At 35.5% G+C, this 144,179-nt stretch overlaps 4 protein-coding genes across 6 annotated transcripts; 1 reads left to right on the forward strand and 3 right to left on the reverse strand.

The window, feature by feature from the left end:
* The first annotated feature begins 8,802 nt into the window (after nt 1-8,802).
* On the forward strand, nt 8,803-12,071 carry LOC139844882 (protein NRT1/ PTR FAMILY 8.1-like). Its single transcript, XM_071835103.1, has 4 exons — nt 8,803-8,892; nt 8,977-9,097; nt 10,103-10,749; nt 10,925-12,071. The coding sequence occupies exons 1-4, from the start codon at nt 8,803-8,805 to the stop codon at nt 11,888-11,890; spliced, it is 1,824 nt and encodes a 607-aa protein (XP_071691204.1). The 3' UTR covers nt 11,891-12,071.
* Nucleotides 12,072-12,434: 363 nt separating this feature from the next.
* LOC139840552 (uncharacterized mitochondrial protein AtMg00810-like) lies at nt 12,435-54,517 on the reverse strand. The gene is made up of 3 exons (XM_071830814.1): nt 54,195-54,517; nt 13,613-14,150; nt 12,435-12,512 (listed from the first exon to the last, which is right to left on the reverse strand). Exons 1-3 carry the CDS (start codon nt 54,515-54,517, stop codon nt 12,435-12,437), a joined length of 939 nt encoding a protein of 312 aa, XP_071686915.1.
* Nucleotides 54,518-54,523: 6 nt separating this feature from the next.
* LOC139840553 (uncharacterized) lies at nt 54,524-69,357 on the reverse strand. The gene is made up of 2 exons (XM_071830815.1): nt 68,058-69,357; nt 54,524-55,557 (listed from the first exon to the last, which is right to left on the reverse strand). Exons 1-2 carry the CDS (start codon nt 69,355-69,357, stop codon nt 54,524-54,526), a joined length of 2,334 nt encoding a protein of 777 aa, XP_071686916.1.
* A 2,062-nt stretch (nt 69,358-71,419) lies between these two features.
* LOC139842060 (coatomer subunit alpha-1-like) lies at nt 71,420-78,528 on the reverse strand. 3 transcript variants are annotated; one of them, XM_071832238.1, is made up of 5 exons: nt 78,443-78,528; nt 78,111-78,344; nt 76,581-77,075; nt 73,301-76,261; nt 71,420-71,767 (listed from the first exon to the last, which is right to left on the reverse strand). In XM_071832238.1, the coding sequence occupies exons 2-4, from the start codon at nt 78,316-78,318 to the stop codon at nt 73,314-73,316; spliced, it is 3,651 nt and encodes a 1,216-aa protein (XP_071688339.1). In that variant the 5' UTR covers nt 78,319-78,344; nt 78,443-78,528; the 3' UTR covers nt 71,420-71,767; nt 73,301-73,313. The 3 variants fall into 3 exon arrangements, with proteins under 3 accessions (XP_071688339.1, XP_071688337.1, XP_071688338.1); XM_071832236.1 differs by having other exon boundaries at nt 73,282-76,261; XM_071832237.1 differs by having other exon boundaries at nt 73,282-76,261; nt 78,111-78,340; nt 78,443-78,488.
* Nucleotides 78,529-144,179: the final 65,651 nt, after the last annotated feature.

The raw sequence follows: 144,179 nt of genomic DNA on the forward strand, positions 1-144,179 counted from the left end.
CGTATTTTTTGATCAATTTTTCTCGTTTCATCCATTGATTCACTGTATATACTTCCATTTTTTCTTCTAGTATTTCTTCATTTGTTATTAATCATGTCTCCTAGCCGTCGTACAAAACGAAAAACAAAAATTCCGAATAAATTTTCAAATTCAGTGCATAACTTGAAATTGAAGGATAGCGATAGTGAGCAGAGCAATGAAGTAGAATCCACAACACCTGTGGTTTCAATTGATGAAGAATTAAAGGCCGGGAAGGAGGAAACAATTATGAATGATCTCAAAGCTGGATATGAATGCAACATGGAGCAGTTTCCGCCTCTAGCTTCGAACGGTAAACAAATTACTGAGGTTGTGAATGATCCTGTATCAATTGCTAATGAGAAAATTGTTACTGATATTAGTATAGATAAGGATAGGAACTCATATGCTAAGATTGCTTCTGATGATTTAGATAAGAATCTGTCCTTTATTCCTTTATCTGTTGATGATGAGGGCAATGAAATAGTTGTTTTTGATGAGGAATTTGTGGAGGAATGTAGTGCTAAATGGAATACCACTGCTTATGGTTATATTATAGGTGGTAGTATGTCATATGGAATGCTTCAATTCAATTTGAGGAAGATGTGGTATAAGTTTGGTATTCAGGAAATTATTATGGATAGTAAGAATATATGTTACTTCAAATTTAAGACTATTGAGGGTATGAATAAGGTCATAGAGCAGGGACCTTGGATTGTGAATGGTAAGCCCTTGTTTGTGGCAAAATGGAGCCCTGATGTTTCAATAGAAAAGGTTGAACCTAATAAGTTACCTGTTTGGGTCAAATTGTCTGATGTACCTCTTGAAGCATGGAATGCAAAGGGGATTAGTGCCATTGCTAGTAAATTGGGCAAACCTATGGTTATGGATAATACAACTGCTTCTATGTGTCACAAGGGTGTTGGGAGAGCAGGCTATGCACGTGTTATGGTGGAAATTGAAGCATCTAAAGGATATTCTGACCATGTGGATATCCATTATAAAGATAAGATGAAGGTCACCAAGGGGATAAAAAAGGTAAAAATTGATTATGATTGGAAGCCAGCCTTATGTACTCATTGTGCTGTGTTTGGACATAACCATGACAATTGTGTGGTTAGGCCTAGAACTAGTACAGAAATAAACCTTAAGGCCAAGACAATAGAAATTGATAATGAAGGTTTTAAGGTTGTAAAGAATAAAAAGCATAGTGAGGTTGAAGGTGGGAAAAAACAGGATAGAATTAAGCAGATATATGTTCCCAAAAAGGCTATTTTGAAGGAGACTACTCCTGGCAAAATGTGGCAGCTTAATGAGCAAAATAGAAAAGACTTTAAGGTAAGTGTGAATAAGTATGCAGTGTTGTCAGAATCTGATGATGAGCCAGGAACTAATGAACATGGTAGTTTAGGAGATGATGTTATACAGATGAATGATGATGATGTGTTCACTCCTAATAAAAAGGCATGTAGCAGTTTGGATGCTAATGAATTGAATGGGAAGGATCCAGGTATTCTGGAAACACATCTTTGAATTTTTCTTATGGATTTCAAAGTTGCAAGTTGGAATATTAGGGGTATGTGTGATAGTAATAAACAAGAAGAATTAAAGAAGTTTATTAAAGAAGAAAAGATTAGTGTGTGTGCCATATTAGAAACTCATTTGAGACCTGCAAATGTTGATAAGGCATGCAAATTTGTCTTTGATAATTGGGTATGGCAATCTAATATTGCTATGAGTTCTAACAGCTGCAGGATCATTATAGGGTGGGATAGTGATGTGGTAAATATAATGCTCATTCATGTGGATAGACAGGTCATCTTCTGTCTTGTTGAAACTTTGGATAAAAGGGTTAAATGTTATTGTAGCTTTATATATGCAAGTAATAATGGGAAGCAAAGACAAACATTGTGGAATGAGTTGAAACAACAGTCCATTATCACTAAGCAATGGCCTTGGATGTTATTGGGTGATTTTAATACTACTAGATATATCAATGAGCATAGCTCAGGGTGCTCTCTTATATCTGAAGATATGAAGGATTTTAATGCTTGCATTGAAGACATTGAGGTGGATGATTTAGGGAGTAGTGGTTTTCACTTTACATGGACTAAGTCCCTGAAAAACCCTCAGTGTGGTGTTTTGAAAAAGCTTGACAGAATTATGTGTAATGAGGTTTTTCTTACAAACCATCATCAAGCCTTTGGTAATTTTCTTCCATACTTGGTGTCAGATCACAGCCCTGTTATTGTTACTTTTCCCAATGGTGTGAAGAAGAAAAAGAGATCATTTAGGTTTATGAATCACTTAGCTTTCAAAGATGATTTTTTGAATATTGTGGAGCAAGGTTGGAAAGTTCAAATTAGTGGTCATAAAATGTATCAAGTGGTTAATAAGCTCAAGTTGTTGAAGAAGGACTTGAATAGGCTGAATTGGGCTAATGGTAATGTTTTCAACAAAGTAAAGGAGCTTAGAAATAAACTAAAATGCTGTCAGAAAAATATTGATAGTAATCCTCATGACAAGCAATGGAGAATTGATGCAGCCAATACCCTTTTGGAGTATGAAAATGCTAAGAAAGATGAAATGATTATTCTTCAACAAAAAGCTAAGATTCAATGGCTTGCTGAAGGTGATCAAAACACGAAATTTTTTCATAGTGTTCTTAAATGCAGAAAGCAAAGAGGAAAAGTTGATAGCATTTGTGATGATAGTGGTAATAGATTTTATGCAGATCAAGTAAGTGATCAATTTGTTAAACACTTTCAGGAGTTCCTTGGTAAGAAAGATTGTTGCAGGCCTGTGCAGGATTTTAGTGATATTTTTGTCACAAAGTTAAGTAGGGCAGATGCTTTATCTATGGTGGAACCAGTCACTAATGAGGAGATTAAAGATGTTTTCTTTGCCATTGATGTTAACAAAGCCCCTGGTCCTGATGGGTACTCTTCATTATTTTTTAAAAAGGCTTGGGACATAGTGGGGCATGACATTTGTGAAGCTATTAAAGAATTTTTTGATAATGGTAAGCTCTTAAAAGAGCTAAATGCTACTTTGATTGCTTTAATTCCAAAGGTGGACATTCCAAATAAGGTCTCTGATTTCAGACCTATTGCATGTTGCAATGTTGTTTATAAGAGTATTAGCAAAATTATCACAAATAGACTGAAGAGTGGGCTGGATAAACTTGTCAATTGCAATCAGAGTGCCTTTATCCCAGGGAGATCTATTCAAGATAATATTTTGGTTGCTCAAGAGGTCTTAAAAGGGTATAACAGATTAAATGGGCCTAAGAGATGTGCTATTAAGATTGACCTGCAAAAAGCTTATGATACAATAGATTGGAAGTTTCTGAAAGATATGTTGTTTTGGTTTGGGTTTCACCCTAAAATGGTGCAGTGGATTATGGCTTGTATTACTAGTACATCTTTCTCTGTATGCATTAATGGTGAAGTAAAAGGATACTTTCAAGGGGGTAGGGGTTTAAGACAAGGAGATCCAATGTCTCCATACATCTTTACTCTTGTTATGGAGGTATTCACACTGATCATGAACCAGAATATTGAAAACAGTAAGGAGTTTAAGTATCATTACAGATGTAAGAATATGAAACTGTCCCATATTTGTTTTGCTGACGATTTACTGGTTCTTTGTAATGGTGATGAGCATTCAATTAAGGTAGTGAAGAAGGCGATTGATGATTTTGGTCAGATTTCAGGGTTGCAGCCTAATAACAACAAAAGCACATTATTTTTTGGATGTATTCCCATTGACATTCAAGATAAAATAAGGCAGATTTTGCCTTTTGCTGTTGGCAAGTTGCCAATGATATACTTGGGTGTTCCCCTTCTTACCAAAAAATTGGGTATTAAAGATTGTAGATCTCTTATTGATAAAGTTAAACGCAGAGTTGGTAATTGGAGAAACAGATTGCTCTCTTATGCAGGTAGGCTCCAACTAATCACCTCTGTGTTATCTTCAATGCAAATATACTGGGCTTCAGTGTATATTTTGCCCCAGGGTGTTATTGAGGAGATTGATCGAATTTTAAAGGGTTTTTTATGGAGTCAGTCTGACAGCTCGAGAGGTAAAGCTAAGGTAGCTTGGAGAAATGTGTGTGTTCCTAAGGATCAAGGTGGCTTGGGGGTGAAGCCTCTCAAAGAATGGAATGAAATTCTTACTGTGAAACATCTGTGGAGGGTGATTACCCAAAAAGACACCTTATGGGGTAAATGGGTAAATTTAGTCAAGTTAAAAGATGAAAATATTTGGAATGTTAGAGCCAATTATAATGATAGCTGGGGATGGAAGCATTTACTTAGCCTTAGAGACAAGATCAGGCCTCACATTCACTATAATTCTGGTGCTCATAGTGAGGATTGTGTCTGGATTACTAATGAAGGGAAGAAAGTGAATTATTCTACTCAACAGGTCTGGTTGGATCTCAGAAGTAATAAGAATAAGGTTAATTGGCATCATGTTGTGTGGTTCAAGCTTTTTGATCCAAAAAGTGCTTTTATTTTATGGCTTGCAATCCTGAATAGGTTGAACACTCATGACAGATTAGAAAAATGGATGAATAATCAAAGCTTTGCTTGTGCTTTATGTGAGAAGACTAAAGATTCTGTCAGTCACCTATTCTTTTTGTGTGAGTATACTATTAAGATTTGGAGGAATTTGAAGGCCAATTTGTTATTTAAAGGCCTGCCAAATTGTCTCAATGAAATTGTAAGCAGGCTTGCCCAGTATCCTTATTCTAATAAGATTTGGAATATTATCAATAGATTAGTGCTTGCTGCTTGTGTTTACTGGATATGGAAGGAAAGAAATTGCAGGCTCTTTAAGCAAAAGAAGAGATCTGAGGATGAATTGTGTACAGAGATTGTGAATTTCATCAGACTGAAGTTGTTGACTTTTAAAGTCAAACCATCGAATGATGTCTTTAAAGTGGCGAAGATTTGGAAGCTGAGATGGGAGAATTTGAAATTTTATATGGAGTAGATTGTAGGGTTGTTGATGTTATGGTTGGGCTTGTGTTTGTGGATTAATGTTGTTTTATAATAAATCTTATTTTGCCGGAAAAAAAAAAAAAAATAAAATAAAATAAAATACCAGGCGTAGATACGGACGGTGGTCATAGATGACAAAACAGTGATGTTGAGGGATTTGAGTTTTCTCGCATTAAACCGTAATCTTTATCCCAATTCTGGAATCGATATATTGTCCCAAAAAAAAAAAAAAAGATATGTTATGTAAAGAATCATTAATTTCTTTATCCACCCACCAATTATAAATAAAAACTACGAAATGAATGTTAAATTAATAATCATATAAAATGTTTGTTGGTTAAATAGACCAAATGTGTATATGTGAGCGATAATACTCGTATAAATTCAATTTCAAAGGTAATTCAATGTTTTCTCAAACATATTTTTCTGAGTAGTCATCGAGTTGCTCATTGAAGCACACCATCTGAATTCAAGTCTTGGCTATGCCAAATTGTTCATAAAAAGAGTGTGAATAGAGGGTACACATAATCTGCAATTCACCCGGTACAAGGTCTCGCGCTCGGGGGGTTTAATTACCCGAGATTTTACATTCTACAGGAGAGCCAATGTGCTCGTTCATACGAGAGTTTCCTCGCTTACTATAAAAAAAAAAACAAAAAAAAAACAAAAAAAAAAAAAAAAAAACTTAAATCCTTTAATCCACTTGAATATTTAAATAGTATAATCTACTCATAGTTGAAAATTTTTTATAATTTAAAAGTTTTGACAGTTTTTTACTCCATCTTTTTATGGTTGTCAATTGAACATTTGAATATAAATAAATATATATACACATATCTACATTACGCAAACATCATCATCATCATCATCATGGATATGCTATAACATCACAAAACTCAATTACACATGCAGTAACATTTCACCAGGAAATGAACTTAAATATCAACGCATGAAGACTGAAGATTCTTTTTTTTTTTTTTGAAAAGAAAGACTTATATTAAACAATCACGAATAGTACATGGTTGACTGGACACCCTTAACAGCACGATACATCACGAAAGAAATAAGGAAAACAAATTACATCGCCGCTAATTGCAAAGATTGCAACTAACAAAAGGAGTTAAAACTTGGCTTTTTGAAGACTGAAGATTCTGCATGATTAACTTGGCTTTTTTAGGTTAGTTTTATGCTAATCTTTTCTAATATTTGTATGCTTATATATTAATATTGCTCTTTAACTCTTTAAGATGTTTGACAACAACAATCTAGCACTCATTTCTTTTCGTGCGAGTAATATACCAGAACACGACATCCAATGTCAGAATTTAGCCGTTGTAGATCTTAAGTGATTAGGTTTTCCACATATGTTCAATCGGGAGGATGAATATATTTAACTTAGTGCACGCGGGTTAACCCGTTCCTGATCACCACCACAAGATTTGGACTTGAGAATTCTTGAAGGATCATTTGGCCCTAACAACTGTTGTAGATCTTAATGCTACATTGCTACACATATACTATACAAAAACTTAAATTTCATATGATACCGAATTTAGATATTTTGTGTATCTTGTGCTACACACACATATATATACACACACACTAAATCACAAATGATTAATTAAACTTGTGATAGTGAATTAAAATAATTAAATGTCACGACTTATATTGTATTAGGAGGAATCACATTATGGGGACCTATTATATTGTAATTCTAGTTATACAAATATTATGTTTGTTAGACCACTTGTATCGGATGTAAGAAACGCGAGTTACATCCTAGCTGGAGCAAAAGGAACGCCAATAGGGCTTGTATCCAGGCGTTCAAATGGAGAAAAAAGGAGGCGTCAGTTGCTATGTGACGGAATAAGAAACGCACGTTTCTTGTTTATTTTATTTTTTATTAATTTAAAAATATTATTTTTATCCCCTTTAAATACCTAACCCAATTATATTTTAACACATCATCACAATACTCTTAACCGACACAAAAAAGAAACACCACCACTACTCCACTCAAAAAAGAAACACGTCCTACTCATCCAAAAAGTGCAAAAAAGCAAGTGACACCACTAGAAACATCTTCAACCAATACAAGTGGTCTTAAGGTTTATGGTCGATAACAAATGATAAAAGATTAAAAGTAGTGAAGAGTTGATGTTGATGACATATAGAAATTAAAAGGATTCCATATGCCAAAGTCTCAAAAATCTTTAACAAGATTCTTTTGTGTATTTTGTGTCCTTTACTAAGTCTGACTTGGTTTTTGACATTTGGACCTGCCGTTTTGACCAAATCTCACTTTGACAAATCTTAATAAATTACTTCAACAACGAATGCCTCACCCTGATTTTACACCTTAGAAGAGGTCTATTGACTTAAATATTACAGCTTATTGTTTGCCTATAATGCTCGGGAAAACTTTAAAAATCACTAATACTTATAATTATCTTTTAAAACAGTAAATTCACAAGCTAACTCACCCACGAAGTATAACCACAGTTAATATTACTCGATGGCTTCGGTGAGAATTAAACACACAGCAAGTCAAAGGGTTCCTTTTGCACGGAAGTCAAACATTGACTTTATAGTGTCAACGGTTTGAACTACCCAGTAATTTGTGTATATCCATGAAAATACTTAGGCCCCTAAAAACATTGGGCCATGAGCTGTTGATCATGTTGTTTCCCATTTGGGCCGGGCCAAGACTGGTCTGAAACGCCTTAACGACAGCTCTTAAGCGCCTTAACTACAGCTCTTAAGGGCTGTCGTTAACAAAATCCTTGATTATAATATGTAGTTGTCTTTTCTTTAAGGTTGTTGATAAATCCAACATTAAAATTGGGATGATCTACCATCTTTATGTTTTAATATGTTATAGGGTACAACCTGTTTATGCATAAAGATGATGGATCTATCAATTTTAATGTTGAATTAATCATTAACCTTTCTTTCTTCATAATGGAATATGATATGATGGAGTCCTTAATATATCTCTTACAAATAACTTACTATTAGGAAAAATGGGATTGAATGACTATTGCAAATTAATCAAAACAAAAAAAAAAAAAAAAATGGCCGAACAAGAGTTCGACCAGGTAGTTTGACCAAGTCAAGTTCGAGTTGGTCGAGTTTGATTTCGGTCGAATCCCTTGCAGGGTTCATAACAAGTTTCTCGGTCATGCTGAGTTCGTAAGTGAAGGATCGTTGAACTCGAGCGAACTCGAGTTTGACCTACTCGAGTTCGAGTACGTTCGACGCCATTTACCGGATGGGTAAATAAACTTGCCGGCCACGTTCTAGGAAAACGGGTCGCGACGAGTTCACTCCAATCGTGCTCGAGTCACTTTGGAGGGACAGCGAAAATGACAATTTCTTAGAAGAAAAAAAATTGTTTTTAAGCATAAAAGTTTATAAAAGAATAGTGTATTTAAACAGATTTCCCTACTTTTATTTCTAGCATATATAAGAATAACTATAACTATATACGTTCATCAGCTTACTTTATATCACTAACCCGGCCAAAGAATCACTTTATTTCATTTGTATTTGGATTGTAGTGAGTACCAATGGTTGATATTGACACAAGAATCTAACAATAAATTAAAGATCCAACACGAATTGGGTCAAGGAATTCAAATAGTTGGCCGTCCATACACCCCTACAATATATAAATCATACCCATGTAACAATGCTAAAGTAGTCGTGTGAGCCATATCAAATAACAAAACACGATATTCACAATCAAAATCAAAGGATTTAAACTGATAGAGTTCCCATGGATACTATTAGTGAAAGATCCGAGCGATTGTCATATATAGAACCATCGGTTGTTATTGACCCTATCGAAAAACAACAATCATATAAGGTATTTATAGTGTGATATTACATATTTACATACAATTCATTTTATGATCGTTGTAACACGTGCATTTTTTTTATACAACTGCAGAAACTACAGACGCTAGAGATGTCAACAACGTCGTTGGTGAGTAATGGTTGTGTTGATTTTAGAGGAAATATTGCAGATAAGCGAAAAACGGGAGGATGGAAAGCTTCTCCGTTCGTTATTGGTAAATACTCCCTTTGTCTCTATATAATTATTGTTTCCTTTTACATTTTAAAGATATCACATACTAATTGTCCATATATAAAAATAATCAGGTAAAGTTTTTTCAAGCCATAATTTATGCATGTAGAACAAAATAAGTGTTGGATCAATAGCCTAAACAACATATCTTATATACAAGTTCAAAAATCTCTTAGTACTCTAAAACCAATTGGTATAGTAGTAGAGAGAGGTCCTCTTAAATTTATGTGCATACATTTGTTTTTTTTTTCATGTTCAATGGATGACTTTTGGTTTGCACCCCAATAAACCTCCCATAAAACCCAAGTCCCGCTTAGGCTTCCCCGCGAACGATAATTGGGTTCACTCATCGTTAAGTGGGACCGAGGGGTGCACCACGTCGCTGTGTGCACTAGGGGTTGCGCCCACTGTGTCGTCCACCACACATGGGCTATAGTTTGGCTCTGATACCACTTGTTGGATCGATAGCCCGAACAAAATGTCCTACATACAATCCCAAGAGTACCTTAGTACTCTAAAACCAATTGATAGTAGAAACAGATCCTTGACTTATATCATACATTTGTTTCTTTCTATGTCCAATGTAGGACTTTTGGTTTGCACTCAAATAAGTAGGTAACAAATAAAGTGTAAAATAGTAACATTTACAAGAGATAGAATGTGACAATGACATTTCTTAAATTGCGTGTTTATTCTTGTTGAATTGTAAAATTGGGACTGGGGAGTACAGAATTTATCATTTACTAGTTTAACTTCGGGGTTAAACTCTAACTTAATGGCACCATTAACAAAATTACCTTTTTCTTACTAGTTAATTACAGTATGTATCTATAATTTCTTAAAACGGGTCTATCATATTAGCAGTTCAGCTCAACCAGCACTAAAACCAACTTGCTTCAAAAACATGCTTAGAATTAACTACATTTCATGTCTAGCTAGGTTTTAATATTTGAGTCTTGAGTTAACTTATGGTGTTTCTTTTTGTTAGTAAACGAGGTGGCCGAACGGCTAGCATTTTTCGCGGTGGCAGTGAGCATGGTGTTGTATTTAGTGAAAGAAATGCACGAATCACTACCGGATGCCGCTACACATGTCACCGATTGGATAGGAGCTGCGTACGTACTAACACTTTTAGGAGCTTTCATCGCAGATGCTTACTTGGGTCGATTCAAAACCATCATTGTCTTCTCATTCATCTACTTCTGTGGAATGGTGATGCTCACAATTTCAGCACATCTTGACAGTTTACGTCCACCAGTATGCTTAAAATTACCATGTCCTCAAGCATCGCACGGTCAAAAAACATTTCTTTACGGCGCACTTGGCCTTATTGCTCTTGGGACAGGTGGAATCAAGCCTTGTGTTTCGTCGTTTGGTGCTGATCAATTTGATGAAGGAGATGAACGCGAAGTTGTGAAGAAATTTGCGTTTTTTAACTGGTTCTTTTTTGCAATTAACATGGGTGCGCTTATGGGAATCACACTTATGGTTTATGTACAACAAGAAAAAGGGTTTGCTTGGGGTTTTGGTATCCCTACCATAACTATGTTCACTTCGATCGTTATTTTACTAGCAGGGTTCTCGAGTTACCGATACAAGAAACCGATGGGGAGTGCTTTCACGAGATTTGTTCAGGTAATTCAAATTCTGTTGATATAATATATACCAGAGCATATTTTATCTTAATAGTCAATCCCACGTATGTGGAGTAAGGGGAGGTGAGATGTAGACAACTTTGTCAAAATTAAATATATTTATCTATATTTTTATCGTACGTAATTGATTTTTTTTCTTGGGTTTGTCGTTGCAGGTGATGGTGGTTTCCCTTAAGAACCATCTTCGTGGGGTCCGTGTCGTCCCCAACAACAAACTTTACGAGGTAAGCACCGAAGAGTCAGACATCTTTGGTGCAAGAAAGCTGACTCACACACCACAGTACCATTTTCTAGACAAAGCTGCTGTGCTTGATGATCAAGATCGAGAATCACCCATCACACGAAATCGATGGAACTTATGTACAGTGACACAAGTCGAAGAATTCAAATGCTTTATTAGGATTTTACCAATATGGGCTTCCACCATTGCTTTATCGATCTCCTTTGCACAACTCTCCACTTTCTTCATAAGTCAAGCCGCGATTATGGACCGAAAGATTGGGTCAAACTTTGTCATCCCGTCCGGATCTATCCCCGTCTTCGCTTCCATAAACGCGTTGATCCTCGTCCCCATTTATGAAAAATTTATCGTCCCGTTCCTCAGAAACAAAACGGGCCACCAACGAGGCTTAACTTCGTTACAACGAATGGGAGTGGGGTTATTCATTTCCATTTTCGCTATGGCGTCCGCAGCTGTAGTTGAACACCGACGCCGGACCAGCTCTGACCCGAAAACCGTAAGTGTGTTTTGGTTGTTTCCTCAGTTTTTTCTTATAGGTAGTGCTGAGGTGTTTACTTATGTGGGCCAACTAGAGTTCTTTTATGATGAAGCTACTGATGGAACAAGGAGTATAAGTAGTGCAATGTTTTTGAGTGAAATTGGGATTGGAAGTTGGTTGAGTACTGCATTGGTCAAAATTATTGAAAAGTCAACGGGGAAGGAGGAAAATGGGTGGTTAAGAAGTGATCTGAATGCAAGTAAGTTGGATTATTTTTATTGGATTTTGATGGGAATTAGTGGGGTTAATTTGTTGGTTTATATGTGGGTTGCAAGAAGGTATAAGGGTAGAGATGGTGCAAGCGCTATTGGAAGTGTTAGAGATGAATCAACTGTTAATTAACGGTCAAAGTTGACTACGAATGTTATTGTTATGATTTACTTATATCCATTTGCTATAACTTGAAAGATATAATATTGTGTATTTTTCATTTATTAGTTATTTTCTTTTCTGTGTTAATTATGTTAAATGCAAAAGTTTGATTTCTTCCTTGTTGAATCTTTATCACCAATAGAAGGTAATGAGAGTGTTCTTAAATCTTTTAGTAGTTTTTTCCATCTTCAAATTTCAAATTAGTCTACAAGGTTCACTGGGTCCTCTAAATTCACAATCAATCCAGTTACAATTTTGCGATAAATGTCTTAATTTAAACATAAGTCATGGTAAAGATTAAAACATAAAACTATGATAAATAATAATATACTTACTTGAAATAGTACTATAACGAGTCTAGTAGCAATAAAAGGCTCTTTCATCACTTGTAAGCTTTAGATATTCGTTAGAATTTTGGTGTCGGTTGGTAAATTTATCATTTGGCTCATCAAGATCCTTTATAGAACAAGAATCGTTCAGCACCTGTATCATCTACAGATTTCTTATACTCTGGCTATAGCTCGTATGTTCCTTGATTGGACCTGCGTTTATTGTAGACATAAAGGTTGTTCAGTATCTCTTTTAAGAATTGCTGCAATGCAAAACAATGAAACTTATAAAATAGGAGTCTAAAACTTGTAAAAAAAGAACAAGTACACGCTGCGGGCTTGTCTTTTCAAGTAATACGATTTACGGAGTAAAAGGTTTATCACATTCAACTACACTTTGGGCAACGTTAGACCAAAGAGGGATTAGACTTGTGCATTTAAAACACAAGTATCTTTTGAGCAAAGAGTATTCACCAATAAACCAGATTAATATATATATATATATATATATATATATATATATATATATATAAAACTGTTTATGTCATCAAGCAAACAAAAAACCCACAACCAACGCTACAAAAGTAGCAAACAACCAAGAAACCATGAGCCTGACAATAATACATTAACTCAAACAATATTCCAATTCTGCTTCATCTCTCTCACATATGGCGAGGCATTGAACTTGAGAGTCATAAGCTTCAACCGAACCACAGACGATAGAATATTAAATAGCTTGTTTACATCACACTTTTTTTTATTGAACAACCTATTATTTCTTTCTTGCCAGATGTAGTACACGGTAGCAGGATTCATTTAATTTAGTAACCACAACCCCCGCAATCCTCTGATGAGCTAAAGGCACCATTGAATTCCTAATGTCACGCCACTTGTTACCTACTGAGTTCTTCATCAAAAGCAAGTCTTTCGACCAGACTTTTGCAGAACACCATCATTTGACAAATAAATGTTAGTATCGTATAGCTTCCATTGTAAATTGATGCTTACAAAAATATAGAACGACGGACGTCACAATAAAGTTGATCATGTATGCACTTCTTAGAAGATAGATGAGTCATTTATATGTAAATAAATATGTGAATTAATAGAGGTTGTGCAAATTGCAGTATATTTTCATAATAGTTGTCCTCTCTGTGCTGATTACATGCAATATAAATAGAAAATACAACACACTTGCAAGCTGTCATCAATCAACAATAATATAATAATAGAAACTTTAATAAAGGAGCAATGATCTCTAATTGTAGTGGAGCATAATGATCTCTAATTGTAGTGGAGCATAATCTGCCTTGAATGGTGGATAGTGGAGCATAATAATATGTTAATATCAAGATCGGCTAACATCCCCCGCAGTTGTAGCGGGAGCAGTGCGTACGCTCAAACTGGATCGAAACTCGTCAAATAGTGATGTCGGGAGACCTTTGGTGAAGATATCTGCATATTGATAGCGAGAGGGAACATGAAGAACCCGAACCTGACCTTTTGTGACAAGGTCACGAACAAAGTGAATGTCGATCTCAATGTGTTTGGTCCTCTGGTGCTGAACCGGATTACCAGACATGTATACGGCACTGACATTATCACAATAAACCAATGTGGCCGAGAACAGAGGGCAGTGAAGCTCACGAAGCAGGTTACGAAGCCAACATGTCTCGGAAACGGCGTTTGCAACGCCACGATACTCAGCTTCAGCACTTGAACGAGATGGAGTATGCTGCCGCTTAGAGGACCAAGACAATAAGTTATCCCCCAAAAACACACAGTATCCTGAAGTAGAACGACGAGTGGACGGGCAACCAGCCCAATCAGCATCCGAGTATGCTACCAATGATGTGGTGGAGGATGCTAAGAGCTGAAGACCAAGATCTAGTGTGACACCGCTATTTTTTTTTTAAACGTACGTGGCGGAAGCATTATATTATTTAAATAAGATATCAACATTTGTACAAACCGATGTCACGTGTCATTACAACAAATTCCATACGTAACTGGAAAAGACGTAAATACATTAAGTTTTCAAAAGAACATAGTTCAAACTATAAAAGACCACATCAGAGTTAACCCTGTTAAACATAACATCACCATGCCCGTCTTCTCCCAAAAAGCACTATCTACAAAAGCTAACAACCTGCAGGGAGGAGATGGAGGGGAATTAGCACGAAGCTAAGTGAGTACGACTAACTACAGGCCATAGCATACATAAGTGTTATACTAATCATGTCACAATAGTCTAACACACAAACATCACCCAAGTGCCGTCTACAGAGACTCTGTCGGCTCGGCCAAACCATTAACCACCAGCTGATCGGACTGGGGCTTACCAGAAGTTCCTCCACCACCGTATGTATATACATAATCCACACGCGACGGACGCGTCATTCACATATATATACACCACGGCTGTCTAGGCCACCACATGAGGAACCCAACCCGCAGGTTGATCTCTCCTACCGAGGCTACCACACAATAGGGACGCACTGGGCTCCAGCAGACAAGCATCAACTAACATGCAGTCATCACAACAACTAACTAACCACAACAATAAGTATATCTAACAAGCATGACAATCGTAATATAACATGCTTCTATATACTATATTCTCCAGTTAGTCCCACTCACCAAATACCAGCAAACGAGAAGATGTTCAGCTATCTAATCAATGAACCTTCTCTTTCTCCTTTTCTCCTGAGAAATACATATACATGAGTTAGTTTATGTCCATAAACACCAAATAACACAATACAGAAAATTTTGTCAGAAAACTGTCCGCTAAAAATTTTCTGCTTAACACTTCTGCACTTTCAAAATTTACATCAAAATTTACATCATAAACATCAAAATACAAACAGGCAGCATAACGGCTAAAAATCAACACTTAGGTAAAATATTCTGCCCTAGACACTGAAATGTCCCGTTCTTATTGATTAAAAACGTTCCATATTAATTGATTTCGTTGCGAGGTTTTGACCTCTATATGAGACGTTTTTCAAAGACTGCATTCATTTTTAAAACAAACCATAACCTTTATTTCATAAATAAAGGTTTAAAAAGCTTTACGTAGATTATCAAATAATGATAATCTAAAATATCCTGTTTACACACGACCATTACATAATGGTTTACAATACAAATATGTTACATCGAAATCAGTTTCTTGAATGCAGTTTTTACACAATATCATACAAACATGGACTCCAAATCTTGTCCTTATTTTAGTATGCAACAACGGAAGCTCTTAGTATTCACCTGAGAATAAACATGCTTTAAACGTCAACAAAAATGTTGGTGAGTTATAGGTTTAACCTATATATATCAAATCGTAACAATAGACCACAAGATTTCATATTTCAATACACATCCCATACATAGAGATAAAAATCATTCATATGGTGAACACCTGGTAACCGACATTAACAAGATGCATATATAAGAATATCCCCATCATTCCGGGACACCCTTCGGATATGATATAAATTTCGAAGTACTAAAGCATCCGGTACTTTGGATGGGGTTTGTTAGGCCCAATAGATCTATCTTTAGGATTTCGCGTCAATTAGGGTGTCTGTTCCCTAATTCTTAGATTACCAGACTTAATAAAAAGGGGCATATTCGATTTCGATAATTCAACCATAGAATGTAGTTTCACGTACTTGTGTCTATTTTGTAAATCATTTATAAAACCTGCATGTATTCTCATCCCAAAAATATTAGATTTTAAAAGTGGGACTATAACTCATTTTCACAGATTTTTACTTCGTCGGGAAGTAAGACTTGGCCACTGGTTGATTCACGAACCTATAATAATATATACATATATATCAAAGTATGTTCAAAATATATTTACAACACTTTTAATATATTTTGATGTTTTAAGTTTATTAAGTCAACTGTCCTCGTTAGTAACCTACAACTAGTTGTCCACAGTTAGATGTACAGAAATAAATCGATAAATATTATCTTGAATCAATCCACGACCCAGTGTATACGTATCTCAGTATTGATCACAACTCAAACTATATATATTTTGGAATCAACCTCAACCCTGTATAGCTAACTCCAACATTCACATATAAAGTGTCTATGGTTGTTCCGAAATATATATAGATGTGTCGACATGATAGGTTGAAACATTGTATACGTGTCTATGGTATCTCAAGATTGCATAATATACAATACAAGTTGATTAAGTTATGGTTGGAATAGATTTGTTACCAATTTTCACGTAGTTAAAATGAGAAAAATTATTCAATCTTGTTTTACCCATAACTTCTTTATTTTAAATCCTTTTTGAGTGAATCAAATTGCTATGGTTTCATATTGAACTATATTTTATGAATCTAAATAGAAAAAGTATAGATTTATAGTCAGAAAAATAAGTTACAAGTCATTTTTGTAAAGGTAGTCATTTCAGTCGAAAAAACGACGTCTAGATGACCATTTTAGAAAACATACTTCCACTTTGAGTTTAAACATAATTTTTGGATATAGTTTCATGTTCATAATAAAAATCATTTTCCCAGAATAACAATTTTTAAATCAAAGTTTATCATAGTTTTTAGTTAACTAACCCAAAACAGCCCGCGGTGTTACTACGACGGCGTAAATCCGGTTTTACGGTGTTTTTCGTGTTTCCATGTTTTAAATCATTAAGTTAGCATATCATATAGATATAGAACATGTGTTTAGTTGATTTTAAAAGTCAAGTTAGAAGGATTAACTTTTATTTGTGAACAAGTTTAGAATTAACTAAACTATGTTCTAGTGATTACAAGTTTAAACCTTCGAATAAGATAGCTTTATATGTATGAATCGAATGATGTTATGAACATCATTACTACCTCAATTTCCTTGGATAAACCTACTGAAAATGAGAAAAATAGATATAGCTTCATAGGTGTAGTGACCCGAACTTTTCCATGTTTATATATATTAATTGAGATTGATATTTACATGATTAAATGTTTCCAACATGTTAAGCAATCAAACTTGTTAAGACTTGATTAATTAAAATATGTTTCATATAGACAATTGACCACCCAAGTTGACCGGTGATTCACGAACGTTAAAACTTGTAAAAACTATACAATGACATATATATGGTTATATATATAGTTAACATGTTTTTATTATAAGTATGCATCTCATTAGGTATTTTAACAGTGAGTTATATACATAAAAATGAGACTATTAATTTAAGAAACTCGAAAACGATATATATAACGATTATCGTTATAACAACGTCTTACTAGGTACATATGAATCATATTAAGATATTGATACACTTGGTTAATTATGTTAAATGATAAGTAAATATATTATTAAGTGTATTAACAATGAAATACATATGTAAAAATAAGACTACTAACTTAATGATTTCGAAACGAGACATATATGTAACGATTATCGTTGTAACGACATTTAACTGTATATACATCATACTAAGATATATTATATATCATAATATCATGATAATATAATAATTTAACATCTCATTTGTTATAATAAACAATGGGTTAACAACATTCAACAAGATCGTTAACCTAAAGGTTTCAAAACAACATTTACATGTAACGACTAACGATGACTTAACGACTCAGTTAAAATGTATATACATGTAGTGTTTTAATATGTATTCATACACTTTTTAAAGACTTCAAGACACTTATCAAAATACTTCTACTTAACAAAAATGCTTACAATTACATCCTCGTTAAGTTTCATCAACAATTCTACTCGTATGCACCCGTATTCGTACTCGTACAATACACAGCTTTTAGATGTATGTACTATTGGTATATACACTCCAATGATCAGTTCTTAGCAGCCCATGTGAGTCACCTAACATATGTGGGAACCATCATTTGGCAACTAGCATGAAATATCTCATAAAATTACAAAAATATGAGTAATCATTCATGACTTATTTACATGAAAACAAAATTACATATCCTTTATATCTAATCCATACACCAACGACCAAAAACACCTACAAACACTTTCATTCTTCAATTTTCTTCATCTAATTGATCTCTCTCAAGTTCTATCTTCAAGTTCTAAGTGTTCTTCATATATTCTACAAGTTCTAGTTACATAAAATCAAGAATACTTTCAAGTTTGCTAGCTCACTTCCAATCTTGTAAGGTGATCATCCAACCTCAAGAAATCTTTGTTTCTTACAGTAGGTTATCATTCTAATACAAGGTAATAATCATATTCAAACTTTGGTTCAATTTCTATAACTATAACAATCTTATTTCAAGTGATGATCTTACTTGAACTTGTTTTCGTGTCATGATTCTGCTTCAAGAACTTCGAGCCATCCAAGGATCCGTTGAAGCTAGATCCATTTTTCTATTTTCCAGTAGGTTTATCCAAGGAACTTAAGGTAGTAATGATGTTCATAACATCATTCGATTCATACATATAAAGCTATCTTATTCGAAGGTTTAAACTTGTAATCACTAGAACATAGTTTAGTTAATTCTAAACTTGTTCGCAAACAAAAGTTAATCCTTATAACTTGACTTTTAAAATCAACTAAACACATGTTCTATATCTATATGATATGCTAACTTAATGATTTAAAACCTGGAAACACGAAAAACACCGTAAAACCAGATTTACGCCGTCGTAGTAACACCGTGGGCTGTTTTGGGTTAGTTAATTAAAAACTATGATAAACTTTGATTTAAAAGTTGTTATTCTGAGAAAATGATTTTTATTATAAACATGAAACTATATCCAAAAATTATGGTTAAACTCAAAGTGGAAGTATGTTTTCTAAAATGGTCATCTAGACGTCGTTCTTTCGACTGAAATGACTACCTTTACAAAAATGACTTGTAACTTATTTTTCCGACTATAAACCTATACTTTTTCTGTTTAGATTCATAAAATAGAGTTCAATATGAAACCATAGCAATTTTATTCACTCAAAACGGATTTAAAATGAAGAAGTTATGGGTAAAACAAGATTGGATAATTTTTCTCATTTTAGCTACGTGAAAATTGGTAACAAATCTATTCCAACCATAACTTAATCAACTTGTATTGTATATTATGTAATCTTGAGATACCATAGACACGTATACAATATTTTGACCTATCATGTCGACACATCTATATATATTTCAGAACAACCATAGACACTCTATATGTGAATGTTGGAGTTAGCTATACAGGGTTGAGGTTGATTCCAAAATATATATAGTTTGAGTTGTGATCAATACTGAGATACGTATACACTGGGTCGTGGATTGATTCAAGATAATATTTATCGATTTATTTCTGTACATCTAACTGTGGACAACTAGTTGTAGGTTACTAACGAGGACAGCTGACTTAATAAACTTAAAACATCAAAATATATTAAAAGTGTTGTAAATATATTTTGAACATACTTTGATATATATGTATATATTGTTATAGGTTCGTGAATCAACCAGTGGCCAAGTCTTACTTTCCGACGAAGTAAAAATCTGTGAAAGTGAGTTATAGTCCCACTTTTAAAATCTAATATTTTTGGGATGAGAATACATGCAGGTTTTATAAATAATTTACAAAATAGATACAAGTACGTGAAACTACATTCTATGGTTGAATTATCGAAATCGAATATGCCCCTTTTTATTAAGTCTGGTAATCTAAGAATTAGGGAACAGACACCCTAATTGACGCGAATCCTAAAGATAGATCTATTGGGCCTAACAAACCCCATCCAAAGTACCGGATGCTTTAGTACTTCGAAATTTATATCATATCCGAAGGGTGTCCCGGAATTATGGGGATATTCTTATATATGCATCTTGTTAATGTCGGTTACCAGGTGTTCACCATATGAATGATTTTTATCTCTATGTATGGGATGTGTATTGAAATATGAAATCTTGTGGTCTATTATTATGATTTGATATATGTAGGTTAAACCTATAACTCACCAACATTTTTGTTGACGTTTTAAGCATGTTTATTCTCAGGTGATTATTAAGAGCTTCCGCTGTCGCATACTTAAATAAGGACGAGATTTGGAGTCCATGTTTGTATGATATTGTGTAAAAACAGCATTCAAGAAACTTATTTTGTTGTAACATATTTGTATTGTAAACCATTATGTAATGGTCGTGTGTAAACAGGATATTTTAGATTATCATTATTTGATAATCTACGTAAAGCTTTTTAAACCTTTATTGATGAAATAAAGGTTATGATTTGTTTTAAAATGAATGCAGTCTTTGAAAAACGTCTCATATAGAGGTCAAAACCTCGCAACGAAATCAATTAATATGGAACGTTTTTAATCAATAAGAACGGGACATTTCAGTTGGTATCCGAGCGTTGGTCTTAGAGAACCAGAATTTTGCCTTAGTGTGTCTTATCGAGTTTGTTAGGATGCATTAGTGAGTCTGGACTTCGACCGTGTTTACTTGAAAAATGATTGCTTAACAAATTTTGTTGGAAACTATATATTTTTAACATGTGAATATTATGTGATATATTAATCTCTTAACGCGTTTGATATTATGTGATAGATGTCTACCTCTAGAACAAGTCCCATTGACTCACCTAATAATAATGAAGAGTCAAATGTAAATTGGAATGATTCGTGGACTGATTCACAAGTTCCCGAAGAGGAACCGGAAGAAGAGTCGGAACCGGAAGAAGAATCGGAACCGGAAGAAGAATCGGAACCGGGTGAAGAAGTAGAACCGGTGGGGGAAATAATAAAACGGTTAAGTAAAAGAAAATCCTCAACCAACCGACCAAGGTTAATTATGGTCAATGGTGTTTCCGCCAAGGAAGCAAAATATTGGGAGGATTACAAATTCTCCGATGAATCGGATTCCGACGAGAATTCCGATGATGTTATAGAAATTACCCCAACTGAATTTAAAAAGGCAAAAGAAAATAATAAGGGAAAGGGCATAAAAATAGAGAAATCTAATTCCAACCCCGATGAACTTTATATGTATCGTCAACCCCCGAAGTCCTTAAGTTGTAACAATGACCCGGGAACCTCTAAACCACCAGGTTTTTCTAAACCATTGTGGAAAACGACAGTTAGTATTAGGGGAACATCATATATCCCTAGAAACTTGGCAAAACGAACCAAAACCGAAGAAGAAGAAACGAGCGAGTCGGAATAAGATAGTTGTATTCGTGTAGTGTAATATATGTAATATAGTGTGCTTATGCTTTATGATATATGTAAAAATTGCTTGTATTAATAAGTATTTTTTTATGAATCTAACTCTTGTCTATTTTACAGTTTAAAAACACAAAATGGATAGACAACCCAAAATTTTAAGAGACCTACCCGGAGACATGATTGATGAAATCTTGTCTAGAGTCGGTCAGAATTCCTCGGCACAACTATTTAAGGCGAGATCAGTTTGTAAGACATTCGAAGAACATTCCAAGAATGTCTTGGTTTATAAGAGACTTTCGTTTGAAAGATGGGGGATATCACATTGGGAAACCCATAAGTTACGATGTGTTTACTTTGACGCATATATTGCGGGGAACCCAAATGCTATTTTACGCAACGGGTTAAGAAATTATTTTGACTCAATATATCCGAATATTGGACTTCGTGATTTAGAAAAAGCGGCTAACATGCAACATAAAGAAGCATGTTATGCTTACGGATTAGTAATGTTCGCTTCTCACCAAAGTGAGAACAAGAACATCGGGCTACAACTATTAAACAAAACGTTTCCATAAGTGACGGAGTCGGTAATTGGGGTAAGAAATGAGGTTTTTAGATTGTTACGGGACTGTTGGACATTACGTAACCCTCGTCCTTTTGACGACGTTACAACACGCTATCTTATCAACGGCCATAACGGTTATGTTCCACAAGACCAAGGATGGGAAGTAATCCTAGTAATACCAGAATGCATGACTTGTTTCTGGACGTATGAATTACGTGTCTTTATTGCCTTTGCTGAACGACTTGTGTACTAGCTAGAATTATCTTCACAACTATCTTGTATCAAAGCTATATTTCATGCTTTATGTAAAATAAGCGGTATTGTAAGTTTGTAAAATATTGTATAAAAGTTTGAACGCGAAATATTATTATAATCAGTTTTTCATATAGAATTGTAGTAGTTGAATTGTATATTAGCTACTAAGTATGAACTTAACGGGTAGGTACTACCCGAATTTAAACTTATAAAACGCTAATATGAAGAAAAAGCTTTTATAAATGAGTTCATATTATGTTACGAAATACTATTAACTACTCTTAATATTCTGTATGATTAACTTGTTCCATTTGAATATTTTGAAGGAAATGGCACCGACTACTCGACACACCGTGAATATGAATGAAGAGGAATTCCGTACTTTTCTAGCTTCAAACATAGCCGCAGTACAGGCTGCGCTACATACCAACAATAACCTTGGATCTAGCAGTACAGGAAATCGTGTAGGATGCACCTACAAAGAATTCACTGCCTGCAAACCTTTGGAATTTGATGGAACCGAAGGACCGATCGGATTGAAACGGTGGACCGAGAAGGTCGAATCGGTGTTTGCCATAAGTAAGTGTACTGAAGAGGACAAAGTGAAGTACGCTACGCATACCTTCACAGGTTCTGCGTTAACATGGTGGAATACCTATCTAGAGCAAGTGGGACAAGACGATGCGTACGCACTACCGTGGTCAGCATTCAAGCACTTGATGAACGAGAAGTACCGTCCCAGAACCGAGGTCAATAAGCTCAAGACAGAACTTAGAGGGTTACGAACCCAAGGATTTGATATTACCACGTACGAAAGACGATTCACAGAATTGTGCCTATTGTGTCCGGGAGCATTCGAATATGAGGAAGAGAAGATCGACGCGTTTGTGAAAGGATTACCGGAAAGAATCCAAGAAGATATAAGTTCACACGAGCCCGCCTCTATACAACAGGCATGTAGAATGGCTCACAAACTAGTGAACCAGATTGAAGAAAGAATTAAAGAACAGACTGCTGAAGAGGCCAATGTGAAGCAAGTCAAAAGAAAGTGGGAGGAAAACGGTGATAAGAATCACCAATACAACAACAACAGCAATTATAACAATAATCGCAACAATTATCCCAACAATCGCAACATCAATCGCAACTACAACAAACGGCCCAACAACAACAACAACAACAACAACAACAGCAACTACAACAATCATCCCAACAACAATAATAACCGCAACAACAACAACAATCAGAAGCAGCTATGCCAAAGGTGTGAAAAGTATCACTCGGGGTTCTGCACCAAATTTTGCAACAAGTGTAAAAGAAATGGTCATAGCGCGGCGAAGTGTGAGGTCTACGGACCAGGGGTTAATAGAACGAAAGGAACAAATGGTGTCGGAACGAGTAATGGCGGAGCAAGCAGTGTCGGAGCAAGTTATGCCAATGTAGTTTGTTATAAATGTGGAAAACCGGGTCACATTATTAGAAATTGCCCGAACCAGGAGAACACGAATAGACAAGGCCGCGGAAGAGTTTTCAATATTAATGCGGCAGAGGCACAGGAAGACCCAAAGCTTGTTACGGGTACGTTTCTTATTGACAATAAATCTGCTTACGTTTTATTTGATTCGGGTGCGGATAGAAGCTATATGAGTAGAGATTTTTGTGCTAAATTAAGTTGTCCATTGACGCCTTTGGATAGTAAATTTTTACTCGAATTAGCAAATGGTAAATTAATTTCAGTAGATAATATATGTCGGAATCGAGAAATTAAACTGGTTAGCGAAACATTTAAGATTGATTTGATACCAGTAGAGTTAGGGAGTTTTGATGTGATAATCGGTATGGACTGGTTGAAAGAAGTGAAAGCAGAGATCATCTGTTACAAAAATGCAATTCGCATTATACGAGAAAAAGGAAAACCCTTAATGGTGTACGGAGAAAAGGGCAACACGAAGCTACATCTTATTAGTAATTTGAAGGCACAAAAACTAATAAGAAAAGGTTGCTATGCTGTTCTAGCACACGTCGAGAAAGTACAAACTGAAGAAAAGAGCATCAATGATGTTCCCATTGCAAAAGAATTTCCCGATGTATTTCCGAAAGAATTACCGGGATTACCCCCACATCGATCTATTGAATTTCAAATAGATCTTGTACCAGGAGCTGCACCAATAGCTCGTGCTCCTTACAGACTCGCACCCAGCGAGATGAAAGAACTGCAAAGCCAATTACAAGAACTTTTAGAGCATGGTTTCATTCGACCAAGCACATCACCGTGGGGAGCTCCTGTTTTGTTTGTCAAGAAGAAATATGGTACATTCAGGTTGTGTATCGACTACCGAGAGTTGAACAAACTTACCATCAAGAACCGCTACCCACTACCGAGAATCGACGACTTATTTGATCAACTACAAGGCTCCTCTGTTTATTCAAAGATTGACTTACGTTCCGGGTATCATCAAATGCGGGTGAAAGAAGATGATATTCCAAAGACTGCTTTCAGAACACGTTACGGTCATTACAAGTTTATGGTCATGCTGTTTGGTTTAACTAATGCACCAGCTGTGTTCATGGACCTTATGAACCGAGTGTGTGGACCATACCTTGACAAGTTTGTCATTGTTTTCATTGATGACATACTTATTTACTCAAAGAATGACCAAGAACACGGTGAACATTTGAGAAAGGTGTTAGAAGTATTGAGGAAGGAAGAATTGTACGCTAAGTTTTCAAAGTGTGCATTTTGGTTGGAAGAAGTTCAATTCCTCGGTCACATAGTGAACAAAGAAGGTATTAAGGTGGATCCGGCAAAGATAGAAACTGTTGAAAAGTGGGAAACCCCGAAAACTCCGAAACACATACGCCAGTTTTTAGGACTAGCTGGTTACTACAGAAGGTTCATCCAAGATTTTTCCAGAATAGCAAAACCCTTGACTGCATTAACGCATAAAGGGAAGAAATTTGAATGGAATGATGAACAAGAGAAAGCGTTTCAGTTATTCAAGAAAAAGCTAACTACGGCACCTATATTGTCATTGCCTGAAGGGAATGATGATTTTGTGATTTATTGTGACGCATCAAAGCAAGGTCTCGGTTGTGTATTAATGCAACGAACGAAGGTGATTGCTTATGCGTCTAGACAATTGAAGATTCATGAACAAAATTATACGACGCATGATTTGGAATTAGGAGCGGTTGTTTTTGCATTAAAGACTTGGAGGCACTACTTATATGGGGTTAAAAGTATTATATATACCGACCACAAAAGTCTTCAACACATATTTAATCAGAAACAACTGAATATGAGGCAGCGTAGGTGGATTGAATTGTTGAATGATTACGACTTTGAGATTCGTTACCACCCGGGGAAGGCAAATGTGGTAGCCGATGCCTTGAGCAGGAAGGACAGAGAACCCATTCGAGTAAAATCTATGAATATAATGATTCATAATAACCTTACTACTCAAATAAAGGAGGCGCAACAAGGAGTTTTAAAAGAGGGAAATTTAAAGGATGAAATACCCAAAGGATCGGAGAAGCATCTTAATATTCAGGAAGACGGAACCCGGTATAGGGCTGAAAGGATTTGGGTACCAAAATTTGGAGATATGAGAGAAATGGTACTTAGAGAAGCTCATAAAACCAGATACTCAATACATCCTGGAACGGGGAAGATGTACAAGGATCTCAAGAAACATTTTTGATGGCCGGGTATGAAAGCCGATGTTGCTAAATACGTAGGAGAATGTTTGACGTGTTCTAAGGTCAAAGCTGAGCATCAGAAACCATCAGGTCTACTTCAACAACCCGAAATCCCGGAATGGAAATGGGAAAACATTACCATGGATTTCATCACTAAATTGCCAAGGACTGCAAGTGGTTTTGATACTATTTGGGTAATAGTTGATCGTCTCACCAAATTAGCACACTTCCTACCAATAAGAGAAGATGACAAGATGGAGAAGTTAGCACGACTGTATTTGAAGGAAGTCGTCTCCAGACATGGAATACCAATCTGTATTATCTCTGATAGGGATGGCAGATTTATTTCAAGATTCTGGCAGACATTACAGCAAGCATTAGGAACTCGTCTAGACATGAGTACTGCCTATCATCCACAAACTGATGGGCAGAGCAAAAGGACGATACAAACGCTTGAAGACATGCTACGAGCATGTGTTATTGATTTCGGAAACAGTTGGGATCGACATCTACCGTTAGCAGAATTTTCCTACAACAACAGCTACCATTCAAGCATTGAGATGGCGCCGTTTGAAGCACTTTATGGTAGAAAGTGCAGGTCTCCGATTTGTTGGAGTGAAGTGGGGGATAGACAGATTACGGGTCCGGAGATTATACAAGAAACTACCGAGAAGATCATCCAAATTCAACAACGGTTGAAAACCGCCCAAAGTCGACAAAAGAGCTACGCTGACATTAAAAGAAAAGATATAGAATTTGAAATTGGAGAGATGGTCATGCTTAAAGTTGCACCTAGGAAAGGCGTTGTTCGATTTGGTAAACGAGGGAAATTAAATCCAAGGTATATTGGACCATTCAAGATTATTGATCGTGTCGGACCAGTAGCTTACCGACTTGAGTTACCTCAACAACTCGCGGCTGTACATAACACTTTCCACGTCTCGAATTTGAAGAAATGTTTTGCTAAAGAAGATCTCACTATTCCGTTAGATGAAATCCAAATCAACGAAAAACTTCAATTCATCGAAGAACCCGTCGAAATAATGGATCGTGAGGTTAAAAGACTTAAGCAAAACAAGATACCAATTGTTAAGGTTCGATGGAATGCTCGTAGAGGACCCGAGTTCACCTGGGAGCGTGAAGATCAGATGAAGAAGAAATACCCGCATCTATTTCCAGAATATTCGTCAACACCTTCAACAGCTTAAAATTTTGGGACGAAATTTATTTAACGGGTAGGTACTGTAGTGACCCGAACTTTTCCATGTTTATATATATTAATTGAGATTGATATTTACATGATTAAATGTTTCCAACATGTTAAGCAATCAAACTTGTTAAGACTTGATTAATTGAAATATGTTTCATATAGACAATTGACCACCCAAGTTGACCGGTGATTCACGAACGTTAAAACTTGTAAAAACTATACAATAACATATATATGGTTATATATATAGTTAACATGTTTTTATTATAAGTATGTATCTCATTAAGTATTTTAACAATGAGTTATATACATAAAAATGAGACTATTAATTTAAGAAACTCGAAAACGATATATATAACGATTATCGTTATAACAACGTCTTACTAGGTACATATGAATCATATTAAGATATTGATACACTTGGTTAATTATGTTAAATGATAAGTAAATATATTATTAAGTGTATTAACAATGAAATACATATGTAAAAATAAGACTACTAACTTAATGATTTCGAAACGAGACATATATGTAACGATTATCGTTGTAACGACATTTAACTGTATATACATCATACTAAGATATATTATATATCATAATATCATGATAATATAATAATTTAACATCTCATTTGTTATAATAAACAATGGGTTAACAACATTCAACAAGATCGTTAACCTAAAGGTTTCAAAACAACATTTACATGTAACGACTAACGATGACTTAACGACTCAGTTAAAATGTATATACATGTAGTGTTTTAATATGTATTCATACACTTTTGAAAGACTTCAAGACACTTATCAAAATACTTCTACTTAACAAAAATGCTTACAATTACATCCTCGTTCAGTTTCATCAACAATTCTACTCGTATGCACCCGTATTCGTACTCGTACAATACACAGCTTTTAGATGTATGTACTATTGGTATATACACTCCAATGATCAGCTCTTAGCAGCCCATGTGAGTCACCTAACACATGTGGGAACCATCATTTGGCAACTAGCATGAAATATCTCATAAAATTACAAAAATATGAGTAATCATTCATGACTTATTTACATGAAAACAAAATTACATATCCTTTATATCTAATCCATATACCAACGACCAAAAACACCTAAAAACACTTTCATTCTTCAATTTTCTTCATCTAATTGATCTCTCTCAAGTTCTATCTTCAAGTTCTAAGTGTTCTTCATATATTCTACAAGTTCTAGTTACATAAAATCAAGAATACTTTCAAGTTTGCTAGCTCACTTCCAATCTTGTAAGGTGATCATCCAACCTCAAGAAATCTTTGTTTCTTACAGTAGGTTATCATTCTAATACAAGGTAATAATCATATTCAAACTTTGGTTCAATTTCTATAACTATAACAATCTTATTTCAAGTGATGATCTTACTTGAACTTGTTTTCGTGTCATGATTCTGCTTCAAGAACTTCGAGCCATCCAAGGATCCGTTGAAGCTAGATCCATTTTTCTCTTTTCCAGTAGGTTTATCCAAGGAACTTAAGGTAGTAATGATGTTCATAACATCATTCGATTCATACATATAAAGCTATCTTATTCGAAGGTTTAAACTTGTAATCACTAGAACATAGTTTAGTTAATTCTAAACTTGTTCGCAAACAAAAGTTAATCCTTATAACTTGACTTTTAAAATCAACTAAACACATGTTCTATATCTATATGATATGCTAACTTAATGATTTAAAACCTGGAAACACGAAAAACACCGTAAAACCAGATTTACGCCGTCGTAGTAACACCGCGGGCTGTTTAGGGTTAGTTAATTAAAAACTATGATAAACTTTGATTTAAAAGTTATTATTCTGAGAAAATGATTTTTATTATGAACATGAAACTATATCCAAAAATTATGGTTAAACTCAAAGTGGAAGTATGTTTTCTAAAATGGTCATCTAGACGTCGTTCTTTCGACTGAAATGACTACCTTTACAAAAATGACTTGTAACTTATTTTTCCGACTATAAACCTATACTTTTTATGTTTAGATTCATAAAATAGAGTTCAATATGAAACCATAGCAATTTGATTCACTCAAAACGGATTTAAAATGAAGAAGTTATGGGTAAAACAAGATTGGATAATTTTTCTCATTTTAGCTACGTGAAAATTGGTAACAAATCTATTCCAACCATAACTTAATCAACTTGTATTGTATATTATGTGTGAATACCCGTCCTAATCCATCCGGACGAAGTCCATATCGATTATAAACGATTCACAACAGTTGATTACATCGCGAGGTACTTGACCTCTATATGATACATTTTACAAACATTGCATTCGTTTTTGAAAAGACAAACTTTCATTACATCGAAAGTTGACAGGCATGCATACCATTTCATAATATATCCAACTATAATTGACTTGATAATAATCTTGATGAACTCGATGACTCGAATGCAACGTCTTTTGAAATATGCCATGAATGACTCCAAGTAATATCTATAAAATGAGCAAATACACAGCGGAAGATTTCTTTCATACCTGAGAATAAACATGCTTTAAAGTGTCAACCAAAAGGTTGGTGAGTTCATTAGTTTAACTTAAACAATCGTTTCCATCATTTTAATAGACCACAAGATTTCAGATTTCCATTTCTCATAAACATACGTCCCATGCATAGAGACAAAAATATCATTCATATGGATTGAACACCTGGTAAACGACATTAACAATATGCATATATAAGAATATCCCCATCATTCCGGGATCCTCCTTCGGACATGATATAAATTTCGAAGTACTAAAACATCCGGTACTTTGGATGGGGCTTGTTGGGCCCGATAGATCTATCTTTAGGATTCGCGTCAATTAGGGTGTCTGTTCCCTAATTCTTAGATTACCAGACTTAATAAAAAGGGGCATATTCGACTTCGATAATCCAACCATAGAATGTAGTTTCACGTACTTGTGTCAATTTCGTAAAACAGTTATAAAAGTTGCGCATGTATTCTCAGCCCAAAAATATAAAGGGTAAAAAGGCAAATGAAACTCACGATACTGTATTTTGTAGTAAAAATACATATGACGTCATTGAACAATGCAGGGTTGGCCTCGGATTCACGAACCTATATCAATTGTGTATATATTAATACGTATAATGTAAGTTACAAAATTTCATTTATTAATATGTATTATTTATATATTATAGTTTTGTAGAATTTATTCTAACCTTTATTTTAAAACGTATACTTATATTATATTTTAAGTTATATTTTATATATATATATATATATATATATATATCTATTTTATGTATATATATCTATAATGATTTACGTTTATATAAATAGTGACATTAATATATTTATATACATATATTTGTGGTTAGTATTGTATTTATGAAATTTTATTAGTTTGTTATGTGAATTATTAATACAATCCTAGTATATACCATAAGTATATATATAGTGTACAAAAGATTTATTTGTTAAAATAATAATTTAGATAATAATGATTTGCTAATAATAATAATAATTTTATTAATAATGATAATACTAATAGCAAAAAAAATGAAAATGATAACTGTTAATGATACTAATAATAATAACTCTAAAATAATATTAATACTAATACCATACTTATGTTAATAATAAGGGTTCTAATATTTATAAAATGATAAATGATAATCATAATAATACTAGTAAATATTAATGATGATACTGATAAATATGATATTATTAATTGTAAATGTACTGATGATACTATTATTTATAAACCGGTACAAATTCTAATATTGATGATAATAATATATTTTTATTTCCTTCATAATAATAATAATGATAATCATAATCATAATCCTAATGATGATAAAATACTAAAATGATAAGTTTATTACTAATAATAATATTATTAATACCTATCATAATAATAATAGTAATGTCTATAATACTTTCAAATATGATAACAAGTATGATACTAATAATAACAATAACAATAACAATCAAAACAATCACAATAATAATAATAATACTAATAATAATTAATATATAATAACAATAATAAAATTAGAAAAGAAAACTACCTCACATGAAAAGAGTTTCAAAAAAAAAAAAAAAACTACCGTCCTCTGGACTCGATCTCGTGACCACATGCTCACACGCAAACACTCTCGACCATCCCACCAATTCTGATTCTCTGTACTAATATCGAATTTAAATTTTATATATAAACTGTTTTTCTTCTATTCCTCTTCTTCTCCACAAGTCTCATGGATTCAACAAAACATCAATAACCAAAAAAAAAAAAAAAAAAATCGGGGTTCCCTTTAAAGCTTCAAAACATTACAGAAAAAATAATAATTTGGGTTCTAAAATAAAAAAAAAAAAAATACTAAAGGCCTACTGCAGCGTCGGTTCTTGGAACAAAACAAAAAAAAATTGATTTCGTAATAGATAACATTATAGATAATGTTTATAACACGAAATAGTTTTCTAAACATGTATAAAAACTACTGGAATCGTCAATTTGATCAGAAACATATACACGAACGCGAATTTGTCTCAAGAACAATTGTTGACTTTTTTTAAACTAAACTTTGACTTCAAAATTCAAGATCGATATAAAGATTTGAGAGTTGAGATTTTGCAGATAGATTCAAAGAAAGATTTCTAACCTTTCTGCATTTTTAGATTTTGAAACTTTATTCGAAATTGAATTAAGAGAAGAAAAAAAATTGGAGCGTGCAGAGAAGAAGAAAAAAAAAATATCGTTGTGCTCTTTAATCCCATTGGATTTCCTTTTTATTTGATTTGCAATTATACATAATCATGTTGTAATAATAGAGATCGGTTGATAAAAAATGGAGAAAATGTCAACACAGGTTCACGAGTTGGGAGCAGGAAAGAAACAAAAAAAATAATAATAATAGAGATAAAGGATACAGAGGTCACGCGTATAATATAGATCCCTACTGTTTTTTTTAATTAATAATAATAATATATAATAACAATACTATTAATATCTAATAATATTAATAAAATTAATAATAATGATAAATATAATATTAATGATAATAATAATTGTAAAAATGATAATAATAATAATAATACCATACTAATTATGATAATATTAATATTTTATCGATAATAATAATATTAGTAATAATAATCTAATTTATACATCCAATTTCATCTTTATATGATATAAAGTGATATTATGAATACAAATATTGATATTTGACGATACAAATAACATTACTACAACAACTATATTTGTATTTAAATTTAATTTATTAATATCATCTATTATTATGTAATATTTAATAATTATGTAATATGTATTGTAACATATACTGAATATTATATATTTATGCATTTTAATATAAATATATTATAATATTTATTTACATACTAATTATATTATACTTATGTATGTAATTATGAAAAATATAAATGTTTTATATATGTAAGTATTATATATATTTATTAAAATAGTACATTATTTCATCATAGATATATTATAAATTTCTACATATACATAATATAATAATTATGTATAAAATCATATATATATATAGTTATATTTATGTATATATGTATACTACCATATATATAAAATCATGTTTTAAATGTTGAGTAGATGATTAATTATGTATATTAAACAATTAACTACAAAGTATAACATTGTACATTTAATATTTTGATAACGTTGGTAAAATATGTTTGAATCATTTATATACAATATACTATATATATTCAAAATGAAAATCTTTAGTTATTAAATGTTATCTTTTATAATAACAAAATTACTTAATAGTTCATTAATACTAATATAATTAGTTTTATATATAATTATTTATATTTACATTCTTAGTTATAATTAAAGGTTCGTGAATCGTCGGAAATAGTTAAAGGTCAAATGTTATCATGAAATAGTTCAAACATAATGAGACTCGGTTTAATAGACTTTGCTTATCGAGTCGAATCATATAAGATTATGTTTAAATTTGGTCGGAAATTCCCGGGTCATCACATTATGTAATCTTGAGATACCATAGACACGTATACAATGTTTCGACCTATCATGTCGACACATCTATATATATTTCGGAACAACCATAGACACTCTATATGTGAATGTTGGAGTTAGCTATACAGGGTTGAGGTTGATTCCAAAATATATATAGTTTGAGTTGTGATCAATACTGAGATACGTATACACTGGGTCGTGGATTGATTCAAGATAATATTTATCGATTTATTTCTGTACATCTAACTGTGGACAACTAGTTGTAGGTTACTAACGAGGACAGCTGACTTAATAAACTTAAAACATCAAAATATATTAAAAGTGTTGTAAATATATTTTGAACATACTTTGATATATATGTATATATTGTTATAGGTTCGTGAATCAACTAGTGGCCAAGTCTTACTTCCCGACGAAGTAAAAATCTGTGAAAGTGAGTTATAGTCCCACTTTTAAAATCTAATATTTTTGGGATGAGAATACATGCAGGTTTTATAAATGATTTACAAAATAGACACAAGTACGTGAAACTACATTCTATGGTTGAATTATCGAAATCGAATATGCCCCTTTTTATTAAGTCTGGTAATCTAAGAATTAGGGAACAGACACCCTAATTGACGCGAATCCTAAAGATAGATCTATTGGGCCTAACAAACCCCATCCAAAGTACCGGATGCTTTAGTACTTCGAAATTTATATCATATCCGAAGGGTGTCCCGGAATGATGGGGATATTCTTATATATGCATCTTGTTAATGTCGGTTACCAGGTGTTCACCATATGAATGATTTTTATCTCTATGTATGGGATGTGTATTGAAATATGAAATCGTGTGGTCTATTATTATGATTTGATATATATAGGTTAAACCTATAACTCACCAACATTTTTGTTGGCGTTTTAAGCATGTTTATTCTCAGGTGATTATTAAGAGCTTCCGCTGTCGCATACTTAAATAAGGACGAGATTTGGAGTCCATGTTTGTATGATATTGTGTAAAAACTGCATTCAAGAAACTTATTTTGTTGTAACATATTTGTATTGTAAACCATTATGTAATGGTCGTGTGTAAACAGGATATTTTAGATTATCATTATTTGATAATCTACGTAAAGCTTTTTAAACCTTTATTGATGAAATAAAGGTTATGGTTTGTTTTAAAATGAATGCAGTCTTTGAAAAACGTCTCATATAGAGGTCAAAACCTCGCAACGAAATCAATTAATATGGAACGTTTTTAATCAATAAGAACGGGACATTTCAAAAGGATCCTTGGATGGCTTGAAAGTTCTTGAAGCAGAATCATGACACGAAAACAATTTCAAGTAAGATTTCCACTCGAAATAAGATTGTTATAGTTATAGAAATTGAATTAAAGTTTGAATATGATTATTACCTTGTATTAGAAAGATAACCTACTGTAAGTAACAAAGGTTTCTTGATCTTGGATGATTACTTGGAATGGACTTAGAAAACTTGGAAGTAAACTTGCAATCTTGGAAGTATTCTTGATTTTATGAAACTAGAACTTTTGGAATTTATGAAGAACACTTAGAACTTGAAGATAGAACTTGAGAGAGATAAATTAGATGAAGAAAATTGAAGAATGAAAGTGTTTGTAGGTGTTTTTTGTAACACCCTAGGCAAATCCCACATCGCCCACGAACATGAGTGATCATGGGATTATAAGGTAATACTCACGCTTAAATGATACAACGCGTTTTGGGATCACAGGCTCAGTAAAAGTGCGAGTACGTTATGGTTAAGCGTGCTCGGGCGAGAGCACTACCAGGATGGGTGACCTCCTGGGAAAGTGCTTATCGTGTGTGGTCGCCAAGAAAAAGCCGTGCGCCTGCGGGCAAAGCGGACAATATTGTGGTCATGTTAAGCTGGGGTGTTACAGAATGGTATCAGAGCCATTCATGTGCCGTTGGGGGTGGTGAGGCAAACCTCATCGAGGACGATGAGTCCCTAAGGGGGGGGGGGTGAATGTAACACCCTAGGCAAATCCCACATTGCCCACGAACATGAGTGATCATGGGATTATAAGGTAATACTCACGCTTAAATGATACAACGCGTTTTGGGATCACAGGCTGAGTAAAAGTGCGAGTACATTATGGTTAAGCGTGCTCGGGCGAGAGCACTACCAGGATGGGTGACCTCCTGGGAAAGTGCTTATCGTGTGTGGTCGCCAAGAAAAAGCCGTGCGCCTGCGGGCAAAGCGGACAATATTGTGGTCATGTTAAGCTGGGGTGTTAAATTTTTGGTCGTTGGTGTATGTATTAGATATAAAGGATATGTAATTTTGTTTTCATGTAAATAAGTCATGAATGATTACTCATATTTTTGTAATTTTATGAGATATTTCATGCTAGTTGCCAAATGATGGTTCCCACATGTGTTAGGTGACTCACATGGGCTGCTAAGAGCTGATCATTGGAGTGTATATACCAATAATACATACATCTAAAAGCTGTGTATTGTACGAGTACGAATACGGGTGCATACGAGTAGAATTGTTGATGAACCTGAACGAGGATGTAATTGTAAACATTTTTGTTAAGTAGAAGTATTTTGATAAGTGTCTTGAAGTCTTTCAAAAGTGTATGAATACATATTAAAACACTACATGTATATAAATTTTAACTGAGTCGTTAAGTCATCGTTAGTCGTTACATGTAAATGTTGTTTTGAAACCTTTAGGTTAACGATCTTGTTGAATGTTGTTAACCCATTGTTTATTATAACAAATGAGATGTTAAATTGTTATATTATCATGATATTATGATATATAATATATCTTAGTATGATATATATACAGTTGAATGTCGTTACAACGATAATCGTTACATATATGTCTCGTTTCGAAATCATTAAGTTAGTAGTCTTATTTTTACATATGTATTTCATTGTTAATAAACTTAATAATATATTTACTTATAATTTAACATAATTAACCAAGTGTATCAATATCTTAATATGATTCATATGTACCTAGTAAGACGTTGTTATAACGATAATCGTTATATATATCGTTTTCGAGTTTCTTAAATTAATAGTCTCATTTTTATGTATATAACTCATTGTTAAAATACCTAATGAGATACATACTTATAATAAAATCATGTTAACTATATATATAACCATATATATGTCATCGTATAGTTTTTACAAGTTTTAACGTTCGTGAATCACCGGTCAACTTGGGTGGTCAATTGTCTATATGAAACCTATTTCAATTAATCAAGTCTTAACAAGTTTGATTGTTTAACATGTTGGAAACACTTAATCATGTAAATACAATTTCATTTAATATATATATAAACATGGAAAAGTTCAGGTCACTACAGTACCTACCCGTTAAATAAATTTCGTCCCGAAATTTTAAGCAGTTGGAGGTGTTGACGTATCTTCTGGAAATAAATGCGGGCATTTCTTCTTCATCTAATCTTCACGCTCCCAGGTGAACTCGGGTCCTCTACGAGCATTCCATCGAACCTTAACAATCGGTATCTTGTTTTGTTTAAGTCTCTTAACCTCACGATCCATTATTTCGACGGGTTCTTCAATGAATTGAAGTTTTTCATTGATTTGGATTTCGTCCAACGGAATAGTGAGATCTTCTTTAGCAAAACATTTCTTCAAATTTGAGATGTGAAAAGTGTTATGTACAGCCGCGAGTTGTTGAGGTAGCTCCAGTTGGTAAGCTACTGGTCCGACACGATCTATAATCTTGAATGGTCCAATGTACCTTGGATTTAGTTTCCCCCGTTTACCAAATCGAACAACGCCTTTCCAAGGTGAAACCTTAAGCATGACCATTTCTCCAATTTCAAACTCTATATCTTTTCTTTTACTATCCGCGTAGCTCTTTTGTCGACTCTGGGCTGTTTTCAATCTTTGTTGAATTTGGATGATTTTCTCGGTAGTTTCTTGTATTATCTCCGGACCCGTAATCTGTCTATCCCCCACTTCACTCCAAAAAATCGAAGACCTGCACTTTCTACCATAAAGTGCTTCAAACGGCGCCATCTCAATGCTTAAATGGTAGCTGTTGTTGTAGGAAAATTCTGCTAACGGTAGATGTCGATCCCAACTGTTTTCGAAATCAATAACACAAGCTCGTAGCATGTCTTCAAGCGTTTGTATCGTCCTTTCGCTCTGCCCATCAGTTTGTGGATGATAGGCAGTACTCATGTCTAGACGAGTTCCCAATGCTTGCTGTAATGTCTGCCAGAATCTTGAAATAAATCTGCCATCCCTATCAGAGATAATAGAGATTGGTATTCCATGTCTGGAGACGACTTCCTTCAAATACAGTCGTGCTAACTTCTCCATCTTGTCATCTTCTCTTATTGGCAGGAAGTGTGCTGACTTGGTGAGACGATCAACTATTACCCAAATAGTTTCATAACCACTTGCAGTCCTTGGCAATTTAGTAATGAAATCCATGGTAATGTTTTCCCATTTCCATTCCGGGATTTCAGGTTGTTGTAGTAGACCTGATGGTTTCTGATGTTCAGCTTTGACCTTAGAACACGTCAAACATTCTCCTACATATTTAGCAATATCGGCTGTCATACCTGGCCACCAAAAATGTTTCTTAAGATCCTTGTACATCTTCCCCGTTCCAGGATGTATTGAGTATCTAGTGTTATGAGCTTCTCTAAGTACCATTTCTCTCATATCTCCAAATTTTGGTACCCAAATTCTTTCAGCCCTATACCGGGTTCCGTCTTCCCGAATATTAAGATGCTTCTCCGATCCTTTGGGTATTTCATCCTTTAAATTTCCCTCTTTTAAAACTCCTTGTTGCGCCTCCTTTATTTGAGTAGTAAGGTTAGTGTGAATCATTATATTCATAGATTTTACTCGAATGGGTTCTCTGTCCTTTCTGCTCAAGGCGTCGGCTACCACATTTGCCTTTCCCGGGTGGTAATGAATCTCAAAGTCGTAATCATTCAACAATTCAATCCACCTACGCTGCCTCATATTCAGTTGTTTCTGATTAAATATGTGTTGAAGACTTTTGTGGTCGGTATATATAATACTTTTGACCCCATATAAGTAGTGCCTCCAATTCTTTAATGCAAAAACAACCGCGCCTAATTCCAAATCATGCGTCGTATAATTTTGCTCGTGAATCTTTAATTGTCTAGACGCATAAGCAATCACCTTCGTCCGTCGCATTAATACACAACCGAGACCTTGCTTTGATGCGTCACAATAAATCACAAAATCATCATTCCCTTCAGGCAATGACAATATAGGTGCCGTAGTTAGCTTTTTCTTCAATAATTGAAACGCCTTCTCTTGTTCATCCTTCTATTCAAATTTCTTCCCTTTATGCATTAATGCAGTCAAGGGTTTTGCTATTTTGGAGAAATCTTGGATGAATCTTCTGTAGTAACCAGACAATCCTAAAAATTGACGTATATGCTTCGGAGTTTTTGGGGTTTCCCACTTTTCAACGGTTTCGATCTTTGCCGAGTCCACCTGGATACCTTCTTTGTTCACTATGTGATCGAGGAATTGAACTTCTTCCAACCAAAATGCACACTTTGAAAACTTAGCGTACAGTTTTTCTTTACTCAATACTTCTAGCACTTTTCTCAAATGTTCTTCGTGCTCTTGATCATTCTTTGAGTAAATAAGTATGTCATCGATGAAAACAATGACAAACTTATCAAGATATGGCCCACACACTCGGTTCATAAGGTCTATGAACACAGTTGGTGTGTTAGTCAATCCAAACGGCATAACCATAAACTCGTAATGACCATAACGCGTCCTAAAAGCAGTTTTTGGAATATCATCCTCCTTTACTCGCATTTGATGATATCCAGAACGTAAATCGATCTTCGAATAAACCGACGAGCCTTGTAGTTGATCAAATAAGTCGTCAATTCTCGGCAGTGGATAACGGTTTTTGATGGTAAGTTTGTTCAACTCTCTGTAGTCAATACACAACCTAAATGTACCATCCTTCTTCTTGACAAACAAAATAGGAGCTCCCCATGGTGATGTGCTTGGTCGAATGAAACCACGTTCTAATAGTTCTTGCAGTTACCTTTGCAGTTCTTTCATCTCGCTGGGTGCGAGTCTATAAGGAGCACGAGCTATTGGTGCAGCTCCTGGTACAAGATCTATTTGAAATTCAACAGATCGATGTGGAGGTAGTCCCGGTAATTCTTTCGGAAATACATCGGGAAATTCTTTTGCGACGGGAACATCATTGATGCTCTTTTCTTCAGTTTGTACTTTCTCGACGTGTGCTAAAACAGCATAGCAACCTTTTCTTATTAGTTTTTGTGCCTTCAAATTACTAATAAGATGTAGCTTCATGTTGCCCTTTTCTCCGTACACCATTAAGGGTTCTCCTTCTTCTCGTACAATGCGAATTGCATTTTTATAACATACGATCTCTGCTTTCACCTTCTTCAGCCAGTCCATGCCAACTATTACATCAAAACTCCCTAACTCTACTGGTATCAAATCAATCTTAAATATTTCGCTACCCAGTTTAATTTCTCGATTCCGGCATATATTATCTGCTGAAATTAATTTACCGTTTGCTAATTCGAGTAAAAATTTACTATCCAACGGCGTCAATGGACAACTTAATTTAGCACAAAAATCTCTACTCATATAGCTTCTATCCGCACCCGAATCAAATAAAACGTAAGCAGATTTATTGTCAATAAGAAACGTACCCGTAACAAGCTCCGGGTCTTCCTGTGCCTCTGCCGCATTAATATTGAAAACTCTTCCGCGGCCTTATCCATTCGTGTTCTCCTGGTTAGGGCAATTTCTAATAATGTGGCTCGGTTTTCCACATTTATAACAAACTACATTGGCATAACTTGCTCCGACACTACTTGCTCCGCCATTACTCGTTCCGACACCATTTGTTCCTTTCGTTCTGTTAACCCCTGGTCCGTAGACCTCACACTTCGCCACGCTATAACCATTTCTTTTACACTTGTTAAAAAATTTGGTGCAGAACCCCGAGTGATACTTTTCACACCTTTGGCATAGCTGCTTCTGATTGTTGTTGTTGTTGCGGTTGTTATTGTTGTTGGAATGATTGTTGTAGTTGTTGTTGTTGTTGTTGTTGTTGTTGGGCCATTTGTTGTAGTTGCGATTGATGTTGCGATTGTTGGGATAATTGTTTCGATTATTATTGTAATTGCTGTTGTTGTTGTATTGGTGATTCTTATCACCGTTTTCCTCCCACTTTCTTTTGACTTGCTTCACATTGGCCTCTTCAGCCGTCTGTTCTTTAATTCTTTCCTCAATCTGGTTCACTAGTTTGTGAGCCATTCTACATGCCTGTTGTATGGAGGCGGGCTCATGTGAACTTATATCTTCTTGGATTCTTTCCGGTAATCCTTTCACAAACGTGTCGATCTTCTCTTCCTCATCTTCGAACGCTCCCGGACACAATAGGCACAATTCTGTGAATTGTCTTTCGTACGTGGTAATATCAAATCCTTGGGTTCGTAACCCTCTAAGTTCTGTCTTGAGCTTATTGACCTCAGTTCTGGGACGGTACTTCTCGTTCATCAAGTGCTTGAATGCTGACCACGGTAGTGCGTACGCATCATCTTGTCCCACTTGCTCTAGATAGGTATTCCACCATGTTAACGCAGAACCTGTGAAGGTATGCGTAGCGTACTTCACTTTGTCCTCTTCAGTACACTTACTTATGGAAAACACCGATTCGACCTTCTCGATCCACCGTTTCAATCCGATCGGTCCTTCGGTCCCATCAAATTCCAAAGGTTTGCAGGCAGTAAATTCTTTATAGGTGCATCCTACACGATTTCCTGTACTGCTAGATCCAAGGTTATTGTTGGTATGTAGCGCAGCCTGTACTACGGCTATGTTTGAAGCTAGAAAAGTACGGAATTCCTCTTCATTCATATTCATGGTGTGTCGAGTAGTCGGTGCCATTTCCTTCAAAATAGTCAAATGGAACAAGTTAATCATACAGAATATTAAGAGTAGTTAATAGTATTTCGTAGCATAATATGAACTCATTTATAAAAGCTTTTTCTTCATAATAGCGTTTTATAAGTTTAAATTCGGGTAGTACCTACCCGTTAAGTTCATACTTAGTAGCTAATATACAATTCAACTACTACAATTCTATATGAAAAACTGATTATAATAATATTTCGCGTTCAAACTTTTATACAATATTTTACAAACTTACAATACTGCTTATTTTACATAAAGCATGAAATATAGCACACAATAACTTTGATACAAGATAGTTGTGAAGATAATTCTAGCTAGTACACAAGTCATTCAGCAAAGGCAATAAAGACACGTAATTCATACGTCCAGAAACAAGTCATGCATTCTGGTTTTACTAGGACTACTTCCCATCCTTGGTCTTGTGGAACATAACCGTTATGGCCGTTGATAAGACAGCGTGTTGTAACGTCGTCAAAGGAACGAGGGTTACGTAATGACCAACAGTCTCGTAATAACCTAGAAACCTCATTTCTTACCCCAATTACCGACTCCGTCACTTGTGGGAACGTTTTGTTTAATAGTTGTAGCCCGATGTTCTTTTTCTCACTTTGGTGAGAAGCGAACATTACTAACCCGTAAGCATAGCATGCTTCTTTATGTTGCATGTTAGCCACTTTTTCTAAATCATGAAGTCCTATATTCGGATACATTGATTCAAAATAATTTCTTAACCCGTTGCGTAAAATAGCATTTGGGTTCCCCGCAATATATGCGTTAAAGTAAACACATCGTAACTTATGGGTTTCCCAATGTGATATCCCCCATCTTTCAAACGAAAGTCTCTTATAAACCAAGACATTCTTGGAACGTTCTTCGAATGTCTTACAAACTGATTTCGCCGTAAATAGTTGTGCCGAAGAATTCTGACCGACTCTAGACAAGATTTCATCAATCATGTCTCCGGGTAGGTCTCTTAAAATATTGGGTTGTCTATCCATTTTGTGTTTTTATACTGTAAAATAGACAAGAGTTAGATTCATAAAAAAAATACTTATTAATACAAGCAATTTTTACATATATCATAAAGCATAAGCACACTATATTACATATATTACACCACACGAATACAACTATCTTATTCCGACTCGCTCGTTTCTTCTTCTTCTTCGGTTTTGGTTCGTTTTGCCAAGTTTCTAGGGATATATGATGTTCCCCTAATACGAGCTGTCGTTTTCCACAACGGTTTAGAAAAACCTGGTGGTTTAGAGGTTCCCGGGTCATTGTTACAACTTAAGGGCTTCGGGGGTTGACGATACATATAAAGTTCATCGGGGTTGGAATTAGATTTCTCTATTTTTATGCCCTTTCCCTTATTATTTTCTTTTGCCTTTTTAAATTCAGTTGGGGTAATTTCTATAACATCATCGGAATTCTCGTCGAAATCCGATTCATCGGAGAATTGGTAATCCTCCCAATATTTTTCTTCCTTGGCGGAAACACCATTGACCATAATTAACCTTGGTCGGTTGGTTGAGGATTTTCTTTTACTTAACCGTTTTATTATTTTCCCCACCGGTTCTATTTCCTCCTCCGGTTCCTCCTCTTCCGGTTCTGATTCTTCTTCCGGTTCTGATTCTTCTTCCGGTTCTTTTTCGGGAACTTGTGAATTAGTCCAATATATATTTGATTCTTCGTTATTATTAGGTGATTCAATGGGATTTGTGCTAGAGGTAGACATCTATCACACAATATCAAACATGTTAAGAGATTAATATATCACATAATATATACATGTTAATATTATATAGTTTCCAACAAAAATGTTAAGCAATCATTTTTAAAGAAAACACGGTCGAAGTCCAGACTCACTAATGCATCTTAACAAACTCGATAAGACACACTAATGCAAATTTTCTGGTTCTCTAAGACCAACGCTCGGATACCAACTGAAATGTCCCGTTCTTATTGATTAAAAACATTCCATATTAATTGATTTCGTTGCGAGGTTTTGACCTCTATATGAGACATTTTTCAAAGACTGCATTCATTTTTAAAACAAACCATAACCTTTATTTCATAAATAAAGGTTTAAAAAGCTTTACGTAGATTATCAAATAATGATAATCTAAAATATCCTGTTTACACACGACCATTACATAATGGTTTACAATACAAATATGTTACATCGAAATCAGTTTCTTGAATGCAGTTTTTACACAATATCTTACAAACATGGACTCCAAATCTTGTCCTTATTTTAGTATGCAACAGCGGAAGCTCTTAGTATTCACCTGAGAATAAACATGCTTTAAACGTCAACAAAAATGTTGGTGAGTTATAAGTTTAACCTATATATATCAAATCGTAACAATAGACCACAAGATTTCATATTTCAATACACATCCCATACATAGAGATAAAAATCATTCATATGGTGAACACCTGGTAACCGACATTAACAAGATGCATATATAAGAATATCCCCATCATTCCGGGACACCCTTCGGATATGATATAAATTTCGAAGTACTAAAGCATCCGGTACTTTGGATGGGGTTTGTTAGGCCCAATAGATCTATCTTTAGGATTCGCGTCAATTAGGGTGTCTGTTCCCTAATTCTTAGATTACCAGACTTAATAAAAAGGGGCATATTCGATTTCGATAATTCAACCATAGAATGTAGTTTCTCGTACTTGTGTCTATTTTGTAAATCATTTATAAAACCTGCATGTATTCTCATCCCAAAAATATTAGATTTTAAAAGTGGGACTATAACTCACTTTCACAGATTTTTACTTCGTCGGGAAGTAAGACTTGGTCACTGGTTGATTCACGAACCTATAACAATATATACATATATATCAAAGTATGTTCAAAATATATTTACAACACTTTTAATATATTTTGATGTTTTAAGTTTATTAAGTCAACTGTCCTCGTTAGTAACCTACAACTAGTTGTCCACAGTTAGATGTACAGAAATAAATCGATAAATATTATCTTGAATCAATCCACGACCCAGTGTATACGTATCTCAGTATTGATCACAACTCAAACTATATATATTTTGGAATCAACCTCAACCCTGTATAGCTAACTCCAACATTCACATATAGAGTGTCTATGGTTGTTCCGAAATATATATAGATGTGTCGACATGATAGGTCAAAACATTGTATACGTGTCTATGGTATCTCAAGATTACATAATATACAATACAAGTTGATTAAGTTATGATGAATAGATTTGTTACCAATTTTCACGTAGTTAAAATGAGAAAAATTATTCAATCTTGTTTTACCCATAACTTCTTTATTTTAAATCCTTTTTGAGTGAATCAAATTGCTATGGTTTCATATTGAACTCTATTTTATGAATCTAAATAGAAAAAGTATAGGTTTATAGTCGGGAAAATAAGTTACAAGTCGTTTTTTTAAAGGTAGTCATTTCAGTCGAAAGAACGACGTCTAGATGACCATTTTAGAAAACATACTTCCACTTTGAGTTTAACCATAATTTTTGGATATAGTTTCATGTTCATAATAAAAATCATTTTCCCAGAATAAAAATTTTTAAATCAAAGTTTATCATAGTTTTTAATTAACTAACCCAAAATAGCCCGCGGTGTTACTACGACGGCGTAAATCCGGTTTTACGGTGTTTTTCGTGTTTCCAGGTTTTAAATCATTAAGTTAGCATATCATATAGATATAGAACATATGTTTAGTTGATTTTAAAAGTCAAGTTAGAAGGATTAACTTTTATTTGCGAACAAGTTTAGAATTAACTAAACTATGTTCTAGTGATTACAAGTTTAAACCTTCGAATAAGATAGCTTTATATGTATGAATCGAATGATATTATGAACATCATTACTACCTAAAGTTCCTTGGATAAACCTACTGGAAATGAGAAAAATAGATATAGCTTCAAAGGATCCTTGGATGGCTTGAAAGTTCTTGAAGCAGAATCATGACACGAAAACAATTTCAAGTAAGATTTCCACTCGAAATAAGATTGTTATAGTTATAGAAATTGAATTAAAGTTTGAATATGATTATTAACTTGTATTAGAAAGATAACCTACTGTAAGTAACAAAGGTTTCTTGATCTTGGATGATTACTTGGAATGGACTTAGAAAACTTGGAAGTAAACTTGCAATCTTGGAAGTATTCTTGATTTTATGAAACTAGAACTTTTGAAATTTATGAAGAACACTTAGAACTTGAAGATAGAACTTAAGAGAGATCAATTAGATGAATAAAATTGAAGAATGAAAGTGTTTGCAGGTGTTTTTGGTCGTTGGTGTATGGATTAGATATAAAGGATATGTAATTTTGTTTTCATGTAAATAAGTCATGAATGATTACTCATATTTTTGTAATTTTATGAGATATTTCATGCTAGTTGCCAAATGATGGTTTCCACATGTGTTAGGTGACTCACATGGGCTGCTAAGAGCTGATCATTGGAGTGTATATATCAATAATACATACATCTAAAAGCTGTGTATTGTACGAGTACGAATACGGGTGCATACGAGTAGAATTGTTGATGAAACTGAACGAGGATGTAATTGTAAGCATTTTTGTTAAGTAGAAGTATTTTGATAAGTGTCTTGAAGTCTTTCAAAAGTGTATGAATACATATTAAAACACTACATGTATATACATTTTAACTGAGTCGTTAAGTCATCGTTAGTCGTTACATGTAAATGTTGTTTTGAAACCTTTAGGTTAACGATCTTGTTGAATGTTGTTAACCCATTGTTTATTATAACAAATGAGATGTTAAATTGTAATATTATCATGATATTATGATATATAATATATCTTAGTATGATATATATACAGTTAAATGTCGTTACAACGATAATTGTTACATATATGTCTCTTTTCGAAATCATTAAGTTAGTAGTCTTATTTTTACATATGTATTTCATTGTTAATAAACTTAATAATATATTTACTTATCATTTAACATAATTAACCAAGTGTATCAATATCTTAATATGATTCATATGTACCTAGTAAGACGTTGTTATAACGATAATCGTTATATATATCGTTTTCGAGTTTCTTAAATTAATTGTCTCATTTTTATGTATATAACTCATTATTAAAATACCTAATGAGATACATACTTATAATAAAATCATGTTAACTATATATATAACCATATATATGTCATCGTATAGTTTTTACAAGTTTTAACGTTCGTGAATCACCGGTCAACTTGGGTGGTCAATTGTCTATATGAAACCTATTTCAATTAATCAAGTCTTAACAAGTTTGATTGCTTAACATGTTGGAAACACTTAATCATGTAAATAACAATTTCATTTAATATATATATAAACATGGAAAAGTTCGGGTCACTACAGACACTCATTCGGTCGACTGACTCTTACAGTCGGTCGATTGACTCTTACAGTCGGTCGACTGTCTATACAATCGGTCGACTGACTTTCCCAGTCGGTCGACTTATTTGGTATTTCCACAATCGGCCGAAAGTCAAACTCAATCGGTCGGTTCACTCGCCAGTCGGTCGGTTGTCTGTCAATCGGTCGGTTCAACCCTAGGTCGGTCGACTGTCGACCGACAGTCGGCCGAGTGTGTTCATCTTCATCAGAACTGAACAAAGGCTACGGACTTCACGATGAAATCCTCAAATCTCGATCTAGAGCTCGTTTTAAACACCAAAATCAACCACAACTTGTTCATTCTTGTTATAGACTCAAAACCCACAACAATTTGACCATAACAACACTTAAATCACTTGTTTTGACACAAATTCAAGCTTTTTACAAAACTAACACAAAACCTTAAATTTCTCAAAGATTAGAGCATGGAAGCTTGTGATTCTTACCTTAAAAGAATCAGTGAATCACAAGGAACACAAAGATATGAACAATTTGAGCTCTAGCTAAAGATTAAGGATTAGGGTTTGATTGTAGGTGGAAGGGAAGGTACGGGAGTGTTTGGTGAATTTTCTAGAAATGGTAAGAAGAAGACACAGACCAGTCACTTAATTGTAGATAATTCCCACACTGTGTGACACACGGGTATTTATCAGTTATCTGATATCTTTCGTACATCATTTGGCAACCCAAACGGAGTCCAAATTAAATAAACAAACCTGTTCTGTGACCCTTGTCACAAACTGGTCCTAACCACATCATTAAATAATAATAAATATTAAATAGAAATAAAAGCATATAATAACGCAATACAAACTTAAGGGCAAAATAGTAATCTTACAACTAGGCCCGATTGAGGATGTTACAAATCTACCCCCTTAAGAAGATTCCGTCCTCAGAATCTGGTCAAGGTCAAACAACTGAGGATAGCGCGTCCTCATTAACTCCTCGGTTTCCCACGTCAAGTTAGAACCTAAGCTGTGCCGCCATTCCACTAACACCATTGGAATCTGTTTCTTTCTTAACTTTGTGACTTTCTTGTCCACTATTCTAACCGGCTCTTCTACTAGTTTCTTAGTTAAATCAACTTTCAAATCCTTCAATGGAAGAATCTGACTTTCATCGTCTACTTTGCACTTTCTCAGATAGCACACGTTGAACGTGTTGTGAATTCCTGCTAACTCCGATGGAAGATCTAAAACAACAGTCTGATCATTCAAAATTTCTTTTATCGAAAATGGCCCAATAAACCTCGGTGCTAGTTTACCACGTTTACCAAATCTGATCACCCCTTTCCATGGCGAAACTTTCAGATAAACACGATCACCTACATTAAATGTCACCGGACGTCTGCGCGGATCAGCATACATCTTTTGTCTGTCTCTGGCTGCTTTTAACTTCTTACGTGCAATTTTGACCTTTTCTGCGGTTATCTGAACAATTTTGGGACCTGCAAATCGTTTATCACCTGCTTCTATCCAACAAGTAGGAGTTCTGCACTTGCGACCATACAACATTTCATACGGCGGCATTCCGATACTCGAATGATATGAATTGTTGTAAGCAAACTCTATCAGTGGAAGATGCGAATCCCAAGAACCACCATATTCTAAGACACACGCTCTCAACATGTCTTCTAATGTCTGAATCGTCCGTTCACTCTGACCATCTGTCTGTGGATGATAAGCTGTACTTAGATTCACACGTGTACCTAAATTCTGTTGTAAACTGTTCCAGAAGTTTGATACAAACCTAGTATCTCTATCGGAAACTATTGACAACGGTATACCATGTCGACTAACGATCTCTTTCAAGTACAATTCTGCCAAATCACTTAACGAAGCTGTTTCACGAGTAGCTAAAAAGTGAGCACTCTTTGTCAGACGATCTACTATCACCCAGATCATGTTGTGTCCTTTCTGGGTTCGGGGTAACTTGGTTACAAAATCCATCGTCATATGATCCCATTTCCACTGAGGAATTTCTAACTGTCATAGAGATCCGTATGGTTTCTGATGTTCTGCCTTAACTTGTGCACAAATATGACATTTTTCGACAAAATTTGCAACATCTGTCTTCATTGTCGGCCACCAATACAATGTTTTCAAGTCTCTATACATCTTTATACTACCTGGATGCACTGATAATCTCGATTTATGCGCTTCAGTAAGGATTAAATCCCTCAAATCTCTAAGCATAGGCACCCAAATTCGATCTTTATAGGTCTTTAATCCTCTAGAATCATTGCATAGGTCAAATTTTCTTTTAGTCATTTGTTCAGTCTTTAGGTTTTCGTCATTCAAAGCTACTAACTGAACGGTTTTCAATCGATCAATCAAGTCTGAAACTATTTCAATTCTTATAAATCTAAGATTTTCGATGGTTTTCTTGTGACTCAGAGCATCTGCGACCACATTTGCTTTACCCGGATGGTACTTAATCTCACAATCATAGTCTTTAATCAATTCTAAACATCGACGTTGACGCATATTTAATTCTTTCTGAGAAAATATATATTGAAGACTCTTATAATCTGTATAGATTTCACAATGTGTACCATACAGATAATGTCTCCAAAGCTTCAAAGCAAAAACAACTGCAGTTAACTCTAAATCATGAGTAGGGTAATTTTGTTCAAGATTCTTCAACTGTCGTGAAGCATACGCTATAACTTTATTTCTCTGCATCAAAACACAACCCAGACCTGCACATGATGCATCGCAGTAGACCACAAAATCTTCTGTTCTCTCTGGTAAAGTTAAAACCGGCGCTTGACATAACAACTGTTTGAGAGTCTGAAAAGCCTTTTCTTGTTCATCAGTCCATCGAAAGGCTACACCTTTTCTAGTTAACTTATTCAACGGACCTGCTATTTTAGAGAAGTCTTTGATAAATCGGCGGTAAAGGGTCCTGTACCCATGACTCAAAATTTCCTTGCCAAGCTACATGTACTTCCCGCAGCCAAAATTCACACTTGGAGAACTTAGCGTACAACTGTTCCTGTTTCAGAAGCTCTAACACCAACCTCAGATGCGTAGCATGATCTTTCTCGGTTTTCGAATATATCAAGATATCATCTATGAAGACAATCACAAACTTATCAAGATACTAACGACACACCATGTTCATGAGATCCATAAACACTGCTGGTGCATTTGTTAACCCAAATGGCATAACTAAAAATTCATAATGACCATATCTAGTTCTAAACGTTGTTTTCGGTATGTCGGTCTCTGCAACACGTACCTGATGATACCCTGAACGCAAATCAATCTTTGAAAAGTAGGAAGCACCCTGTAACTGATCAAATAAGTCATCTATTCTTGGTAACGGATACTTATTCTTGATTGTTCTCTTATTCAAATCACGATAATCTATACACATACGAAGCGACCCGTCTTTCTTTTTTACAAACAAAACAGGAGCACCCCAAGGTGAAGAACTGTGTCGAATAAACCCCTTATCTAACAATTCCTGAATCTGAGACATCATTTCTCGGATTTCTGATGGAGCTAATCTGTAAGGAGCTTTTGCAACGGGTGTAGCACCCAGAACCAAATCAATTTTATACTCTACTTCACGTACTGGAGGTAACCCTGGTAAGTCATCTGGAAATACTTCTGGAAATTCTGACACAACGGGAATATCGGTCACCTGCTTCTTCTCTTTCTTAACATCAATCACGTAGGCTAAGAATGAATCACACCCTTTCGTTATTGCCTTCTGAGCTTTCATTAGGGAAACCATAGGGAAGTTAAGTCCACTGCGCTCTCCCCTAGTTATCACTCGAGATCCGTCAGCCAAACGGAAAGAAATCATCTTCTTATCACACTTAATATTAGCCCTATTAGCTCTTAACCAATTCATGCCTATGACTACATCAAAGCTAGGTATAGGCATCAACAAACAGGTTAAAGGGAAAGAATGGCCGTCAATTTCGATGGTAATTCCAGTCACAGATGATGTGCATGGAACCATTTTACCATCAGCTACCTCTATTCCCAAAGGCTCATCTAACATCCTAACAGGCAACTTCAACTTATCAAAGAAGCCTAAGGACATAAAGGAACAATTCGCTCCTGAATCAAACAACACACGAGCTGGAAAGGAATTAACCAAGAACATACTGGTAATGACGTCATCGGTAGCGGTTGCAGCGTCTGCCGTCATCTGAAATGCCCTTGCCTCTGCTGTTGGAGGATTCTTTCTCTTATGCCCGGCGGTAGAAGCAGAAGATCCCCCAGAAGTAACTGACCTCGCCCCTGACCCTGCCCCAGAACCGGCTCTTGACGCAGATGGACAATTCGCTGATCTATGACCTACCAGATGACAAGTCCAACACACATCGGACTTAAAGGAACAAGTTGTTGTTTCATGACCTAGTACTCCACATCTCAAACATCTTCGGGTCATTGGAGAACATGGACCGGCATGAGTCGACTTACAAACATTACACCAACCAGACTGACTAGAACCCGATCCACTCATACCAGACTTACTTTTCTGTTTAAACCCACCTGACTTCTTACCACGAAATCCTGATTGCTTACTTGATTACTGAGTAGACTGACCACTAGTTTGACTTTCTGATTTCCCCCCAAAAGGTCCACCTTTTGAACTTTCTCTTTTCGCTGCCATTATATCACCTTCTGTAACTTTAGCCATTTCATGAGCCTGAGCCAACGTGGTTGCAAATCTCGCAACGGTTCTGTACTTCGGCTTAATCACCCGCATAAAATGCTGAATCTTATCTTTCTCAGTTGGTACCCACTGTTGAACGAACCTTAGCTTAGATGTGAAATCTCTGAAAACCTCATCAATCGTCATACTTTCTGTCATCTTCATACTCAGAAACTCGGTTTTCAATCTTTCCATCTCATACTCAGAACAATACTGCTCACGAACTTTAGCAGCAAATTGTTCCCAGGTAATTTGACTGATCTGTTCTTTAGGTAAATATGCAGTGATAGAGTCCCACCATTCCATTGCTTCACCTTTGAGAAGCCTACTAGCAAATAACACCATGGATTCTGGCTCACAAAAACATGCTTCTAACGCCCTCTCCACTTCTCTTAGCAAAGGGTTTGTGTGTCCGCTGTACTCAGGAGGTTTGCAGTCCATAAACTATTTATAGGTACACTTCCTTCTTGTCTCAGGGACTTGAAATGGGTACATCATTTGATTAGGAAAAGTCTGGTTAAACGGAAATGGCATTGCGAGGTTTTGATAGGTATTTTGTGGAAATTGTGACTGAGAACTGCCACCAGCTTGAGTATAAAAGTTAGGAGGAAAGGATGTATTTAACGCAGTGGTATTAGGGTTCCATTGCGCCCGTTCTTGTTCCAATTCCTTAATTTTCTCCTGAGCTTCTAGTAACCGAATTTGAAGTTATATTACTTCTTGAGAAGTTTCTTCTTCTGAAGACACATGTCCATCTTCGTCAGGAGCTCTGAATGTACCAGTTCCAGGGACTGTAGGGCCAGTAGCGTTAGCTTCGTTATCTGTCATTGCTGCACTACCACAACACTCACACCAAAGCTTAGTATAAATTCTGTTAGTACTAACAACTAACACATATCATGTCCTTATACTCACTTAACCCATCCCCAGCATGTTATGTTTGACATGACTTTACTAAGTTTGGGAACATGACATGTAGATCACAATGCACATGCTGCCAAACTCAGCTTTGATACCAACTTGTGACACCGCTATTTTTTTTTAAACGTATGTGGCGGAAGCATTATATTATTTAAATAAGATATCAACATTTGTACAAACCGATGTCACGTGTCATTACAACAAATTCCATACGTAACTGGAAAAGACGTAAATACATTAAGTTTTCAAAAGAACATAGTTCAAACTATAAAAGACCACATCAGAGTTAACTCTGTCAAACATAACATCACCATGCCCGTCTTCTCCCAAAAAGCACTATCTACAAAAGCTAACAACCTGCAGGGAGGAGATGGAGGGGAATTAGCACGAAGCTAAGTGAGTACGACTAACTACAGGCCATAGCATACATAAGTGTTATACTAATCATGTCACAATAGTCTAACACACAAACATCACCCAAGTGCCGTCTACAGAGACTCTGACGGCTCGGCCAAACCATTAACCACCAGCTGATCGGACTGGGGCTTACCAGAAGTTCCTCCACCACCGTATGTATATACATAATCCACACGCGACAGACGCGTCATTCACATATATATACACCACGGCTGTCTAGGCCACCACATGAGGAAACCAACCCGCAGGTTGATCTCTCCTACCGAGGCTACCACACAATAGGGACGCACTGGGCTCTAGCAGACAAGCATCAACTAACATGCAGTCATCACAACAACTAACTAACCACAACAATAAGTATATCTAACAAGCATGGCAATCGTAATATAACATGCTTCTATATACTATATTCTCCAGTTAGTCCCACTCACCAAATACCAGCAAACGAGAAGGTGTTCAGCTATCTAATCACTGAACCTTCTCTTTCTCCTTTTCTCCTGAGAAATACATATACACGAGTTAGTTTATGTCCATAAACACCAAATAACACAATACATAAAATTTTGTCAGAAAACTGTCCGCTAAAAAATTTCTGCTTAACACTTCTGCACTTTCAAAATTTACATCATAAACATTAAAATACAAACAGGCAGCATAACGGCTAAAAATCAACACTTGGGTAAAATATTCTGCCCTGGACACTCAGTCGGTCGACTGACTCTTACAGTCGGTCGACTGTCTATACAATCGGTCGACTGACTTTCCCAGTCGGTCGACTTATTTGGTATTTCCACAATCGGCCGAAAGTCAAACTCAATCGGTCGGTTCACTCGCCAGTCGGTCGGTTGTCTGTCAATCGGTCGGTTCAACCCTAGGTCGGTCGACTGTCGACCGACAGTCGGTCGAGTGTGTTCATCTTCATCAGAACTGAACAAAGGCTACGGACTTCACGATGAAATCCTCAAATCTCGATCTAGAGCTCGTTTTAAACACCAAAATCGACCACAACTTGTTCACTACTTGTTATAGACTCAAAACCCACAACAATTTGACCATAACAACACTTAAATCACTTGTTTTGACACAAATTCAAGCTTTTTACAAAACTAACACAAAACCTTAAATTTCTCAAAGATTAGAGCATGGAAGCTTGTGATTCTTACCTTAAAAGAATCAGTGAATCACAAGGAACACAAAGATATGAACAATTTGAGCTCTAGCTAAAGATTAAGGATTAGGGTTTGATTGTAGGTGGAAGGGAAGGTACGGGAGTGTTTGGTGAATTTTCTAGAAATGGTAAGAAGAAGACACAGACCAGTCACTTAATTGTGGATAATTCCCACACTGTGTGACACACGGGTATTTATCAGTTATCTGATATCTTTCGTACATCATTTGGCAACCCAAACGGAGTCCAAATTAAATAAACAAACCTATTCTGTGACCCTTGTCACAAACTGGTCCTAACCACATCATTAAATAATAATAAATATTAAATAGAAATAAAAGCATATAATAACGCAATACAAACTTAAGGGCAAAATAGTAATCTTACAACTAGGCCCGATTGAGGATGTTACATCTAGTGTGCCCTGAACATAGCGAAGAATTCACTTGAGAGCTGCCAGATGAGGCTCTCGTGGGTCATGCATAAATAGACAAATCTGCTGTACAGCATACGAGATATCCGGACGAGTGAAGGTAAGGTACTGAAGCGCACCTACAAGACTACGGTACATAGTGGGGTCCTTAACGGGTGGGCCAGAAGCAGTAAGCTTGGTGCTGGTGTCGACGGGAGTCCTGCTCGGGTTACAGTTACCCATATCTGCACGCACAATAATCTCAGAAGCATACTTCTTCTGAGATAAAAACATTTCGGAAGATGTGCGGGTGACTGAGATGCCTGAAAAATAGTTCAATGGTCCTAGGTCTGTCATTGAGAACTATGCATGTAAAGAGGCAATGACTCGCTGAAGAAAGGCAGGCGTCGAAGCAGTCAAAATAATGTCGTCCACATATAATAAAAGGTAAGCAATGTCAGTACCCTGTTTGTATATGAACAGGGAGGAGACACACCGACTATGCAGAAAACCGACACATTGTGCGTACCCCGCAAATCGATGAAACCAAACACGAGGTGCCTGCTTCAAGCCATACAGAGACTTCTGGAGGAGGAAAACATGATCTGGGCTTGCAAGGTCATGAAAACCAGGAGGCTGGTGCATGTAGACTGTCTCAGAAAGGTGCCCGTGTAGAAACGCATTCTTGACATCCAGCTGATGAACGGGCCAATGTTGAGAAAGAGCAAGGCTGAGGACGGTCCGAATAGTGGTCGGTTTAACAACTGGGCTGAACGTCTCCTCACAATCAATACCAATATGCTGGCTGCGACCGTTAGCAACAAGCCGCGCCTTATATCGACTCAAAGTACCATCAGCATTAAACTTGTGCTTAAACAACCACATGGAGTGAACTATATTCGTGTCCGATGGGCGAGGCACAAGAGTCCAAGTACCATTTTTAATTAACGCATTATATTCATCGGTCATAGCGTGATGCCAATTAGGGTCATTGAGAGCATAAGAATAGGTTTTGGGTGTAGGAGAGGGGTTTGACAAGAGAAGGTTAAGGCGTTGAACAGGTTTGGTGGTGCCTAGTTGATGACGCGTAATCATAGGGTGAGTGGAAGTGGTGTTTTGAGGAGGTGCAACGGATGGAGGAGCGGGAGTAGGTATCTTTTGACTAGTGGGAGTAGTGTTGATGACATCAGAAAAGGTGCGAGAGAAGAGATTGGGAGGCGGGTCAAGAAACTCGTATGAGGGTGGGGGTGAAGTGGTAGTGGCACTGTAAGGAAAAGAGGTCTCGTCGAAGGTGGCGTGACGAGAAAGTATGATTTTGTGAGTGGCGAGATCGAAGCAACGGTAGCCACGATGGTTAGACGGGTATCCAAGAAATATGCATGGAGTGGAGCGGGGGGCTAGTTTGTGAGTGTTTTTTAAGTGAGGGTAACAAAGACATTCGAAGACACGAAGTGTAAAGTAATTTGGTGGATATTTGTATAATCAGGTGTGAGGTATTTCGTGGTTAATGGCGGAGGACGGTATAAGGTTTAAGAGGTACGCGGCCATGTGGAGGGCCTCAACCCAGAATGTAGGAGGTAGATGTGCTTGAAAAAGAAGGGTGCGTATAAGGTTATTGATGTAGCGACCCGACCAAATCATGTTTGACGGCGCCGTCTACTTAGGTCCCGTTACGTGGTCATAAGTCTTTAAGACAAAGTTTGACCAAAATATGTCGCCTTCATTTCAAAATAAAGATTGTTCCCAAAGTTTACAAGAATTGTTCAACCAATAGTTAAGTTACAACGTTATAATACGAATGAAATCTAGGCGACACGGTTTAAAGTAAAGTCAAAAGACGCTCCATGAAATGCACATATACTCGACATCCAATGCAAGTATCAAATAATGAGCGGAAGCATGTATCATGTATCGTTCAAGGACCTGAGAAAAACATAGAAATCTGTCAACGAAAACGTTGGTGAAATCATAGGTTTAAGTAAGTAAGTACAAGTGAACCACAAGATTTGCATCAATGAAATAATAGTAATACATTCCAAAAGTTTGTTTCACGAGCACCCAATTATCAAAGCTTAACATTCCTTCCATTGTATACCCCATCACTTAGTGCTAGAACAAACACTGATTCTCGAAAATATATTTCATCCGTAGACGGTAGCGAACCGTCAAGGATGAGGGTTGTCAACCCATATGGCCATATAACATAAGTTCTCGCTTACACCCGGCAAGTGTAACTAATGATAATCGAATTGAGGATTTTGTTCTAAACTCGTATGTAGAATGTTTGTTTTCCCGTTCTTGTGTTCACTTAGTTCAAAAGAATCGTTTATGTTTTCTCATCCCAATATAAGTTCAAAAAGAGTAAAAGTGGGACTATGATCTCACCTTGAGTGCACGTACGAAAAGTACTTCACAAAATAACGTGTGCGAAGGATAGTGCTAGTCTTGACCTAAACAAATAGGTCGTATCAATAACGGTAAACACGATAGGTTAAAGATGTTCAATTAGTCCTATGGCTCGTTACGACTCGATTATTTAGCATGTGAAATCAAATTGTTAAGTTTCATGCAAGATACAAGTATATAAACAAGTTAGGAAGGTTGCAAAATCATTTGGTTAAGTTTGACAAAAAGTCAAACTTTGGTCGGTCAAAGTCAACGAAAAAGTCAACACGTTCGGGTCGTGTCCCGAACTATTTTTCTGAGGTTTTTAATCATATATGAGTATGTTAGAACAAGTTTCATGTGAATCGGAGGTCCATAGTATGCCAAACATTTTTCGTAATTTGGACATGGTGGTCAGAACCTGACCACGGCTTATGTCGCGCCGCGACATAGTCTGGCCGCGCCGCGGCATTGGCCGTGCGCTGGTACCTGGTCAGTCTCAATTGTTCAAGTCCCAAATCAAAACTCTTTCAAGCATAAATTACAAACCGCTAACATTTAGAACTCGCACCTTATATCGTTGGAAAGGTAATTTGACAAAGAACACAACTAAACACATTTCATCAATCAATCTACCTATTATAACAACCAAAACCGCATCTAATGCTCAACATTAATCGCATACAAGTTCATAAATGCAATTCAATGATTCGGGCAACCAATTTACATGAATGATATGCCGTTTCGAAGGTAATCAAGCATACATTCTAACTAAACACTTACCAACCATAATCCATGGCATTCAATGCATCAAAAGTCCATTTCAAGTTCATCAAACCCTAACCCAATTTCACCAAAATCATAAATCGAGTTCATGAACTTTTCTAAAGCAACCTACACATCAAATTGAAGCTAGTGATGCTAGTAACACAATTAAAACATCAACTTTTAACATCTAACAACATATGATCATCCAAAATTCAAGAATAACACACCAAAATTCAAGTTCATGCTAGTTACACTAAAACAACGAGATCGAGCATATAAATCATATATTCATGTTAGACTTGAGCCATAGACACTAATTAACACTTTTATAAGTTAAAAACATCAAGAACACAAAATCTAGTGATTTTAGAAAGTTACCCAAATGAGATGAAGTTGGTACCAAAACGAAGAGGATGAAGAGAGGATCACGAATATGTAATTTATTTTGTTGTAAGCCTCCTAGATCGAATTTAGATGATGATTGAATGAATTTGGTTTTGAGTGTGTGTTCTTGCTAGAGAGAAAGAGAGAGATGGAGGTGGAAATGAATGGGTGAAAGGGGTTTGACCCTTTGACCTAGTCAAGGGTTTGATCCCTTGTCAAGTTTAGTCCCTCAACTTTCGTTCGGGTGCGGGAATTACTTAAACGAGATAATTTAAAACGCGTATCAACGGGAGATGTTATAAACATATAACGGACTTTATATTAGTATAACGGAAAAGTAAACGGAAAAAGGTGGGTTGTTACATTACCTACTCCTTAAAAGAAATTTCGTCCCGAAATTTAAGTAGGCGTAGTAGTCGTTGTTTCTTCCTCAAGACCTTGCGTTTCTGAATTCACAAATAGATGAGGATACTTCCTTTGCATTTGATCTTGTATTTCCCAAGTAAACTCGGGTCCTCTTTTGGCATTCCAACGAACCTTGACAATCGGAATTCGGCTTTGTTTCAATGTCTTGACGGAGGTGTCCACAATTTCAACCGGTTCCTCCACAAAATGGAGTTTGTCATCAATAGTAAGTTCTTCGAGAGGGATGACGATATCGGGTTCGGCAAGACACTTTTTCAAGTTAGATACATGGAAGGTAGGGTGAACGGAGTTCAATTGAGGCGGAAGATCTAACCGATAAGCAACGGTTCCAATACGCTCCAAGATTTCGAAAGGACCAATATACCGCGGATTTAGCTTCCCGCGTTTCCCAAAACGGATTACACCCTTCCAAGGTGCGACTTTTAACATTACTCGGTCACCGAATTGAAATTCAAGATCGTTGCGTCGTTTGTCGGTATAGCTCTTTTGACGACTTCGGGCCGTCCTAAGCCTATCTCGGATTTGAACGATTTTCTCGGTGGTTTCGTGAATGAGTTCGGGTCCGGTGATTTGCACGTCGCCTACCTCGGCCCAACAAAGAGGTAAACGACATTTGCGGCCATATAGCGCTTCAAAAGGTGCGGCTTTAATACTCGCGTGATAACTATTGTTGTAAGAGAACTCGGCGAGAGGTAAGTGCTTGTCCCAAGCTTTTCCGAAATCAACCACGCAAGCTCGTAACATGTCCTCTAAGGTTTGAATTGTACGTTCGCTTTGTCCATCGGTTTGAGGATGATATGCGGTGCTCATGTCTAAACGCGTTCCCAACGCTTCTTGCAATGTACGCCAAAATCTAGAAACGAAACGGCCATCTCGGTCGGAGATAATCGATAAAGGTACACCGTGTCGGGCTACGATCTCCTTAATGTAAAGTTGTGCAAGTTTCTCCATTTTGTCCGTTTCTTTCATGGCAAGGAAGTGTGCGGATTTGGTGAGACGGTCAACAATAACCCAAATGGTATCATAACCGCCCGTCGTTTTTGGTAGCTTGGTGATAAAATCCATCGTTATCCTTTCCCACTTCCATTGCGGGATCTCGGGTTGTTGAAGTAGTCCGGACGGTCTTTGGTGTTCGGCTTTGACTTTGGAACATGTCAAACACTTGGAAACATAAGTAGCTACGTTCCTTTTGATGTTCGGCCACCAATATAGTTGTTTAAGGTCGTGGTACATCTTATTGGCACCGGGGTGAATCGAGTATCGTGACTTATGGGCTTCATCTAAAATAAGGCTTAGTAGGTCCCCATAACTAGGCACCCAAATTCTTCCGGCGAAATATCGGAGTCCGGTTTCTTTAACTTCGAATCGAGAGGTGAGGACGTTCAAGTGTTCGAGAGAGATGTTTTCATCCTTGAGAGCCTCATCTTGGGCTACCCGAATTTGGCTATTAAGGTTGGTGTGAATGGTGATGTTTAAAGCTCGGACACGGAGAGGCACCGCTCTTTCTTTTCGACTTAAGGCATCGGCTACTACATTTGCCTTCCCGGGATGGTAACGAAGCTCGCAATCGTAATCGTTTAAGGTTTCAATCCACCTTCGTTGTCTCATGTTTAGTTGCTTTTGATCGAAAATGTGTTGAAGGCTTTTGTGATCGGTGAAGATAGTACTCTTGGTTCCATAAAGATAGTGTCTCCACATTTTAAGTGCAAAGACAACGGCTCCGAGTTCGAGATCATGTGTCGTATAGTTTCGTTCATGAATTTTGAGTTGTCGAGAAGCATAAGCAATGACTTTTGTTCGTTGCATCAATACACACCCAAAACCATGTTTCGAGGCATCGCAATATACAACAAAGTCATCATTGCCTTCAGGAAGTGACAAGATAGGAGCGGTGGTTAGCTTCGTTTTCAAGATTTGAAACGCGGATTCATGTTCGGTCGCCCAAATGAATTTCTTTCCCTTGTGAGTCAATGCGGTTAGAGGACGTGCAACCAAAGAGAAATTTTCGATGAATCTACGATAGTACCCGGCGAGACCCAAGAATTGACGAATGTGAGTAGGAGTAGTAGGAGTCTCCCATTTGCTAATGGCTTCGATTTTCGTTGGATCGACTTTAATACCTTGGTCACTTACAACATGACCAAGAAATTGAACTTCCTTTAACCAAAATTCACACTTGGAGAATTTGGCATAGAGTTGTTCTTGTCTTAAAAGTTCAAGCACAAGTCGGAGGTGTTCCTCGTGTTCTTCTTCGCTTTTTGAATAGACTAAAATATCATCGATGAACACGATAACGAATTTGTCAAGATACGGTTTGCACACGCGGTTCATAAGATCCATGAACACCGCCGGTGCGTTAGTGAGACCAAATGGCATTACAAGAAATTCATAACTACCATAACGAGTTCGGAAAGCGGTTTTGGAGACATCTTCCCCCTTAACCCTTAATTGATGATAACCCGAGCGGAGATCGATTTTCGAATATACACAAGACCCTTGTAGTTGATCAAAGAGATCATCGATGCGAGGAAGGGGATATCGGTTCTTAACCGTCAATTTATTTAGTTCACGATAATCAATGCACATTCGTAGGGATCCGTCTTTCTTCTTGACGAATAAAATCGGAGCGCCCCATGGTGAATGGCTAGGTTGAATGAAACCACGGTCAAGTAACTCTTGGATTTGACTTTGCAATTCTTGCATTTCAGATGGAGCGAGTCTATATGGTGCACGTGCTACGGGTGCGGCTCCCGGAATAAGATCTATTTGGAATTCAACCGGTCGATGAGGCGGAAGACCCGGCAATTCGTCGGGAAATACATCGGAATAGTCACTAACAATTGGCACATCATCGATGTGCTTCTCATCGGACTCGACTTTCTTAACGTGAGCAAGGATCGCAAAACAACCCTTACGGAGTAGTTTTCTAACTTTAATACACGAAACGAGGTTGAGTCCGGTGCAACTCTTATCGCCATAGACGATCAAAGGTTCACCATTCTCGATAGAAATTCGGATTGCGTTAAGATCACAAAGAATGTGAGATTTCGTTTTGACTAACCAATTCATACCGATTATTACATCAAAGCTTCCTAGTTCCATGGGTATCAAATCAATTTCAAATTCCTTACCCAAGATGTTTATCGTACACCCCCGGTAATATGTGTCGGCACTTAATAGTTTCCCGTTAGCCACTTCAATGGTATAAGGGGTATCTAATGGAAGAGGTGGAGTGCTAAAAGAATGAGTCAAAGTCTTGGATACAAAGCATTTATCGGCACCTGAATCGAATAAGCAAGAGACATAAGAATTGTTGAGAAGAAACGTACCCGTGACTAGTTCAGTGTCATCCCGGGCTTCCTCGGTGTTGATGTTAAAAGCTCGGCCGCGCGTGTTGGGGTTATCTTTCTTCTTTGGGCATGCATTTCTATAATGACCCGTTTGGCCACATTCGTAACAAGTGCCCGTCTTTGGTGCATTGGGCCACTTTCGAGCGACGGGAGTGGCACTTTTACAATCGTTGGCCTTATGACCAATTCCTTGGCACCGATGGCAAATTAGCTTACTACATTCGCCAAAGTGATGTTTGTTGCATTTGTTTCAAAAAGGTAGATTCCCGGCATAACCCTTCTTGCCGTCGAAAGTGAAAGATTTCTTGGCAAAGTTGTTGTTGCTTGATTGGGAGGGTTCCCACTTTCTTTTGTTGCCGCCCGATTTATCCTCGGCCTTAGGTGCCGGAACTACGATTTCGTCAACCGTTTCAATTAGTTGGCGAGCCATGTCCATAGCGGCTTGATGAGTAGTGGGTTTGGATGACATCACCCCTTGTTTGATGCTTTTTGGAAGACCGAGCATGTAGAGCTCAATCCTTTGAGATTCGGGGTTAACAAGATTAGGACACATCAAGGATAGTTCGGCGAAGCGTTGATTATAAGCTTTAAGATCGTTTCCGACCGCTTTCAAAGCTCTTAGTTCTTCCTCAAGCTTTCGGGTTTCTTCGCGCGGAAAATATTCAACAATCATCTTTTCCTTTAGATCGGCCCAAGAGAGGGCATGAGCTTCATCGGTACCCACCGATTGAACATAGGTGTTCCACCATGTTAGAGCAATTCCGGAGAAAGTGTGAGTGGAGTATTTGACCTTGTCCTGGTCCCGACAACCGCTTATGCTAAAGACGGATTCCGTTTGCTCAAACCATCGGGTGAGCACGACCGGTCCCCCGGTTCCATCAAAAGTGTGAGGTTTGCACCCCATGAAAGCTTTATAGGAGCATCCCTCGTTTGAGTTTCCGGCTCCATTGTTGTTGTTGTTGTTGTTGTGGTTGTTGTGGTTGTTATTATTATTGTTGTTGGATGAGTGACCGGCCATGGCCGCATCTACGGCGGTAGCTATCATCCGTTCGAGAGCTTGTTCGGGAGTTTCATTGCGGCGTACACGACGAGGAGCCATTGTTCCTTCACGACACAAGGATATCATTGATTAGTATTCTCAATAATACTAACCGTGATATAGAATAAAGATAAAGAGAAGTTTTTCCTCGACTCGCCTTAAATTCTTTATGCCATAATGTCGGAACGTTCATATGAGTCACCGTAATATAATCCCGGAAATTATATTACCCTGATTCATATGTGCATTCGACATTATTCTATAAAGTCAAGGTGGCGTGTCAATCAAATTAAACAACGTGAGATTAAGATGAACTAAGAGTAGATATGAGTAGAAGCGTTCGAGTATAAATGCACAAGTAGTCAAGTAATTCCTACTTCAAGTCTATATGCCGGTTGTAGTCTAGACTCACCAATGTACCCTATGACTCGGGGTTGACACTAATGAACTCTAAATCCCTACAACCAACGCTCTGATACCATCTGTAGCGACCCGACCAAATCATGTTTGACGGCGCCGTCTACTTAGGTCCCGTTACGTGGTCATAAGTCTTTAAGACAAAGTTTGACCAAAATATGTCGCCTTCATTTCAAAATAAAGATTGTTCCCAAAGTTTACAAGAATTGTTCAACCAATAGTTAAGTTACAACGTTATAATACGAATGAAATCTAGGCGACACGGTTTAAAGTAAAGTCAAAAGACGCTCCATGAAATGCACATATACTCGACATCCAATGCAAGTATCAAATAATGAGCGGAAGCATGTATCATGTATCGTTCAAGGACCTGAGAAAAACATAGAAATCTGTCAACGAAAACGTTGGTGAAATCATAGGTTTAAGTAAGTAAGTACAAGTGAACCACAAGATTTGCATCAATGAAATAATAGTAATACATTCCAAAAGTTTGTTTCACGAGCACCCAATTATCAAAGCTTAACATTCCTTCCATTGTATACCCCATCACTTAGTGCTAGAACAAACACTGATTCTCGAAAATATATTTCATCCGTAGACGGTAGCGAACCGTCAAGGATGAGGGTTGTCAACCCATATGGCCATATAACATAAGTTCTCGCTTACACCCGGCAAGTGTAACTAATGATAATCGAATTGAGGATTTTGTTCTAAACTCGTATGTAGAATGTTTGTTTTCCCGTTCTTGTGTTCACTTAGTTCAAAAGAATCGTTTATGTTTTCTCATCCCAATATAAGTTCAAAAAGAGTAAAAGTGGGACTATGATCTCACCTTGAGTGCACGTACGAAAAGTACTTCACAAAATAACGTGTGCGAAGGATAGTGCTAGTCTTGACCTAAACAAATAGGTCGTATCAATAACGGTAAACACGATAGGTTAAAGATGTTCAATTAGTCCTATGGCTCGTTACGACTCGATTATTTAGCATGTGAAATCAAATTGTTAAGTTTCATGCAAGATACAAGTATATAAACAAGTTAGGAAGGTTGCAAAATCATTTGGTTAAGTTTGACAAAAAGTCAAACTTTGGTCGGTCAAAGTCAACGAAAAAGTCAACACGTTCGGGTCGTGTCCCGAACTATTTTTCTGAGGTTTTTAATCATATATGAGTATGTTAGAACAAGTTTCATGTGAATCGGAGGTCCATAGTATGCCAAACATTTTTCGTAATTTGGACATGGTGGTCAGAACCTGACCACGGCTTATGTCGCGCCGCGACATAGTCTGGCCGCGCCGCGGCATTGGCCGTGCGCTGGTACCTGGTCAGTCTCAATTGTTCAAGTCCCAAATCAAAACTCTTTCAAGCATAAATTACAAACCGCTAACATTTAGAACTCGCACCTTATATCGTTGGAAAGGTAATTTGACAAAGAACACAACTAAACACATTTCATCAATCAATCTACCTATTATAACAACCAAAACCGCATCTAATGCTCAACATTAATCGCATACAAGTTCATAAATGCAATTCAATGATTCGGGCAACCAATTTACATGAATGATATGCCGTTTCGAAGGTAATCAAGCATACATTCTAACTAAACACTTACCAACCATAATCCATGGCATTCAATGCATCAAAAGTCCATTTCAAGTTCATCAAACCCTAACCCAATTTCACCAAAATCATAAATCGAGTTCATGAACTTTTCTAAAGCAACCTACACATCAAATTGAAGCTAGTGATGCTAGTAACACAATTAAAACATCAACTTTTAACATCTAACAACATATGATCATCCAAAATTCAAGAATAACACACCAAAATTCAAGTTCATGCTAGTTACACTAAAACAACGAGATCGAGCATATAAATCATATATTCATGTTAGACTTGAGCCATAGACACTAATTAACACTTTTATAAGTTAAAAACATCAAGAACACAAAATCTAGTGATTTTAGAAAGTTACCCAAATGAGATGAAGTTGGTACCAAAACGAAGAGGATGAAGAGAGGATCACGAATATGTAATTTATTTTGTTGTAAGCCTCCTAGATCGAATTTAGATGATGATTGAATGAATTTGGTTTTGAGTGTGTGTTCTTGCTAGAGAGAAAGAGAGAGATGGAGGTGGAAATGAATGGGTGAAAGGGGTTTGACCCTTTGACCTAGTCAAGGGTTTGATCCCTTGTCAAGTTTAGTCCCTCAACTTTCGTTCGGGTGCGGGAATTACCTAAACGAGATAATTTAAAACGCGTATCAACGGGAGATGTTATAAACATATAACGGACTTTATATTAGTATAACGGAAAAGTAAACGGAAAAAGGTGGGTTGTTACAATTGATGGTGCGGATCATACGTTCGGATTTGCCATTTTGTTGAGATGTTTGAGGACATGAGAAACGCATTTGAATACCATTAGTTTGTAAGAGTTGATGGATTTGTTTATTATCGAATTCCCCGCCATGATCACATTGAAAGGCTTTAATATCTGAATTAAACTGAGTTTTAATGTAGGCACGAAATTGAGTAAATATATTAAATACGTCAGATTTGTTACGTAAAGGAAAAACCCATAAATAGTGCGAATAATGGTCTAAAAAAAGGACATAATATTTGTAACCACTAAGACTCGGTACAGGAGAGGTCCATATATCCGAGTGAACAATATCAAACACATAAGTAACATGCGAAATAGAAGTACTAAATGGAAGTCTCACGTGTTTGCCAAGTTGACAAGCATGTCAAAGGACATGAGACTTCGTATTGTTACAAGTAATAGAACTACTAGAAATAAGACGACGAAAAACATCAGTGTTCGGATGTCCGAGGCGCTGATGCCAGATGCTGGGGGAGGTGAGCAGAGCATTGTGAGCTGGAGATGAACTTTGATCTGTAAGTGTGTAAAGATCTCCGGTGCTATCACATCGGAGGAGTAGGCGGCGGGTCAGATAATCCTTCACAGAAAAACCAAATTCATCGAAAGTGTAACATCCTCAATCGGGCCTAGTTGTAAGATTACTATTTTGCCCTTAAGTTTGTATTGCGTTATTATATGCTTTTATTTCTATTTAATATTTATTATTATTTAATGATGTGGTTAGGACCAGTTTGTGACAAGGGTCACAGAACAGGTTTGTTTATTTAATTTGGACTCCGTTTGGGTTGCCAAATGATGTACGGAAGATATCAGATAACTGATAAATACCCGTGTGTCACACAGTGTGGGAATTATCCACAATTAAGTGACTGGTCTGTGTCTTCTTCTTACCATTTCTAGAAAATTCACCAAACATTCCCGTACCTTCCCTTCCACCTACAATCAAACCCTAATCCTTAATCTTTAGCTAGAGCTCAAATTGTTCATATCTTTGTATTCCTTGTGATTCACTGATTCTTTTAAGGTAAGAATCACAAGCTTCCATGCTCTAATTTTTTAGAAATTTAAGGTTTTGTGTTAGTTTTGTAAAAAGCTTGAATTTGTGTCAAAACAAGTGATTTAAGTGTTGTTATGGTCAAATTGTTGTGGGTTTTGAGTCTATAACAAGTAGTGAACAAGTTGTGGTCGATTTTGGTGTTTAAAACGAGCTCTAGATCGAGATTTGAGGATTTCATCGTAAAGTCCGTAGCCTTTGTTCAGTTCTGATGAAGATGAACACACTCGGCCGACTGTCGGTCGACAGTCGACCGACCTAGGGTTGAATCGACCGATTGACAGACAACCGACCGACTGGCGAGTGAACCGACCGATTGAGTTTGACTTTCGGCCGATTGTGGAAATACCAAATAAGTCGACCGACTGGGAAAGTCAGTCGACCGATTGTATAGACAGTCGACCGACTGTAAGAGTCAGTCGACCGACTGAGTGTCCAGGGCAGAATATTTTACCTAAGTGTTGATTTTTAGCCGTTATGCTGCCTGTTTGTATTTTGATGTTTATGATGTAAATTTTGAAAGTGCATTAAGCAGAAATTTTTTAGCGGACAGTTTTCTGACAAAATTTTATGTATTGTGTTATTTGGTGTTTATGGACATAAACTAACTCGTGTATATGTATTTCTCAGGAGAAAAGGAGAAAGAGAAGGTTCAGTGATTAGATAGCTGAACACCTTCTCGTTTGCTGGTATTTGGTGAGTGGGACTAACTGGAGAATATAGTATATAGAAGCATGTTATATTACGATTGCCATGCTTGTTAGATATACTTATTGTTGCGGTTAGTTAGTTGTTGTGATGACTGCATGTTAGTTGATGCTTGTCTGCTGGAGCCCAGTGTGTCCCTATTGTGTGGTAGCCTCGGTAGGAGAGATCAACCTACGGGTTGGGTTCCTCATGTGGTGGCCTAGACAGCCATGGTGTATATATATGTGAATGACGCATCCGTCGCGTGTGGATTATGTATATACATACTGTGGTGGAGGAACTTCTGGTAAGCCCCAGTCCGATCAGCTGGTGGTTAATGGTTTGGCCGAGCCGCCAGAGTCTCTGTAGACGGCACTTGGGTGATGTTTGTGTGTTAGACTATTGTGACATGATTAGTATAACACTTGTGTATGCTATGGCCTGTAGTTAGTCGTACTCACTTAGCTTCGTGCTAATTCCCCTCCATCTCCTCCCTGCAGGTTGTTAGCTTTTGTAGATAGTGATTTTTGGGAGAAGACGGGCATGGTGATGTTATGTTTGACAGGGTTAACTCTGATGTGGTCTTTTATAGTTTGAACTATGTTCTTTTGAAAAATTAATGTATTTACGTCTTTTCCAGTTACGTATGGAATTTGTTGTAATGACACGTGACATCGGTTTGTACAAATGTTGATATCTTATTTAAATAATATAATGCTTCCGCCACGTACGTTTAAAAAAAATAGCGGTGTCACAGAAAGATACAGAAACTTTATTATCACGAGCAAAACGACGAATAGAAATAAGATTTTTGACTATATTGGGGGTAACAAGGACGTTAGATAAGTGTAGTGGTCGATTGATATTAGGCAACACGCTATGGCCAGTGTTGACGACGGGAATTTCGTTCTCGTCCCCAACGGCGACCGAAGGGTACATGCAATAATTAAAAATGGTATTCAAATTTTTAATGCTAGATGTAAGATGGGTGGACGCACCTGTATCCATAGTCCAACCCGTGTTACCGTAGTCAGGGAGAGTAGTGGCAGTAAACGCATTCGAAACAATAGTCTCATGACCGAGTTCATGTGTGAAAGTAAAAGGGTTGTAACTGGGCTGCCCATTGTTATAGGAAGTTGGACCAATTGTGGACTGATTTGCGACATGTTGAGGTCCAATATGGGTCTGTGCTGGAACAGAAAACATGGGTTGCTGTACTTGTTGTGGGGCAGCAAACATGGGCTGTTGAACCAGGCTTGGCGTAGTCGAATTGTAAGAAGGACTGAGCCCTATATAATGGGCCTGTGGTGAGGTATTATGAAACCCGGGTGGCCTAGAAAAGCTGGTCAAGTTATTCCGTGAGCCCAAGGTGGGAACCGATTGTGAATTGGGCCGCATGAATTGTTGTTGGGCTATAATGTTCTGTTGGGCCGCAATAATACACAACAATTGGGCTTGGGTATTCCCATTTGTCTTATTCAGTCCCGTGTTTGGTGTAGGGGATCCTGTAGAGTTACGGATTACCTGATGAAGGTAACGACATTTGTCTCCGAACCTGCAATGTCCACGGTTGAAGTTCCTACAAACTTGCGGCGCGTTGCTCTGATTTCGAGGCGGTGGAGAAGACACGGCTTGAGCAACAAGCACGGTTGGTGCAGACGGATTCCCTTGCATCTCGTGTGATGAACGTGTTTTTCGTTGGAACTGCATTTCTTCAAGCATGATCATAGAGCGCACAGTGTCAAAATCCGGGAATGGTTTGCTATGAAGAATGATGTGTGTGGCGTGCGGGAACCGGTCATTGAGGCCATTGATGGCATAAGTTACCAACTCGTCGTCTTCAATATGCGACCCTAGATTATCAAGTAGAGACGCAATGGAGTCGATTTTTCTGAAGTATGCTTCGGCGGTTAGCTCACCAATTGTAAGGGCACGTAACTCAGCCGTGAGTTCAACGGTTTTGGAGCGCTTGTTGTCATGAAATATTTTTTTCAAAAACTCCCATGCATCGTGTGATGATGCTGGATGAGAATTGAGTAGACGTTCAAGTAATGGTTCCGAAATAGTGAGGAATATCCACCCCATGACGACAGCGTCGACTTTCTTCCAATCATCTGTAGGTGGCTCGGACGTGGTGGCAGTTTTGAGAAAAGAATCAACATTAAAGGCGGCGCAATGATTGCTAAAAAGTGTACTCCAATGAGTGTAGTTAAGTTTTGCGAGATCGAGTTTGATCGGGATGAGATGTGTGACCGAAGTAACTGTATAAACCTTATCATACTTGCTTGGAGTTGTCATGGCTGCTAATTATGGTTGTATTGAAAAGAAGATGGCGACTGATACCATGTAAATAAATATGTGAATTAATAGAGGTTGTGCAAATTGTAGTATATTTTCATAATAGTTGTCATCTCTGTGCTGATTACATGCAATATAAATAGAAAATACAACACACTTGCAAGCTGTCATCAATCAACAATAATATAATAATAGAAACTTTAATAAAGGAGCAATGATCTCTAATTGTAGTGGAGCATAATGATCTCTAATTGTAGTGGAGCTTAATCTGCCTTGAATGGTGGATAGGGGAGCATAATAATATGTTAATATCAAGATCCGCTAACATTATAATCAACATCGATTTATCGCGACATTGGTAGTCGACTAAAGGTCAATTAAAAAATATGTGTGTTACTCATTAATTCAATCTTTGCTCTTGATTGAAGTGGAATAATTGGGTGACAAATTAAATTTTAGCGCGTGTATTATGCGAACATGTCTTTATTATTGGTTGTACCTGTTGATATGCAAATATATTTTTAATGTTATTATGTTATTTTGAAGGGAAAAAAAGCATGTCTTGATTATCTTCTCACCCGTAGCAACTTGATCAGACATAGGATTTATTTGAATTGAAGAGCATTACGTCTTTATGTGTTGTATTTTGTTATGGGCCTCCTAACACAATTCTACTTTAGATACAAAATAAAAATCTCCAATATTACACCATATTTGAAGAAGGTTATCGTAAACATATACCCGATGAGGATCGTTTGATTAGAAAGAATAGTAAACGTTGAATGATTCAAAGTTGAATGATTCAAAATTTGGTAATCAAGTTGAAGTCTCGATGATATATAATTACATTTTTAACCTTTTACATAAATAAACAAAAAAGAATATAACTATGTGATAAGGGGGATGATTCTCACACACTGTTTTTTGATCCTCACACACTAATTTACTTGAACTCCTCCCTAATAATAGGGTAAAAGGGTGTGTGAGGATAAAAAAACAGTGTGTGAGAATCATCCCCCATGTGATAAATATTACATATAGAATTTTAGGAGGGTATAAAAAACTTGAATGCTATTAATTATTAGAGATAATTTCTAAACATTTTTAAAAGCAAGACTTCGAATTGTAGTTCATGGAGATTGAACTTCAATCTCCACTAGATAATTTTAACCCTAAATCATTCAACACCATTTTTGTTTCATCCAACGTCGTTTGTTGAGAACACAAACACGTGAATTTGGTGGTTGTGGTGGTTGATGTGGTGGTTGTATCCCTCTGTTGATTTGATGGACCGGTCCATTTCCCCTTTGGTTTGGACTTTCATTGTCAATGGATGGTAGCGATAATAGGCGGGGCTTGATTTGCAGCCTTGTTTCCCCTGTCTGGATTTGTCCTTTCTAGTTGTGCCTTCGGGGATGAGCCAGACAATGATCTCCCTCCCTGTTGGAGATCTGGCTTCTTTTGGGGGCGAGATGGGTGTTTTGCGGACCATCACTTCCATGGCTTGTGTTGGCTTCCGATGATCGGGTTGCGTGTTTGGGTCTTGTTGCAGTGGTGTTTGACGTTCTCCCGATCGCTGCTACAGTTTTTTGGTTTGTTCACAGGGTCAAGATGGGTGTTTTAAGGACCAGTTCACTTCCATGGCTTGTGTTGGCTTCCGATGATCAGGTTGCCTGTTTGGGTCTTGTTACAGTGGTGTTTGGCATTCTCCCGATCACTGCTATAGTTTTTTGGTTTGGTTCACTACTTTATATAGTATAGTCATTGATTTAGGTTCCATTAGTTATAGGCTTAGTTAGTTTTGCGTTGTAGCCGATGGTAAATATGTCTTCACCCTGTTGTTTGTTTATTATTTGTTAGTTTGTTTAGGCTCGTTTTGGTTTCTTTTGTATCGGGTTATACTTGTTGATTTTCGAATCCATATTCGTATTATTGTTATAGCTATTTTGCCAAAAAAAAAAAAAAAAAAAAAAAAAAAAAAAAAAAAAAAAAAAAAAATCTCTGCATTCAATTATAAAAGACAACACAACAAACAGACAAGATATAAAAAACTGTGTGAAATACATGAAGTCCTGAAATATTATTGTAAAAAACAACCAAGTACCACCATATGCCTATATATTAAACAGACCCAATTCAGCAAATTCCAACATCAATATGAAAACAAAAATAAGTCGAAATGTCTTAATATTGAATCCTAAGCAAATTCAAGAATAAACAACCATCATTCCTTTTCATGAAACCAAGTAACTTTCTTGTTGTATCTTTGCCACATACTACAAGACCAGCAACCAACATGAACATCCCGGTTACTAAATCATCTACTCTACAGTTTACTTTCACAAGCTCCCTGATATTGCAGCATAAAGCATCAGCTACAAGCCAAAATATTCCACTCTACTTGAGAATCCTGACACATTTAGAGTGCAAAATTGGGAAGAGATATTAATAGAGAATTATCTTTAAAAAAAAAAAAAAAGATAAAGTCTCCATGTATGTCACAAGTCTGTATCAAGCCAATATTTTCCATCTGATCTTGCTCACCAAACATGACATAAATATCACAGCAAGCTATTTAATGATCGAGTTTGCACAGAAAAAATTGAATCAAATACTCCATATCATTTTCCTTTTAGGAGGCAAATAAGTGGGTCAGACGAGTTAACAGTGTAGTGTAACAGGTAATCATGGCTGATCACTTTTACCATGCTAGAAGATGAATGTTTGAGTTTTTATATAAAGCAATTTGTCAACTTTACAAGGACATACCATATGCTATATGTATATCTACATTCAAGTACATCAACTTCCTGGTTTTTAACATGACTCATCATGTTAAAATATAACTTAAAAGGATCTAGATTCTATGACTAAATGTCTAAATGTTCTGACAAATAGATTTTAATTAGATGAGTATGAGAGTTCTATATAGAATTCTTTATCGTCAGTTTTATTTTATTACTTTTAAAGTAAAGCTAAAAATAAAAATAGATGCAGGTGGAAATAGAGAATTAAGTGAATATGGTAAGTTATAAGGCATCCCACAAAGGTAAAAGTAATCAACCATAAATAACTTCCTAAGCATATTAGTATGCTGATAGTACATTTTTAAGCATTCCCAAACATGATAAATTCACATATGCAGTTGTACAGTCGTGAACTTACCAAGAAACCATTATAACATATAATAATATTTTAGCAAGATGTACAAACTCTTAAAGAAGTAGTAGCAACAAGACTTATCTTAAAGTTGTAGACACGCAAGGAGACAAATTAAGGGCATCAACCATTAAATCATGACAGACACAAACTCATTGAATTTGACCCAAATCATAAGATCTATTTAATTTAATCAATAGCATCAACAAGGAATATCATCAATGAGCAAGAAAAAAAAAAAGGTATTAAAACTAGCATTCTCTTGAAGTCCCTGAGAAAAAAGAAAGAGTAGAAACATAAGCTTCACTCTAGATGCGACAATTTCAACTTGAATGAATTGACTTGGTTGCTGGTATGTTAATAAGAGTCGATAGGATAAATTAAAAAATATTGAACTTAAAATGAAATGTTTCGATTTGCTAAAGAAGGCAAAACCACCCAAAGTTTGTATATTTAAGCCACAAAACCCCTTGAGCTTCTATTAAAGAATATACGATTAGTACCAAATATAACTCTTATGATCAAACTTGACACACTAATTAATTATAAAAATTCAAACTTTTTGAACAAAAAGTGCAACAAGTCAACTGGATCCTACTCTTACCAAAAACACCCAGTTTTTCCAGTTACAAAACAGCCAGACCCGCCCTAATTTCAAGTCTATTCATCAGCAAAATATGAGTATGTAAATGGCTCAATATAACTTGAGACGCAAAGAGAATTAGCCGACCAAATGAAAAAGATACATCCAGTAAGAGAACAAACCTAAGAGGAAGAGGATTACCCAAACTGTTGAATTATCGGATCTGAGCTGAAGAACATAGTAAGCCAGAAGCATCTGATCCAACCACTGCAAGGTCACAAACAGTACAAAGCTGTCCTTCCTGGGAAACAACAAAGTGTGAATTACAGTATGGGCATACTACATCCTTCTGTCCCCGATATATAGGAACATAAGTGGCCCCACAAACAACAAACGGATTTCTAAAATCATAATTCAGCTGTGTGGCATCATTCATGTTCCTTTCAGCAGCTTGTATAACTGAACGGGCAGTTTTGGTTTGGTTTTCGGCAGTCGGGTTAGTCTCCAAAAGCCTCCTGGCGAAGTTTGATGCTGTGATTAGATTACGTGCCTTGTAACAAATAGTCATAGCATTCATCAATGCAAGTCTCAAATGTGGTAATTGAAGGTTACAGTGAGTGAAATAAGCTGCCAGTTCTTGTTGACGAACCGGGTCATCTTTTAATTCTCTTCTTTTAAGTTCCATCTGTAAGCCCAAAACATACTCCTTCACAATAATAATCAATTCTTTAACCTCATCAACTTCTCTTCTTGACTCAACAACAATCAAAGGAATGGTATGAAGAATGGTAAGAAAAACACGCAACGCTTCAGTAAACTTCCCGGTTGTTGTTGCTTTGTAACCAGCTTTGAGTTTTTCTTCTAATTGGGTGAAATTGAAGACGAGTGCCGGTGGGGCCCGGACATTAGGACTTGCTGACTCACACCAATTCCTCTCGATGGCCAAGGAGATTAATGGAGCAGATGAGAAAGCGCGTAAATAAGTGTGACTTCCCATGTGGAGATCGATAAAGAAAGATTTTAAAGGTGTGAAATTTTTAATACCGAGTTGGCGACTCAGTAACCGCATGGCGGTGTCGAAGTTTCCAGCGGCTGCATGTTCAGCAGCAAGAGACGATTTCTGCACCCAAATTTGACTTACAGGCATACCAGGAGTGGGGGCCACAAAAACAGAAGAACGAGTAGTATTAGCTTTCGGGGTTTCATTATCGGGTGGCAGTTCAAGATCTTCAAGATCCCAACCACCCTCTTCGTCTTCTTCTTCGTTTGCTTCTTCATCATCCAACACAATGCTGATGTCACCATTCTGATTGTTGTCTACATCGATATCCAAATCCTCAACCCAGTTAGCATCATCAGCATCATCATAATCCTCATTTCCACCTTTTCCGGCGTTATCGAGACTACCGTCGAAGATCCCTTTCATGACCCTCAGTAGCGGCCAGTCTCCGCCACATAGGACAGGTGTCGGCGGCATCAAAAGAGAACCAGACTTACCACTGGGCAAAGTAGGAACATTACTTTGAAGTTTATCAGCAAGGTCTTCAACAATATGGGTCAACCCATGGGTTTTAGCTGTAGCATATGCTAATGGTAGATGACCTGCACTGATTAAAATCTTGATTCGTTCTTGAACATCACCCAAATACAATGCATTGTGGAACTGACCCATGACATCATTTTTCACCTCGGCGATCTTCATCATTTTGGACAGTTTATCCAAATTACCAGTTATCAGATAAAGGAAAGATAGCCTTTCAAAGTTTTTAGTCCGCTGATATGCATATTCAACAATACCAGAATTACCCTGCCGAAGAGCCTCAACCCCTAACCTATACCAGTGATCTTTTTCATCAATTTCTTTAGCAGACGCAACAGCTATTTGAATGTTTCCACTTTCTAGTGCTAAATTGAAACGAGTTCGTTCGTCCTTCACGAAATGTAAAGCAACTTCAGGAAAACCTTTTTGTTGAAGATACGCAATCATTGCTTGACCGCACAGTTCTGAGTTTCTAATCATAGTCATTACATCGTCGTATCTCTTTTTCAGTAAAGATAACTTAAACACATATTCAGTTGAATCAATAACTATCGGGCGGTTTTTACCATCTCTGTCCAAGCAAAAAATTGTGTTTCCAAATATTTTCGTGATGTAAACGGGAACATCGAGGGTTTTGATGATTCCACTGTCCCCGTTTGGTAAACAGTATTTGATATGGGTCAGGGTTGTGTATATGAACACACCTTTATCATCCCACGAACCACTTTTCACGCGAATCGTCTCGTGAAGTGTGCATCGATGAACAAGCTTCTTATCAGCTATGACTATTGAATGTTTGCTTAGCAAAGCAACACTCTCCATATCATTTGACCAAACAACATATCTAACAAAAGAAGTTTGAAGATCTCCAAGAACCAATCGTTGTTGTAGGTCAAAGATGAATACTCTATCTTCTGACCTACACAACAAGTTACCTGTACCAGCATAGAATATAGCATCGGTAGGACCAGGAAGAGCACTTTTTTTCACAATCTCATTTTTTAAGTTTTTAACCAACACCTGATTGGTGCTCTTTTCAAGAACTGCGAACCGATTTCGAGCAACGAAAACGGCCGAACCGCCAACACCACGTTTTGCTTCTTGAACTGTATCACCTCTAGTAAGACTATCTTTAGGGATGATGTATAGTTCGTAGGACCCACCATCTACATCTGAACATATTAGAACTACGTTTTCAGTTGGGCTGTATGATAGTGTACGCGGGCCCTGGTTCAAGCTGACAGAACCAGGTCGACGGATTGGTAGTATTTGAGTGTCTTTTTGAGATGAGTATTCATAAAACCTTAGAAAACGGTCTTTAACGAAGAACAGGGAATCGTTGCTAACAGAAAAAGCAGGACGTTCTCTTTCTAATTTGAAAACGATCATGCCACTGTCATGTCCGGCTGCAAGAAGGTTCATCTCGGGATGACAACCGAGAATCCAGAACCTGTCGTGTTCCCTGCGGAACGTTTGAAGGCCGGTTCGTTTTGTAGAGTCCCAAACGCGTATGCTTTTATCTTCTGAGTTTGATACTATAATGTCTTGTCTTGCATGGAAAAGAACACATGAAACGTTGTTCATGTGTCCACGTAATGTGTCTACTTCCCAAGCTTTTGTATCTGAAACACAAAGTTATTAAGTTAGATTCAACATACAATTGTGTATAGGAACGAACAGATGGCACAAAGATTAAGACACAAATAAAACCAAGGAGCATAAGATGGATTGTAGTTAAAGCGGGCTTGCCACCTCATGATGTGAAGGGTGAACCCAATTTACCCTTGCCATCTATTATCATCACATTAGTTATGAAAGCAGTGCTACTAATACCCAAACTTTTATAGCACATACAAGATCAAGCCAAATTGACAAACTTTACCTTAAGGGGCATACTGAAAAACCAATAATAAATTAGATGTCAAAATTAATAACGCGTACCATTCATTCGCCAAATCTTCACTTGGCGATCATCAGCTCCAGAAACAATAAGAGGAAGAGTAGGATGAAATGATGCCCAATTGACACCTCGATCATGTCCCTCCAAAACATACTTCACAACAGCATCGACCCCACCAAAGAAATCTGTATTCATCTGACTTAACCTAAGAATATCATCAGCAGGGGAAGCTGACTTTTTCTTTAAAGCACCAATATCCCAAACCCTAACAGTCTGATCTAATGATGCTGAAACCACAAGGTCCTCCTTTGGATGAAACAAAGCACACATAACGTAATGGTTATGACCTGTTAGAACTGATATACAAGTACGAGACTGCCAATTCCATATTCTGATAGTTTGATCATCACTTGCACTAACAATCCATGGATTTTCATGGTGAAATTGAACAGTACGGATATAATCAAGATGACCAAGCAGCGTAAACAAACACCGGTGCAGTTTGTAGTTCCATACTTTTATTTTGTAATCATCTCCTGCATGTACAAGAATAGATTCAAACAAAAAAGTTATTCCCAAATAAGACATAAGCATAGGCACAACTGTATCGTACATAAGTACATAGAAAGCAGAAAAAAGGTTTTTGATCATCAATAGAGCTTTGATTTACACTATATACAGCAATTTCTCATATTCATAACGTGAAATCTAATGTAAATGTCCAGATCCTAATCTAACGTACACGTCGACAGATTTTAAACAAAAGAAGAGGAAGAATGCTTCACGCGCAACACGTCCCAAAACATGTATACACAAAGATTTGATTGATGGATATGGTAGAACGATTGGTGCAAAATTAAGGAGAGAAAATAAGTGGGATACACATGTCATCCCGTGTATGGATTATGCATATCTTTAGGCCTATAGTTTAGGTGCATTTAGCATTACTCATATCCATATTAAGATTAATGAACAACACATAGCCTATACTATATTGGTGAAAAATTTTGTCAATGCAAGTCACATCAAATAATCCTCCAGAAACAAAAGAGAATGCCATCGATGAAAGTGCAGTCCATGAACAGTTTTTTTCTAAAGAACCTTACAGCATAAGAAAGGGTTTTAAGCTAACCGATATACAGAAGACATAGGCATAACTGTATCTGTATATAAATAAATAGAAAAACATAACAAAATGCCCTTAGACTTTCCAATAACCTTATCTCCGCTATAAATATGACGTTTAACTCGCCCCTTAATCCTATACATTACATCAAATCTAATCAAATGTCCAGATCCAGATCATTCCATGTTGTTCATAACCTGAACATTGGAACAGTACACACACACACACATGTGATCAGATATGCATACGATATAAGTTCGAATGTATGTACGAGTCGCATAAGTCCAATATAAACTATAATCCACTACAAAGTGCAAAGGTATATTACACAAATGACATCATCCTGAATAGATCAGTTGAAACAAACCTAAAATTCTCAAGTTTATTATTATTATTATTATTATTATTATTATTATTATTCAGTACTAATGAAACAAAAACAAACCTCCAGAAACAAAAAGGGGCTGAGATTGATGAAAGTGAACGCCACGAACAGGACCATCGTGTTCATCGAACCGATCAATGAGAGTTCCCATACGATAATCCCATAGCTGGATCACACCACTGTGAAGACTAGCTAAGATCCAAGGTCTCTTACTATGAAAACTCAATCCTTTCACTCTATTACTTTTCGTTTCAAATTTTGTCAACATCTTCTCTGTTCGTTCTCAAACCCTAACTGATTGACGACAAATCATATGTAAATTCGTAATAATTCGAATATGATAGTAGATTAATTATTATAGATAAATAGATGCAGAAGTAGATGATTGTTACCTTAGATCTGAGAATTAGATTAGATTGATTAACGGATGGATTATTGAGATTTGTGATCAGACGGCATTTGAGAGATAAAAAAAAAATAAGAAAGAAAAATTGGGGGATGATGTATCGAGTGTGTGTGTGTGTGTGTGTGTGCGTGTGTGTTAAAAACGGTGAATAGATCTGAACGATGATGTCTGGATTATGAGTTAATGAGAATTACGGAGTCCCAAATAAAAATTACGGCCAAGTTTATGGCATATGCCCTTTTTCAGTAATTACTTCAATTAAACTATTAAAATTGTGTAAACTGTATTTTTTATTTTATATATCTTGGAATCAAGCAATTATATTAGTAAAATGGATTTTGTTAACAACAGTCAAAAGTTGTTAACATGTATTGAATCATTGTAAATAGCAGTTATCGATCACTTTTAAAATGACAAGTATTCAATTCCATGTTAATGGCAACCTTATGTGTTAGCAAAATCCAAAAAAATAAACAAATGAGAGTGCACTGTTAATATATTTGTAGTGTTAATGTTTTCATTAAAATATGAATGAATTATGAAATATATGGGTTCAAGTAACAATATGTATATTTATATTTATGTGTGATTACGTGTTACTTAAACATATATTAACTAGCGAAATGACCCGTAGAATCACGGATTTATTTAAATGAAACAGTTTGACGATGTGTTTTATGTATTAGGGCATAAAGACGTATCACATTAAGATTGAATAAATGAGTAAATATGATGAGTTTATATGTTTAAAATGAGCTCATATGATATAATCATATTTAAGTGAGTAAATATGTTATTATTAAAGTTAAGAAGTGTATATATAATAAAAACCTATAAATAATAAAATATTTAATTAATGTTAATGACATTATCAAGATGGCTTAGATTTTTTTCTTTTTATTTTTAATTTTTTGTTAACAAAGGAAATAGCCTAATAATGACATCATTATTTTAGGATTTTAATAGAAACTATAGATAGATATATAGATAGATTATGTGACAAAATAATATACTCCGTAACATTTTATAAATAACATTATTCATGTAGTTTCAATTCATGAAAATCGAAATGGGTTTTACCACTAGTGAGAATTGAAGTCAACAACAAATCATACTAACACTTAATTTAAAATATATAACGAGAAGTGCAAAGTTTTTCACAACAAGACGCGAATCAATAAACACTCGTTCATACTAAACTTCATAAATTGTTTATATCTAAAATATATAATTTACATCAAAGTTTTATGTAATTTAATTTTTTTTATTAAGTTTAATTTTAGATTTTATTATACAATTTATATACAACTAAAAACTATCACTAAGAGCAAGAGCACTAGGAGTTGGAGGATATCACCACCCCGTTCGACCATGTCACTTGTGACACCACTCCCCACTCAAGTCTTCAACCCATGTCTCCACCATGTCAGTAACCTAAGTGACGAATATCACCTCATTTATTATAATTTTTGCTTTTTTCAGAGGAATAATGTTATTAAATATAATAAAAGATTATTTTAACACACTAACTGACCTACATCCCACTCTCCACTTTTGTTGACTCGGCAAGTCATCAGTAATATAGGAACTGACCTAGGTCACCACTCCCAATGCTCTAATAGCTCACTAGTTCTCCAAAGGTTGAAGATGAAGCATACTACGTTTGGGTCGGGATCCATCGATTCTTTTACTTTTTGTGATGAGCTTGAAGACGCGAAAGGTGGTAGTTCATCTAATGACTACAAAGGTTTTTTTCAGAAGATTCTCGGTCCACCACGGGTAGAAGGTAAACTTTTGGGTTCCTCTACGACGTCAAATTTTTACTTATGAATCTCGGACGGGAAAGGCGTTGACCGCCGTTAAGGGTGCCGAGAAGGTTTCTTGGTCCGAGACGAAAGGGAAGAAGACTAAGCTTCGTCGCGGATGCTCTCAAATGTGGTTATTTTGGTTTTGGTTGAATTGGTTTTGTTTAGGTTATCTAAGGGGTTGATCAATTTTTCAACCCATGTCTCTAGCATGTCAGTAACCTAAGTGACGAATATCACCTCATTTATTATAATTTTTTCTGGGATAATGTTATTAAATATAATAAAATATTATTTTAACACACTAACTGACCTACATCCCACTCTCCACTTTTGTTGACTCAGCAAGTCACCAGTAATATAGGAACTGACCTAGGTCACCACTCCCAATGCTCTAATAGCTCACTAGTTCTCCAAAGGTTGAAGATGAAGCATACTACGTTTGGGTCGGGATCCATCGATTCTTTTACTTTTTGTGACGAGGTTGAAGAAGCGAAAGGTGGTAGTTCGTCTAATGACTACAAAGGTTTTTTCAGAAGATTCTCGGTCCACCACGGGTAGAAGGTAAACTTTTGGGTTCCTCTACGACGTCAAATTTTTACTTATGAATCTAGGACGGGAAAGGCGTTGACCGCCGTTAAGGGTGCCGAGAAGGTTTCTTGGTCCGAGACGAAAGGGAAGAAGACTAAGCTTCGTCGCGGATGCTCTCAAATGTGGTTGTTTTGGTTTTGGTTGAATTGGTTTTGTTTAGGTTATCTAAGGGGTTGATCAATTTTTCAACCCATGTCTCTAGCATGTCAGTAACCTAAGTGACGAATATCACCTCATTTATTATAATTTTTGCTTTTTTCAGAGGGATAATGTTATTAAATATAATAAAATATTATTTTAACACACTAACTGACCTACATCCCACTCTCCACTTTTGTTGACTCAGCAAGTCACCAGTAATATAGGAACTGACCTAGGTCACCACTCTCAATGCACTAATAGCTCACTAGTTCTCCAAAGGTTGAAGATGAAGCATACTACGTTTGGTTCGGGATCCATCGATTCTTTTACTTTTTGTGATGAGGTTGAAGACGCGAAAGGTGGTAGTTCGTCTAATGACTACAAAGGTTTTTTCAGAAGATTCTCGGTCCACCATGGGTAGAAGGTAAACTTGTGGGTTCCTCTACGACATCAAATTTTTACTTATGAATCTCGGACGGGTAAGGCGTTGACCGCCGTTAAGGGTGTCGAGAAGGTTTCTTGGTCCGAGACGAAAGGGAAGAAGACTAAGATTCGTCGCGGATGCTCTCAAATGTGGTTATTTTGGTTTTGGTTGAATTGGTTTTGTTTAGGTTATCTAAGGGGTTGATCAATTTTTCAACTCATGTCTCTAGCATGTCAGTAACCTAAGTGACGAATATCACCCCATTTATTATAATTTTTGCTTTTTTTTTTTCAAAAGGATAATGTTATTAAATATAATAAAATATTATTTTAACACACTAACTGACCTACCTCCCACTCTCCACTTTTGTTGACTCAGCAACAGTGGCGGAGCCAGGATTTAAAAGAATTGGTGTCACAAATTAATACTGAAATATACTGAACACTAAAATTCAATCTAGAAAGGATGATAATTTCTTTTAAGTTAGCAAATTGTTTTAGTGTTCATTGTATCTATATTATCATTATCATTATATATAACAGTTATGTAAAGTGTACATATAATATTTAGAATAGATTATATAGTATAATACATGATATAAATTAAAATTATTGAACTAAATTAAGCATAAAATCAAAAAGTTAATAAAGATACTAGATAGTGCAAAAATAAATATATAACAGGAATGAAACTTAGTTTACGAAGAAAACTTAGAATTAAAATAATTCAGCAAATATGTAGTCGCTAAAACGAATAATACTTGCGTGATCTTGATAAACTTTTGTTGAGCTACGTGTAATATCTATAGTTTCTAATAAAATCCTATAATGATGATATTATTATTAGACTAATTCCTTTGTTAAAAAAAATTCAAAAAACAAAAAAGAAAAATCTAGACATGGTGGATGATATAATTAATCTAAATAATTTTAAATTAAAATTAAATCTTATTGATTAATTATTATTATTATTAAATCTTATTAATAATTATTTTAATTATTGAAATTAAATAATTTTGAATTATTTTAATTAATTATTTTGAATTGAGTACGAGAAAGTATAAAAGCTAAGCAGAATGAAACCAATTCTAAATTTATATTTTAATTTACGCTTTTAAATAAAATGACAACCAATATTATTTCTTATGATTGGATGTGGATTGTTTAATATGCATTTTAGATGTTTGATGCAATGTTCAACTGACGAGTTTCTTAGTCGGACTCTGTGGTTCCACGGGTTATTAAACTAAATGATTTTAGCATGTACGTTCACTTAATACCTAAAACATATCGTTAAACTGTTTCGTTTAAACAAACGCGTGAGTCCACGGGTCATTTCACTACTATATAATAAATATATACAGCTGCTAAAAACAAAAAAGGGAACATAAATTATGTTTGATTGAAGTTTCACGTAATGGGCTTCTAAAGAAAATATATGGGCTGGTAACAAAAATTGGGGCGCTAGTTCCCAAAATACGGTGCATATCAAAATTTTGATGGTGTCACCTACACAAAGCCCTACTTTTTTAGACTAAAAGGATTGATGGGTTGTGAATTAGTGGACATTTGGATGGTGTCACGTGCCCACGTTAACTCCTATATGCCTCCGCCTCTGCTCAGCAAGTCACCAGTAACATAGGAACTGACCTAGGTCACCACTCCCAATGCTCTAATAGCTCACTAGTTCTCCAAAGGTTGAAGATGTAGCATACTACGTTTGGGTCGGGATCCATCGATTCTTTTACTTTTTGTGATGAGGTTGAAGACGCGAAAGGTGGAAGTTCGTCTAATGACTACAAAGGTTTTTTCAGAAGATTCTCGCTCCACCACGGGTAGAAGGTAAACTTGTGGGTTCCTCTACGACGTCAAATTTTTTCTTATGAATCTCGGACGAGTAAGGCGTTGACCGCCGTTAAGGGTGCCGAGAAGGTTTCTTGGTCCGAGACAGGGAAGAAGACTAAGCTTCGTCGCGGATGCTCTCAAATGTGGTTATTTTGGTTTTGGTTGAATTGGTTTTGTTTAGGTTATCTAAGGGGTTGATCAATTTTTCAACCCATGTCTCTAGCATGTCAGTAACTTAAGTGACGAATATCACCTCATTTATTTTAATTTTTGCTTTTTTTCAAAAGGATAATGTTATTAAATATAATAAAATATTATTTTAACACACTAACTGACCTACCTCCCACTCTCCACTTTTGTTGACTCAGCAAGTCACCAGTATTATAGGAACTGACCTAGGTCACCACTCCCAATGCTCTAATAGCTCACTTGTTCTCCAAAGGTTGAAGATGAAGCATATTACGTTTGGGTCGGGATCTATCGATTCTTTTAATTTTTGTGATGAGGTTGAAGACGCGAAAGGTGGTAGTTCGTCTAATGACTACAAAGGTTTTTTCAGAAGATTCTCGGTCCACCACGGGTATAAGGTAAACTTGTGGGTTCCTCTACAACGTCAAAGGTCGGGTTTCTAAAGGTTTTTTCTTATGAATCTCGGACGGGTAAGGCGTTGACCGCTGTTAAGGGTGCCGAGAAGGTTTCTTGGTCCGATACGAAAGGGAAGAAGACTAAGCTTCGTCGCGGATGCTCTCAAATGTGGTTATTTTGGTTTTGTTTGAATTGGTTTTGTTTAGGTTATCTAAGGGGTTGATCAATTTTTCTACCCATGTCTCTAGCATGTCAATAACCTAAGTGATGAATATCACCCCATTTATTTTAATTTTTGCTTTTTTTCAAAGTGATAATGTTATTAAATATAATAAAATATTATTTTAACACACTAACTGACCTACCTCCCACTCTCTACTTTTGTTGACTCAGCAAGTCACCAGTAATATAGGAACTGACCTGGGTCACCACTCCCAATGCTCTAATAGCTCACTAGTTCTCCAAAGGTTGAAGATGAAGCATACTACGATCGAAGTCCAGACTCACTAATGCATCTAAACAACTATCAGTTAGACACACTAATGCAAGACCTGGTTCGCTAATACCACCGCTCTGATACCACATGAAGCGACCCGTCCTAATCCATTTGGACGAGTACATTACATTTGGTTACATCGCGAGGTACTTGACCTCTATATGATACATTTTATAAACATTGCATTCATTTTTAAGAAGACAAACTTTCATTTACATTGAAAGTTGACGACATGCATACCATTTCATAATATATCTAACTATAATTGACTTAATAATAATCTTGATGAACTCAACGACTCGAATGCAATGTCTTTTGAAATATGTCATGAACGACTCCAAGTAATATCTCTAAAATGAACAAATGCACAGCGGAAGATTTCTTTCATACCTGAGAATAAACATGCTTTAAAGTGTCAACAAAAAGGTTGGTGAGTTCATTAGTTTATCATAAACATTCATTTTCATCATTTTAATAGACCACAAGATTTCATATATTTATTTGTACACGTAACCCGAGTACAAAATAACACGCGTAACCCGCGAATTAAAAATCATTCATATGGTGAACGCTTGATAACCGACTTAACTTTAATGCATAGAATATCCCCAAACAGAACCTCTCGTCTGTATAATAATAATAATCTCGAACGACTAAAGCATCCGTACCCCGGATGGGACTTGTCGTGGTCCATAGATCTATCTTTAGGATTCGCGTCAATTAGGGGCCATACCCGTTTCCTAATTATTAGGTTACCAAGCTAAAAAGGGGTGATATTCGATATTCATAATACAGCCATAGAATGTAGTATTGATCACTTGTGTCTATTTCGTAAAACATTAATAAAAGCGCATGTATTCTCAGTCCCAAAAATATATATTGCAAAAGCATTTAAAAAGGGAGCAAATGAAACTCACAATAGTGTATTTTGTAGTAAAAATACATATGACGGCACTGAACAAGTGCAGGGTTTGGCCTCGGATTCACGAACCTATATCAATTATATATATATATTAAAACATATAATCGTAATCGAACAAGTTTATGTTTTATTATTAATTGTTATGTTAGTAACTTGTATGTTTCGTTAATAACTAAATTAACTATACTTATTTTATATACTTTAGATAAATAATTAATATTTATTATTAAAATATTAATGTATTTATGTGATGTGTTTTAAATATATTCTTATGTAGCTATTTATTTGGTAAAATAAAATAAATAAAAATTTGTATCGTTTTATAATAATATTAATACTAAAAAAATTAGATTTAGTAATGATACTGATATTAATAGTTTTGATAATAATAAAAGTAATGTTAGTAATAATAATAATAATTCTAATAAAAATGATAATAATGATAAGATAAAAAATGTTAATTTTTATAGAAACAATATTTTAATTAATAATGGTACTTTTAATAAACATGATGATTTTAATAGAAATTTTTAATAATAATACAAATATTAATGTTAAATAGTAATTCTAATACTTATTATTTATAATAATAATGATACTTTTAGTAATAATGGTCATAATAATATTACTTATGATAATCATAATACTAATACTCATATTACTAATAATAATATATATTTTTGTAATAATAATAATGATAATAATATTAATTACACTAATAGTCTTATTTCTAGTATTGATAATAATAATAATTACTTAATAACAATCAATAATAATAATAATAATAATAATAATAATAATAATAATAATAATAACAATAATAATAATAATGAAATGATAATAATAATAATAATAAGAGTATTAGTAATAACTACCTTAAAGGAGTAGTCCTTAAAAAAATGCCCAAGTCCGGGTTTGAACCCGCGACCTCCCACTAACCCGATAACATACCAAACCATTCGTCCATTACTGATTTTCTGAATTAAATTGTAACCCCTATATATATAATCCGTTCTATCTGTCTCAGTCCAAGAAATCGACCCAAATCAAAATCAGGAATATGCTGGCCCAAATATGGCAGCCCAATTAGCTGCACAGACATGTTATTGTTTTAAAAAAAAAAATGTCCTGGCCTAGAATCGAACCCGAGACCTCTCGGTTAAACATCCACACCCTTAACCACTTCTCTATCTATTTCTTTCTGTTATACTTGGAATGCTAATTCCTTTTAACTCGTTTTATATTTTCATCTTCTCCACCATTATTGATTCCAAACCCAGAACTATTTAATCACCCTAATTATAATCGTAATAATCTTTTCTTCCTCATTACTTCATCATCATAAACAATATCACGTTATCAAGATCATACGTATTATCCTAATCATTATCATCGCTATTTTCTTTTTCATCATCATCGATTGTATTATCATCTATATCTTATATTCATCACTATCATCTAAACCGTCATCATATATCATCATCATCATCCTAATCTATATTATAACATCATTATCGTTAATTGCATTAGAACCAAAACAACATAGAGTAACAGTAGTAGCTGGGATCGAGTAATAGAAAATAGAAATGGTACTGTAGTAGCAGCGTAGCACAAGCAATAAGGTTGCAGTCTTGCTCGATCGAACAGAAACAGATACTTTATTGCAGCAGTGATGGTTGTCTTTGTGGTAGACAGTTTGGTGGTCGTGGTGTTAGTCATCGAGTAGTAACGTAGCAGCAATCATCAACGAAAGAAAAAAATATATGCAGGTTATGGTTGGGTTAGTAGTTGATGGTGGTGGGTTGTATCAAGGGGTGACGGTTATGGTTATTTTGATGGCGCGTTTAGGGTGTTGGTTCTTAGAGGTTGACGATGGTGATGTTCGGTTTAGTCTTTAGCTCGAACAAACACATGTAGTAGTAGTAGAAAGAAGTAGAAATTGTAGGGTTTTAGTAGTGATGTTCAATGGTGTTTTATGGCTGCAACAGGTTCATGGTGATGGTGTTGGGTGATCTTGATTAGGCCAAAGAGATTTGGGTTGTAACCTAAATGAAGACGTTAGAGAGTAGTAATTATATTCGAACGTGCAACATCAGTTAGATTTAATAAGTATTCACTTATTTTGGTTATATTAGTTTAATACTAATATTAAGGAAGAAGAAAAAAATTGTTCGGTGATATGTGAATGGAATTTGAGAATGGTTAAATGAGTTGGCCAAGTACATGAAGGAAAAAGAAAAGCAAAAAGTTAAACAATAATTGAATCATAATTTCAATTAGATACAATGAAGTTTGGTTTATTCTACCGACAAATAGTTTTATTAGGGATAGTATTTCGTGCCCCGTTGTTTAAACAGTAACGGATAAAAGTATTTAATAAAAATCCCATATTTTTAAATTAACTATATTTATTTATTTTGGTTATTATGGTATAAAATTCAATCATTAATTTAATAAATAAAAATTACATCAACTGTCCCTCTCATTTTTGAGTAAAATATAAAAAGTGTTAAAATTTAATAACTAGATCCTAAATACATTTTTAGTAAGTCTAAAATGTATAGAACTCATTTTCGAATCACCGTTTATTTTAAAATCATATAAGTTTGAATTTAACTTACTTAATATCAATCGGGACATCAAATTAGTATTACAATCATTTAATATTTATTTTTTAATATACTTTATTTATATATTTAGATTTATTTTAAATAATAATTATTATAAGAAATTTTATTTAAAACTAAAATCTATACTAAAATCTAAAATATCCAAAATATTAAAAGCGATAAGCGACGTCTAAAGGAATTAAAGCTTAAAAGAAATTTTATATCCAAAACGGCAATTACTTAATTAGACACTAAAATCTATTTAAAACTAAAGCGATAAGCGACGTCGTAAAATTCTAAAGCGCCTAAATCTAAATCTAAAAAAAGCACTTAAGGGATTTTACGGCAAAGTCTAAAAATCTAGAAATAAAAATAACTACGGCAAAAACTAAACTTAAAACTAATTACGAACGATACGACTAAAAAGGTACAATTAAGAAAAGATATAAACTAAAAATAAAATTTATATAAAAATATTATTTTTATATTATTATTATTATATAAAAATATTAATCTATATAAGTAAATAATAAATACTAAAACTTAAAATACAAATTTAAAAACTAAAACTAAATATTATTAAATAAAAACCCTAATAATAATAATTATAAAATTAAACCCTAAAAACATAATAAATGCTCCTAGGTTTCCTGTCAGCACCCCTCATGCGACCGCATGAGTTTATAGTGTTGGGCTCATGCGATCGCATGACCTAATTTTCCAGAATTGATTCGGGCTGGTACCAGTTTCGGCCCAAATTTAATTTTAATTTTTTTATTTGATTTTTTTCAATTTTCAAAATATTACAAAATATTTATATAATTTAAAATAAACTTATATTTTAAATCTAAAAATAAAAGTACTTGTTAATATTATATATAAAATCTTAAAAATATATATATATTTTTCTTTTTGTAATTTTTTTTAAAACTTATTATAAATACAAAATATTTTTACTAAATAAGAGATAATATATTTTTACAAAAATATAGTTTTACTAAAATATAGCGTAAAAATATAGCGTTTCGCCGGTTCCCCGGCAGCGGCGCCAAAAACTTGATGTGTGCAGCGGTGTATACGAAATACTATTATTTTTAATATGAAATACGGTACAATTTACACAAGTTTTATTATTTATTTATAGATTTATAGATGGGATATACCTAAACCTTGCTACAACACTTATAGGCAGTGTCCCTAATCGTAGAGTAGTGTAGTTTTTAGTAAGTTTGGTTCGTTCCACCGGGAGCTAGTGATTACGTACTATATTTTTAACAACTATATATATATATATATATATATATATATATATATATATATATATATATATATATATATATATATATATATATATATATATAAGTAGTAATATTATAAAAGGGAGGTTTTACCGTTTAATGACCGGTTTGTTGATTTTAAATAAAGCGTAAAGATAAATGATAATAATTAAGTGCGTAAAATAAATAACAATGGCGAAATATAAAATTGCGAATAATAAAATGACAATAATTAAAAGTACAATGAGAAATACAATAAAAGTATTATGCTTATTTAAACTTTCGTAATCATGATGTTTGACATTTTGATTTTAATTTATTACCCTGGGTTACTTGTCTTTTGTCCTGGATTATTTGATACCTATTTGGTTTTTGTCCATAATAGTCCATCGGTCATAATTATAAAATGCTCGTCAAATTAACCTTATTCCCGAAGTCAAATATTCCAACTAATTAGAGATTTAAACTGTAACAAGGTTTTAATACTTTGTTAATAATTACACCAGGTTATCGACTGCGTGTAATCCAAGGTTTTAATACTTTGTTAACAATTACACCAATTACCCTTGTATGTAATTCACCCCTGTTTTAATTAGTCCATGATATATTAATTTATCCACTTGGCCAAAATGAATAATCAATTACCCAACCCGAATAATTAATTAAATGATTGTAAACGATGTCGTATAAATTTCACTAAATAGGACATGCATAATCATTTAATAATTATTAGATTAACTAATTTGAAGATAGGTTCGACAGATTCTAATGAGTTGTCATTCAATTAGACAATACCCCCCATCTATTAATAGTCCATATTCTAATGTCCACAAGTGTCGGTCTTTTGTCCAAACCCAAATTATGGTACAAAATCCAATAACCACGTCTTAATATTTAGTCCAACATCACGATTACTTCGACTTAAATAAGCGTAATAATAACTTAGTTACGAGACATTAATTTAAAAAGAAAGAACATAGCTTACAGTGGTGATTAATCGCGTAGCGTTACACGGACATAACTCCGACTTTAAAACCCGTAAAAAATTTCTTACATTAACCCAATTATTATTTAACTTATATTAAAATTAAAATTATAATTATAAATATAAATATATCTTACAGAGAGAAGGAAAGAAAAATTGAGGTGTGTTTATTTGTCTGAATTCGCTGGCCTTTTATAGATGTATCCTGATTTTGGAAGCCATGCGATCGCATGACATTCCTTTGTTATTCCCATGCGATCGCATGGACCGGCTGGCCATCACTCTCTCTTGATTAAAACGTGGGCTGCTCGAATAATTTAATATATATAATATAATATATATAATTTTATATAATTATATATATATTATATTATATTCTTGTGCAATGTTGACTTGTAATTTTAGGTCCGTTGACTCGCACGTTGATGCTCGATTTATGTCTCGGTTCTGGATTTTCGAACTTCCTTTCGTACGCGTAGATATCTTGTACTTTGCGTTCCGCGACTTGTATTCTTGTCATTTTTAGATGTTTATCATCAATAAATTGAACCACTTAGATTGTAACTTGTACGTTTTAGCTTTTTGGTCATTTGCGTCTTTAAATCGTCGTTTTCTTCTTTTGTCTTCGCACTTATTTATTTAAACGAATATTACATAAAAATAGAACAATTGCAACTAATAGCTTTACATATTGGGATGATATTGTGCCTAAATATATGTTCATTTAGAGCACTATCAAATATCCCCACACTTTTGCTTGTCCTCAAGCAATACAGAACTTGAAATTAAATCACACGAATCACTTCTTTATTCTTTACACTTTATACATTAGTGATTTTGATACAACGGTATAAACAATGATAGTAACAATGTGATTTACAGTCCCACATGACTATGAAAATTTTGATCCTTTAAGGAAATTGGATCTTTATGAAAACATTTGATCTTTTGAAAATTCATTCTAGCTTTTACCCTATATAAGTTTTCCGAAATAACCCTTCACCGGTGTTTGCAAAATGTTTTTGTGGGTTTTGTGTGTTTCAGATTTTAAAATTTTAGTTCAAAACTTGAGGTTTTGTGTCTCCCACTTGCTAACCTTGTATTAGGAAAGCACACGTCCAGTTTACTTGTCCCGTATATTACCTTTCGGTAAACTACCGTCCGGTTGTAAAGGAAAGCGATGAACAAGCAACTATTAAGGCAATGTCTAATGACATGCTTTTTATTATGGTCCACATCGTGTCGGATGCAATTACTATCCTTTGTAGGAGAAATAGTAAAGATCACCCTATAATTTTTCGGTCTGGCACAAGGTCCTGTCTTCGACCATGCTATGCAACCACCGTTCTTACGGTTGACACCCGATTTGGTTCAGGTGACCTAATGAATTCCAGGTGAATTCCTAGGATTTTACGTTCAATGGTAATGAACGCATTGAAAATGGATTTTCAGAAAACAAATCGGTTTGTAATTTTGATCAAAATATTTTCTCGTTCAAGCTCGAGTTTAGATATCATTGAATTCCATGAGTTTTCAATTCTCAATCCTTAAAGTCAATCTCAAGGATTGAGTAATATCAGGCTTAAATGCTGATTTTTAATCTTTAAGGAGATTATCCTTTATGGGGGTTTGATTCATTAGTCTTATCAAGTTAATTTGCACAGCGCCCTCCCCATTTTACGAGACAGATCCTCTCATGGTTAGGATAAGTCTGACCACTTGGCGACCCTGTTTGATGCTGAGGTCCATGGATTTCCTGCTGATTTTAGAGATGACTTTTCTAGATTTTTCGTCAACCTACAACTGGGCTGGACGACAACTTCTTGACCTAAATCAAGAAGCGCGTGTCTCTTTCGGAAGACTTTACTTCCTTTTAATGATGGAATTGATTCATCGTGTAGATCCATCTTTCTTTCAAATATATTACAGTAAACTGGGTAAAACTGATTAGTATCATCCAAAGTAAAAGTTCCTGCAATAATCTTGTACAAATGTGTGATATATGTTTTGAAGAACTTGGTAAATTCTTCCCACACTTAGCTTTTATTTATTCTTTTCTTTGCCTTTTTATTCTCTTCTATTCCATTTTAAATGAATTCAAGTGTTTTGGGTTGTTTTCTCCATTTATGTTCTCTCCGAGGTAACAATAATTTCGGCATTAACACCTAGTTTTATCGTTCATAAATATGTATAAACATGATTTTGAGTTCATTTAGTTGAAATTTTTTCAAATTTTCACAAAATTTGGCAATTAAACCAAGTGTAATCCCGAGAAAATTTATAACCCTTCCCCACACTTGAGATCATGCAATGCCCTCATTTGCATGAAATCAGTAAAAATTTAAATTCATGAGGGTGATTAGTGTAGAAAAATGATTAAAAATACCCAGTTTGCAAACATATTATTTTATATCACATTTGATATTTTGCGTCTTGTCGTCAAAATTAGTAGCTTTTGCTGAACTTAATGTCAGTCTTTGAAAGTGCGTTGTTTTACCCTATTTTGTACATAAGATAAACTACAAACATACATAATATTTTTATTATATATATATATATATATATATATATATATATATATATATTTTATAAAACCTTTATTTATTAAAACAATTTAAATGAATAATTTTTTTAAAATTTTGTTTCCTTTTACTTTAGGTAGTTTCGGTATGTTTACCTAGTCCGTCCCTCGACAAAATTTAAAATTTGTCATTTTTAAAGCGATTGTTTTAAAAGCAAAGATTTTTGGGTTTTTTTTAATTTTTTTTGGTATACTTTAGATCAATAATATTAAAAATAATGATAACAAAATTTTTCGCCTCGCCCTCGGGTAAAGCAATTTCAGTTCCATGACCCAGTCTTTAACTTATGACGAATTTTAGAAATTATTTTTTGAAACTTAATGAAATAAAGTAATTTTTGTTTTTAAATTCATACAAAACTTAAATTTAAAAAGCGTATTAATTTCCTTCAAAAAAAATTCAGAATGGGGGGGAGAAAACTAGTTCTTTAGTGTCTGCTAGTGGAAAAGACCAATCGGATTCCATTCTCGGAACTACACGAGAAAAGAACAACTAACTCTAGATAGCGTTTTCTTTTTAGAACATTTGAATCTCCCCACAATTAGGTAGCTGTGGTGTCGAAATTGTGATTAACTTCGTCGTCAATTTCTCTTGGACCATAATCAACTTGCATATCTGTGACTTTTACTTTAAGACATTGGTCGGATTCCTGTGTAATATCTACAAATTCAACTAGTTTTGCCTTTTCTTTAGGCGAAAGATTGGATACTAACCGGTTACATAACTTAAAGTTCCCCTTGGTTCTGGCATCGCGAATCTGTTTAATAAGTTTCTTCATTGAACTGTTAATAACGAGATCGTTTAATTTCATATCAACAACGGGGTTCTTTGTTATCAGGTTATCATTAGGTGTTACTTCATCTTCCCCACACTTAGATGTTTTATTATTGCTAAGCACTACCGTTGGAGTTGGTAAAACAATATGCTTCTCATCGATCATTTTTATCGATTCAACAGTTTTGGTTGGTGGAGATTTAGACTTTCGAATCACAAAGGTGATCGATTTGTCACCATCACTAAGTGTCATTCTACCCTCTCTTACATCAAATAACGCCCCGGTAGACGCTAAGAATGGTCGACCTAAAATTAGAGGAATGTTTGGGTCCTCTTCAATGTTAATGACAATAAATTCGACTAAAAAGGTTAAATTACCCACTTGAACGGGTAGGTTGTCAGCAATTCCAACTGGGTGCCTAATAGTTTGATCAAAGAGTCGAACACTCATCTCTGTTAGACTTAACTCACCTACTCCTAATCTCTTATATAATGAAAGAGGCATAACACTCACACTCGCACCTAAATCTGCTAGTGCATCATACATGACACAATCACTAAATAGACAAGGAACAATAAATTCACCCGGATCACCCAACCTGGGTGGAAATTTTGGTGGAACTGTCTTCACCGGGTTTATCTTTACGGTTTTTGTTTCTTGTACTTTCTTATTCTTATTCTTCTTCTTTCCAGAGGTATCACAAACTTTATTACCTATTACTTGCTCATACTCAACTCCTTTTCTTGGAAACGGGATGGTTGGTCGGTATGGTGCCACCACTGGCTTTACATACTCGGGTGGTGGTGGTGTTGTAACTTCTTCATTGTTACTCACATCTAAAACCTTCCCATCTTTTGGTGCTGGTTTTTTAGAATTTGTTGAAACCATATTAACATTCTCATTTCGAGGATTTACTTCAGTATTACTCGGTAGCTTTCCTTGTTCCCTCTCACTCATCATGTTAGCAAGAGTATCTACGTGTTTTTCTAGATTCAAAATGAAAGCTTGTTGAGTTCTTAATGACTGATCAAACCTCTCATTTGTTTGGGTTTAAGATGTAATAAATTGTGTTTGAGATTCCATTAGCTTTGCCATCATTTATTCTAGATTTGACTTTTTCTCTTCGGTTTGTTGTGGTGGTTTATACAAGCTAGGTCTTTGTTGATTGAAAGTGTTGTTTTGAGTTGGTTGGTTATTCAGACCTTGTTGGTTGTATGAGTTATTATTAGGTCCATTTGGATTGTAAAGAATGTTTTGATTTCGATTGAAGTTTGGCATTGGTGGTTGATAATTATTTTGATAATTATTTCCCGGCCTTTGGTTCATGTAGGAAACATTCTCACGTTGTTCCATCGTTTGCTCAATGTGACAATCTTTCGTTAAGTGTGGTCCACCGCATTGCTCACGACTGATTCGTATTGCGTGAATATCTTTAGTCATCTTTTCCATTCGTCTTTCGAAAGCATCTATTTTTGCGAAAACGGAATCAAAGTCATGGCTAGAATTGGCTCTAGCCACTTTAGATGAACGAAAAATATCTTTTTCCTGGTGCCACTCATGTGAGTAGGAGGTCGTGTTATCAATAATTTTGTGAGCTTCGGTTGCGGTTTTCTTCATAATAGAACCACCAGTTGCTGTGTCGATGTCTTTTCGTGTAGCAACGTCGACACCTTGGTAGAATATTTGTACTATTTGATAAGTGTCTAAACCATGTTGAGGACATCCTCTCAACAACTTTACGAATCTTGTCCACGCCTCATATAGAGTTTCATTTGGCTTTTGCGCGAACGTAACAATTTCTCCTTGAAGTCTTACGGCTTTAGATGCCGGAAAGAATCTTTTAAGAAATTTTTCAACTAAAACATCCCATGTATCAATCGCCCCTTCAGGTAACGATTCTAACCAATCTTTGGCTTCTCCCTTTAAAGTCCAGGGAAACAACATGAGATACATTTGTTCATCCTCAGCTTCTCTGATTTTAAATAGAGTACAGATCCTATTAAAGGTTCGAAGATGTTCGTTTGGATCTTCTTTTGGCTATATTAGCATTGATTAGTTACCATGTGTAGGATTTGTCCTTTGATTTCATAATCTGGCGCATTAACATCTGGCTTAATAATGGCGTGACCTTGGCCAGTGCGTTTAGCCCTCATTCGGTCTTCCATACTTAGAGGTTCCGGATTTTCCATGATTGAATTTGTTGAATCTGAATCACTAGAGGATTCTGACTTAATGGTTTCTTCCTCGACAATCTCTGGATGAGTAATCTGTGGTTCAGGAGGAATGATTAGTGGTTCAGGATCTCTTAATTGTCCCTGAATATCCTCCGGATTCTCAATTGTGAGGTCGGGTTCAAAAAAATGGATTATCGGAAAATTGAATTGGAGTACTTGGTCGACTAGATGATGATTCTAAAGAAAAATCAACGGCGACAATATTGGCTAGATGTCTTGATCTGGTTACAGGTGGTGAACGTATGAAAGGTGGTGAACGTTTTGCTCGGTGCATTCACTGAATATCCTATTAGTTATAAATAAAAATTATATAAGTTATCAAATTAATAGACTTTTCAGATTTTGCCCACGTTTCGAATAGCCAATAGATGCAGCAGGTAGCCAGGACCCTTTAAATCGGAAGCCCACAACTCGCCACTAACAAATACAACTATTACAACGAACCAGAAAATTCGGATGTCTATTAATTTAACTGCTTAAAATAATTTTTCGTCGAAATTTAAAGAAAATAAAGAAAATTCTAGGTCCTAAAAACTAGAGCGTAGAAACGAGAAAGAAAAAGAGTGCGTCGAAAAACGTCGAAAAATAAAAGGTCAAAAAATAATAATAAGAAAGTAAGGCGTCGAACCTTAAAAAATCTAAAACTAAATATTAAAAGTTACGTCTAAAGGAATTAAAGCTTAAAAGAAATTTTATATCCAAAACGGCAATTACTTAATTAGGCACTAAAATCTATTTAAAACTAAAGCGATAAGCGACGTCGTAAAATTCTAAAGCGCCTAAATCTTAATCTAAAGAAAAAGCACTTAAGAGATTTTACGGCAAAGTCTAAAAATCTAGAAATAAAAATAACTACGGCAAAAATTAAACTTAAAACTAATTACGAACGATACGACTAAAAAGGTACAATTAATAAAAGATATAAACTAAAAATAAAATTTATATAAAAATATTATTTTTATATTATTATTGTGACGCCCCATACTAAATCATCATGTACGGACCATCAACAACAGGATCATTGAAATGTCCCGTTCATATTGATTATAAACGTTCCATATTAATTGATTTCGTTGCGAGGTTTTGACCTCTATATGAGACGTTTTTCGAAGACTGCATTCATTTTTAAAACAACCATAACCTTTATTTTATCAATAAAGGTTTCAAAAGCATTACGTAGATTATCAAATAATGATAATCTAAAATATACTGTTTACACATGACCATTACATAATGGTTTACAATAGAAATATATTACATCGACATATGTTTCTTGAATGCAGTTTTTACACAATATCATACAAACATGGACTCCAAATCTTGTCCTTATTTTAGTATGCAACAGCGGAAGCTCTTAGTATTCACCTGAGAATAAACATGCTTTAAACGTCAACAAAAATGTTGGTGAGTTATAGGTTTAACCTATATATATATCAAATCGGAACAATAGACCACAAGATTTCATATTTCAATACGCATCCCATACATAGAGATAAAATCATTCATATGGTGAACATCTGGCAACCGACATTAACAAGATGCATATATAAGAATATCCCCATCATTTCGGGACACCCTTCGGATATGATATAAATTTCGAAGTACTAAAGCATCCGGTACTTTGGATGGGGTTTGTTAGGCCCAATAGATCTATCTTTAGGATTCGCGTCAATTAGGGTGTCTGTTCCCTAATTCTTAGATTACCAGACTTAATAAAAAGGGGCATATTCGATTTCGATAATTCAACCATAGAATGTAGCTTCACGTACTTGTGTCTATTTTGTAAATCATTTATAAAACCTGCATGTATTCTCATCCCAAAAATATTAGATTTTAAAAGTGGGACTATAACTCACTTTCACAGATTTTTACTTCGTCGGGAAGTAAGACTTGGCCACTGGTCGATTCAACCTATAACAAATATGTACATATATATCAAAGTATATTCAAAATATATTTTCAACACTTTTAATACATTTTGATGTTTTAAGTTTATTAAGTCAGCTGTCCTCGTTAGTAACCTACAACTAGTTGTCCAACGTTAGATGTACAGAAAAAAAATTGATATATATTATCTTGAATCAATCCACGATCCAGTGTATACACGTCTCAGGCTAGATCACAACTCAAAGTATATATATATTTTTGGAATCAACCTCAACCCTGTATAGCTAACTCCCTCATTACTGCATATAGAGTGTCTATGGTTGTTCCAAATAATATATACACATGGGTCGATATGATATGTCAAAACATTTGCATACGTGTCTATGGTATCCCAAGATTACATAATATATTAGAATACATGTATAATACAATATAAGTTAGCTAGGATATGATTAATATAGATTTGTTACCAATTTTCACGTTGCTACAACAAGAAAAATTATCCAATCTTGTTTTACCCATAACTTCTTCGTTTTAAATCCGTTTTGAGTGAATCAAATTGCTATGGTTTCATATTGAACTCTATTTAATGAATCTAAACAGAAAAAGTATAGGTTTATAGTCGGAAATATAAGTTACAAGTCATTTTTGTAAAGGTAGTCATTTCAGTCGAAAAAACGACGTCTAGATGACCATTTTAGAAAACATACTTCCACTTTGAGTTTAACCATGATTTTTGGATATAGTTTCATGTTCATAAGAAAAATCATTTTCTCAGAAGAACAACTTTTAAATCAAAGTTTATAATAGTTTTTAATTAACTAACCCAAAACAGCCCGTGGTGTTACTACGACGGCGTATGTCCAGTTTTACAGTGTTCTTCGTGTTTCCAGGTTTTAAATCATTAAGTTAGCATATCATATAGATATAGAACATGTGTTTAGTTGATTTTAAAAGTCAAGTCAGAAGGATTAACTTTTGTTTGCGAACAAGTTTAGAATTAACTAAACTATGTTCTAGTGATTACAAGTTAAACCTTCGAATAAGATAGCTTTATATGTATGAATCGAATGATGTTATGAACATCATTACTACCTCAAGTTTTCCAGATAAAGCTACTGGAAATGAGAAAAATGGATCTAGCTTCAAACGATCCTTGGATGGCTTGAAAGTTCTTGAAGCAGAATCATGACACGAAAAACAAGTTCAAGTAAGATTTTCACTCGAAATAAGATTGTTATAGTTATAGAAATTGAATCAAAGTTTGAATATGAGTATTACCTTGTATTAGAAAGATATCTTACTGTAAATAAGAAAGATTTCTTGAGGTTGGATGATCACTCTACAAGATTGAAAGTAAGCTAGCAAACTTGGAAGTATTCTTGATTTTATGAAACTAGAACTTGTAGAATTTATGAAGAACACTTAGAACTTGAAGATAGAACTTGAGAGAGATCAATTAGATGAAGAAAATTGAAGAATGAAAGTGTTTGTAGGTGTTTTTGGTCGTTGGTGTATGGATTAGATATAAAGGATATGTAATTTTGTTTTCATGTAAATAAGTCATGAATGATTACTCATATTTTTGTAATTTTATGAGATATTTCATGCTAGTTGCCAAATGATGGTTCCCACATGTGTTAGATGACTCACATGGGCTGCTAAGAGCTGATCATTGGAGTGTATATACCAATAGTACATGCATCTAAAAGCTGTGTATTGTACGAGTACGAATACGGGTGCATACGAGTAGAATTATTGATGAAACTGAACGAGGATGTAATTGTAAGTATTTTTGTTAAGTAGAAGTATTTTTATAAGTTTCTTGAAGTCTTTCAAAAGTGTATAAATACATATTAAAACACTACATGTATATACATTTTAACTGAGTCGTTAAGTCATCGTTAGTCGTTACATGTAAGTGTTGTTTTGAAACCTTTAGGTTAACGATCTTGTTAAATGTTGTTAACCCAATGTTTATAATATCAAATGAGATTTTAAATTATTATATTATCATGATAATATGATGTATGAATATCTCTTAATATGATATATATACATTAAATGTCGTTACAACGATAATCGTTACATATATGTCTCGTTTCAAAATCATTAAGTTAGTAGTCTTGCTTTTACATATGTAGTTCATTGTTAATATACTTAATGATATGTTTACTTATCATAATATCATGTTAACTATATATATATCCATATATATGTCATCATATAGTTTTTACAAGTTTTAATGTTCGTGAATCACCGGTCAACTTGGGTGGTCAATTGTCTATATGAAACCTATTTCAATTAATCAAGTCTAAACAAGTTTGATTTCTTAACATGTTGGAAACACTTAATCATGTAAATAACAATTTCATTTAATATATATATAAACATGGAAAAGTTCGGGTCACTACAGTACCTACCCGTTAAATAAATTTCGTCCCGAAATTTTAAGCAGTTGGAGGTGTTGACGTATCTTCAGGAAATAAATGCGGGTATTTCTTCTTCATCTAATCTTCACGCTCCCAGGTGAACTCGGGTCTTCTACAAGCATTCCATCGAACCTTAACAATTGGTATCTTGTTTTATTTAAGTCTCTTAACCTCACGATCCATTATTTTGACGGGTTCTTCAATGAATTGAAGTTTTTCATTGATTTGGATTTCGTCCAACGGAATAGTGAGATCTTTTTTAGCAAAACATTTCTTCAAATTCGAGACGTGGAAAGTGTTATGTCCATTCGTAAGTTGTTGAGGTAACTCAAGTCGGTAAGCTACTGGTCCGACACGATCAATAATCTTGAATGGTCCAATATACCTTGGATTTAATTTCTCTCGTTTACCAAATCGAACAACACCTTTCCAAGGTGCAACCTTAAGCATGACCATCTCTCCAATTTCAAATTCTATGTCTTTTCTTTTAATGTCGGCGTAGCTCTTTTGTCGACTTTGGGCGGTTTTCAACCGTTGTTGAATTTGGATGATCTTCTCGGTAGTTTCTTGTATTATCTCTGGACCCGTAATCTGTCTATCCCCCACTTCACTCCAGCAAATCGGATCCTGTACTTTCTTCCATAAAGTGCTTCAAACGGCGCCATCTCAATGCTTGAATGGTAGCTGTTGTTGTAGGAAAATTCTGCTAACGGTAGATGTCGATCCCAACTATTTCCTAAATCAATAACACATGCTCGTAGCATGTCTTCAAGAGTTTGTATCGTCCTTTCGCTCTGCCCATCAGTTTGTGGATGATAGGCAGTACTCATGTCTAGACGAGTTCCTAATGCTTGCTGTAATGTCTGCCAGAATCTTGAAATAAATCTGCCATCCCTATCAGAGATAATAGAGATTGGTATTCCATGTCTGGAGACGACTTCCTTCAAATACAGTCGTGCTAACTTCTCCATCTTGTCATCTTCTCTTATTGGCAGGAAGTGTGCTGACTTGGTGAGACGATCAACTATTACCCAAATAGTATCATAACCACTTGCAGTCCTAGGCAATTTAGTAATGAAATCCATGGTAATGTTTTCCCATTTCCATTCTGGGATTTCAGGTTGTTGTAGTAGACCTGATGGTTTCTGATGTTCAGCTTTGACCTTAGAACACGTCAAACATTCTCCTACATATTTAGAAATATCGGCTTTCATACCTGGCCACCAATAATGTTTCTTAAGATCCTTGTACATCTTCCCCGTTCCAGGATGTATTGAGTATCTGGTTTTATGAGCTTCTCTAAGTACCATTTCTCTCATATCTCCAAATTTTGGTACCCAAATTCTTTCAGCCCTATACTGGGTTCCGTCTTTCCGAATATTAAGATGCTTCTCCGATCTTTTGGGTATTTCATCCTTTAAATTTCCCTCTTTTAAAACTCCTTGTTGCACCTCATTTATTTGAGTAGTAAGGTTAGTGTGAATCATTATATTCATAGATTTTACTCGAATGGGTTCTCTGTCCTTTCTGCTCAAGGCGTCGGCTACACATTTGCCTTCCCCGGGTGGTAACGAATCTCAAAGTCGTAATCATTCAACAATTCAATCCACCTACGCTGCCTCATATTCAGTTGTTTCTGATTAAATATATGTTGAAGACTTTTGTGGTCGGTATATATAATACTTTTGACTCCATATAAGTAGTGCCTCCAAGTCTTTAATGCAAAAATAACCGCGCCTAATTCCAAATCATGCGTCGTATAATTTTGCTCGTGAATCTTCAATTGTCTAGACGCATAAGTAATCACCTTCGTTCGTTGCATTAATACACAACCGAGACCTTGCTTTGATGCGTCACAATAAATCACAAAATCATCATTCCCTTCAGGCAATGACAATATAGGTGCCGTAGTTAGCTTTTTCTTCAATAATTGAAACGCCTTCTCTTGTTCATCCTTCCATTCAAATTTCTTCCCTTTATGCGTTAATGCAGTCAAGGGTTTAGCTATTTTGGAGAAATCTTGGATGAATCTTCTGTAGTAACCAGCCAATCCTAAATATTAACGTATATGCTTCGGAGTTTTTGGGGTTTCCCACTTTTCAACGGTTTCGATCTTTGCCGGGTCCACCTGGATACCTTCTTTGTTCACTATGTGACCGAGGAATTGAACTTCTTCCAACCAAAATGCACACTTTGAAAATTTAGCGTACAGTTTTTCTTTCCTCAATACTTCTAGCACTTTTCTCAAATGTTCTTCGTGTTCTTGATCATTCTTTGAGTAAATAAGTAAGTCATCGATGAAAACAATGACAAACTTGTCGAGATATGGCCCACACACTCGGTTCATAAGGTCCATGAACACAGCTGGTGCATTAGTCAATCCAAACGGCATAACCATAAACTCGTAATGACCATAACGTGTCCTAAAAGCAGTTTTTGGAATATCATCCTCCTTTACTCGCATTTGATGATATCCAGAACATAAATCGATCTTCGAATAAACCGGCGAGCCTTGTAGTTGATCAAATAAGTCGTCAATTCTCGGAAGTGAATAACGGTTTTTGATGGTAAGTTTGTTCAACTCTCTGTAGTCAATACACAACCTAAATGTACCATCCTTCTTCTTGACAAACAAAATAGGTGCTCCCCATGGTGATGTGCTTGGTCGAATGAAACCACGTTCTAATAGTTCTTGCAGTTGGCTTTGCAGTTCTTTCATCTCGCTGGGAGCGAGTCTATAAGGAGTACGAGCTATTGGTGCAGCTCCTGGTACAAGATCTATTTGAAATTCAACAGATCGATGTGGAGGTAGTCCCGATAATTCTTTCGGAAATACATTGGGAAATTCTTTTGCGACGAGAACATCATTGATGCTCTTTTCTTCAGTTTGTACTTTCTCGACGTGTGCTAGAACAGCATAGCAACTTTTTCTTATTAGTTTTTGTGCCTTTAAATTACTAATAAGATGTAGCTTCGTGTTGCCCTTTTCTCCGTACACCATTAAGGGTTCTCCTTCTTCTCGTACAATGCGAATTGCATTTTTATAACATACGATCTCTGCTTTCACCTTCTTCAGCCAGTCCATGCCAACTATTACATCAAAACTCCCTAACTCTACTGGTATCAAATCAATCTTAAATATTTCGCTACCCAGTTTAATTTCTCGATTCCGGCATATATAATCTACTGAAATTAATTTACCGTTTGCTAATTCGAGTAAAAATTTACTATCCAACGGCGTCAATGGACAACTTAATTTAGCACAAAAATCTCTACTCATATAGCTTCTATCCGCACCCGAATCAAATAAAACGTAAGCAGATTTATTGTCAATAAGAAACGTACCCGTAACAAGCTCTGGGTCTTCCTGTGCCTCTGCCGCATTAATATTGAAAACTCTTCCGCAGCCTTGTCCATTCGTGTTCTCCTGGTTCGGGCAATTTCTAATAATGTGGCCCGGTTTTCCACATTTATAACAAACTACATTGGCATAACTTGCTCCGACACTACTTGCTCCGCCATTACTCGTTCCGACACCATTTGTTCCTTTCGTTCTGTTAACCCCTGGACCGTAGACCTCACACTTCGCCGTGCTATGACCATTTCTTTTACACTTGTTGCAAAATTTGGTGCAGAACCCCGAGTGATACTTTTCACACCTTTGGCATAGCTGCTTCTGATTGTTGTTGTTGTTGCGGTTGTTATTGTTGTTGAGATGATTGTTGTTGTTGTTGTTGTTGTTGTTGTTGTTGTTGTTGTTGTTGTTGTTGTTGTTGTTATTGTTGTTGTTGTTGGGCCATTTGTTGTAGTTGCAATTGATGTTGCGATTGTTGGGATAGTTGTTGCGATTATTGTTGTAATTGATGTTGTTGTTGTATTGGTGATTCTTATCACCTTTTTCCTGCCACTTTCTTTTGACTTGCTTCACATTGGCCTCTTCAGCTGCCTGTTCTTTAATTCTTTCCTCAATCTGGTTCACTAGTTTGTGAGCATTCTACATGCCTGTTGTATGGAGGCGGGCTCGTGTGAACTTATATCTTCTTGGATTCTTTCCGGTAATCCTTTCACAAACGCGTCGATCTTCTCTTCCTCATCTTCGAACGCTCTCGGACACAATAGGCACAATTCTGTGAATCGTCTTTCGTACGTGGTAATATCAAATCCTTGGGTTCGTAACCCTCTAAGTTCTGTCTTGAGCTTATTGACCTCGGTTCTGGGACGGTACTTCTCGTTCATCAAGTGCTCGAATGCTGACCACGGTAGTGCGTAAGCATCATCTTGTCCCACTTGCTCTAGATAGGTATTCCACCATATTAACGCAGTACCTGTGAAGGTATGCATAGCGTACTTCACTTTGTCCTCTTCAGTACACTTACTTATGGCAAACACCGATTCGACCTTCTCGGTCCACCGTTTCAATCCGATCGGTCCTTCGGTTCCATCAAATTCCAAAGGTTTGCAGGCAGTGAATTCTTTGTAGGTGCATCCTACACGATTTCTTGCTCCGTTAGCTGCATTGCTAGATTCGGAGTTATTGTTGGTATGTAGCGCAGCCTGTACTGCGGCTATGTTTGCAGCAAGAAAGGTACGAAATTCCTCTTCGCTCATATTCATGGTTTGTCGAGTAGTCGGTGCCATTTCCTTCAAATTGTCAAATGAAACAAGTTAATCATACAGAATATTAAGAGTAGTCAATAGTATCTCGTAGCATAATATGAACTCATTTATAAAAGCTTTTTCTTCATATTAGCGTTTTATAAGTTTAAATTCGGGTAGTACCTACCCGTTAAGTTCATACTTAGTAGCTAATATACAATTCAACTACTACAATTCTATATGAAAAACTGATTATAATAATATTTCGCGTTCAAACTTTCTCACAATATTTTACAAACTTACAATACCGCTTATTTTACATATAACATGAAATATAGCACATAATAACTTTGATAGAAGATAGTTGTGAAGATAATTCTAGCTAGTACACAAGTCGTTCAGCAAAGGCAATAAAGACACGTAATTCATACGTCCAGAAACAAGTCATGCATTCTGGTTTTACTAGGACTACTTCCCATCCTTGGTCTTGTGGAACATAACCGTTATGGCCATTGATAAGACAGCGTGTTGTAACGTCGTCAAAGGGACGAGGGTTACGTAATGTCCAACAGTCCCGTAACAATCTAAAAACCTTGTTTCTCACCCCAACTACTGAGTCCGTCACTTGTGGGAACGTTTTGTTTAATAGTTGTAGCCCGATGTTCTTGTTCTCACTTTGGTGAGAAGCGAACATTACTAACCCGTAAGCATAACATGCTTCTTTATGTTGCATGTTAGCCGCTTTTTCTAAATCACGAAGTCCTATATTCGGATATATTGAGTCAAAATAATTTCTTAACCCGTTGCGTAAAATAGCATTTGGGTTCCCCGCAATATATGCGTCAAAGTAAACACATCGTAACTTATGGATTTCCCAATGTGATATCCCCCATCTTTCGAACGAAAGCCTTTTATAAACCAAGGCATTCTTGGAACGTTTTTCTAATGTCTTACAAACTGATCTCGCCTTAAATAGTTGTGCCGAGGAATTCTGACCGACTCTAGACAAGATTTCATCAATCATGTCTCCGGGTAGGTCTCTTAAAATATTGGGTTGTCTATCCATTTTGTGTTTTTATACTGTAAAATAGACAAGAGTTAGATTCACAAAAAAAAAATACTTATTAATACATGCAATTTTTACATATATCATAAAGTATAAGCACACTATGTTACATATATTACACCACACGAGTACAACTATCTTATTTCGACTCGCTCGTTTCTTCTTCTTCGGTTTTGGTTCGTTTTGCCAAGTTTCTAGGGATATATGATGTTCCCCTAATACGAGCCGTCATTTTCCACATTGGTTTAGAAAAACCTGGTGGTTTAGAGGTTCCCGGGTTATTGTCACAACTTAAGAAATACGGGTGTTGACGATACATATAAAGTTCATCGGGTTTGGAATCAAATTTCTTTATTTTTATGCCCTTTCCCTTATTGTTCTCTTTTGCCTTATTAAATTGTGTTGGGGTAATTTCTATAACATCATCGGAATCCTTGTCGGGATCCGATTCATCGGAGAATTGGTAATCCTCCCAATAATTTGCTTCCTTGGCGGAAACACCATTGACCATAATTAACTTTGGTCGGTTGGTTGAGGATTTTCTTCTACTTAACCGTTTTATTATTTCCCCCACTGGTTCTATTTCTTCTTCCGGTTCCGATTCTTCTTCCGGTTCCGATTCTTCTTCCGGTTCCGACTCTTCTTCCGGTTCCTCTTCGGGAACTTGTGAATCAGTCCAAGAATCATTCCAATTTACATTTAACTCTTCATTATTATTAGGTGAGTCAATGGGACTTGTTCTAGAGGTAGACATCTATCACATAATATCAAACACGTTAAGAGATTAATATATCACATAATATTCACATGTTAAAAATATATAGTTTCCAACAAAATTTGTTAAGCAATCATTTTTCAAGTAAACACGGTCGAAGTCCAGACTCACTAATACATCCTAACAAACTCAATAAGACACACTAATGCAAAATTCTGGTTCTCTAAGACCAACGCTCGGATACCAACTGAAATGTCCCGTTCATATTGATTATAAATGTTCCATATTAATTGATTTCGTTGCGAGGTTTTAACCTCTATATGAGACGTTTTTCAAAGACTGCATTCATTTTTAAAACAACCATAACCTTTATTTTATCAATAAAGATTTCAAAAACATTACGTAGATTATCAAATAATGATAATCTAAAATATAATGTTTACACACGACCATTACATAATGGTTTACAATAGAAATATATTACATCGACATATGTTTCTTGAATGCAGTTTTTACACAATATCATACAAACATGGACTCCAAATCTTGTCCTTATTTTAGTATGCAACAGCGGAAGCTCTTAGTATTCACCTGAGAATAAGCATGCTTTAAACGTCAACAAAAATGTTGGTGAGTTATAGGTTTAACCTATATATATATCAAATCGTAACAATAGACCACAAGATTTCATATTTTAATACGCATCCCATACATAGAGATAAAAATCATTCATATGGTGAACACCTGATAATCGACATTAACAAGATGCATATGTAAGAATATCCCCATCATTCCGGGACACACTTCGGATATGATATAAATTTCGAAGTACTAAAGCATCCGGTACTTTGGATGGGGTTTGTTAGGCCCAATAGATCTATCTTTAGGATTCGCGTCAATTAGGGTGTCTGTTCCCTAATTCTTAGATTACCAGACTTAATAAAAAGTGGCATATTCGATTTCGATAATTCAACCATAGAATGTAGTTTCATGTACTTGTGTCTATTTTGTAAATCGTTTATAAAACCTGCATGTATTCTCATCCCAAAAATATTAGATTTTAAAAGTGGGACTATAACTCACTTTCACATATTTTTACTTCGTCGGAAAGTAAGACTTGGCCACTGGTCGATTCACGAACCTATAACAAATATGTACATATATATCAAAGTATATTCAAAATATATTTACAACACTTTTAATACATTTTGATATTTTAAGTCTATTAAGTCAGCTGTCCTCGTTAGTAACCTACAACTAGTTGTCCAACGTTAGATGTACAGAAAAAAATTGATATATATTATCTTGAATCAATCCACGACCCAGTGTATACACGTCTCAGGCTAGATCACAACTCAAAGTATATATATTTTTGGAATCAACATCAACCTTGTATAGCTAATTCCCTCATTACTGCATATAGAGTGTCTATGGTTGTTCCAAATAATATATACACATGGGTCGATATGATATGTCAAAACATTTGCATACGTGTCTATGGTATCTCAAGATTACATAATATATTAGAATACATGTATAATACAATATAAGTTAGCTAGGATATGATTAATATAGATTTATTACCAATTTTCACGTTGCTACAACAAGAAAAATTATCCAATCTTGTTTTACCCATAACTTCTTCATTTTAAATCCGTTTTGAGTGAATCAAATTGCTATGGTTTCTTATTGAACTCTATTTTATGAATCTAAACAGAAAAAGTATAGGTTTATAGTCGGAAATATAAGTTACAAGTCGTTTTTGTAAAGATAGTCATTTCAGTCGAAAGAACGACGTCTAGATGACCATTTTAGAAAACATACTTTCACTTTGAGTTTAACCATGATTTTTGGATATAGTTTCATATTCATAAGAAAAATTATTTTCCCAGAAGAACAACTTTTAAATCAAAGTTTATCATAGTTTTTAATTAACTAACCCAAAACAGCCCGTGGTGTTACTACGACGGTGTATGTCCGATTTTACAGTGTTCTTCGTGTTTCCAGGTTTTAAATCATTAAGTTAGCATATCATATAGATATAGAACATGTGTTTAGTTGATTTTAAAAGTCAAGTTAGAAGGATTAACTTTTGTTTGCGAACAAGTTTAGAATTAACTAAACTATGTTCTAGTGATTACAAGTTTAAACCTTCGAATAAGATAGCTTTATATGTATGAATCGAATGATGTTATGAACATCATTACTACCTCAAGTTTTTTGAATAAAGCTACTGGAAATGAGAAAAATAGATCTAGCTTCAAAGGATCCTTGGATGGCTTGAAAGTTCTTGAAGCAGAATCATGACACGAAAAACAAGTTCAAGTAAGATTTCAACTCGAAATAAGATTGTTATAGTTATAGAAATTGAATAAAAGTTTGAATATGAGTATTACCTTATATTAGAAAGATATCTTACTGTAAATAAGAAAGATTTCTTGAGGTTGGATGATCACTCTACAAGATTGGAAGTAAGCTAGCAAACTTGGAAGTATTCTTGATTTTATGAAACTAGAACTTGTAGAATTTATGAAGAACACTTAGAACTTGAAGATAGAACTTGAGAGAGATCAATTAGATAAAGAAAATTGAAGAATGAAAGTGTTTGTAGGTGTTTTTGGTCATTGGTGTATGGATTAGATATAAAGGATATGTAATTTTGTTTTCATGTAAATAAGTCATGAATGATTACTCATATTTTTGTAATTTTATGAGATATTTCATGCTAGTTGCCAAATGATGGTTCCCACATGTGTTAGGTGACTCAAATGGTCTGCTAAGAGCTGATCATTGGAGTGTATATACAAAAAGTACATACATCTAAAAGCTGTGTATTGTACGAGTACGAATACGGGTGCATACGAGTAGAATTGTTGATGAAACTGGACGAGGATGTAATTGTAAGCATTTTTGTTAAGTAGAAGTATTTTGATAAGTGTATTGAATTCTTTCAAAAGTGTATGAATACATATTAAAACACTACATGTATATACATTTTAACTGAGTCGTTAAGTCATCGTTAGTAGTTACATGTAAGTATTGTTTTGAAACCTTTAGGTTAACGATCTTGTTAAATGTTGTTAACCCAATGTTTATAATATCAAATGAGATTTTAAATTATTATATTATCATGATAATATGATGTATGAATATCTCTTAATATGATATATATACATTAAATGTCGTTACAACGATAATCGTTACATATATGTCTCGTTTCAAAATCATTAAGTTAGTAGTCTTGCTTTTACATATGTAGTTCATTGTTAATATACTTAATGATATGTTTACTTATCATAATATCATGTTAACTATATATATATATATATCCATATATATGTCATCATATAGTTTTTACAAGTTTTAACGTTCGTGAATCACCGTTCAACTTGGGTGGTCAATTGTCTATATGAAACCTATTTCAATTAATCAAGTCTTAACAAGTTTGATTGCTTAACATGTTGGAAACACTTAATCATGTAAATAACAATTTCATTTAATATATATATATATAAACATGGAAAAGTTCGGGTCACTACAATCATTACAAGGTCAAACACTATATGGTAAAAGGTGACGTCATAACTAACGTCGAATATTTTACATCAAAAGTATGCTTCCATGAATAGAAGCAAAGATAATAGTGCATGACCCTTAGGTCGTTACAAATCATAGTTTCAAAAGTAATAAAGTTTATGAATGCAAGATAAACGTCCATGCGGTGACATCTCTAAAGCAGCGGGTGTCTACAGCAAGACTAGTACAACAGCGAAAGCAAGCAACCTTAAGCACCTGAGAAAAACATGCTTAAAACATCAACACAAAGGTTGGTGAGCTATAGTTTAAGTATAACAGTAATGTAAGGTAGGCCACGAGATTTCAGTGCTACAAAGAGCGTTTCAAAACAGTATGATAAAGTATATGTTTAACCGTGGGCACTTGGTAACTAACTTAACGTTTATAACCCCCTGAAAGTACACTTGGAAAGTGTGTATGTATTACGAAGTATTAAATACCCGTTAAATGCTAGCGCTACTAGTCCGAGTGGGGATGTCAAACCCTATGGATCCATATCTAAGATTCGCGTTCACCGGTTCAAAAACCGATGACTAAACGTTACCGAGCTAAAGGGAAAGTTTATGCCGTTGTATAACCCACACATATATAAAGTTTAAGTACTCATGCCTAGTATGTAAAACGTAAAATGCGCATGTATTCGTAGTTCCCAAAATAGTTAAAGTAAAAAGGGATGCTATAACTCACAGTGGTAAAGTAGTGGTAAAGTTGAGTCGGGAAGTAAGCAAGTACGTAGGTCCGGAAAGTCCTCAACCTAAGTCAAATATTACTAAGTTAGTAAATCGTCCCAATAGGTTTAAATGTATGTAAACTAGGTCTTAAGGGTCATCATCATTCATCATCAAACAAAAGGTATAAAGTAAGTTTCATTCATGAAAAGAGTTTAAAACAAAGGCTGATTTCGATCAGGGACCACGGTCTGGTGAGACCAGTGGACATGGCTCCGTATATGAGTCCTTTAGTTTTTGTAAAAATTCCAGAAGCAAACTCTTCTTTGTTTGACCGTAGCGACGGTTTAAGTGCGAGTAGGTCAGAATTTTCAGCACAATGTTAAAAGGACATAGTGACGTTTGGAGGGCCATATCCTAAACCGTAACTCGGATTAAGACGAGTCTTAAACGAAAAATTATCTAATCGAACAGAGCTAACTGAAAATCAAATTTACAGTAGCCCAAGTATTTTGATCAGTTCCATAAAACAGTAAACAGTAGGTTCCGGTGGGTTCTTGGTGCTAGACGTTCATCACGGTTCTCATCCTTGATGCATATAGCTTCAAGTTTACAACTCGTTGATGTGTTAACATCATCTTTACCAAGTTTTGACCATCATAACACAAGTGTAAGTCTAAGATAAGTAGCACAACTCAATTAAGTGTTGCAAGTAGTTTGATGAACCAAAGTTACATCAAGATCTTAGATCCGACACATACATGAACTCTAAAGGTAATATTAACCAATTTTTGACTATCATGACACTAGTGTAAGTCTAAGATATGTAGAACAACTCACTTAAGAGTTGTATGATGTTTGATGAACCAAAGTTACATCAAGACCTTAGATCCAACACATACAAGAGTTATAAAAGTAATATTGAACTACAAACTTGAAAGTAAACTAACTAATCAAGATCTTAAGTTGTAGAACATAGTTCTTAGTTAGATCTTGAAGATCCAAGAGCCAAAAGTCTAGATCTAAAGTTATTAAGTTAAATCCAACACAAGTGTATGAAGTTATAACTAAAAAGTTATACTTCCATGTTCTTGAACTTACAAAGTTAACTTTTAGTTCTAAGAAATATGAGATCAAGATTAACTTGTAATACTTGACCATTTAACATCAAACATAAATTTAGAGTAAGTAACATGAAGAAATAAACTAGATCTACAAGTTTAATATTCATGTTTGTTTCATACTTAGGAAGATTCAAATCAAAGTTTGAATCTTAGGATTTAAGTCTACCAACATGAAAACAAAGAAGATTATAAAACTTATGAACTTTTAGTCTTGAAAACACTTAAGTATATAACCACAAACTAGTAAGTTTTAGGTTCTTTGTTCTTGGTTTTCATCAAATAAAAGATGGAAAGTAACCAAGATTTATGAAGATGCAAACTAATAAGTTTGATCTTTAACAACAAACAACAACAACTTGTAAGTAATTAATCATTAAACAAGAACAAATAAAGATGATGATGAGGTGATTGGCTATGGTTTTGAAGAAAGAAAAGAAAGAAAACAAGAGTTGTTGCTTACAATATTTGAGAGAGAAAGCTAGAGAGAAAAGGAAATGCTAGTAGGTGTGTGTGAAAATGAGGTGAAATACAAGTGAACAAGTAACAATTGAAATGAAATGGAACTCCCCCATATGCTAGTAAAAGCCGACGGTTTTCAAGGGGAAAGGGGGAGGGAAAAGCCCACTAGGTTCTTCATGTATTTTGGCTCAAAAGTTGGTCATTAGGGGTGTTTTCATGGGAAATATGTGTAAGTAACTTGTAACTAGATTCCACACAACTTAATTAGTCTAGTTTAGTTCTAAAGTAATACTTGCATGAGTGATGGGCTAATAAGTCCATTAAGAATGTAGGGTGGGCTTCTAAGTCCATTAGCATTAATAAAAGCCCAAGTTCAAGTAATTAACAAGTTAATCCAACAAAGCCCAAGTAATTAACTATTAACACTAGTTAATTAAAAATGTTTAATAATAATTAATCATGCATGAAAATAATATCTTAAATATTATTCGTGAGAAGTTCATGTGTCACAAAGAAGTGTCGGGCATTCAAAAGTCATGTATGGTAACACATAAATGTATAACAATACATTCATTTAATCACAAGTATTAATAATAAATATTAATAAGTAAACGTTGGAAAATCCAGGGTCGTTACATTACCCACCTGTTAAAGAAAATTTCGTCCCAAAATTTTAAGCTGAGGTAGATGGAGGAGTTAGGAAAAGGTGAGGATACTTATGCATCATTTGATCCTCTCGCTCCCAGGTAAACTCGGGTCCTTGTTTGGCATTCCATCAGACTCGGACGATCGGAATCCTGTTGTGTTTCAAAACTTTGACCTCACAGTCCATAATCTCGATAGGTTCTTCCACGAAGTAGAGTTTGTCATCAATAGTAAGTTCTTCCAGTGGTATGATAAGTTCGGGTGCAGCAAGACACTTCTTCAAGTTTGATACATGAAAAGTAGGATGAACTGAGCTCAATTGTGCTGGTAGATCCAAACGGTAAGCAACGAGTCCAACACGTTCCAAGATTTCAAAAGGACCAATGTATCCCGGGTTTAACTTTCCGCGCTTTCCAAATCGAATTACGTCTTTCCAAGGTGCAACCTTCAACATAACACGGTCACCAACGTTGAATTCAAAGTCTTTACATTTGAGGTCTGCATAACTCTTTTGACGATCACGGGCCGTCTTAAGTCTCGCTTGAATCTGGGAAATCTTCTCTGTTGTTTCATGGACTACTTCGGGTCCGGTGATTTGCTTTTCGCCTACTTCAGCCCAACAAATAGGAGATCAGCACTTGCGGCCATACAACGCTTCAAAAGGTGTGGCATTAATACTCGAGTGATAACTGTTGTTGTAAGAAAATTCGGTGAGTGGTAAATGCCTTTCCCAGGCCTTTCCAAAATTGATAACACATGCACGCAACATGTCCTCCAAGGTCTGAATCGTTCGTTCACTTTGCCCGTCGGTCTGTAGGTGATATGCAGTACTGATGTCGAGACGAGTTCCCATGGCTTCTTGTAAGGAACGCCAAAATCTGGAAGCAAAAGGGGGATCGCGATCTGAGATGATCGATAAAGGTACACCATGACGAGATACAACCTCTTTGATGTATAGTTGAGCAAGTTTCTCCATCGTATCCGTTTCCTTCATCGTTAGAAAGTGTGCAGATTTGGTAAGACGGTCAACGATAACCCAGATGGTATCGTATCCGCCCACCGTCTTTGGTAGCTTGGTGATAAAATCTATTGTTATCCTTTCCCACTTCCATTGTGGGATTTCCAGTTGTTGAAGTAATCCAGAGGGCCTCTGATGCTCAGCCTTAACTTTCGAGCAAGTCAGACACTTACCAACAAAAGTTGCAACATCCTTCTTAAGATTGGGCCACCAATACTGTTCCTTAAGATCGTGGTACATTTTGCCCGCTCTGGGGTGAATCGAATATCTCAACTTGTGGGCTTCATCTAATATAAGGTTCCGTAGATCTCCATAACGGGGTACCCAAATTCTTCTGGCATAACATCGGAGTCCAGTATCCCTAACCTCGAATCGAGAAACAAGAATGTTCAAATGTTCATGAGATATATTCTCCTCCTTGAGAGCCTCATCTTGGGCTACTCGGATCTAGCTGTTGAGATTTGAATGGATGGTGATGTTCAGAGCCCGTACACGAAGAGGTGCCATCCTCTCCTTTCGGCTTAAAGCGTCAGCTACAACATTGGCCTTGCCCGGGTGATAACGAAGTTCACAATCGTAGTCGTTCAATGTCTCGATCCATCGTCGCTGTCGCATGTTCAGTTATTTCTGATCGAATATGTGCTGGAGACTCTTGTGATCGGTGAAGATAGTACTTTTCGTTCCATAAAGATAGTGTCTCCATAATTTGAGCGCAAAGACAACGGCTCCAAGTTTGAGATCATGAGTTGTGTAATTCCGCTCGTGAATCTTCAGTTGTCGGGAGGCATAAGCGATAACCTTTATGCGTTGCATCAGTACACAACCAAAACCACTTTTCGAAACATCTCAATAAACGAAGAAATCGTCACTGCCTTCAGGAAGAGATAAGATAGGTGCGGTGGTCAACTTCTTCTTCAAGGTTTGAAATGCTGATTCGTGTGTGGGTTCCCAAATGAACTTCTTCCCTTTGTGAGTCAACGCGGTCAAAGGACGCACAATTAGAGAGAAACCTTCAATAAATCTTCAATAGTAACCGGCGAGACCTAAAAATTGACGAATGTGAGTCGGAGTAGTGGGGGTTTCCCACTTTCTGATAGCTTCAATCTTGGTGGGATCAACCTTGATACCCTGGTCGCTCACAACATGACCCAGAAATTGGACTTCCTTCAACCAAAATTCACACTTGGAGAATTTGGCGTGAAGTTGCTCTTGTCTCAAAAGTTCGAGCACTAATCGGAGGTGTTGTTCATGCTCTTCTTCGCTCTTAGATTAGATGAGGATATCATCTATGAAGACGATAATGAACTTATCCAAGTATGGCTTGCAGATACGGTTCATAAGATCCATAAACACGGCAGGTGCGTTGGTTAATCCGAATGGCATCACGAGGAACTCATAATGACCATAATGGGTTCTGAATGCAGTCTTCATCACATCACTTTCCTTCACCCTCAACTGGTGATAACCGGATCGCAAATTGATCTTGGAGTAAACGCTCGATCCTTGTAGTTGATCAAAAAGATCGTCAATACGGGGAAGAGGATACCGATTCTTGATCGTCAATTTGTTGAGTTCACGGTAGTCAATACACATGCGGAAGGATCCATCCTTCTTCTTCACAAATAAAACAGGTGCGCCCCAAGGCGAGAAACTTGGTTGGATAAATCCACGGTCTAGCAGTTCTTGTAATTGGCTCTGTAATTCTTGCATCTCGGAAGGTGCGAGTCGATAAGGTGCGCGAGCTACATGTGCAGCTCCTGGTACTAAATCGATCTGAAACTCTACTGCTCTTAGCGGTGGTAATCCAGGCAATTCTTCAGGGAAGACATCGAAAAATTCGTTCACAATTCGAACGTCATTCACACTCTTCACCTCGGTTTCTACCGTTTTCAAATGTGCTAGGACAGCAAGACGTCCCTTCTTCATGATCTTTTGCGCTTTCACGCAACTAATGAGGTTCAGATTCGAGGTACATCTCTCTCCGTAAATAACCAGTGGCTCGCCCTCTCCGTGTGGTATACGAAGAGATTTATCTCCACAGATAATGTCAGCCTTTATCTTGGTCAACCAGTCCATACCGACAATAACATCAAAGCTTCCCAACTTAATGGGTATTGTGATGACCCGGAAATTTTGACTAAATTTAAACTTAATCTTAAATGATTAATGATTTCGACACGATAAGTAAAGTCTGTAAAACTGAATCTCAAAAATTTTAAACTATTCAAATACCCTTCAGTTGTTCTCAACGATTCGCGAACCATTATATGTAAATAGATACATATATATACTATAACTTGAAAACGTAACAAAGTTTTAATTGCATGTTACCGTACATTAAACTTATTGGTTTATATATCTATTTGAATATATATGATTTCAAGTTATTTAGTAAACGATAGTAACATTCGATTATTGATTCGATTGATATTTAGATAAGTTAAACTAAAACGTTTAAGATGAACAAGTAAAACACTAATTTGCTACAGTATTTTCAAATTGCTACAGTACCCAAAATGCTACAGTGTTTTCGAAAATCACTATTTGCTACAGTAAAATTTACTTTGCTACAGTGAATTGCTACAGTAAAACACTATTTTAAAAATGTATTTTAACAAATAGTGAGACGATGATTTATAGAAGTAAATGACCAAAACACTCTAAAGTTTAAGATATACTTTGAGTGGTATAGTTTATGGATAACTTAAGGCTATATTTTGACAAAGGTACGCGACACGAAACGTAAAATGCAAGTTTTCTAGAGGTACGAAAGGACATTCGAAAAACCGGAACCGGGACATAAGTCAAGTGATGACGTACGACTTATCGGAACAAAAATTACAAATCAACTATGCACGGGAATAAAATATAATATATAATTAATTAATTTAAATTATATATTATAAATATATTATTTAATTATGTCGACAAGCATTAGGACAAAATTATGTGAGCTGGAAAAATGGGCCATGCGATCGCATGGCCAATGGCCTTCAGAACCATGCAATCGCATGGGGTCTGGGGACAGGCCACACCTATAAAAACTCAATCATTCTGCTTCTGTTTTAACATATATTACTCCGTATTTATTTTATTTATTATTATTATTATTATTATTATTATTATTATTATTATTATTATTATTATTATTATTATTATTATTATTATTATTATTATTATTATTATTAAGATTATTATTAATCTTATTATTTTTATTATTAGTGTTATTATTTTTGCGATACAAAAATAATAATGTACATAAAATATTACGACGGAGTGCTGTCCAAGTAATTTTCAAAACGAGTTTCCGAGCGAGTTAGAGCTAAGGAAAATATGGGTTATTACCAAGGAGGTTATGGGTAATGTTCGGGGGCATTTTTGTGAATCAAACCTCGTGTTTATCATCTCCGATGCATCTACGTGCTTTCCTGCAATATTGTATATCAATATAAAACAGTGAGTTCATTGATCCCTTTTTATACATATTTTTGGGCTGAGAATACATGCGCTTTTTATAAAATGAATACAAAAACTAAAACTGATTTGAGTGAGTTTCATAAGATCCCTTTTACTCTCTACATTTTTGGGCTGAGAATACATGCAAATGCTTTATTAACTGATATACAATATTTATATGCGTGAGTTTCATTTGCTCCCTTTTTAATTGCTTTTGCAATCTATATTTTTGGACTGAGAATACATGCACTTTATTTTAAACGCAATGGATACAAGTACATACTAAATTCTACACTAAGTTTGAACCGAAAATCCCTTAGCTTTGGTAACTAGTAACTACCAGTTATAAGAACTGGTTGGCGCGAGTAGTAGTATATGGATCCATAGGGCTTGATATCCCCGTCCGAGCTAGAGCACTAGCCTTTTAACGGACGTATGCTATTTGAGAAGCGTACACGTTGGTTTGCGTGTATTATTAAGATGATTATACAAAGGGTACAAATTATATAAACGTTAAAGTTTAGTTACCAGGGTGCTCAATTTTGTAGAACCGATTGATAAACGTTTCGAATGAAACAACTAAAATCTTGTGGTCCACCTTTTATGTAAAACCTATTGATAAACGTTTTGGATAAAACAACTGAGATCTTGTGATCAACCTTTACATATAGATGATTTGAAATGTTAAAACATATTGATAAACGTTTTGAATAAAACAACTGAACTTTTGTAATCCACATTGATATACGGATTATGTGTAATATTAAAATTATGAACTCACCAACCTTTGTGTTGACACTTGAAGCATGTTTATTCTCAGGTTTCTATAAGTCTTCCGCTGTTTGCTGATACGTGATACACGTTATGTGCTTGGAGTCATACATGCTATATACAAGAAACTTGCATTCACCAAACCATTACCATGTACCTTATTTTGACTGTATTATCAATAAATGTATTATTGTAAACCATTTAAATGGTGATTGTCTATACGTAGGAATCATCAGATGTTAAAAACCTGGAATTTATATATTCATTTATGAATTACCTTTTAAAACGAATGCAATGTTACAAAACGTATCACATAGAGGTCAAATACCTCGCAATGGGACCAGATGTTGATGTATTCGTCCAGGTGGATTAGGACGGGTCATCACAGGTATCAAGTCAATCTCGAAATCTACACCAGCTATATTAATAATAGCTCCTCAACTAATATGGTCAACTTTCTCAAGTTTTCCATTGGCGACCTCGACAAGCATACTCTCTTTTAAAGGGACTAACGACCAATTAATCTTATCGCAAAAGTGTCTACATACATAACTTCTATCAGCACCAGTATCAAATAGGACAGAAGCTAATAAATTCTTGATAGTGAATATACCTGTCACCAAGTCGGGGTTTTTACGGGCGTTCCTTGCATTAACGTTGAAAGCTCTACCACGCGGTGGTCCGCCGTCCTTTTTTTTGTTGGGGCACGCATTTCTGAAATGGCCCGTCTGTCCGCATTCGTAGCACTTTTTCGGTCCATTGGGGTTCGCCTTCACATTCAGGGTGGTGACCTTGCAGTCCTTACCGATATGTCCAGTCCGTTGGCACTTTTCACAAACCACATTACAATACCCGGTGTGGTGCTTGTAGCACCTCTTGCATTGCGGTAAGGGGCCCTTGTAGTTCGGGTTAGGGTTCCCACCGTTGTTGTTTCCTTTGAAACCCTCATGTTGCTTTGCCGGGTTTTGATCATAGGCTCTACCCTTGCTGTTATCCCACTTACGCTTGTCACTACTACCTGCTTTAGACTTAGCCTTCTCTGGTTCATCGATGATTATTTGGTTCATTAAAGTATGCGCCATGCGCATTGCCTCCGGGACATTGGGTGGCTTAGACGAGGTGACGTTTCCCTTAATGGACTTAAGAAGTCCCCACAAATACCTTTCCATACATTTGCACTCCGGGGTAACCATGGTAGGACACATCAGGGCTAGTTCCAAATACCTACGATTGTAACCATCGAGGTCGTTTTCCACAACCTTCAACTACATAAACTCAATCTCCATCTTCTGGATCTCGGTCCTAGGGCAATATTACTCAATCAGGGCCCCTTTGAATTCTTCCCATGGGGTAGAAAATGCCTCATCGATACCCTTTGCTTGAGCCAACGTGTTCCACCATGTTAGTGCGCCGTCTGATGGCGTACATGAAGCAAACTTGGTTTTATTCGCTTCTGAGCAGTTACTAACTCAAAACACAGATTCTAATTTCTCAAACCATCTAGTGAGACCAACTGGCCCCTCCGTTCCACTAAAGTTGTGGGGTTTGTAGCTTTGAAATTCTTTGTATGTGCACCCATTACGAATGGGCTGGATAATTGGTGGCGGTGGCGGTGGAGCTTGGAGGTTCCTTTCCGCTAAAGCTGCGGTGACTCGTTCATTGATCATCTCCTCGATTTGGGCTGCGGTAGGTGTTGATCGTCCGTTGGCCATGATGCTCTAAACAAAAATTTTGACTCAAGTCAAAATCCAGTATTCAAATAGTAATAATACAGCATATGGTAACCCACATGGAATCAACACATCACATGTTTATTAAGTAATGCAACCAGGTACAAATACCATAGAATCATACAGTAACGTAAATAGAACACCGTGCAAGAATTAAATAACACAAAGTTCTATTCATTAATAAGAAGTTGCATACATCAGCATAGGTTCGTACAATACATAAGTAATACATAAAACTACAAATGATATTACATAATGAAATCTACTACAAAAGCCCTACAGTGAAGGTGGGTGTAGGATGTCCAATACATGGGACATCTGGTCCTCGAGCTCAGTTACCCGAGCACGAAGGATCTCCACCTCCCTCATCAGTTCCTCGACAGAGGGAAATGGTGGGGCAGGCGGTGCAGTCAGTACGGGTGGTGCTGGTGGAGCTGGTGGTGCAGACGGTCTGGCTCCAGAAGTAGAGGCTGCGAAGCGGTAAGGCTTACGGATGAAGGGATCAGCAGGATACGGCACAAGCCGCTTACGGGCGGTAACCCTACGACGCCGACCATATGCGTCAGTGAATGCTTAACCTCCATTAATCCCTGGAATGACGGTACCATCGAAACGGTACCGCTTCTTCGGCGGGGTGGAGGGTGGCTGAACAGGTGCATCATCGGGGTCCTCCCCGTCGGAGTCATCGTCACTAGAGTCGTCTGTGGATGAGTCGTCAGATGACGGGTCATATGAATCATGTGGAGGTGGCTGCACGGGTGGCTGTACTGGCTCTCCTCGGGCGGCCATCATCTATCGGTATCTGGTGGGTTCGATCGGCACGAGACGTCCATCAGGGGCGCGTCGGCACCAATGGCAATACTGATTAAGGAATGGACCTTCCGAAAATTCCGCGGGAATCACAACACCACCGGAGCGGGACTGTGGCTCCTGAGGTCCTAGGGCAAGTGGAGCTGGAATCTCCGGGAGGTCCTCGGCTCCGTCAGAAGTAACCATCGGGCCAGGTGCATGACTACTAGCTCCGGAGGACGAAGCGCCTGGGTCACTAGGGGGTGTCGCTGACGGGATCTGAGGATCGGCAACAGTGGCAGGTGAAGTGGCCGATGAGTCTATGTCGCTGCCCAAAATGATAGCAGGTGGAATATCCGACATATGAACAAGGAAAAATAAATTTTCCATGCCAGTAAGTCATAAAGCAAGCACGTATTAGGCCAAGTAACTACAACAGTCTAAATCATGTATAGCAGTAAATAGCATGGCAATAATAACGAATCGTACAGAAGTAGCATACAATCGAAAGCAAATAATAGCATGCAGTAGTGAAAACAAGTAGCATACGGCATATAGCAGTAAAAGTAAGCAGCAGCATGCAGTAAGTTCAGCGGAAACAAGTAAACTAGCAAGTTGTAGATTAGTCCTATTAGTGAATCCTACTCGGGTCGGTCCTAGACTCACTAATGCAAACTAATTCCCTACAACCAATGCTCTGATACCAAATGTGACGCCCCGTACTAAATCATCATGTACGGACCATCAACAACAGGATCATTACAAGGTCAAACACTATATGCTATTTCAAAATACGTTTGCATTCATGGTAAAAGGTGACGTCATAACTAACGTCGAATGTTTTACATCAAAAGTATGCTTCTATGAATAGAAGCAAAGATAATAGTGCATGAACCTTAGGTCATTACAAATCATAGTTTCAAAAGTAATAAAGTTTATGAATGCAAGATAAACGTTCATGCGGTGACATCTATAAAGCAGCGGGTGTCTACAGCAAGACTAGTACAACAGCTGAAGCAAGCAACCTTAAGCACCTGAGAAAAACATGCTTAAAACGTCAACACAAAGCTTGGTGAGCTATAGTTTAAGTATAATAGTAATGTAAGGTAGGCCACGAGATTTCAGTGCTACAAAGAGCGTTTCAAAACAGTATGATAAAGTATATGTTTAACCGTGGGCAATTGGTAACTAACTTAACGTTTATAACCCCCTGAAAGTACACTTAGCGAGTGTGTATGTATTACGAAGTATTAAACACCCGTTAAATGCTAGCGCTACTAGCCCGAGTGGGGATGTCAAACCCTATGGATCCATATCTAAGATTCGCATTCACCGGTTCAAAAACCGATGACTAAACGTTACCGAGCTAAAGGGAAAGTTTATGCCGTTGTATAACCCACACATATATAAAGTTTAAGTACTCGTGCCTAGTATGTAAAACGTAAAAGGCGCATGTATTCTGAGTTCCCAAAATAGTTAAAGTAAAAAGGGATGCTATAACTCACAGTGGTAAAGTAGTGGTAAAGTTGAGTCGGGAAGTAAGCAAGTACGTAGGTCCGGAAAGTCCTCAACCTAAGTCAAATATTATTAAGTAAGTAAATTGTCCCAATAGGTTTAAATGTATGTAAATTAGGTCTTAAGGGTCATCATCATTCATTATCAAACAAAAGGTATAAAGTAAGTTTCGTTCATGAAAAGAGTTTAAAACAAAGGCGGACTTCGATCAGTCACCACGGCCTCTATACCTACTGAAATAAGGTGAGACCAGTGGCCATGGCTCCGTATATGAGTTCTTTAGTTGCTATAAAAATTCTAGAAGCAAAATCGTCTTTGTTTGACCGTGGAGACGGTTTAAGTGCGAGTATGTCAGAATTTTCAGCACAACGTTAAAAGGACATAGTGACGTTCAGAGGGCCATAGATCCTAAACCGTAACTTGGATTAAGACGAGTCTTAAAAGAAAAATTATCTACTCGAACAGAGATAACTGAAAATCAACATTACAGTAGCCCAGGTATTCTTATCAGTTCCAGAAAATAGTAAACAGTAGGTTCTGGTGGGTTCTTGGTGCTAGACGTTCATCACGGTTCTCATCCTTGATGCATATAGCTTCAAGTTTACAACTCGTTGATGTGTTAACATCATCTTTACCAAGTTTTGACCATCATAACACAAGTGTAAGTCTATGATAAGTAGCACAACTCAATTAAGTGTTGCAAGTAGTTTGATGAACCAAAGTTACATCAAGATCTTAGATCCGACGCATACATGAACTCTAAAGGTAATATTAACCAATTTTTGACTATCATGACACTAGTGTAACTCTAAGATATGTAGAACAACTCACATAAGAGTTGTATGATGTTTGATGAACCAAAGTTACATCAAGACCTTAGATCCAACACATACAAGAGTTATAAAAGTAATATTGAACTACAAACTTGAAAGTAAACTAACTAATCAAGATCTTAAATTGTAGAACATAGTTCTTAGTTAGATCTTGAAGATCCAAGACCCAAAAGTCTAGATCTAAAGTTATTAAGTTAAATCCAACAAAAGTGTATGAAGTTATAACTAAAAAGTTATACTTCCATGTTCTTGAACTTACAAAGTTAACTTTTAGTTCCAAGAAATATGAGATCAAGATTAACTTGTAATACTTGACCATTTAACATCAAACACAAATTTAAAGTAAGTAACATGAAGAAATAAACTAGATCTACAAGTATAATATTCATGTTTGTTTCATACTTAGGAAAATTCAAATCAAAGTTTGAATCTTAGGATTTAAGTCTACCAACATGAAAACAAAGAAGATTATAAAACTTATGAACTTTTAGTCTTGAAAACACTTAAGTATAGAACCACAAACTAGTAAGTTTTAGGATCTTTGTTTTTGGTTTTCATCAAATAAAAGATGGAAAGTAACCAAGATTTATGAAGATGCAAACTAATAAGTTTGATCTTTAACAACAAACAACAACAACTTGTAAGTAATTAATCATTAAACAAGAACAAATAAAGATGATGATGAGGTGATTGGCTACAGTTTTGAAGAAAGAAAAGAAAGAAAACAAGTGTTGTTGCTTACAATATTTGAGAGAGAAAGCTAGAGAGAAAAGGAAATGCTAGCAGGTGTGTGTGAAAATGAGGTGAAATACAAGTGAACAAGTAACAATTGAAATGAAATGGAACTCCCCCATATGCTAGTAAAAGCCGACGGTTTTTAAGGGGAAAGGGGGAGGGAAAATCCCACTAGGTTCTTCATGTATTTTGGCTCCAAAGTTGGTCATTAGGGGTGTTTGCATGGGAAAGATGTGTAAGTAACTTGTAACTAGATTCCACACAACTTAATTAGTCTAGTTTAGTTCTAATGTAATACTTGCATGAGTGATGGGCTAATAAGTCCATTAAGAATGTAGGGTGGGCTTCTAAGTCCATTAGCATTAATAAAAGCCCAAGTTCAAGTAATTAACAAGTTAATCCAACAAAGCCCAAGTAATTAACTATTAACACTAGTTAATTAAAAATGATTAATAATAATTAATCATGCATGAAAATAATATCTTAAATATTATTCGTGAGAAGTTCATGTGTCACAAAGACGTGTCGGGCATTCAAAAGTCATGTATGGTAACACGTAATTGTATAACAATACATTCATTTAATCACAAGTATTAATAATAAATATTAATAAGTAAACGTTGGAAAATCCAGGGTCGTTACAATTATTATATAAAAATATTAATCTATATAAGTAAATAATAAATACTAAAACATAAAATACAAATTTAAAAACTAATACTAAATATTATTAAATAAAAACCCTAATAATAATAATTATAAAATTAAACCCTAAACACGTAATAAATGCTCCTAGGTTTCCTGTCCGCACCCCTCATGTGATCGCATGAGTTTATAGTGTTGGGCTCATGCGATCGCATGACCCAATTTTCCAGAATTGATTTGGGCTGGTACCAGTTTCGGCCCAAATTTAATTTTAATTTTTTAATTTGATTTTTTTCAATTTTCAAAATATTCAAAAATATTTATATAATTTAAAATAAACTTATATTTTAAATCTAAAAATAAAAGTACTTGTTAATATTATATATAAAATCTTAAAAATATATATATATAATATTTTTCCTTTTTGTAATTTTTTTTAAAACTTATTATAAATACAAAATATTTTTACGAAGTAAGAGATAATATATTTTTACAAAAAAATAGTTTTACTAAAATATAGCTTAAATATAGCGTTTCGCCGGTTCCCCGGCAGCGGCGCCAAAAACTTGATGTGTGCAGTGGTGTATACGAAATACTATTATTTTTAATATGAAATACGGTACAATTTACACAAGTTTTATTATTTATTTATAGATGGGATATACCTAAACCTTGCTACAACACTTATAGGTAGTGTACTTTATCGTAGAGTAGTGCAGTTTTTAGTAAGTTCGGTTCGTTCCACAGGGAGCTAGTGATTACGTACTATATTCTTAACAACTATATTTTTATATAAATATATATATATATATATATATATATATATATATATATATATATATATATATATATATATATATATATATATATATATTGTCACGACCCTACTTTTTCCGTTATCTTTTTTCGTTAATTATTTAACGACCGTTAACTGTTAGTGTGCCACGTCATTTCCATGACCTATATTATTATTTTTGTAATAATATATATATAATAATTGTTATGTGTTATGTGGATATATGTATTCATATATTAAATTATACGTTTCTACGTTCCGCGGATTTCCATCCGGCGAATCTTTTCGGTTTTTAAACCAACGGTCGAGCTTTCGGGATTTTTAAATCCTAAATATTTTAAATATGATATTTTAAGGTCATAATATTATTAGGTGTATTTATATTTATTTTTCGTCGCGCGTTCGTTATCTTACCGGATTTTTAATCGCGTAAGTGCGTTTTCGCGTTTCGGGCTTCGTTCGGGTTTTCGGGCCACAAGTAATTTAACTTTAAGTGAGATGGACCAAGTGGGGCCCACCCCACTAAAGAATTCGGCTGAATCAATGGGAGGGAGTAATACTCCCTTGATTTTTCATTTTGTAAATATTTTGCAATTCACCAAAATACCTAAAACCTAAAATTCTATTTTTTCTCTCAAACCCTCTCCCCCCCCTCTCCTTTGTGCCGTCCCCATTCACCACCAACATCACCATCATCATCTAAAATTGTAGCTTGGATCATTAAATCGTTTATACAATCGCGTTCCTCTCTTCGTTCTCTACGCGATCATATACTTTGATTCTTGATTAGGGTATAAACCCTAACCCTAGATCTTTTCATATTTATTTATATTTCTGTATTTTGATGTTATATGATTAGTATGATATGTATAAGTTGTTGTAATGTTGTTGGAATGCGTAGAATTACTCGTTTGCGTATGATTTCGGTTTGTAAATTTTGGACAGCAGTTTGTGTCGTGTTTTCTGACTATATAACTGATATGAATGTTAAAATAAAGTACATAAATGAGTTCCTCTCATCAAGACATTAATTTTAGACTCCGGATTCATGTCGTTTCGATTCCCGGAGCCCTAGATACGCTTAATTTGGTTTTTGTTAAAGATTGAAAGGTGTTCTTGGCATGAACAAGGTTGGGTCCGACTTTGTGACCATCCTTGGTGTCTTTAGGGTGTGTTATTTGGTTAGGACTGATGGTGAGACGAATATTCATGTTCGGGTCACCTAAATCCGAGCCACGGTTCACCCGTTTTGCCCGAATTACTGTTTTGAGTAAAATGATTTCCCAATTGAAGTCATGGCTGTTATGCACGACTTAGGGACTGTTCTTGGAGTGTTCTTGAGTTCATAAATGTGTCGGGTGGTTTGAGTAGGTGAAGTTGCATATGTGGCTTGCCCGAAACCGACACCCGGGGCTCAAGATACGACCCGGCGAACTTTTAAACTTAAAACTTATGGTTAATGATTAAACTTATGATAAAATTTATGGAATTCATTATTAATTAATTACTTATGTTAAAGAAGTAATTATTTTATTTTAAGACTTTTAATATAATTATTTATTATATTATTTAATTATTAATTATAATTTAATTAACATTTTAATTAAACTTATGATTAATAACACTTTTAATTGTTAAAGGAAAATACTTATGATAAGTATTAAATTTAATTATGAGAAATTATTATAAGACTTATAATAAATATTAAATAATTATTTAATTATTATAAGACTTAATTATTATTTAATTATGACTTAATTATTAAATACTTATGATTTAATAATTTTAATTAGAAACTTATGATATGATTAATAATTCATTATTAATTAATAATACTTATGATATGATTTAAAATTTATTATAAATTAATAATATTTATATTATGATTGATATTTAATTAATTAATTAAATACTTATGTTATACTAATTATAACATTTCAACTTATATTAACTTTAATAATTCATTTTATTTAATTAAACTTATGTTAAGACATTATTATACACATTTGACTTTAAATAACATTATAACCTATGTTATTATTATAACTTACACTTTTAAAATTAATGTTGACTATGTTTGACCAAGGTTGACTTTTGAGTTGACTTTCGGTTGACTTTGACTTTCAGTTGACTTATGTTGACTTTCTAAATAAGGAAACTTTCCTAACTTCAAAACTTTCTAAAAATAGAACTTTCTAAATTTGGAAACTTTCCAAAAATAGAAACTTTCCAAAAATAGAAACTTTCCTAAAATAGAAACTTTCCAAAAATAGAAACTTTCTAAAAATAGAAAGTGTGTGTCCTTATGCTGTTCCAATCAAACCGATGCTTGTTGAGTAATGTTCTATGCCTACTTGCAACATGTACAATAGCTATCATACTAAGACTTGGCCTAAGTTAGTTATTTATTTCGACCTGCTTTATTTATAGGTCGGCGTTGTGATCTTTCTTGATCACTTTACTTTACGTGCTGTTCGCTTGTTTGTGAGATTTCTTCAGTTGCTATTTAAGGTGAGTTATAGTCCCGTTTTTACATACTTTTCAAAGTATATTTTTGGGATGTGATTACATGCAGATTTTTATTTACGTTTAGACACAAGTAACAGTTAAATTTAATTATTCATTGTGAGTTGGACAAAAATATTCCCTAGTCTGGTAACTGTAATCATTGGTTTCTACCGGTGAACGCGAATCCTACGGATAGATCTATCGGGTTTGACAACCCCATTTCGAGCTAGTCGCGCTAGCAATTTATAATCGGAATGTTTAGTACTTCGTAATTTGTTGTAGATACACTGTCCAAGTGTATATTTTTTTATTGTGTTTGGCAAGGGTAAATAAAGGGTTAAGTGGTTACCAGGTGGCTCATTGATAATGGAATAATGTTTAATGTTTTCTAACATTTTTAAATCTTGTGGTCTAAAGTTTACTATATATTTAAACCTATAATTCACTCAACCTTTGTGTTGACAGTTTACTTGCATGTTTTCACAGGTACTTGAGTTATTTGATGCTTCCGCTGTCGTTAGAAGAGTCTGCATGCATTTGGGCAGATTTTATGAAACAATTTATGAAACTTAAGTTTGCATTCTATTTTGGATAATTTAAATTGTGGGTTTGTTGGCAATGTTTTGTGTCAACTTTTGGTTTCATATTATGGTTGGTTGGTTTTCAAACTACTTAATTTGGTTTGTTTCCTTTTTGGGGAACATTTTGAAATAAAAGAATGCAACTTTGTTTATTTAATTCATTTAAGTCCGATCAAGCTGTGGGACCAACTGACGGATCCGTTAAGTGTTTTGACGGGGTCGTCACATGTGGTATCAGAGCGCTGGTTGTAGGGAACTAGGCGGTCTTAATGTGGTCAACCCGTGGTTATTAGGGTGCATTAGAGTCTAGTCTACAGCCCGACCATTTTGCTATAGCATTATTATGCATTTCATTTCGTATATGTTATATTATTAGCTTTCATATCTTTTGGTATATGGTTTGCGGTTTTGCTGTTTGCAGATGTCGACTTCGAGCGATAACTCTGTTGCTGCTCCTGCTCCACCATCTCCTGCTAGACGTCGTGCTAATCAACCGGAGATCGATGATCCTGTTCATTACTATTTTTTTCTACCATTACTCATATGAACCGGGCTTATAATGAGGTGACACGTATTAACGCCCTTAGTGATTGTTTGCGCACCTTGCCACATAATGAAGTTATGGACGAGATCCGTGCTGACATGCGTAACTTTATCACTTTCAAGCATAGGGTTGAGGATGCGAACCGCAAGCGTGATCGGGAAGTTAATGCTAAGTTCGAGGCTCTCGAGAGCACTGTTCGTGTGTTGAAGGAAGAGTTGGATGTTGTGAAAGGGAAGTTGCGTAAGTATGAGGATCCTGCTGAGACTCATGCTGGACCAGCTTATCACACCCGCTCTAAGCGAATGTGATGTGATTATTCATATTGATTATCTATTTCATCAGACTTAATGTCCTTTTTATACATACATTTTGGGTTATGTACGGCGTTTTGCCGAGGATTTTATTAAGATTTTGTTATGGGATATTTTTCATTATGTATGGATGGTTATTTTTATGACATCTATTATCATTATCATGTTTTATTTCTGATGTTGTGGCTCTTGGCATGTTATATTATGCGTAATATATGTTCATGTATGTTAGGTGCTATGTATGTTGTATGATGTTATCATAAAATATGTATGCATGTGATGGTTATTTCTATAACAATCATAACTGTCATGTTATTACTCATAGTGTTAGTTGACTAATATCTTAATGGTTAGTCTTTTCGTGTTTTGATCTATTTCTTTATGACACTAGTATTATTCTTGGTACTAACGGATGTGTTATTCTATTTTGAAGATCATGCCTCCAAGAGAGTCCGCTGAAGCGCGTATGCAACGCCTGATCAATGAAGGAATTGCTGCTGCTGTGGCAGCAAATGCTAATGTTAACGCCAATGCGAACAACAACGTGGGATGCTCCCACAAAACTTTTATGGCTGGTCGACCTCAAGAATTCAGTGGTACGGAAGGACCAATAGGGCTTACTCGTTGGTTCGAGAAAATCGAATCTATTTTCAGGGTCAGTCGGGTCCGTGAAGAGGACAAAGTTAGTTTCGCTAGTTGCACTCTCAAGGATAGTGCCTTGACATGGTGGAACAATCTGGTTAGTAGTTTGGGAAGCGATGTAGCTTATGGTTTGGCCTGGAATGATTTTAAGGAAAGATTGATCACCCGCTATAGACCTCGGGGTGAGCTTAAGAAGCTAGAGGTTGAGCTCAAGAATTTGAAAATGCATGGCACCGAGTTAGATGCCTATGAACGAAGATTTTTCGAGTTAACTTTGCTGTGTCCTAGGGTTTATGCGGATGAGGACCGCAAAATTGAGGCTTACATTGATGGTTTGTCCGAGAAGATTGAACACGGGGTTGAGTCCAGTGAACCCCAGACTATTGAGGCAGCTATGTCTATGGCCCACAAACTTAATGACAAGGTGTTGAGAAGAAGCAAGACTACAGTTGTTGAAAGTAGTGAGGAGGTTGTCAAGAAGGCTGATAATGGGAAACGAAAGTGGGATAACAACCGCAATCAAAACCAAAATCAGCAGAAGAAACAGGATACCTCAGGTGCTAACAACAGAAATCAGCGTGTGTGTCCTCGTTGCTATAAAGTTCATGATGGTTACTGCACAGTTACTTGTAAGAGGTGCTCTAAGCAAGGGCACATTGCTAAAGATTGTACAGTGCTTTTGCCGGGGTCTGCTACTCCCGCGACTGGTGGTAATAATAATAATGTTGGTAATAGAGGTGGTAACGGTAACGGTAATGGGAAATCGAATAATGGAGGTAATCCAAGGGTTTGTTATGAGTGTGGGAAGCCGGGGCATTTCCGAGATGCTTGTCCCAACAAGAAGACTGCAGAGACTGCACGCGGCCGAGCGTTCAACATTAATGCTAAGGATGCGGAGGAAGATCCTAAGCTTGTTACTGGTACGTTCTCAGTCAACGATTTATCAGTTTATGTGTTATTTGATTCAGGGGCTGATTTAAGTTTCGTGTCGAGTAAATTAAGTCCGAGAATCAAAACGCCGTTAGCTCTCTTAGACAATACTTATGTTGTTGAAATAGCTAATGGTAAGGAACTTACTGCTAAGACTGTACATCGTAAGTGTAACATTAATCTGGGTGGTAGGGATTTCGAGATAGATTTGATACCGATTGAACTTGGTAGTTTTGATATTGTTATTGGTATGGATTGGTTGTCCGCGAACCGTGCCGAGATCGTCTGTTATGATAAGGCTATTCGTATTACTGATGTGATTGGAGAGCCACTGATGGTCTTTGGAGATAAGAAATGTACACAGTTAAACCTTATTAGCTGTATGAAAGTTCGTAAACATCTCCGTAAGGGCTGTCATGCTATTCTTGCTCATGTTGTTGATCCTAGTAAGGAAGTAAAGAACGTTGATGACGTTCATATTGTTAGGGATTTTCCCGAGGTGTTTCCCGATGACTTACCTGGCCTTCCGCCGCAACGCGCGGTAGAATTTCAAATTGATCTTGTTCCCGGCGCTGCTCCTGTAGCACGTGCTCCTTATCGTCTTGCGCCTTCTGAACTTCAAGAATTGTCAAGTCAACTCCGTGAGTTGTTAGACAAAGGTTTTATTCGTCCTAGTTCGTCCCCTTGGGGAGCTCCTGTTCTGTTTGTTAAGAAGAAGGATGGTTCTTTTCGTTTATGCATTGATTATCGTGAACTGAATAAGCTCACTGTTAAAAATCGTTATCCTCTTCCGAGAATTGATGATCTGTTCGATCAGCTTCAGGGTTCTTCTGTTTATTCAAAAATTGATCTTCGTTCTGGCTATCATCAGTTGCGTGTTAAAGAATCTGATGTTTCAAAAACTGCTTTTCGCACCCGTTACGGTCACTTTGAATTTCTTGTTATGCCGTTCGGATTGACAAATGCACCTGCTGTGTTCATGGACCTCATGAACCGTGTGTGTAGACCCTATCTGGACAAGTTCGTCATTGTTTTCATCGACGACATCCTTATCTATTCTAAGAATGATGAAGAGCACGAAGAACACTTGAGGTTAGTGCTTGATTTGTTAAAGAAAGAAGAGTTGTACGCTAAGTTCTCTAAGTGTGCTTTTTGGTTAAGAGAAGTTCAGTTCCTTGGTCACATTGTTAGCAAACAAGGAATACAAGTTGATCCTGCTAAAATTGAGACGATTGAAAAGTGGGAAACCCCGAAAACTCCTACTCAAATTCGTCAGTTCTTAGGATTGGCAGGTTACTATCGAAGGTTCATCCAGGATTTCTCTCGTATAGCGAAACCTCTGACTGCTTTAACGCATAAAGGGAAAAAGTATGAGTGGAAGGATGAACAGGAGAATGCTTTTCAGATTTTGAAAAAGAAACTGACTACCGCTCCGATATTGTCTCTACCGGAGGGTAATGATGATTTTGTTGTTTATTGTGACGCATCACGACAAGGCTATGGTTGCGTTTTGATGCAACGAAAGAAGGTTATTGCGTACGCATCACGTCAGTTGAAGATTCACGAGCAGAACTATACAACTCATGATTTAGAGTTGGGGGCCGTTGTTTTTGCACTTAAGATTTGGAGACATTATTTGTATGGGGTCAAGAGTACTGTGTACACAGATCACAAAAGTCTTCAACATATCCTCGATCAGAAACAGTTGAACATGAGACAACGAAGATGGATTGAGACGTTGAATGATTACGATTGTGACCTTTTGTATCACCCGGGTAAGGCCAATGTTGTGGCTGATGCATTGAGTCGTAAAGAAAGGACTGAACCTCGCAGGGTTAGGGCCTTGAATATGACAGTTAGATCAAACCTCGCAAGGCAGATTCTTGAGGCACAACAAGAAGCCTTAAAGGAAGAGAATTTTGTGAAAGAAAACGTAAGAGGTATGGCTAAGAAATTCGAGATTCGAGCAGATGGTACTAGGTACTTTGTAGGACGTCTTTGGGTTCCGAAGTTTGGTGAACTGCGACAACTTGTTTTGGATGAGGCTCACAAGTCTAGGTACTCTATTCATCCTGGTTCAGGGAAGATGTACCATGATCTTAAGGAGCTGTATTGGTGGCCAAAGTTGAAAGGTGATGTGGCTACGTATGTGGCTAAGTGTTTGACCTGTTCTAAGGTCAAAGCTGAACATCAAAAACCGTCCGGATTGTTGGTACAACCAGAAATTCCCGAGTGGAAGTGGGAAGGTATCACTATGGATTTTATCACTAAGTTACCAAGAGTTTCGGGTGGCTACGATGCGATTTGGGTGATTGTAGATCGACTCACTAAGTCGGCTCACTTTTTGCCGATTAGGGAAACCGATTCCATGGAGAAACTCACCCGTTTGTATTTGAAAGAGATTGTTTCGAGGCATGGTGTTCCCGTTTCTATAATTTCCGACAGAGATAGTCGATTTGTATCGAGATTTTGGCAATCGTTGCAAGAAGCCTTGGGCACTAGGTTGGATATGAGCACCGCTTATCATCCTCAAACGGATGGTCAAAGTGAGAGGACCATTCAGACATTAGAAGATATGTTGCGAGCTTGTGTGATTGATTTTGGGAATGGGTGGGATAGGTATTTGCCGTTAGCTGAGTTTTCTTATAACAACAGCTACCACGCAAGTATTAAAGCCGCACCGTTTGAAGCGTTGTATGGTAGGAAATGTAGGTCTCCTATTTGTTGGAATGAGGTTGGGGATGCTCAACTTACAGGTCCAGAGATTATTCACGAGACTACTGAGAAGATTGTTCAAATTAAAGAAAGGTTGAGAACTGCTAGAAGTCGGCAAAAGAGTTATGCCGACAAAGGAAGGAAAGATGTTGAATTTCAAGTTGGTGATCGTGTTATGTTAAAAGTTTCGCCTTGGAAGGGTGTTATTCGTTTTGGTAAAAGAGGGAAGTTAAGTCCTCGTTTTGTGGGACCGTTTGAGATCATTGAAAGAGTTGGACCGGTGGCTTATCGTTTGAAGTTGCCACAAGAACTCAGTGCTGTTCACGATGTTTTCCATATTTCGAACTTAAAGAAGTGTTTGGCTGAATTTGATCAGACTATTCCTTTGGAGGAACTTCAAGTTGACAAGCAATTGCATTTTATTGAGGAGCCAGTTGAGATCATGGACCGAGAGGTTAAGACTCTTAAACAGAGCAAAATTCCTATTGTTCGGGTCCGATGGAACGCTAGACGCGGTCCCGAGTTCACTTGGGAGCGTGAAGACCAAATGAAGCAGAAGTATCCGCATTTGTTCTCAGATGCCGAGTCAACCCCTGCGCCTGCTTAAATTTCGGGACGAAATTTCCATAACGGGGAGGTACTGTCACGACCCTACTTTTTCCGTTATCTTTTTCCGTTAATTATTTAACGACCGTTAACTGTTAGTGTGCCACGTCATTTCCATGACCTATATTATTATTTTTGTAATAATATATATATAATAATTGTTATGTGTTATGTGGATATATGTATTCATATTTTAAATTATACGTTTCTACGTTCCGCGGATTTCCATCCGGCGAATCTTTTCGGTTTTTAAACCAACGGTCGAGCTTTCGGGATTTTTAAATCCTAAATATTTTAAATATGATATTTTAAGGTCATAATATTATTAGGTGTATTTATATTTATTTTTCGTCGCGCGTTCGTTATCTTTCCGGATTTTTAATCGCGTAAGTGCGTTTTCGCGTTTCGGGCTTCGTTCGGGTTTTCGGGCCACAAGTAATTTAACTTTAAGTGAGATGGACCAAGTGGGGCCCACCCCACTAAAGAATTCGGCTGAATCAATGGGAGGGAGTAATACTCCCTTGATTTTTCATTTTGTAAATATTTTGCAATTCACCAAAATACCTAAAACCTAAAATTCTATTTTTTCTCTCAAACCCTCTCCCCCCCCCTCTCCTTTGTGCCGTCCCCATTCACCACCAACATCACCATCATCATCTAAAATTGTAGCTTGGATCATTAAATCGTTTATACAATCGCGTTCCTCTCTTCGTTCTCTACGCGATCATATACTTTGATTCTTGATTAGGGTATAAACCCTAACCCTAGATCTTTTCATATTTATTTATATTTCTGTATTTTGATGTTATATGATTAGTATGATATGTATAAGTTGTTGTAATGTTGTGGAATGCGTAGAATTACTCGTTTGCGTATGATTTCGGTTTGTAAATTTTGGACAGCAGTTTGTGTCGTGTTTTCTGACTATATAACTGATATGAATGTTAAAATAAAGTACATAAATGAGTTCCTCTCATCAAGACATTAATTTTAGACTCCGGATTCATGTCGTTTCGATTCCCGGAGCCCTAGATACGCTTAATTTGGTTTTTGTTAAAGATTGAAAGGTGTTCTTGGCATGAACAAGGTTGGGTCCGACTTTGTGACCATCCTTGGTGTCTTTAGGGTGTGTTATTTGGTTAGGACTGATGGTGAGACGAATATTCATGTTCGGGTCACCTAAATCCGAGCCACGGTTCACCCGTTTTGCCCGAATTACTGTTTTGAGTAAAATGATTTCCCAATTGAAGTCATGGCTGTTATGCACGACTTAGGGACTGTTCTTGGAGTGTTCTTGAGTTCATAAATGTGTCGGGTGGTTTGAGTAGGTGAAGTTGCATATGTGGCTTGCCCGAAACCGACACCCGGGGCTCAAGATACGACCCGGCGAACTTTTAAACTTAAAACTTATGGTTAATGATTAAACTTATGATAAAATTTATGGAATTCATTATTAATTAATTACTTATGTTAAAGAAGTAATTATTTTATTTTAAGACTTTTAATATAATTATTTATTATATTATTTAATTATTAATTATAATTTAATTAACATTTTAATTAAACTTATGATTAATAACACTTTTAATTGTTAAAGGAAAATACTTATGATAAGTATTAAATTTAATTATGAGAAATTATTATAAGACTTATAATAAATATTAAATAATTATTTAATTATTATAAGACTTAATTATTATTTAATTATGACTTAATTATTAAATACTTATGATTTAATAATTTTAATTAGAAACTTATGATATGATTAATAATTCATTATTAATTAATAATACTTATGATATGATTTAAAATTTATTATAAATTAATAATATTTATATTATGATTGATATTTAATTAATTAATTAAATACTTATGTTATACTAATTATAACATTTCAACTTATATTAACTTTAATAATTCATTTTATTTAATTAAACTTATGTTAAGACATTATTATACACATTTGACTTTAAATAACATTATAACCTATGTTATTATTATAACTTACACTTTTAAAATTAATGTTGACTATGTTTGACCAAGGTTGACTTTTGAGTTGACTTTCGGTTGACTTTGACTTTCAGTTGACTTATGTTGACTTTCTAAATAAGGAAACTTTCCTAACTTCAAAACTTTCTAAAAATAGAACTTTCTAAATTTGGAAACTTTCCAAAAATAGAAACTTTCCAAAAATAGAAACTTTCCTAAAATAGAAACTTTCCAAAAATAGAAACTTTCTAAAAATAGAAAGTGTGTGTCCTTATGCTGTTCCAATCAAACCGATGCTTGTTGAGTAATGTTCTATGCCTACTTGCAACATGTACAATAGCTATCATACTAAGACTTGGCCTAAGTTAGTTATTTATTTCGACCTGCTTTATTTATAGGTCGGCGTTGTGATCTTTCTTGATCACTTTACTTTACGTGCTGTTCGCTTGTTTGTGAGATTTCTTCAGTTGCTATTTAAGGTGAGTTATAGTCCCGTTTTTACATACTTTTCAAAGTATATTTTTGGGATGTGATTACATGCAGATTTTTATTTACGTTTAGACACAAGTAACAGTTAAATTTAATTATTCATTGTGAGTTGGACAAAAATATTCCCTAGTCTGGTAACTGTAATCATTGGTTTCTACCGGTGAACGCGAATCCTACGGATAGATCTATCGGGTTTGACAACCCCATTTCGAGCTAGTCGCGCTAGCAATTTATAATCGGAATGTTTAGTACTTCGTAATTTGTTGTAGATACACTGTCCAAGTGTATATTTTTTTATTGTGTTTGGCAAGGGTAAATAAAGGGTTAAGTGGTTACCAGGTGGCTCATTGATAATGGAATAATGTTTAATGTTTTCTAACATTTTTAAATCTTGTGGTCTAAAGTTTACTATATATTTAAACCTATAATTCACTCAACCTTTGTGTTGACAGTTTACTTGCATGTTTTCACAGGTACTTGAGTTATTTGATGCTTCCGCTGTCGTTAGAAGAGTCTGCATGCATTTGGGCAGATTTTATGAAACAATTTATGAAACTTAAGTTTGCATTCTATTTTGGATAATTTAAATTGTGGGTTTGTTGGCAATGTTTTGTGTCAACTTTTGGTTTCATATTATGGTTGGTTGGTTTTCAAACTACTTAATTTGGTTTGTTTCCTTTTTGGGGAACATTTTGAAATAAAAGAATGCAACTTTGTTTATTTAATTCATTTAAGTCCGATCAAGCTGTGGGACCAACTGACGGATCCGTTAAGTGTTTTGACGGGGTCGTCACATATATATAAGTAGTAATATTATAAAAGGGAGGTTTTACCGTTTAATGACCGGTTTGTCGATTTTAAATAAAGCGTAAAGATAAATGATAATAATTAAAGTGCGTAAAATAAATAACAATGGCGAAATATAAAATTGCGAATAATAAAATGACAATAATTAAAAGTACGATGAGAAATACAATAAAAGTATTATGCTTATTTAAACTTCCGTAATCATGATGTTTGACATTTTGATTTTAACTTATTACCCTGGGTTACTTGTCCTTTGTCCTGGATTATTTGATACGTATTTGGTTTTTGTCCATAATAGTCCATCGTTCATAATTATAAAATGCTCGTCAAATTAACCTTATTCTCGAAGTCAAATATTCCAACTAATTAGGGATTTAAACTGTAACAAGGTTTTAATACTTTGTTAATAATTACACTAGGTTATCGACTGCGTGTAATCCAAGGTTTTAATACTTTGTTAACAATTACACCAATTACCCTTGTATGTAATCCATCCTTGTTTTAATTAGTCCATGATATATTAATTTATCCACTTGGCCAAAATGAATAATCAAATACCCAACCCGAATAATTAATTAAATGATTGTAAATGATGTCGTATAAACGTCACTAAATAGGACATGCATAATCATTTAATAATTATTAGATTAACTAATTTGAAGATAGGTTCGACAGATTCCAATGAGTTATCATTCAATTAGACAATACCCCCCATCTATTAATAGTCCATAGTCTAATGTCCACAAGTGTCGGTCTTTTGTCCAAACCCGAATTATGGTACAAAATCCAATAACCCCGTCTTAATATTTAGTCCAACATCACGATTACTTCGACTTAAATAAGCATAATAATAACTTAGTTACGAGACATAAATTTAAAAAGGAAAAACATAGCTTACAGTGGTGATTAATCGCGTAGCGTTACACGGACAGAACTCCGACTTTAAAACCCGTAAAATATTTCTTACATTAACCCAATTATTATTTAACTTATATTAAAATTAAAATTAAAATTATAAATATAAATATATCTTACAGAGAGAAGGAAAGAAAAATTGAGGTGTGCTTATTAGTCTGAATTCGATGGCCTTTTATAGATGTATCCTAATTTTGGAAGCCATGTGATCGCATGGCATTCCTTTGTTATTCCCATGAGATCGCATGGACAGGCTGGCCAGCACTCTCTCTTGATTAAAACGTGGGCTGCTCGAATAAATTAATATATATAATATAATATATATAAATTTATATAATTATATATATATATTATATTATATTCTTATGCAATGTTGACTTGTAATTTTAGGTCCGTTGACTCGCGCGTTGATGCTCGGTTTATGTCTCGGTTCTGAATTTTCGAACGTCCTTTCGTACGCGTAGATATCTTGTAATTTGCGTTCCGCGACTTGTACTCTTGTCATTTTTAGACGTTTCTCATCAATAAATTGAACCACTTGGATTGTAACTTGTACGTTTTAGCTTTTTGGTCATTTGCATCTTCAAATCGTCGTTTTCTTCTTTTGTCTTCGCACTTATTTATTTAAACGAATATTACATAAATATAGAACAATTGCAACTAATAGCTTTACATATTGGGATGATATTGTGCCTAAATATATGTTCATTTAGAGCACTATCAGAGTTCTTTACCTTTTTATTCTCTTATCGACCTTTAGTAAGGCGAGTAATGGTCCAGAATTCGTTGGTATAGAGTTTCGAATGACTATAATATTCTAAGCAGAGAGGAACGTATTAGCACGATTTGATTTGTCAAATTACCACAATATTCGGGAAAGATAAAACTATCAGGAAGATATGTTCTTGATATGTTTAGAGATTAGGTAGAATGTAAGAGTCGTGTAATATGGCACATGATAACGTTATGATCTGTGAATCATCACGTTCCATTAGAAACTCAACATGACTTACTGTAATATAATCACGTTTATCAAGTGTCATTATATTATACTAACTCATGTGAAATGTCCCGTTCTTATTGATTAAAAACGTTCCATATTAATTGATTTCGTTGCGAGGTTTTGACCTCTATATGAGATGTTTTTCAAAGACTGCATTCATTTTAAAACAAACCATAACCTTTATTTCATCAATAAAGGTTTAAAAAGCTTTACGTAGATTATCAAATAATGATAATCTAAAATATCCTGTTTACACACGACCATTACATAATGGTTTACAATACAAATATGTTACAACAAAATAAGTTTCTTGAATGCAGTTTTTAAACAATATCATACAAGCATGGACTCCAAATCTCGTCCTTATTTAAGTATGCGACAGCGGAAGCTCTTAATAATCACCTGAGAATAAACATGCTTAAAACGTCAACAAAAATGTTGGTGAGTTATAGGTTTAACCTATATATATCAAATCATAATAATAGACCACAAGATTTCATATTTCAATACACATCCCATACATAGAGATAAAAATCATTCATATGGTGAACACCTGGTAACCGACATTAACAAGATGCATATATAAGAATATCCCCATCATTCCGGGACACCCTTCGGATATGATATAAATTTCGAAGTACTAAAGCATCCGGTACTTTGGATGGGGTTTGTTAAGCCCAATAGATCTATCTTTAGGATTCGCGTCAATTAGGGTGTCTGTTCCCTAATTCTTAGATTACCAGACTTAATAAAAAGGGGCATATTCGATTTCGATAATTCAACCATAGAATGTAGTTTCACGTACTTGTGTCTATTTTGTAAATCATTTATAAAACCTGCATGTATTCTCATCCCAAAAATATTAGATTTTAAAAGTGGGACTATAACTCACTTTCACAGATTTTTACTTCGTCGGGAAGTAAGATTTGGCCACTGGTTGATTCACGAACCTATAACAATATATACATATATATCAAAGTATGTTCAAAATATATTTACAACACTTTTAATATATTTTGATGTTTTAAGTTTATTAAGTCAGCTGTCCTCGTTAGTAACCTACAACTAGTTGTCCACAGTTAGATGTACAGAAATAAATCGATAAATATTATCTTGAATCAATCCACGACCCAGTGTATACGTATCTCAGTATTGATCACAACTCAAACTATATATATTTTGGAATCAACCTCAACCCTGTATAGCTAACTCCAACATTCACATATAGAGTGTCTATGGTTGTTCCGAAATATATATAGATGTGTCGACATGATAGGTCGAAACATTGTATACGTGTCTATGGTATCTCAAGATTACATAATATACAATACAAGTTAATTAAGTTATGGTTGGAATAGATTTGTTACCAATTTTCACGTAGCTAAAATGAGAAAAATTATCCAATCTTGTTTTACCCATAACTTCTTCATTTTAAATCCGTTTTGAGTGAATCAAATTGCTATGGTTTCATATTGAACTCTATTTTATGAATCTAAACAGAAAAAGTATAGGTTTATAGTCGGAAAAATAAGTTACAAGTCGTTTTTGTAAAGGTAGTCATTTCAGTCGAAAGAACGACGTCTAGATGACCATTTTAGAAAACATACTTCCACTTTGAGTTTAATCATAATTTTTGGATATAGTTTCATGTTCATAATAAAAATCATTTTCTCAGAATAACAACTTTTAAATCAAAGTTTATCATAGTTTTTAATTAACTAACCCAAAACAGCCCGCGGTGTTACTACGACGGCGTAAATTCGGTTTTACGGTGTTTTTCGTGTTTCCAGGTTTTAAATCATTAAGTTAGCATATCATATAGATATAGAACATGTGTTTAGTTGATTTTAAAAGTCAAGTTAGAAGGATTAACTTTTGTTTGCGAACAAGTTTAGAATTAACTAAACTATGTTCTAGTGATTACAAGTTTAAGCCTTCGAATAAGATAGCTTTATATGTATGAATCGAATGATATTATGAACATCATTACTACCTTAAGTTCCTTGGATAAACCTACTGAAAAAGAGAAAATTGGATCTAGCTTCAACGGATCCTTGGATGGCTCGAAGTTCTTGAAGCAGAATCATGACACGAAAACAAGTTCAAGTAAGATCATCACTTGAAATAAGATTGTTATAATTATAGAAATTGAACCAAAGTTTGAATATGATTATTACCTTGTATTAGAATGATAACCTACTGTAAGAAACAAAGATTTCTTGAGGTTGGATGATCACCTTACAAGATTGGAAGTGAGCTAGCAAACTTGAAAGTATTCTTGATTTTATGAAACTAGAACTTTTGGAATTTATGAAGAACACTTAGAACTTGAAGATAGAACTTGAGAGAGATCAATTAGATGAAGAAAATTGAAGAATGAAAGTGTTTGTAGGTGTTTTTGGTCGTTGGTGTATGGATTAGATATAAAGGATATGTAATTTTGTTTTCATGTAAATAAGTCATGAATGATTACTCATATTTTTGTAATTTTATGAGATATTTCATGCTAGTTGCCAAATGATGGTTCCCACATGTGTTAGGTGACTCACATGGGCTGCTAAGAGCTGATCATTGGAGTGTATATACCAATAGTACATACATCTAAAAGCTGTGTATTGTACGAGTACGAATACGGGTGCATACGAGTAGAATTGTTGATGAAACTGAACGAGGATGTAATTGTAAGCATTTTTGTTAAGTAGAAGTATTTTGATAAGTGTATTGAAGTCTTTCAAAAGTGTATAAATACATATTAAAACACTACATGTATATACATTTTAACTGAGTCGTTAAGTCATCGTTAGTCGTTACATGTAAGTGTTGTTTTGAAACCTTTAGGTTAACGATCTTGTTAAATGTTGTTAACCCAATGTTTATAATATCAAATGAGATTTTAAATTATTATATTATCATGATATTATCATGTATGAATATCTCTTAATATGATATATATACATTAAATGTCTTTACAACGATAATCGTTACATATATGTCTCGTTTAAAAATCATTAAGTTAGTAGTCTTGTTTTTACATATGTAGTTCATTGTTAATATACTTTATGATATGTTTTCTTATCATAGTATCATGTTAACTATATATATATATATCCATATATATGTCATCATATAGTTTTTACAAGTTTTAACGTTCGTGAATCACCGATCAACTTGGGTGGTCAATTGTCTATATGAAACATATTTCAATTAATCAAGTCTTAAAAAGTTTGATTGCTTAACATGTTGGAAACATTTAATCATGTAAATATCAATCTCAATTAATATATATAAACATGGAAAAGTTCGGGTCACTACAGTACCTACCCGTTAAATAAATTTCGTCCCGAAATTTTAAGCTGTTGAAGGTGTTGACGAATCTTCTGGAAATAGATGCGGGTATTTCTTCTTCATCTGATCTTCATGCTCCCAGGTGAACTCGGGTCCTCTACGAGCATTCCACCGAACCTTAACAATTGGTATCTTGTTTTGCTTAAGTCTTTTAACCTCACGATCCATTATTTCGACGGGTTCTTCGATGAATTGAAGTTTTTCGTTGATTTGGATTTCATCTAACGGAATAGTGAGATCTTCTTTAGAAAAACATTTCTTTAAATTCGAGACGTGGAAAGTGTTATGTACAGCCGCGAGTTGTTGAGGTAACTCTAGTCGGTAAGCTACTGGTCCGACACGATCAATAATCTTGAATGGTCCAATATACCTTGGATTTAATTTCCCTCGTTTACCAAATCGAACAACGCCTTTCCAAGGTGCAACTTTAAGCATGACCATCTCTCCAATTTCAAATTCTATATCTTTTCTTTTAATGTCAGCGTAGCTCTTTTGTCGACTTTGGGCGGTTTTCAACCGTTGTTGAATTTGGATGATCTTCTCGGTAGTTTCTTGTATAATCTCCGGACCCGTAATCTGTCTATCCCCCACTTCACTCCAACAAATCAGAGACCTGCACTTTCTACCATAAAGTGCTTCAAACGGCGCCATCTCAATGCTTGAATGGTAGCTGTTGTTGTAGGAAAATTCTGCTAACGGTATATGTCGATCCCAACTGTTTCCGAAATCAATAACACATGCTCGTAGCATGTCTTCAAGCGTTTGTATCGTCCTTTCACTCTGCCCATCAGTTTGTGGATGATAGGCAGTACTCATGTCTAGACGAGTTCCTAATGCTTGCTGCAATGTCTGCCAGAATCTTGAAATAAATCTGCCATCCCTATCAGAGATAATAGAGATTGGTATTCCATGTCTGGAGACGACTTCCTTCAAATACAGTCGTGCTAACTTCTCCATCTTATCATCTTCTCTTATTGGCAGGAAGTGTGCTGATTTGGTGAGACGATCAACTATTACCCAAATAGTATCAAAACCACTTGCAGTCCTTGGCAATTTAGTGATGAAATCCATGGTAATGTTTTCCCATTTCCATTCCGGGATTTCGGGTTGTTGAAGTAGACCTGATGGTTTCTGATGCTCAGCTTTGACCTTAGAACACGTCAAACATTCTCCTACATATTTAGCAACATCGGCTTTCATACCCGGCCACCAAAAATGTTTCTTGAGATCCTTGTACATCTTCCCCGTTCCAGGATGTATTGAGTATCTGGTTTTATGAGCTTCTCTAAGTACCATATCTCTCATATCTCCAAATTTTGGTACCCAAATCCTTTCAGCCCTATACCGGGTTCCGTCTTCCCGAATATTAAGATGCTTCTCCGATCCTTTGGGTATTTCATCCTTTAAATTTCCCTCTTTTAAAACTCCTTGTTGCGCCTCCTTTATTTGAGTAGTAAGGTTATTATGAATCATTATATTCATAGATTTTACTCGAATGGGTTCTCTGTCCTTCCTGCTCAAGGCATCGGCTACCACATTTGCCTTCCCCGGGTGGTAACGAATCTCAAAGTCGTAATCATTCAACAATTCAATCCACCTACGCTGCCTCATA

The sequence above is a fragment of the Rutidosis leptorrhynchoides genome, chromosome 4 (assembly GCF_046630445.1).
Source record: "Rutidosis leptorrhynchoides isolate AG116_Rl617_1_P2 chromosome 4, CSIRO_AGI_Rlap_v1, whole genome shotgun sequence".
In the NCBI taxonomy this organism is placed as follows: domain Eukaryota; kingdom Viridiplantae; phylum Streptophyta; class Magnoliopsida; order Asterales; family Asteraceae; genus Rutidosis; species Rutidosis leptorrhynchoides.

What these genes read in the sequence shown, in the direction of transcription:
- LOC139844882 (XM_071835103.1), top strand. Translation starts at nt 8,803, where the DNA reads ATGGATACTATTAGTGAAAGATCCGAGCGATTGTCATATATAGAACCA. An exon ending in AAAAACAACAATCATATAAG is followed by an intron (nt 8,893 to 8,976) that starts GTATTTATAGTG and finishes ATACAACTGCAG; the next exon opens with AAACTACAGACGCTAGAGAT. An exon ending in CTTTCACGAGATTTGTTCAG is followed by an intron (nt 10,750 to 10,924) that starts GTAATTCAAATT and finishes TTGTCGTTGCAG; the next exon opens with GTGATGGTGGTTTCCCTTAA.
- LOC139840553 (XM_071830815.1), bottom strand. Translation starts at nt 69,357, where the DNA reads ATGACAACTCCAAGCAAGTATGATAAGGTTTATACAGTTACTTCGGTC. An exon ending in GGGTTGGACTATGGATACAG is followed by an intron (nt 55,558 to 68,057) that starts GTGCGTCCACCC and finishes CTCACAAACTAG; the next exon opens with CCCCCCGCTCCACTCCATGC.
- LOC139842060 (XM_071832238.1), bottom strand. Translation starts at nt 78,318, where the DNA reads ATGTTGACAAAATTTGAAACGAAAAGTAATAGAGTGAAAGGATTGAGT. An exon ending in GCCCCTTTTTGTTTCTGGAG is followed by an intron (nt 77,076 to 78,110) that starts GTTTGTTTTTGT and finishes TTGTACATGCAG; the next exon opens with GAGATGATTACAAAATAAAA. An exon ending in GAAGATTTGGCGAATGAATG is followed by an intron (nt 76,262 to 76,580) that starts GTACGCGTTATT and finishes TTTGTGTTTCAG; the next exon opens with ATACAAAAGCTTGGGAAGTA.
- LOC139840552 (XM_071830814.1), bottom strand. Translation starts at nt 54,517, where the DNA reads ATGACAGACCTAGGACCATTGAACTATTTTTCAGGCATCTCAGTCACC. An exon ending in CCTCATCTGGCAGCTCTCAA is followed by an intron (nt 14,151 to 54,194) that starts GTGAATTCTTCG and finishes AAAAAAAAATAG; the next exon opens with CGGTGTCACACTAGATCTTG. An exon ending in CCGCTACAACTGCGGGGGAT is followed by an intron (nt 12,513 to 13,612) that starts GTTAGCCGATCT and finishes TTTGCATTGCAG; the next exon opens with CAATTCTTAAAAGAGATACT.